Raw genomic sequence first — 144179 nt, forward strand, 5'->3', positions numbered from 1 at the left:
TCTCGGAAACGATGCGAGCTATGGCAAAATGTTAAGAGACTTTATTTGTAGAGAATTAAGTTTCCTACTTTTTATGTTCTATGATATTTTTTGATCAGATGCGTAGTTCTCGAGATATATCAAGATATTTAAAAGTTCCGAAGCCGCACCAACATAATAGAGATACAGAAACACCGTGGCCCCTTTCTTTGAGATAACTCTGCACTATTGCGAGCTGGAAATGCCACTTCCAGTTTAGCTGTGCAGAAGAAGAACAACAAGAAGAAGAAATATCTCGAAATATGTCCGTCAGGCCCCTTCCCTTGAGATATATCTGCAAATATCTCGGAAACGAAGCAAGCTATGGCAAAATGTTAAGAGACCTTTTTTGTAGAGAATTATGTTTCCTACAATTTATGTTCTATGATATTTTTTGATCAGATGCGTAGTTCTCGAGATATATCAAGATATTTAAAAGTTCCGAAGCCGCACCAACATAATAGAGATACAGAAACACCGTGGCCCCTTTCTTTGAGATAACTCTGCACTATTGCGAGCTGGAAATGCCACTTCCAGTTTAGCTGTGCAGAAGAAGAACAACAAGAAGAAGAAATATCTCGAAATATGTCCGTCAGGCCCCTTCCCTTGAGATATATCTGCAAATATCTCGGAAACGAAGCGAGCTATGGCAAAATGTTAAGAGACCTTTTTTGTAGAGAATTATGTTTCCTACAATTTATGTTCTATGATATTTTTTGATCAGATGCGTAGTTCTCGAGATATATCAAGATATTTAAAAGTTCCGAACCCGCACCAACATAATAGAGATACAGAAACACCGTGGCCCCTTTCTTTGAGATAACTCTGCACTATTGCGAGCTGGAAATGCAACTTCCAGTTTAGCTGTGCAGAAGAAGAACAACAAGAAGAAGAAATATCGCGAAATATGTCCGTCAGGCCCCTTCCCTTGAGATATATCTGCAAATATCTCGGAAACGAAGCGTGCTATGGCAAAATGTTAAGAGACCTTTTTTGTAGAGAATTATGTTTCCTACAATTTATGTTCTATGATATTTTATGATCAGAAGCGTAGTTTTCGAGATATATCGAGATATTTAAAAGTTCCGAAGCCGCACCAACATAATAGAGATACAGAAACACCGTGGCCCCTTTCTTTGAGATAACTCTGCACTATTGCGAGCTGCAAATGCCACTTCCAGCTTAGCTGTGCAGAAGAAGAACAACAAGTAGGAGAAATATCTCGAAATATGTCCGTCAGGCCCCTTCCCTTGAGATATATCTGCAAATATCTCGGAAACGAAGCGAGCTATGGCAAAATGTTAAGAGACCTTTTTTGTAGAGAATTAAGTTTCCTACTTTTTATGTTGTATGATATTTTTTGATCAGATGCGTAGTTCTCGAGATATATCAAGATATTTAAAAGTTCCGAAGCCGCACCAACATAATAGAGATACAGAAACACCGTGGCCCCTTTCTTTGAGATAACTCTGCACTATTGCGAGCTGGAAATGCCACTTCCAGTTTAGCTGTGCAGAAGAAGAACAACAAGAAGAAGAAATATCTCGAAATATGTCCGTCAGGCCCCTTCCCTTGAGATATATCTGCAAATATCTCGGAAACGAAGCGAGCTATGGCAAAATGTTAAGAGACCTTTTTTGTAGAGAATTATGTTTCCTACAATTTATGTTCTATGATATTTTTTGATCAGATGCGTAGTTCTCGAGATATATCAAGATATTTAAAAGTTCCGAAGCCGCACCAACATAATAGAGATACAGAAACACCGTGGCCCCTTTCTTTGAGATAACTCTGCACTATTGCGAGCTGGAAATGCCACTTCCAGTTTAGCTGTGCAGAAGAAGAACAACAAGAAGAAGAAATATCGCGAAATATGTCCGTCAGGCCCCTTCCCTTGAGATATATCTGCAAATATCTCGGAAACGAAGCGTGCTATGGCAAAATGTTAAGAGACCTTTTTTGTAGAGAATTATGTTTCCTACAATTTATGTTCTATGATATTTTATGATCAGAAGCGTAGTTTTCGAGATATATCGAGATATTTAAAAGTTCCGAAGCCGCACCAACATAATAGAGATACAGAAACACCGTGGCCCCTTTCTTTGAGATAACTCTGCACTATTGCGAGCTGCAAATGCCACTTCCAGCTTAGCTGTGCAGAAGAAGAACAACAAGTAGGAGAAATATCTCGAAATATGTCCGTCAGGCCCCTTCCCTTGAGATATATCTGCAAATATCTCGGAAACGAAGCGAGCTATGGCAAAATGTTAAGAGACCTTTTTTGTAGAGAATTAAGTTTCCTACTTTTTATGTTGTATGATATTTTTTGATCAGATGCGTAGTTCTCGAGATATATCAAGATATTTAAAAGTTCTGAAGCCGCACCAACATAATAGAGATACAGAAACACCGTGGCCCCTTTCTTTGAGATAACTCTGCACGATTGCGAGCTGCAAATGCCACTTCCAGCTTAGCTGTGCAGAAGAAGGACAACAAGAAGAAGAAATATCTCGAAATATGTCCGTCAGGCCCCTTCCCTTGAGATAAATCTGCAAATATCTCGGAAACGAAGCGAGCTATGGCAAAATGTTAAGAGACCTTTTTTGTAGAGAATTAAGTTTCCTACTTTTTATGTTCTATGATATTATTTGATCAGATGCGGAGTTCGCGAGATATATCAAGGTATTTAAAAGTTCCGAAGCCGCACCAACATAATAGAGATACAGAAACACCGTGGCCCCTTTCTTTGAGATAACTCTGCACTATTGCGAGCTGCAAATGCCACTTCCAGCTTAGCTGTGCAGAAGAAGAACAACAAGAAGAAGAAATATCTCGAAATATGTCCGTCAGGCCCCTTCCCTTGAGATATATCTGCAAATATCTCGGAAACGAAGCGAGCTATGGCAAAATGTTAAGAGACCTTTTTTGTAGAGAATTATGTTTCCTACAATTTATGTTCTATGATATTTTTTGATCAGAAGCGTAGTTTTCGAGATATATCGAGATATTTAAAAGTTCCGAAGCCGCACCAACATAATAGAGGTACAGAAACACCGTGGCCCCTTTCTTTGAGATAACTCTGCACTAGTGCGAGCCGCAAATGCCACTTCCAGCTTAGCTGTGCAGAAGAAGAACAACAAGAAGAAGAAATATCTCGAAATATGTCCGTCAGGCCCCTTCCCTTGAGATAAATATGCAAATATCTCGGAAACGAAGCGAGCTATGGCAAAATGTTAAGAGACCTTTTTTGTAGAGAATTAAGTTTCCTACGTTTTATGTTCTATGATATTTTTTGATAAGATGCGTAGTTCTCGAGATATATCAAGATATTTAAAAGTTCCGAAGCCGCACCAACATAATAGAGATACAGAAACACCGTGGCCCCTTTCTTTGAGATAACTCTGCACTATTGCGAGCTGCAAATGCTACTTCCAGCTTAGCTGTGCAGAAGAAGAACAACAAGAAGAAGAAATATCTCGAAATATGTCCGTCAGGCCCCTTCCCTTGAGATATATCTGCAAATATCTCGGAAACGAAGCGAGCTATGGCAAAATGTTAAGAGACCTTTTTTGTAGAGAATTATGTTTCCTACAATTTATGTTCTATGATATTTTTTGATCAGAAGCGTAGTTTTCGAGATATATCGAGATATTTAAAAGTTCCGAAGCCGCACCAACATAATAGAGGTACAGAAACACCGTGGCCCCTTTCTTTGAGATAACTCTGCACTATTGCGAGCTGCAAATGCCACTTCCAGCTTAGCTGTGCAGAAGAAGAACAACAAGAAGAAGAAATATCTCGAAATATGTCCGTCAGGCCCCTTCCCTTGAGATATATCTGCAAATATCTCGGAAACGAAGCGTGCTATGGCAAAATGTTAAGAGACCTTTTTTGTAGAGAATTAAGTTTCCTACTTATTATGTTGTATGATATTTTTTGATCAGATGCGTAGTTCTCGAGATATATCGAGATATTTAAAAGTTCCGAAGCCGCACCAACATAATAGAGATACAGAATCACCGTGGCCCCTTTCTTTGTGATAACTCTGCACTATTGCGAGCTGCAAATGCCACTTCCAGCTTAGCTGTGCAGAAGAAGAACAACAAGAAGAAGAAATATCTCGAAATATGTCCGTCAGGCCCCTTCCCTTGAGATATATCTGCAAATATCTCGGAAACGAATCGAGCTATGGCAAAATGTTAAGAGACCTTTTTTGTAGAGAATTAAGTTTCCTACTTTTTATGTTCTATGATATTTTTTGATCAGATGCGTAGTTCTCGAGATATATCAAGATATTTAAAAGTTCCGAAGCCGCACCAACATAATAGAGATACAGAAACACCGTGGCCCCTTTCTTTGAGATAACTCTGCACTATTGCGAGCTGGAAATGCCACTTCCAGTTTAGCTGTGCAGAAGAAGAACAACAAGAAGAAGAAATATCGCGAAATATGTCCGTCAGGCCCCTTCCCTTGAGATAAATCTGCAAATATCTCGGAAACGAAGCGAGCTATGGCAAAATGTTCAGAGACCTTTTTTGTAGAGAATTAAGTTTCCTACTTTTTATGTTCTATGATATTTTTTGATCAGATGCGTAGTTCTCGAGATATATCAAGATATTTAAAAGTTCCGAAGCCGCACCAACATAATAGAGATACAGAAACACCGTGGCCCCTTTCTTTGAGATAACTCTGCACGATTGCGAGCTGCAAATGCCACTTCCAGCTTAGCTGTGCAGAAGAAGAACAACAAGAAGAAAAAATATCTCGAAATATGTCCGTCAGGCCCCTTCCCTTGAGATATATCTGCAAATATCTCGGAAACGAAGCGAGCTATGGCAAAATGTTAAGAGACCTTTTTTGTAGAGAATTAAGTTTCCTACTTTTTATGTTCTATGATATTTTTTGATCAGATGCGTAGTTCTCGAGATATATCAAGATATTTAAAAGTTCCGAAGCCGCACCAACATAATAGAGATACAGAAACACCGTGGCCCCTTTCTTTGAGATAACTCTGCACTATTGCGAGCTGCAAATGCCACTTCCAGCTTAGCTGTGCAGAAGAAGAACAACAAGAAGAAGAAATATCTCGAAATATGTCCGTCAGGCCCCTTCCCTTGAGATATATCTGCAAATATCTCGGAAACGAAGCGAGCTATGGCAAAATGTTAAGAGACCTTTTTTGTAGAGAATTATGTTTCCTACAATTTATGTTCTATGATATTTTTTGATCAGAAGCGTAGTTTTCGAGATATATCGAGATATTTAAAAGTTCCGAAGCCGCACCAACATAATAGAGGTACAGAAACACCGTGGCCCCTTTCTTTGAGATAACTCTGCACTAGTGCGAGCCGCAAATGCCACTTCCAGCTTAGCTGTGCAGAAGAAGAACAACAAGAAGAAGAAATATCTCGAAATATGTCCGTCAGGCCCCTTCCCTTGAGATATATCTGCAAATATCTCGGAAACGAACCGAGCTATGGCAAAATGTTAAGAGACCTTTTTTGTAGAGAATTAAGTTTCCTACTTTTTATGTTCTATGATATTTTTCGATCAGATGCGTAGTTCTCGAGATATATCAAGATATTTAAAAGTTCCGAAGCCGCACCAACATAATAGAGATACAGAAACACCGTGGCCCCTTTCTTTGAGATAACTCTCCACTATTGCGAGCTGCAAATGCCACTTCCAGCTTAGCTGTGCAGAAGAAGAACAACAAGAAGAAGAAATATCTCGAAATATGTCCGTCAGGCCCCTTCCCTTGAGATATATCTGCAAATATCTCGGAAACGAAGCGAGCTATGGCAAAATGTTAAGAGACCTTTTTTGTAGAGAATTATGTTTCCTACAATTTATGTTCTATGATATTTTTTGATCAGAAGCGTAGTTTTCGAGATATATCGAGATATTTAAAAGTTCCGAAGCCGCACCAACATAATAGAGGTACAGAAACACCGTGGCCCCTTTCTTTGAGATAACTCTGCACTAGTGCGAGCCGCAAATGCCACTTCCAGCTTAGCTGTGCAGAAGAAGAACAACAAGAAGAAGAAATATCTCGAAATATGTCCGTCAGGCCCCTTCCCTTGAGATAAATATGCAAATATCTCGGAAACGAAGCGAGCTATGGCAAAATGTTAAGAGACCTTTTTTGTAGAGAATTAAGTTTCCTACGTTTTATGTTCTATGATATTTTTTGATAAGATGCGTAGTTCTCGAGATATATCAAGATATTTAAAAGTTCCGAAGCCGCACCAACATAATAGAGATACAGAAACACCGTGGCCCCTTTCTTTGAGATAACTCTGCACTATTGCGAGCTGCAAATGCTACTTCCAGCTTAGCTGTGCAGAAGAAGAACAACAAGAAGAAGAAATATCTCGAAATATGTCCGTCAGGCCCCTTCCCTTGAGATATATCTGCAAATATCTCGGAAACGAAGCGAGCTATGGCAAAATGTTAAGAGACCTTTTTTGTAGAGAATTATGTTTCCTACAATTTATGTTCTATGATATTTTTTGATCAGAAGCGTAGTTTTCGAGATATATCGAGATATTTAAAAGTTCCGAAGCCGCACCAACATAATAGAGGTACAGAAACACCGTGGCCCCTTTCTTTGAGATAACTCTGCACTATTGCGAGCTGCAAATGCCACTTCCAGCTTAGCTGTGCAGAAGAAGAACAACAAGAAGAAGAAATATCTCGAAATATGTCCGTCAGGCCCCTTCCCTTGAGATATATCTGCAAATATCTCGGAAACGAAGCGTGCTATGGCAAAATGTTAAGAGACCTTTTTTGTAGAGAATTAAGTTTCCTACTTATTATGTTGTATGATATTTTTTGATCAGATGCGTAGTTCTCGAGATATATCGAGATATTTAAAAGTTCCGAAGCCGCACCAACATAATAGAGATACAGAATCACCGTGGCCCCTTTCTTTGTGATAACTCTGCACTATTGCGAGCTGCAAATGCCACTTCCAGCTTAGCTGTGCAGAAGAAGAACAACAAGAAGAAGAAATATCTCGAAATATGTCCGTCAGGCCCCTTCCCTTGAGATATATCTGCAAATATCTCGGAAACGAATCGAGCTATGGCAAAATGTTAAGAGACCTTTTTTGTAGAGAATTAAGTTTCCTACTTTTTATGTTCTATGATATTTTTTGATCAGATGCGTAGTTCTCGAGATATATCAAGATATTTAAAAGTTCCGAAGCCGCACCAACATAATAGAGATACAGAAACACCGTGGCCCCTTTCTTTGAGATAACTCTGCACTATTGCGAGCTGCAAATGCCACTTCCAGCTTAGCTGTGCAGAAGAAGAACAACAAGAAGAAGAAATATCTCGAAATATGTCCGTCAGGCCCCTTCCCTTGAGATATATCTGCAAATATCTCGGAAACGAAGCGAGCTATGGCAAAATGTTAAGAGACCTTTTTTGTAGAGAATTATGTTTCCTACAATTTATGTTCTATGATATTTTTTGATCAGAAGCGTAGTTTTCGAGATATATCGAGATATTTAAAAGTTCCGAAGCCGCACCAACATAATAGAGGTACAGAAACACCGTGGCCCCTTTCTTTGAGATAACTCTGCACTAGTGCGAGCCGCAAATGCCACTTCCAGCTTAGCTGTGCAGAAGAAGAACAACAAGAAGAAGAAATATCTCGAAATATGTCCGTCAGGCCCCTTCCCTTGAGATAAATATGCAAATATCTCGGAAACGAAGCGAGCTATGGCAAAATGTTAAGAGACCTTTTTTGTAGAGAATTAAGTTTCCTACGTTTTATGTTCTATGATATTTTTTGATAAGATGCGTAGTTCTCGAGATATATCAAGATATTTAAAAGTTCCGAAGCCGCACCAACATAATAGAGATACAGAAACACCGTGGCCCCTTTCTTTGAGATAACTCTGCACTATTGCGAGCTGCAAATGCTACTTCCAGCTTAGCTGTGCAGAAGAAGAACAACAAGAAGAAGAAATATCTCGAAATATGTCCGTCAGGCCCCTTCCCTTGAGATATATCTGCAAATATCTCGGAAACGAAGCGAGCTATGGCAAAATGTTAAGAGACCTTTTTTGTAGAGAATTATGTTTCCTACAATTTATGTTCTATGATATTTTTTGATCAGAAGCGTAGTTTTCGAGATATATCGAGATATTTAAAAGTTCCGAAGCCGCACCAACATAATAGAGGTACAGAAACACCGTGGCCCCTTTCTTTGAGATAACTCTGCACTATTGCGAGCTGCAAATGCCACTTCCAGCTTAGCTGTGCAGAAGAAGAACAACAAGAAGAAGAAATATCTCGAAATATGTCCGTCAGGCCCCTTCCCTTGAGATATATCTGCAAATATCTCGGAAACGAAGCGAGCTATGGCAAAATGTTAAGAGACCTTTTTTGTAGAGAATTAAGTTTCCTACTTTTTATGTTCTATGATATTTTTTGATCAGATGCGTAGTTCTCGAGATATATCAAGATATTTAAAAGTTCCGAAGCCGCACCAACATAATAGAGATACAGAAACACCGTGGCCCCTTTCTTTGAGATAACTCTGCACTATTGCGAGCTGGAAATGCCACTTCCAGTTTAGCTGTGCAGAAGAAGAACAACAAGAAGAAGAAATATCGCGAAATATGTCCGTCAGGCCCCTTCCCTTGAGATAAATCTGCAAATATCTCGGAAACGAAGCGAGCTATAGCAAAATGTTAAGAGACTTTATTTGTAGAGAATTAAGTTTCCTACTTTTTATGTTCTATGATATTTTTTGATCAGATGCGTAGTTCTCGAGATATATCAAGATATTTAAAAGTTCCGAAGCCGCACCAACATAATAGAGATACAGAAACACCGTGGCCCCTTTCTTTGAGATAACTCTGCACTATTGCGAGCTGGAAATGCCACTTCCAGTTTAGCTGTGCAGAAGAAGAACAACAAGAAGAAGAAATATCTCGAAATATGTCCGTCAGGCCCCTTCCCTTGAGATATATCTGCAAATATCTCGGAAACGAAGCGAGCTATGGCAAAATGTTAAGAGACCTTTTTTGTAGAGAATTATGTTTCCTACAATTTATGTTCTATGATATTTTTTGATCAGAAGCGTAGTTTTCGAGATATATCGAGATATTTAAAAGTTCCGAAGCCGCACCAACATAATAGAGATACAGAAACACCGTGGCCCCTTTCTTTGAGATAACTCTGCACTATTGCGAGCTGCAAATGCCACTTCCAGCTTAGCTGTGCAGAAGAAGAACAACAAGTAGGAGAAATATCTCGAAATATGTCCGTCAGGCCCCTTCCCTTGAGATATATCTGCAAATATCTCGGAAACGAAGCGAGCTATGGCAAAATGTTAAGAGACCTTTTTTGTAGAGAATTATGTTTCCTACAATTTATGTTCTATGATATTTTTTGATCAGAAGCGTAGTTTTCGAGATATATCGAGATATTTAAAAGTTCCGAAGCCGCACCAACATAATAGAGATACAGAAACACCGTGGCCCCTTTCTTTGAGATAACTCTGCACTATTGCGAGCTGCAAATGCCACTTCCAGCTTAGCTGTGCAGAAGAAGAACAACAAGAAGAAGAAATATCTCGAAATATGTCCGTCAGGCCCCTTCCCTTGAGATAAATCTGCAAATATCTCGGAAACGAAGCGAGCTATGGCAAAATGTTAAGAGACCTTTTTTGTAGACAATTCAGTTTCCTACTTTTTATGTTCTATGATATTTTTTGATCAGATGCGTAGTTCTCGAGATATATCAAGATATTTAAAAGTTCCGAAGCCGCACCAACATAATAGAGATACAGAAACACCGTGGCCCCTTTCTTTGAGATAACTCTGCACGATTGCGAGCTGCAAATGCCACTTCCAGCTTAGCTGTGCAGAAGAAGGACAACAAGAAGAAGAAATATCTCGAAATATGTCCGTCAGGCCCCTTCCCTTGAGATAAATCTGCAAATATCTCGGAAACGAAGCGAGCTATGGCAAAATGTTAAGAGACCTTTTTTGTAGAGAATTAAGTTTCCTACTTTTTATGTTCTATGATATTTTTTGATCAGATGCGTAGTTCTCGAGATATATCAAGATATTTAAAAGTTCCGAAGCCGCACCAACATAATAGAGATACAGAAACACCGTGGCCCCTTTCTTTGAGATAACTCTGCACTATTGCTAGCTGGAAATGCCACTTCCAGTTTAGCTGTGCAGAAGAAGAACAACAAGAAGAAGAAATATCTCGAAATATGTCCGTCAGGCCCCTTCCCTTGAGATATATCTGCAAATATCTCGGAAACGAAGCGAGCTATGGCAAAATGTTAAGAGACCTTTTTTGTAGAGAATTAAGTTTCCTACTTTTTATGTTCTATGATATTTTTTGATCAGATGCGTAGTTCTCGAGATATATCAAGATATTTAAGAGTTCCGAAGCCGCACCAACATAATAGAGATACAGAAACACCGTGGCCCCTTTCTTTGAGATAACTCTGCACTATTGCGAGCTGCAAATGCCACTTCCAGCTTAGCTGTGCAGAAGAAGAACAACAAGAAGAAGAAATATCTCGAAATATGTCCGTCAGGCCCCTTCCCTTGAGATATATCTGCAAATATCTCGGAAACGAAGCGAGCTATGGCAAAATGTTAAGAGACCTTTTTTGTAGAGAATTATGTTTCCTACAATTTATGTTCTATGATACTTTTTGATCAGAAGCGTAGTTTTCGAGATATATCGAGATATTTAAAAGTTCCGAAGCCGCACCAACATAATAGAGGTACAGAAACACCGTGGCCACTTTCTTTGAGATAACTCTGCACTAGTGCGAGCCGCAAATGCCACTTCCAGCTTAGCTGTGCAGAAGAAGAACAACAAGAAGAAGAAATATCTCGAAATATGTCCGTCAGGCCCCTTCCCTTAAGATAAATATGCAAATATCTCGGAAACGAAGCGAGCTATGGCAAAATGTTAAGAGACCTTTTTTGTAGAGAATTAAGTTTCCTACGTTTTATGTTCTATGATATTTTTTGATCAGATGCGTAGTTCTCGAGATATATCAAGATATTTAAAAGTTCCGAAGCCGCACCAACATAATAGAGATACAGAAACACCGTGGCCCCTTTCTTTGAGATAACTCTGCACTATTGCGAGCTGCAAATGCTACTTCCAGCTTAGCTGTGCAGAAGAAGAACAACAAGAAGAAGAAATATCTCGAAATATGTCCGTCAGGCCCCTTCCCTTGAGATATATCTGCAAATATCTCGGAAACGAAGCGAGCTATGGCAAAATGTTAAGAGACCTTTTTTGTAGAGAATTATGTTTCCTACAATTTATGTTCTCTGATATTTTTTGATCAGAAGCGTAGTTTTCGAGATATATCGAGATATTTAAAAGTTCCGAAGCCGCACCAACATAATAGAGGTACAGAAACACCGTGGCCCCTTTCTTTGAGATAACTCTGCACTAGTGCGAGCCGCAAATGCCACTTCCAGCTTAGCTGTGCAGAAGAAGAACAACAAGAAGAAGAAATATCTCGAAATATGTCCGTCAGGCCCCGTCCCTTGAGATATATCTGCAAATATCTCGGAAACGAACCGAGCTATGGCAAAATGTTAAGAGACCTTTTTTGTAGAGAATTAAGTTTCCCACTTTTTATGTTCTATGATATTTTTTGATCAGATGCGTAGTTCTCGAGATATATCAAGATATTTAAAAGTTCCGAAGCCGCACCAACATAATAGAGATACAGAAACACCGTGGCCCCTTTCTTTGAGATAACTCTGCACTAGTGCGAGCCGCAAATGCCACTTCCAGCTTAGCTGTGCAGAAGAAGAACAACAAGAAGAAGAAATATCTCGAAATATGTCCGTCAGGCCCCTTCCCTTGAGATAAATATGCAAATATCTCGGAAACGAAGCGAGCTATGGCAAAATGTTAAGAGACCTTTTTTGTAGAGAATTACGTTTCCTACAATTTATGTTCTATGATATTTTTTGATCAGAAGCGTAGTTTTCGAGATATATCGAGATATTTAAAAGTTCCGAAGCCGCACCAACATAATAGAGATACAGAAACACCGTGGCCCCTTTCTTTGAGATAACTCTGCACTATTGCGAGCCGCAAATGCCACTTCCAGCTTAGCTGTGCAGAAGAAGAACAACAAGAAGAAGAAATATCTCGAAATATGTCCGTCAGGCCCCTTCCCTTGAGATATATCTGCAAATATCTCGGAAACGAACCGAGCTATGGCAAAATGTTAAGAGACCTTTTTTGTAGAGAATTAAGTTTCCTACTTTTTATGTTCTATGATATTTTTCGATCAGATGCGTAGTTCTCGAGATATATCAAGATATTTAAAAGTTCCGAAGCCGCACCAACATAATAGAGATACAGAAACACCGTGGCCCCTTTCTTTGAGATAACTCTGCACTATTGCGAGCTGCAAATGCCACTTCCAGCTTAGCTGTGCAGAAGAAGAACAACAAGAAGAAGAAATATCTCGAAATATGTCCGTCAGGCCCCGTCCCTTGAGATATATCTGCAAATATCTCGGAAACGAACCGAGCTATGGCAAAATGTTAAGAGACCTTTTTTGTAGAGAATTAAGTTTCCTACTTCTTATGTTCTATGATATTTTTCGATCAGATGCGTAGTTCTCGAGATATATCAAGATATTTAAAAGTTCCGAAGCCGCACCAACATAATAGAGATACAGAAACACCGTGGCCCCTTTCTTTGAGATAACTCTGCACTATTGCGAGCTGCAAATGCCACTTCCAGCTTAGCTGTGCAGAAGAAGAACAACTAGAAGAAGAAATATCTCGAAATATGTCCGTCAGGCCCCTTCCCTTGAGCTAAATCTGCAAATATCTCGGAAACGATGCCAGCTATGGGAAAATGTTAAGAGACCTTTTTTGTAGAGAAGTCAGTTTCCTACTTTTTATGTTCTATGATATTTTTTGATCAGATGCGTAGTTCTCGAAATATATCAAGATATTTAAAAGTTCCGAAGCCGCACCAACATAATAGGGATACAGAAACGCCGTGGCCCCTTTGTTTGAGATAACTCTGCACTATTGCGCGCTGCAAATGCCACTTCCAGCTTAGCTGTACAGAAGAAGAACAACAAGAAGAAGAAATATCTCGAAATATGTCCGTCAGGCCCCTTCCCTTGAGATAAATCTGCAAATATCTCGGAAACGAAGCGAGCTATGGCAAAATGTTAAGAGACCTTTTTTGTAGAGAATTAAGTGTCCTACTTTTTATGTTCTATGATATTTTTCGATCAGAGGCGTAGTTCTCGAGATATATCAAGATATTTAAAAGTTCCGAAGCCGTACCAACATAATAGAGATACAGAAACACCGTGGCCCCTTTCTTCGGGATAACTCTGCACTATTGCGAGCTGGAAATGCCACTTCCAGTTTAGCTGTGCAGAGGAAGAACAACAAGAAGAAGAAATATCTCGAAATATGTCCGTCAGGCCCCTTCCCTTGAGATATATCTGCAAATATCTCGGAAACGAAGCGAGCTATGGCAAAATGTTAAGAGACGTTTTTTGTAGAGAATTAAGTTTCCTACTTTTTATGTTCTATGATATTTTTTGATCAGATGCGTAGTTCTCGAGATATATCAAGATATTTAAAAGTTCCGAAGCTGCACCAACATAATAGAGGTACAGAAACACCGTGGCCTCTTTCTTTGAGATAACTCTGCATTATTGCGAGCTGCAAATGCCACTTCCAGCTTAGCTGTGCAGAAGAAGAACAACAAGAAGAAGAAATATCTCGAAATATGTCCGTCAGGCCCCTTCCCTTGAGATAGATCTGCAAATATCTCGGAAACGAAGCGAGCTATGGCAAAATGTTAAGAGACCTTTTTTGTAGAGAATTAAGTTTCCTACTTTTTATGTTGTAGGATATTTATTGATCAGATGCGTAGATCTCGAGATATATCAAGATATTTAAAAGTTCCGAAGCCGCACCAACATAATAGAGATACAGAAACACCGTGGCCCCTTTCTTCGGGATAACTCTGCACTATTGCGAGCTGGAAATGCCACTTCCAGTTTAGCTGTGCAGAGGAAGAACAACAAGAAGATGAAATATCTCGAAATATGTCCGTCAGGACCCTTCCCTTGAGATAAATCTGCAAATATCTCGGAAACGAAGCGAGCTATGGCAAAACGTTAAGAGACCTTTTTTGTAGAGAATTATGTTTCCTACAATATATGTTCTATGATATTTTTTGATCAGAAGCGTAGTTTTCGAGATATATCGAGATATTTAAAAGTTCCGAAGCCGCACCAACATAATAGAGATACAGAAACACCGTGGCCCCTTTCTTTGAGATAACTCTGCACTATTGCGAGCTGCAAATGCCACTTCCAGTTTAGCTGTGCAGAGGAAGAACAACAAGAAGAAGAAATATCTCGAAATATGTCCGTCAGGACCCTTCGCTTGAGATAAATCTGCAAATATCTCGGAAACGAAGCGAGCTATGGCAAAATGTTGAGAGACCTTATTTGTAGAGAATTAAGTTTCCTACTTTTTATGTTCTATGATATTATTTGATCAGATGCGTAGTTCTCGAGATATATCAAGGTATTTAAAAGTTCCGAAGCCGCACAAACATAATAGAGATACAGAAACACCGTGGCCCCTTTCTTTGCGATAACTCTGCACTATTGCGAGCTGCAAATGCCACGTCCAGTTTAGCTGTGCAGAGGAAGAACAACAAGAAGAAGAAATATCTCGAAATATGTCCGTCAGGACCCTTCCCTTGAGATAAATCTGCAATTATCTCGGAAACGAAGCGAGCTATGGCAAAATGTTAAGAGACCTTTTTTGTAGAGAATTATGTTTCCTACAATTTATGTTCTATGATATTTTTTGATCAGAAGCGTAGTTTTCGAGATATATCGAGATATTTAAAAGTTCCGAAGCCGCACCAACATAATAGAGATACAGAAACACCGTGGCCCCTTTCTTTGAGATAACTCTGCACTATTGCGAGCTGCAAATGCCACTTCCAGCTTAGCTGTGCAGAAGAAGAACAACAAAAAGAAGAAATATCTCGAAATATGTCCGTCAGGCCCCTTCCCTTGAGATAAATCTGCAAATATCTCGGAAACGAAGCGAGCTATGGCAAAATGTTAAGAGACCTTATTTGTAGAGAATTAAGTTTCCTACTTTTTATGTTCTATGATATTATTTGATCAGATGCGTAGTTCTCGAGATATATCAAGGTATTTAAAAGTTCCGAAGCCGCACCAACATAATAGAGATACAGAAACACCGTGGCCCCTTTCTTTGAGATAACTCTGCACTATTGCGAGCTGCAAATGCCACTTCCAGCTTAGCTGTGCAGAAGAAGAACAACTAGAAGAAGAAATATCTCGAAATATGTCCGTCAGGCCCCTTCCCTTGAGATATATCTGCAAATATCTCGGAAACGAAGCGAGCTATGGCAAAACGTTGAGAGACCTTTTTTGTAGAGAATTATGTTTGCTACAATTTATGTTCTATGATATTTTTTGATCAGATGCGTAGTTTTCGAGATATATCGAGATATTTAAAAGTTGCGAAGCCACACCAACATAATAGAGATACAGAAACACCGTGGCCCCTTTCTTTGAGATAACTCTGTACTATTGCGAGCTGCAAATGCCACTTCCAGCTTAGCTGTGCAGAAGAAGAACAACAAGAAGAAGAAATATCTTGAAATATGTCCGTCAGGCCCCTTCCCTTGAGATATATCTGCAAATATCTCGGAAACGAAGCGAGCTATGGCAAAATGTTAAGAGACGCTTTTTGTAGAGAATTAAGTTTCCTACTTTTTATGTTCTATGATATTTTTTGATCAGATGCGTAGTTCTCGAGATATATCAAGATATTTAAAAGTTCCGAAGCTGCACCAACATAATAGAGATACAGAAGCACCGTGGCCCCTTTCTTTGAGATAACTCTGCACTATTGCGAGCTGCAAATGCCACTTCCAGCTTAGCTGTGCAGAAGAAGAACAACAAGAAGAAGAAAAATCTCAAAATATGTCCGTCAGGCCCCTTCCCTTGAGATAAATCTGCAAATATCTCGGGAACGAAGCGAGCTATGGCAAAATGCTAAGATACCTTTTTTGTAGAGAACTAAGTTTCCTACTTTTTATGATCTATGATATTTTTTGATCAGATGCGTAGTTCTCGAGATATATCAAGATATTTAAAAGTTCCGAAGCCGCACCAACATAATAGAGATACAGAAACACCGTGGCCCCTTTCTTTGAGATAACTCTGCACTATTGCGAGCTGCAAATGCCACTTCCAGCTTAGCTGTGCAGAAGAAGAACAACAAGAAGAAGAAATATCTCGAAATATGTCCGTCAGGCCCCTTCCCTTGAGATAAATCTGCAAATATCTCGGAAACGAAGCGAGCTATGGCAAAATGTTAAGAGACCTATTTTGTAGAGAATTAAGTTTCCTACTTTTTATGTTCTATGACATTTTTCCATCAGATGCGTAGTTCTCGAGATATATCAAGATATTTAAATGTTCCGAAGCCGCACCAACATAATAGAGATACAGAAACACCGTGGCCCCTTTCTTTGAGGTAACTCTGCACTATTGCGAGCTGGAAATGCCACTTCCAGCTTAGCTGTGCAGAAGAAGAACAACAAGAAGAAGAAATATCTCGAAATATGTCCGTCAGGCCCCTTCCGTTGAGATAAATCTGCAAATATCTCGGAAACGAAGCGAGCTATGGCAAAATGTTAAGAGACCTTTTTTGTAGAGAATTAAGTTTCCTACTTTTTATGTTGTATGATATTTTTTGATCAGAAGCGTAGTTTTCGAGATATATCGAGATATTTAAAAGTTCCGAAGCCGCACCAACATAATAGAGATACAGAAACACCGTGGCCCCTTTCTCTGAGATAACTCTGCACTATTGCGACCTGCAAATGCCACTTCCAGCTTAGCTGTGCAGAAGAAGAACAACAAGAAGAAGAAATATCTCGAAATATGTCCGTCAGGCCCCTTCCCTTGAGGTAAATCTGCAAATATCTCGGAAACGATGCCAGCTATGGGAAAATGTTAAGAGACCTTTTTTGTAGAGAATAAAGTTTCCTACTTTTTATGTTCTACGATATTTTTTGATCAGATGCATAGTTCTCGAGATATATCAAGATATTTAAAAGTTCCGAAGCCGCACCAACATAATAGAGATACAGAAACACCGTGGCCCCTTTCTTTGAGGTAACTCTGCACTATTGCGAGCTGGAAATGCCACTTCCAGCTTAGCTGTGCAGAAGAAGAACAACAAGAAGAAGAAATATCTCGAAATATGTCCGTCAGGCCCCTTCCCTTGAGATAAATCTGCAAATATCTCGGAAACCAAGCGAGCTATGGCAAAATGTTAAGAGACCTTTTTTGTAGAGAACTAAGTTTCCCACTTTTTATGATTCATGATATTTTTTGATCAGATGCGTAGTTCTCGAGATATATCAAGATATTTAAAAGTTCCGAAGCTGCACCAACATAATAGAGGTACAGAAACGCCGTGGCCTCTTTCTTTGAGATAACTCTGCATTATTGCGAGCTGCAAATGCCACTTCCAGCTTAGCTGTGCAGAAGAAGAACAACAAGAAGAAGAAATATCTCGAAATATGTCCGTCAGGCCCCTTCCCTTGAGATAGATCTGCAAATATCTCGGAAACGAAGCGAGCTATGGCAAAATGTTAAGAGACCTTTTTTGTAGAGAATTATGTTTCCTACAATTTATGTTCTATGATATGTTTTGATCAGAAGCGTAGTTTTCGAGATATATCGAGATATTTAAAAGTTCCGAAGCCGCACCAACATAATAGAGATACAGAAACACCGTGGCCCCTTTCTTTGAGATAACTCTGCACTATTGCGAGCTGCAAATGCCACTTCCAGTTTAGCTGTGCAGAAGAAGAACAACAAGAAGAAGAAATATCTCGAAATATGTCCGTCAGGCCCCTTCCCTTGAGATAAATCTGCAAATATCTCGGAAACCAAGCGAGCTATGGCAAAATGTTAAGAGACCTTTTTTGTAGAGAATTATGTTTCCTATAATTTATGTTCTATGATATTTTTTGATCAGATGCGTAGTTCTCGAGATATATCAAGATATTTAAAAGTTCCGAAGCCGCACCAACATAATAGAGATACAGAAACACCGTGGCCCCTTTCTTTGAGATAACTCTGCACTATTGCGACCTGCAAATGCCACTTCCAGCTTAGCTGTGCAGAAGAAGAACAACAAAAAGAAGAAATATCTCGAAATATGTCCGTCAGGCCCCTTCCCTTGAGATAAATCTGCAAATATCTCGGAAACGAAGCGAGCTATGGCAAAATGTTAAGAGACCTTTTTTGTAGAGAATTAAGTTTCCTACTTTTTATGTTGTATGATATTTTTTGAGCAGAAGCGTAGTTTTCGAGATATATCGGGATATTTAAAAGTTCCGAAGCCGCACCAACATAATAGAGATACAGAAACACCGTGGCCCCTTTCTCTGAGATAACTCTGCACTATTGCGACCTGCAAATGCCACTTCCAGCTTAGCTGTGCAGAAGAAGAACAACAAGAAGAAGAAATATCTCGAAATATGTCCGTCAGGCCCCTTCCCTTGAGTTATATCTGCAAATATCTCGGAAACGATGCCAGCTATGGGAAAATGTTAAGAGACCTTTTTTGTAGAGAATAAAGTTTCCTACTTTTTATGTTCTACGATATTTTTTGATCAGATGCATAGTTCTCGAGATATATCAAGATATTTAAAAGTTCCGAAGCCGCACCAACATAATAGAGATACAGAAACACCGTGGCCCCTTTCTTTGAGATAACTCTGCACTATTGCGAGCTGCAAATGCCACTTCCTGCTTAGCTGTGCAGAAGAAGAACAACAAGAAGAAGAAAAATCTCAAAATATGTCCGTCAGGCCCCTTCCCTTGAGATAAATCTGCAAATATCTCGGGAACGAAGCGAGCTATGGCAAAATGCTAAGATACCTTTTTTGTAGAGAACTAAGTTTCCCACTTTTTATGATCTATGATATTTTTTGATCAGATGCGTAGTTCTCGAGATATATCAAGATATTTAAAAGTTCCGAAGCTGCACCAACATAATAGAGGTACAGAAACACCGTGGCCTCTTTCTTTGAGATAACTCTGCATTATTGCGAGCTGCAAATGCCACTTCCAGCTTAGCTGTGCAGAAGAAGAACAACAAGAAGAAGAAATATCTCGAAATATGTCCGTCAGGCCCCTTCCCTTGAGATAGATCTGCAAATATCTCGGAAACGAAGCGAGCTATGGCAAAATGTTAAGAGACCTTTTTTGTAGAGAATTATGTTTCCTACAATTTATGTTCTATGATATGTTTTGATCAGAAGCGTAGTTTTCGAGATATATCGAGATATTTAAAAGTTCCGAAGCCGCACCAACATAATAGAGATACAGAAACACCGTGGCCCCTTTCTTTGAGATAACTCTGCACTATTGCGAGCTGCAAATGCCACTTCCAGCTTAGCTGTGCAGAAGAAGAACAACAAGAAGAAGAAAAATCTCAAAATATGTCCGTCAGGCCCCTTCCCTTGAGATAAATCTGCAAATATCTCGGGAACGAAGCGAGCTATGGCAAAATGCTAAGATACCTTTTTTGTAGAGAACTAAGTTTCCTACTTTTTATGATCTATGATATTTTTTGATCAGATGCGTAGTTCTCGAGATATATCAAGATATTTAAAAGTTCCGAAGCCGCACCAACATAATAGAGATACAGAAACACCGTGGCCCCTTTCTTTGAGATAACTCTGCACTATTGCGAGCTGCAAATGCCACTTCCAGTTTAGCTGTGCAGAGGAAGAACAACAAGAAGAAGAAATATCTCGAAATATGTCCGTCAGGACCCTTCCCTTGAGATAAATCTGCAAATATCTCGGAAACGAAGCGAGCTATGGCAAAACGTTAAGAGACCTTTTTTGTAGAGAATTATGTTTCCTACAATTTATGTTCTATCATATTTTTTGATCAGAAGCGTAGTTTTCGAGATATATCGAGATATTTAAAAGTTCCGAAGCCGCACCAACATAATAGAGATACAGAAACACCGTGGCCCCTTTCTTTGAGGTAACTCTGCACTATTGCGAGCTGCAAATGCCACTTCCAGCTTAGCTGTGCAGAAGAAGAACAACAAGAAGAAGAAAAATCTCAAAATATGTCCGTCAGGCCCCTTCCCTTGAGATAAATCTGCAAATATCTCGGGAACGAAGCGAGCTATGGCAAAATGCTAAGATACCTTTTTCGTAGAGAACTAAGTTTCCTACTTTTTATGTTCTATGATATTTTTTGATCAGATGCGTAGTTCTCGAGATATATCAAGATATTTAAAAGTTCCGAAGCCGCACCAACATAATAGAGATACAGAAACACCGTGGCCCCTTTCTTTGAGATAACTCTGCACTATTGCGAGCTGCAAATGCCACTTCCAGCTTAGCTGTGCAGAAGAAGAACAACAAGAAGAAGAAATATCTCGAAATATGTCCGTCAGGCCCGTTCCTTTGAGATGAATCTGCAAATATCTCGGAAACGAAGCGAGCTATGGCAAAATGTTAAGAGACGTTTTTTGTAGAGAATTATGTTTCCTACAATTTATGTTCTATGATATTTTTTGATCAGAAGCGTAGTTTTCGAGATATATCGAGATATTTAAAAGTTCCGAAGCTGCACCAACATAATAGAGGTACAGAAACACCGTGGCCTCTTTCTTTGAGATAACTCTGCATTATTGCGAGCTGCAAATGCCACTTCCAGCTTAGCTGTGCAGAAGAAGAACAACAAGAAGAAGAAATATCTCGAAATATGTCCGTCAGGCCCCTTCCCTTGAGATAGATCTGCAAATATCTCGGAAACGAAGCGAGCTATGGCAAAATGTTAAGAGACCTTTTTTGTAGAGAATTATGTTTCCTACAATTTATGTTCTATGATATTTTTTGATCAGAAGCGTAGTTTTCGAGATATATCGAGATATTTAAAAGTTCCGAAGCCGCACCAACATAATAGAGATACAGAAACACCGTGGCTCCTTTCTTTGAGATAACTCTGCACTATTGCGAGCTGCAAATGCCACTTCCAGTTTAGCTGTGCAGAGCAAGAACAACAAGAAGAAGAAATATCTCGAAATATGTCCGTCAGGACCCTTCCCTTGAGATAAATCTGCAAATATCTCGGAAACGAAGCGAGCTATGGCAAAATGTTAAGAGACCTTTTTTGTAGAGAATTAAGTTTCCTACTTTTTATGTTGTATGATATTTTTTGATCAGATGCGTAGTTCTCGAGATATATCAAGATATTTAAAAGTTCCGAAGCCGCACCAACATAATAGAGATACAGAAACACCGTGGCCCCTTTCTTTGAGATAACTCTGCACTATTGCGAGCTGCAAATGGCACTTCGAGCTTAGCTGTGCAGAAGAAGAACAACAAGAAGAAGAAATATCTCGAAATATGTCCGTCAGACCCCTTCCCTTGAGATAAATCTGCAAATATCTCGGAAACGAAGCGAGCTATGGCAAAATGTTGAGAGACCTTTTTTGTAGAGAATTATGTTTCCTACAATTTACGTTCTATGATGTTTTTTGATCAGAAGCGTAGTTTTCGAGATATATCGAGATATTTAAAAGTTCCGAAGCCGCACCAACATAATAGAGATACAGAAACACCGTGGCCCCTTTCTTTGAGATAACTCTGCACTATTGCGCGCTGCAAATGCCACTTCCAGCTTAGCTGTGCAGAAGAAGAACAACAAGAAGAAGAAATATCTCGAAATATGTCCGTCAGGCCCCTTCCCTTGAGATAAATCTGTAAATATCTCGGAAACGAAGCGAGCTATGGCAAAATGTTAAGAGACCTTTTTTGTAGAGAATTAAGTTTCCTACTTTTTATGTTCTATGATATTTTTTGATCAGATGCGTAGTTCTCGAGATATATCAAGATATTTAAAGGTTCCGAAGCCGCACCAACATAATAGAGATACAGAAACACCGTGGCCCCTTTCTTTGAGATAACTCTGCACTATTGCGAGCTGCAAATGGCACTTCGAGCTTAGCTGTGCAGAAGAAGAACAACAAGAAGAAGAAATATCTCGAAATATGTCCGTCAGACCCCTTCCCTTGAGATAAATCTGCAAATATCTCGGAAACGAAGCGAGCTATGGCAAAATGTTGAGAGACCTTTTTTGTAGAGAATTATGTTTCCTACAATTTACGTTCTATGATATTTTTTGATCAGAAGCGTAGTTTTCGAGATATATCGAGATATTTAAAAGTTCCGAAGCCGCACCAACATAATAGAGATACAGAAACACCGTGGCCCCTTTCTTTGAGATAACTCTGCACTATTGCGACCTGCAAATGCCACTTCCAGCTTAGCTGTGCAGAAGAAGAACAACAAGAAGAAGAAATATCTCGAAATATGTCCGTCAGGCCCCTTCCCTTGAGCTAAATCTGCAAATATCTCGGAAACGATGCCAGCTATGGGAAAATGTTAAGAGACCTTTTTTGTAGAGAATTAAGTTTCCTACTTTTTATGTTCTATGATATTTTTTGATCAGATGCGTAGTTCTCGAGATATATCAAGATATTTAAAAGTTCCGAAGCCGCACCAACATAATAGAGATACAGAAACACCGTGGCCCCTTTCTTTGAGATAACTCTGCACTATTGCGAGCTGCAAATGCCACTTCCAGCTTAGCTGTGCAGAAGGAGAACAACAAGAAGAAGAAAAATCTCAAAATATGTCCGTCAGGCCCCTTCCCTTGAGATAAATCTGCAGATATCTCGGAAACGAAGCGAGCTATGGCAAAATGTTAAGAGACCTTTTTTGTAGAGAATTAAGTTTCCTACTTTTCATGTTCTATGATATTTTTTAATCAGATCCGTAGTTCTCGAGATATATCCAGATATTTAAAAGTTCCGAAGCGGCACCAACATAATAGAGATACAGAAACACCGTGGCCCCTTTCTTTGAGGTAACTCTGCACTATTGCGAGCTGGAAATGCCACTTCCAGCTTAGCTGTGCAGAAGAAGAACAACAAGAAGAAGAAATATCTCGAAATATGTCCGTCAGGCCCCTTCCCTTGAGATAAATCTGCAAATATCTCGGAAACCAAGCGAGCTATGGCAAAATGTTAAGAGACCTTTTTTGTAGAGAATTATGTTTCCTATAATTTATGTTCTATGATATTTTTTGATCAGATGCGTAGTTCTCGAGATATATCAAGATATTTAAAAGTTCCGAAGCCGCACCAACATAATAGAGATACAGAAACACCGTGGCCCCTTTCTTTGAGATAACTCTGCACTATTGCGACCTGCAAATGCCACTTCCAGCTTAGCTGTGCAGAAGAAGAACAACAAGAAGAAGAAATATCTCGAAATATGTCCGTCAGGCCCCTTCCCTTGAGATAAATCTGCAAATATCTCGGAAACGAAGCGAGCTATGGCAAAATGTTAAGAGACCTTTTTTGTAGAGAATTAAGTTTCCTACTTTTTATGTTGTATGATATTTTTTGATCAGATGCGTAGTTCTCGAGATATATCAAGATATTTAAAAGTTCCGAAGCCGCACCAACATAATAGAGATACAGAAACACCGTGGCCCCTTTCTTTGAGATAACTCTGCACTATTGCGAGCTGCAAATGGCACTTCGAGCTTAGCTGTGCAGAAGAAGAACAACAAGAAGAAGAAATATCTCGAAATATGTCCGTCAGACCCCTTCCCTTGAGATAAATCTGCAAATATCTCGGAAACGAAGCGAGCTATGGCAAAATGTTGAGAGACCTTTTTTGTAGAGAATTATGTTTCCTACAATTTACGTTCTATGATGTTTTTTGATCAGAAGCGTAGTTTTCGAGATATATCGAGATATTTAAAAGTTCCGAAGCCGCACCAACATAATAGAGATACAGAAACACCGTGGCCCCTTTCTTTGAGATAACTCTGCACTATTGCGCGCTGCAAATGCCACTTCCAGCTTAGCTGTGCAGAAGAAGAACAACAAGAAGAAGAAATATCTCGAAATATGTCCGTCAGGCCCCTTCCCTTGAGATAAATCTGTAAATATCTCGGAAACGAAGCGAGCTATGGCAAAATGTTAAGAGACCTTTTTTGTAGAGAATTAAGTTTCCTACTTTTTATGTTCTATGATATTTTTTGATCAGATGCGTAGTTCTCGAGATATATCAAGATATTTAAAGGTTCCGAAGCCGCACCAACATAATAGAGATACAGAAACACCGTGGCCCCTTTCTTTGAGATAACTCTGCACTATTGCGAGCTGCAAATGGCACTTCGAGCTTAGCTGTGCAGAAGAAGAACAACAAGAAGAAGAAATATCTCGAAATATGTCCGTCAGACCCCTTCCCTTGAGATAAATCTGCAAATATCTCGGAAACGAAGCGAGCTATGGCAAAATGTTGAGAGACCTTTTTTGTAGAGAATTATGTTTCCTACAATTTACGTTCTATGATATTTTTTGATCAGAAGCGTAGTTTTCGAGATATATCGAGATATTTAAAAGTTCCGAAGCCGCACCAACATAATAGAGATACAGAAACACCGTGGCCCCTTTCTTTGAGATAACTCTGCACTATTGCGACCTGCAAATGCCACTTCCAGCTTAGCTGTGCAGAAGAAGAACAACAAGAAGAAGAAATATCTCGAAATATGTCCGTCAGGCCCCTTCCCTTGAGCTAAATCTGCAAATATCTCGGAAACGATGCCAGCTATGGGAAAATGTTAAGAGACCTTTTTTGTAGAGAATTAAGTTTCCTACTTTTTATGTTCTACGATATTTTTTGATCAGATGCATAGTTCTCGAGATATATCGAGATATTTAAAAGTTCCGAAGCCGCACCAACATAATAGAGATACAGAAACACCGTGGCCCCTTTCTTTGAGATAACTCTGCACTATTGCGACCTGCAAATGCCACTTCCAGCTTAGCTGTGCAGAAGAAGAACAACAAGAAGAAGAAATATCTCGAAATATGTCCGTCAGGCCCCTTCCCTTGAGCTAAATCTGCAAATATCTCGGAAACGATGCCAGCTATGGGAAAATGTTAAGAGACCTTTTTTGTAGAGAATTAAGTTTCCTACTTTTTATGTTCTACGATATTTTTTGATCAGATGCATAGTTCTCGAGATATATCAAGATATTTAAAGGTTCCGAAGCCGCACCAACATAATAGAGATACAGAAACACCGTGGCCCCTTTCTTTGAGGTAACTCTGCACTATTGCGAGCTGGAAATGCCACTTCCAGCTTAGCTGTGCAGAAGAAGAACAACAAGAAGAAGAAATATCTCGAAATATGTCCGTCAGGCCCCTTCCCTTGAGATAAATCTGCAAATATCTCGGAAACCAAGCGAGCTATGGCAAACTGTTAAGAGACCTTTTTTGTAGAGAATTATGTTTCCTATAATTTATGTTCTATGATATTTTTTGATCAGATGCGTAGTTCTCGAGATATATCAAGATATTTAAAAGTTCCGAAGCCGCACCAACATAATAGAGATACAGAAACACCGTGGCCCCTTTCTTTGAGATAACTCTGCACTATTGCGACCTGCAAATGCCACTTCCAGCTTAGCTGTGCAGAAGAAGAACAACAAGAAGAAGAAATATCTCGAAATATGTCCGTCAGGCCCCTTCCCTTGAGATAAATCTGCAAATATCTCGGAAACGAAGCGAGCTATGGCAAAATGTTAAGAGACCTTTTTTGTAGAGAATTAAGTTTCCTAGTTTTTATGTTGTATGATATTTTTTGATCAGATGCGTAGTTCTCGAGATATATCAAGATATTTAAAAGTTCCGAAGCCGCACCAACATAATAGAGATACAGAAACACCGTGGCCCCTTTCTTTGAGATAACTCTGCACTATTGCGAGCTGCAAATGGCACTTCGAGCTTAGCTGTGCAGAAGAAGAACAACAAGAAGAAGAAATATCTCGAAATATGTCCGTCAGACCCCTTCCCTTGAGATAAATCTGCAAATATCTCGGAAACGAAGCGAGCTATGGCAAAATGTTGAGAGACCTTTTTTGTAGAGAATTATGTTTCCTACAATTTACGTTCTATGATATTTTTTGATCAGAAGCGTAGTTTTCGAGATATATCGAGATATTTAAAAGTTCCGAAGCCGCACCAACATAATAGAGATACAGAAACACCGTGGCCCCTTTCTTTGAGATAACTCTGCACTATTGCGACCTGCAAATGCCACTTCCAGCTTAGCTGTGCAGAAGAAGAACAACAAGAAGAAGAAATATCTCGAAATATGTCCGTCAGGCCCCTTCCCTTGAGCTAAATCTGCAAATATCTCGGAAACGATGCCAGCTATGGGAAAATGTTAAGAGACCTTTTTTGTAGAGAATTAAGTTTCCTACTTTTTATGTTCTACGATATTTTTTGATCAGATGCATAGTTCTCGAGATATATCAAGATATTTAAAGGTTCCGAAGCCGCACCAACATAATAGAGATACAGAAACACCGTGGCCCCTTTCTTTGAGATAACTCTGCACTATTGCGAGCTGCAAATGGCACTTCGAGCTTAGCTGTGCAGAAGAAGAACAACAAGAAGAAGAAATATCTCGAAATATGTCCGTCAGACCCCTTCCCTTGAGATAAATCTGCAAATATCTCGGAAACGAAGCGAGCTATGGCAAAATGTTGAGAGACCTTTTTTGTAGAGAATTATGTTTCCTACAATTTACGTTCTATGATATTTTTTGATCAGAAGCGTAGTTTTCGAGATATATCGAGATATTTAAAAGTTCCGAAGCCGCACCAACATAATAGAGATACAGAAACACCGTGGCCCCTTTCTTTGAGATAACTCTGCACTATTGCGAGCTGCAAATGCCACTTCCAGCTTAGCTGTGCAGAAGAAGAACAACAAGAAGAAGAAATATCTCGAAATATGTCCGTCAGGCCCCTTCCCTTGAGATAAATCTGCAAATATCTCGGAAACGAAGCGATCTATGGCAAAATGTTAAGAGACCTTATTTGTAGAGAATTAAGTTTCCTACTTTTTATGTTCTATGATATTTTTTGATCAGATGCGTAGTTCTCGAGATATATCAAGATATTTAAAAGTTCCGAAGCCGCACCAACATAATAGAGATACAGAAACACCGTGGCCCCTTTCTTTGAGATAACTCTGCACTATTGCGAGCTGCAAATGCCACTTCCAGCTTAGCTGTGCAGAAGGAGAACAACAAGAAGAAGAAAAATCTCAAAATATGTCCGTCAGGCCCCTTCCCTTGAGATAAATCTGCAGATATCTCGGAAACGAAGCGAGCTATGGCAAAATGTTAAGAGACCTTTTTTGTAGAGAATTAAGTTTCCTACTTTTCATGTTCTATGATATTTTTTAATCAGATCCGTAGTTCTCGAGATATATCCAGATATTTAAAAGTTCCGAAGCGGCACCAACATAATAGAGATACAGAAACACCGTGGCCCCTTTCTTTGAGGTAACTCTGCACTATTGCGAGCTGGAAATGCCACTTCCAGCTTAGCTGTGCAGAAGAAGAACAACAAGAAGAAGAAATATCTCGAAATATGTCCGTCAGGCCCCTTCCCTTGAGATAAATCTGCAAATATCTCGGAAACCAAGCGAGCTATGGCAAAATGTTAAGAGACCTTTTTTGTAGAGAATTATGTTTCCTATAATTTATGTTCTATGATATTTTTTGATCAGATGCGTAGTTCTCGAGATATATCAAGATATTTAAAAGTTCCGAAGCCGCACCAACATAATAGAGATACAGAAACACCGTGGCCCCTTTCTTTGAGATAACTCTGCACTATTGCGACCTGCAAATGCCACTTCCAGCTTAGCTGTGCAGAAGAAGAACAACAAGAAGAAGAAATATCTCGAAATATGTCCGTCAGGCCCCTTCCCTTGAGATAAATCTGCAAATATCTCGGAAACGAAGCGAGCTATGGCAAAATGTTAAGAGACCTTTTTTGTAGAGAATTAAGTTTCCTACTTTTTATGTTGTATGATATTTTTTGATCAGATGCGTAGTTCTCGAGATATATCAAGATATTTAAAAGTTCCGAAGCCGCACCAACATAATAGAGATACAGAAACACCGTGGCCCCTTTCTTTGAGATAACTCTGCACTATTGCGAGCTGCAAATGGCACTTCGAGCTTAGCTGTGCAGAAGAAGAACAACAAGAAGAAGAAATATCTCGAAATATGTCCGTCAGACCCCTTCCCTTGAGATAAATCTGCAAATATCTCGGAAACGAAGCGAGCTATGGCAAAATGTTGAGAGACCTTTTTTGTAGAGAATTATGTTTCCTACAATTTACGTTCTATGATGTTTTTTGATCAGAAGCGTAGTTTTCGAGATATATCGAGATATTTAAAAGTTCCGAAGCCGCACCAACATAATAGAGATACAGAAACACCGTGGCCCCTTTCTTTGAGATAACTCTGCACTATTGCGCGCTGCAAATGCCACTTCCAGCTTAGCTGTGCAGAAGAAGAACAACAAGAAGAAGAAATATCTCGAAATATGTCCGTCAGGCCCCTTCCCTTGAGATAAATCTGTAAATATCTCGGAAACGAAGCGAGCTATGGCAAAATGTTAAGAGACCTTTTTTGTAGAGAATTAAGTTTCCTACTTTTTATGTTCTATGATATTTTTTGATCAGATGCGTAGTTCTCGAGATATATCAAGATATTTAAAGGTTCCGAAGCCGCACCAACATAATAGAGATACAGAAACACCGTGGCCCCTTTCTTTGAGATAACTCTGCACTATTGCGAGCTGCAAATGGCACTTCGAGCTTAGCTGTGCAGAAGAAGAACAACAAGAAGAAGAAATATCTCGAAATATGTCCGTCAGACCCCTTCCCTTGAGATAAATCTGCAAATATCTAGGAAACGAAGCGAGCTATGGCAAAATGTTGAGAGACCTTTTTTGTAGAGAATTATGTTTCCTACAATTTACGTTCTATGATATTTTTTGATCAGAAGCGTAGTTTTCGAGATATATCGAGATATTTAAAAGTTCCGAAGCCGCACCAACATAATAGAGATACAGAAACACTGTGGCCCCTTTCTTTGAGATAACTCTGCACTATTGCGACCTGCAAATGCCACTTCCAGCTTAGCTGTGCAGAAGAAGAACAACAAGAAGAAGAAATATCTCGAAATATGTCCGTCAGGCCCCTTCCCTTGAGCTAAATCTGCAAATATCTCGGAAACGATGCCAGCTATGGGAAAATGTTAAGAGACCTTTTTTGTAGAGAATTAAGTTTCCTACTTTTTATGTTCTACGATATTTTTTGATCAGATGCATAGTTCTCGAGATATATCAAGATATTTAAAAGTTCCGAAGCCGCACCAACATAATAGAGATACAGAAACACCGTGGCCCCTTTCTTTGAGATAACTCTGCACTATTGCGACCTGCAAATGGCACTTCGAGCTTAGCTGTGCAGAAGAAGAACAACAAGAAGAAGAAATATCTCGAAATATGTCCGTCAGACCCCTTCCCTTGAGATAAATCTGCAAATATCTCGGAAACGAAGCGAGCTATGGCAAAATGTTGAGAGACCTTTTTTGTAGAGAATTATGTTTCCTACAATTTACGTTCTATGATATTTTTTGATCAGAAGCGTAGTTTTCGAGATATATCGAGATATTTAAAAGTTCCGAAGCCGCACCAACATAATAGAGATACAGAAACACCGTGGCCCCTTTCTTTGAGATAACTCTGCACTATTGCGACCTGCAAATGCCACTTCCAGCTTAGCTGTGCAGAAGAAGAGCAACAAGAAGAAGAAATATCTCGAAATATGTCCGTCAGGCCCCTTCCCTTGAGCTAAATCTGCAAATATCTCGGAAACGATGCCAGCTATGGGAAAATGTTAAGAGACCTTTTTTGTAGAGAATTAAGTTTCCTACTTTTGATGTTCTACGATATTTTTTGATCAGATGCATAGTTCTCGAGATATATCAAGATATTTAAAGGTTCCGAAGCCGCACCAACATAATAGAGATACAGAAACACCGTGGCCCCTTTCTTTGAGATAACTCTGCACTATTGCGAGCTGCAAATGGCACTTCGAGCTTAGCTGTGCAGAAGAAGAACAACAAGAAGAAGAAATATCTCGAAATATGTCCGTCAGGCCCCTTCCCTTGAGATAAATCTGCAAATATCTCGGAAACGAAGCGATCTATGGCAAAATGTTAAGAGACCTTATTTGTAGAGAACTAAGTTTCCTACTTTTTATGTTCGATGATATTTTTTGATCAGATGCGTAGTTCTCGAGATATATCAAGATATTTAAAAGTTCCGAAGCCGCACCAACATAATAGAGATACAGAAACACCGTGGCCCCTTTCTTTGAGATAACTCTGCACTATTGCGAGCTGCAAATGCCACTTCCAGCTTAGCTGTGCAGAAGAAGAACAACAAGAAGAAGAAAAATCTCAAAATATGTCCGTCAGGCCCCTTCCCTTGAGATAAATCTGCAAATATCTCGGGAACGAAGCGAGCTATGGCAAAATGCTAAGATACCTTTTTTGTAGAGAACTAAGTTTCCTACTTTTTATGATCTATGATATTTTTTGATCAGATGCGTAGTTCTCGAGATATATCGAGATATTTAAAAGTTCCGAAGCCGCACCAACATAATAGAGATACAGAAACACCGTGGCCCCTTTCTTTGAGATAACTCTGCACTATTGCGAGCTGCAAATGCCACTTCCAGCTTAGCTGTGCAGAAGAAGAACAACAAGAAGAAGAAATATCTCGAAATATGTCCGTCAGGCCCCTTCCCTTGAGATAAATCTGCAAATATCTCGGAAACGAAGCGAGCTATGGCAAAATGTTAAGAGACCTATTTTGTAGAGAATTAAGTTTCCTACTTTTTATGTTCTATGACATTTTTCCATCATATGCGTAGTTCTCGAGATATATCAAGATATTTAAATGTTCCGAAGCCGCACCAACATAATAGAGATACAGAAACACCGTGGCCCCTTTCTTTGAGATAACTCTGCACTATTGCGAGCCGCAAATGCCACTTCCAGCTTAGCTGTGCAGAAGAAGAACAACAAGAAGAAGAAATATCTCGAAATATGTCCGTCAGGCCCCTTCCCTTGAGATAAATCTGCAAATATCTCGGAAACGAAGCGAGCTATGGCAAAATGTTAAGAGACCTTTTTTGTAGAGAATTAAGTTTCCTACTTTTTATCTTCTATGATATTTTTTGATCAGATGCGTAGTTCTCGAGATATATCAAGATATTTAAAAGTTCCGAAGCCGCACCAACATAATAGAGATACAGAAACACCGTGGCCCCTTTCTTTGAGATAACTCTGCACTATTGCGCGCTGCAAATGCCACTTCCAGCTTAGCTGTGCAGAAGAAGAACAACAAGAAGAAGAAATATCTCGGAATATGTCCGTCAGGCCCCTTCCCTTGAGATAAATCTGCAAATATCTCGGAAACGAAGCGAGCTATGGCAAAATGTTAAGAGACCTTTTTTGTAGAGAATTATGTTTGCTACAATTTATGTTCTATGATATTTTTTGATCAGAAGCGTAGTATTCGAGATATATCGAGATATTTAAAAGTTCCGAAGCCGCACCAACATAATAGAAATACAGAGACACCGTGGCCCCTTTCTTTGAGATAACTCTGCACTAGTGCGAGCCGCAAATGCCACTTCCAGCTTAGCTGTGCAGAAGAAGAACAACAAGAAGAAATATCTCGAAATATGTCCGTCAGGCCCCTTCCCTTGAGATAAATCTGCAAATATCTCGGAAACGAAGCGAGCTATGGCAAAATGTTAAGAGACCTTTTTTGTAGAGAATTAAGTTTCCTACTTTTTATGTTCTATGATATTTTTTGATCAGATGCGTAGTTCTCGAGATATATCAAGATATTTAAAAGTTCCGAAGCCGCACCAACATAATAGAGATACAGAAACACCGTGGCCCCTTCCTTTGAGATAACTCTGCACTAGTGCGAGCCGCAAATGCCACTTCCAGCTTAGCTGTGCAGAAGAAGAACAACAAGAAGAAGAAATATCTCGAAATATGTCCGTCAGGCCCCTTCCCTTGAGATAAATCTGCAAATATCTCGGAAACGAAGCGAGCTATGGCAAAATGTTAAGAGACCTTTTTTGTAGAGAATTAAGTTTCCTACTTTTTATGTTCTATGATATTTTTTGATCAGATGCGTAGATCTCGAGATATATCAAGATATTTAAAAGTTCCGAAGCCGCACCAACATAATAGAGATACAGAAACACCGTGGCCCCTTTCTTTGAGATAACTCTGCACTATTGCGAGCTGCAAATGCCACTTCCAGCTTAGCTGTGCAGAAGAAGAACAACTAGAAGAAGAAATATCTCGAAATATGTCCGTCAGGCCCCTTCCCTTGAGATAAATCTGCAAATATCTCGGAAACGAAGCGAGCTATGGCAAAATGTTAAGAGACCTTTTTTGTAGAGAATTAAGTTTTCAGCTTTTTATGTTCCATGATATTTTTTGATCAGATGCGTAGTTCTCGAGATATATCAAGATATTTAAAAGTTCCGAAGCTGCACCCACATAATAGAGATACAGAAACACCGTGGCCCCTTTCTTTGTGATAACTCTGCACTAGTGCGAGCCGCAAATGCCACTTCCAGCTTAGCTGTGCAGAAGAAGAACAACAAGAAGAAGAAATATCTGGAAATATGTCCGTCAGGCCCCTTCCCTTGAGATGTATCTCCAAATATCTCGGAAACGAAGCGAGCTATGTGCAGAGTTATCTCAAAGTAAGGGGCCACGGTGTTTCTGTATTTCTATTATGTTGGTGCGGCTTCGGAACTTTTAAATATCTTGATATATCTCGAGAACTACGCATCTGATCAAAAAATATCATAGAACATAAAAAGTAGGAAACTTAATTTTCTACAAAAAAGGTCTCTTAACATTTTGCCATAGCTCGCTTGGTTTCCGAGATATTTGCAGATTTATCTCAAGGGAAGGGGCCTGACGGACATATTTCGAGATATTTCATCTTCTTGTTGTTCTTCTTCTGCACAGCTAAACTGGAAGTGGCATTTCCAGCTCGCAATAGTGCAGAGTTATCTCAAAGAAAGGGGCCACGGTGTTTCTGAATCTCTATTATGTTGGTGCGGCTTCGGAACTTTTAAATATCTCGATATATCTCGAAAACTACGCTTCTGATCAAAAAATATCATAGAACATAAATTGTAGGAAACATAATTCTCTACAAAAAACGTCTCTTAACATTTTGCCATAGCTCGCTTCGTTTCCGAGATATTTGCAGATTCAGCTCAAAGGAACGGGCCTGACGGACATATTTCGAGATATTTCTTCTTCTTGTTGTTCTTCTTCTGCACAGCTAAGCTGGAAGTGGCATTTGCAGCTCGCAATAGTGCAGAGTTATCTCAAAGAAAGGGGCCACGGTGTTTCTGTATCTCTATTATGTTGGTGCGGCGTCGGAACTTTTAAATATCTTGATATATCTCGAGAACTACGCATCTGATCAAAAAATATCATAGAACATAAAACATAGGAAACTTAATTCTCTACAAAAAAGGTCTCTTAACATTTTGCCATAGCTCGCTTCGTTTCCGAGATATTTGCAGATTTATCTCAAGGGAAGGGGCCTGACGGACATATTTCGAGATATTTCTTCTTCTTGTTGTTCTTCTTCTGCACAGCTAAGCTGGAAGTGGCATTTGCGGCTCGCACTAGTGCAGAGTTATCTCAAAGAAAGGGGCCACGGTGTTTCTGTACCTCTATTATGTTGGTGCGGCTTCGGAACTTTTAAATATCTTGATATATCTCGAGAACTACGCATCTGATCAAAAAATATCATAGAACATAAAAAGTAGGAAACTTAATTCTCTACAAAAAAGGTCTCTTAACATTTTGCCATAGCTCGCTTGGTTTCCGAGATATTTGCAGATTTATCTCAAGGGAAGGGGCCTGACGGACATATTTCGAGATATTTCTTCTTCTTGTTGTTCTTCTTCTGCACAGCTAAACTGGAAGTGGCATTTCCAGCTCGCAATAGTGCAGAGTTATCTCAAAGAAAGGGGCCACGGTGTTTCTGAATCTCTATTATGTTGGTGCGGCTTCGGAACTTTTAAATATCTCGATATATCTCGAAAACTACGCTTCTGATCAAAAAATATCATAGAACATAAATTGTAGGAAACATAATTCTCTACAAAAAACGTCTCTTAACATTTTGCCATAGCTCGCTTCGTTTCCGAGATATTTGCAGATTTATCTCAAGGGAAGGGGCCTGACGGACATATTTCGAGATATTTCTTCTTCTTGTTGTTCTTCTTCTGCACAGCTAAGCTGGAAGTGGCATTTGCAGCTCGCAATAGTGCAGAGTTATCTCAAAGAAAGGGGCCACGGTGTTTCTGTATTTCTATTATGTTGGTGCGGCTTCGGAACTTTTAAATATCTTGATATATCTCGAGAACTACGCATCTGATCAAAAAATATCATAGAACATAAAAAGTAGGAAACTTAATTCTCTACAAAAAAGGTCTCTTAACATTTTGCCATAGCTCGCTTGGTTTCCGAGATATTTGCAGATTTATCTCAAGGGAAGGGGCCTGACGGACATATTTCGAGATATTTCTTCTTCTTGTTGTTCTTCTTCTGCACAGCTAAACTGGAAGTGGCATTTCCAGCTCGCAATAGTGCAGAGTTATCTCAAAGAAAGGGGCCACGGTGTTTCTGAATCTCTATTATGTTGGTGCGGCTTCGGAACTTTTAAATATCTCGATATATCTCGAAAACTACGCTTCTGATCAAAAAATATCATAGCAGATAAAAAGTAGGAAACTTAATTCTCTATAAAAAAGGTCTCTTAACATTTTGCCATAGCTCGCTTCGTTTCCGAGATATTTGCAGATTTATCTCAAGGGAAGGGGCCTGACGGACATATTTCGAGATATTTCTTCTTCTTGTTGTTCTTCTTCTGCACAGCTAAGCTGGAAGTGGCATTTGCAGCTCGCAATAGTGCAGAGTTATCTCAAAGAAAGGGGCCACGGTGTTTCTGTATTTCTATTATGTTGGTGCGGCTTCGGAACTTTTAAATATCTTGATATATCTCGAGAACTACGCATCTGATCAAAAAATATCATAGAACATAAAAAGTAGGAAACTTAATTCTCTACAAAAAAGGTCTCTTAACATTTTGCCATAGCTCGCTTGGTTTCCGAGATATTTGCAGATTTATCTCAAGGGAAGGGGCCCGACGGACATATTTCGAGATATTTCTTCTTCTTGTTGTTCTTCTTCTGCACAGCTAAACTGGAAGTGGCATTTCCAGCTCGCAATAGTGCAGAGTTATCTCAAAGAAAGGGGCCACGGTGTTTCTGAATCTCTATTATGTTGGTGCGGCTTCGGAACTTTTAAATATCTCGATATATCTCGAAAACTACGCTTCTGATCAAAAAATATCATAGAACATAAATTGTAGGAAACATAATTCTCTACAAAAAACGTCTCTTAACATTTTGCCATAGCTCGCTTCGTTTCCGAGATATTTGCAGATTCAGCTCAAAGGAACGGGCCTGACGGACATATTTCGAGATATTTCTTCTTCTTGTTGTTCTTCTTCTGCACAGCTAAGCTGGAAGTGGCATTTGCAGCTCGCAATAGTGCAGAGTTATCTCAAAGAAAGGGGCCACGGTGTTTCTGTATCTCTATTATGTTGGTGCGGCGTCGGAACTTTTAAATATCTTGATATATCTCGAGAACTACGCATCTGATCAAAAAATATCATAGAACATAAAAAGTAGGAAACTTAATTCTCTACAAAAAAGATCTCTTAACATTTTGCCATAGCACGCTTCGTTTCCGAGATATTTGCAGATATATCTCAAGGGAAGGGGCCTGACGGACATATTTCGAGATATTTCTTCTTCTTGTTGTTCTTCTTCTGCACAGCTAAGCTGGAAGTGGCATTTGCAGCTCGCAATAGTGCAGAGTTATCTCAAAGAAAGGGGCCACGGTGTTTCTGTATCTCTATTATGTTGGTGCGGCTTAGGAACTTTTAAATATCTTGATATATCTCGAGAACTACGCATCTGATCAAAAAATATCATAGAACATAAAACATAGGAAACTTAATTCTCTACAAAAAAGGTCTCTTAACATTTTGCCATAGCTCGCTTGGTTTCCGAGATATTTGCAGATTTATCTCAAGGGAAGGGGCCTGACGGACATATTTCGAGATATTTCTTCTTCTTGTTGTTCTTCTTCTGCACAGCTAAACTGGAAGTGGCATTTCCAGCTCGCAATAGTGCAGAGTTATCTCAAAGAAAGGGGCCACGGTGTTTCTGAATCTCTATTATGTTGGTGCGGCTTCGGAACTTTTAAATATCTCGATATATCTCGAAAACTACGCTTCTGATCAAAAAATATCATAGAACATAAATTGTAGGAAACATAATTCTCTACAAAAAACGTCTCTTAACATTTTGCCATAGCTCGCTTCGTTTCCGAGATATTTGCAGATTCAGCTCAAAGGAACGGGCCTGACGGACATATTTCGAGATATTTCTTCTTCTTGTTGTTCTTCTTCTGCACAGCTAAGCTGAAAGTGGTATTTGCAGCTCGCAATAGTGCAGAGTTATCTCAAAGAAAGGGGCCACGGTGTTTCTGTATCTCTATTATGTTGGTGCGGCGTCGGAACTTTTAAATATCTTGATATATCTCGAAAACTACGCTTCTGATCAAAAAATATCATACAACATAAATTGTAGGAAACATAATTCTCTACAAAAAACGTCTCTTAACCTTTTGCCATAGCTCGCTTCGTTTCCGAGATATTTGCAGATACATCTCAAAGGAAGGGGCCTGACGGACATATTTCGAGATATTTCTTCTTCTTGTTGTTCTTCTTCTGCACAGCTAAGCTGGAAGTGGCATTTGCAGCTCGCAATAGTGCAGAGTTATCTCAAAGAAAGGGGCCACGGTGTTTCTGTATCTCTATCATGTTGGTGCGGCTTCGGAACTTTTAAATATCTTGATATATCTCGAAAACTACGCTTCTGATCAAAAAATATCATACAACATAAATTGTAGGAAACATAATTCTCTACAAAAAACGTCTCTTAACCTTTTGCCATAGCTCGCTTCGTTTCCGAGATATTTGCAGATACATCTCAAAGGAAGGGGCCTGACGGACATATTTCGAGATATTTCTTCTTCTTGTTGTTCTTCTTCTGCACAGCTAAGCTGGAAGTGGCATTTGCAGCTCGCAATAGTGCAGAGTTATCTCAAAGAAAGGGGCCACGGTGTTTCTGTATCTCTATCATGTTGGTGCGGCTTCGGAACTTTTAAATATCTTGATATATCTCGAGAACTACGCATCTGATCAAAAAATATCATAGAACATAAAAAGTAGGAAACTTAATTCTCTACAAAAAAGGTCTCTTAACATTTTGCCATAGCTCTCTTCGTTTCCGAGATATTTGCAGATTTATCTCCAGGGAAGGGGCCTGACGGACATATTTCGAGATATTTCTTCTTCTTGTTGTTCTTCTTCTGCACAGCTAAGCTGGAAGTGGCATTTGCAGCTCGCAGTAGTGCAGAGTTATCTCAAAGAAAGGGGCCACGGTGTTTCTGTATCTCTATTATGTTGGTGCGGCTTCGGAACTTTTAAATATCTTGATATATCTCGAGAACTACGCATCTGATCAAAAAATATCATAGAACATAAAAAGTAGGAAACTTAATTCTCTACAAAAAAGGTCTCTTAACATTTTACCATAGCTCGCTTCGTTTCCGAGATATTTGCAGATTTATCTCAAGGGAAGGGGCCTGACGGACATATTTCGAGATATTTCTTCTTCTTGTTGTTCTTCTTCTGCACAGCTAAGCTGGAGGTGGCATTTGCGGCTCGCACTAGTGCAGAGTTATCTCGAAGAAAGGGGCCACGGTGTTTCTGTATCTCTATTATGTTGGTGCGGCTTCGGAACTTTTAAATATCTTGATATATCTCGAGAACTACGCATCTGATCAAAAAATACCATAGAACATAAAAAGTAGGAAACTTAATTCTCTACAAAAAAGGTCTCTTAACATTTTGCCATAGCTCTCTTCGTTTCCGAGATATTTGCAGATTTATCTCCAGGGAAGGGGCCTGACGGACATATTTCGAGATATTTCTTCTTCTTGTTGTTCTTCTTCTGCACAGCTAAGCTGGAAGTGGCATTTGCAGCTCGCAGTAGTGCAGAGTTATCTCAAAGAAAGGGGCCACGGTGTTTCTGTATCTCTATTATGTTGGTGCGGCTTCGGAACTTTTAAATATCTTGATATATCTCGAGAACTACGCATCTGATCAAAAAATATCATAGAACATAAAAAGTAGGAAACTTAATTCTCTACAAAAAAGGTCTCTTAACATTTTGCCATAGCTCGCTTCGTTTCCGAGATATTTGCAGATTTATCTCCAGGGAAGGGGCCTGACGGACATATTTCGAGATATTTCTTCTTCTTGTTGTTCTTCTTCTGCACAGCTAAGCTGGAAGTGGCATTTGCGGCTCGCACTAGTGCAGAGTTATCTCAAAGAAAGGGGCCACGGTGTTTCTGAATCTCTATTATGTTGGTGCGGCTTCGGAACGTTTAAATATCCCGATATATCTCGAAAACTACGCTTCTGATCAAAAAATATCATAGAACATAAATTGTAGGAAACATAATTCTCTACAAAAAACGTCTCTTAACATTTTGCCATAGCTCGCTTCGTTTCCGAGATGTTTGCAGATTCAGCTCAAAGGAACGGGCCTGACGGACATATTTCGAGATATTTCTTCTTCTTGTTGTTCTTCTTCTGCACAGCTAAACTGGAAGTGGCATTTCCAGCTCGCAATAGTGCAGAGTTATCTCGAAGAAAGGGGCCACGGTGTTTCTGTATCTCTATTATGTTGGTGCGGCTTCGGAACTTTTAAATATCTTGATATATCTCGAGAACTACGCATCTGTTCAAAAAATACCATAGAACATAAAAAGTAGGAAACTTAATTCTCTACAAAAAAGGTCTCTTAACATTTTGCTATAGCTCGCTTCGTTTCCGAGATATTTGCAGATTTATCTCAAGGGAAGGGGCCTGACGGACATATTTCGAGATATTTCTTCTTCTTGTTGTTCTTCTTCTGCACAGCTAAGCTGGAGGTGGCATTTGCGGCTCGCACTAGTGCAGAGTTATCTCGAAGAAAGGGGCCACGGTGTTTCTGTATCTCTATTATGTTGGTGCGGCTTCGGAACTTTTAAATATCTTGATATATCTCGAGAACTACGCATCTGATCAAAAAATATCATAGAACATAAAAAGTAGGAAACTTAATTCTCTACAAAAAAGGTCTCTTAACATTTTGCCATACATCTCTTCGTTTCCGAGATATTTGCAGATTTATCTCCAGGGAAGGGGCCTGACGGACATATTTCGAGATATTTCTTCTTCTTGTTGTTCTTCTTCTGCACAGCTAAGCTGGAAGTGGCATTTGCAGCTCGCAGTAGTGCAGAGTTATCTCAAAGAAAGGGGCCACGGTGTTTCTGTATCTCTATTATGTTGGTGCGGCTTCGGAACTTTTAAATATCTTGATATATCTCGAGAACTACGCATCTGATCAAAAAATATCATAGAACATAAAAAGTAGAAAACTTAATTCTCTACAAAAAAGGTCTCTTAACATTTTGCCATAGCTCGCTTCGTTTCCGAGATATTTGCAGATTTATCTCCAGGGAAGGGGCCTGACGGACATATTTCGAGATATTTCTTCTTCTTGTTGTTCTTCTTCTGCACAGCTAAGCTGGAAGTGGCATTTGCGGCTCGCACTAGTGCAGAGTTATCTCAAAGAAAGGGGCCACGGTGTTTCTGTATCTCTATTATGTTGGTGCGGCTTCGGAACTTTTAAATATCTCGATATATCTCGAAAACTACGCTTCTGATCAAAAAATATCATACAACATAAATTGTAGGAAACATAATTCTCTACAAAAAACGTCTCTTAACCTTTTGCCATAGCTCGCTTCGTTTCCGAGATATTTGCAGATACATCTCAAAGGAAGGGGCCTGACGGACATATTTCGAGATATTTCTTCTTCTTGTTGTTCTTCTTCTGCACAGCTAAGCTGGAAGTGGCATTTGCAGCTCGCAATAGTGCAGAGTAATCTCAAAGAAAGGGGCCGCGGTGTTTCTGTATCTCTATTATGTTGGTGCGGCTTCGGAACTTTTAAATATCTTGATATATCTCGAGAACTACGCATCTGATCAAAAAATACCATAGAACATAAAAAGTAGGAAACTTAATTCTCTACAAAAAAGGTCTCTTAACATTTTGCCATAGCTCTCTTCGTTTCCGAGATATTTGCAGATTTATCTCCAGGGAAGGGGCCTGACGGACATATTTCGAGATATTTCTTCTTCTTGTTGTTCTTCTTCTGCACAGCTAAGCTGGAAGTGGCATTTGCAGCTCGCAGTAGTGCAGAGTTATCTCAAAGAAAGGGGCCACGGTGTTTCTGTATCTCTATTATGTTGGTGCGGCTTCGGAACTTTTAAATATCTTGATATATCTCGAGAACTACGCATCTGATCAAAAAATATCATAGAACATAAAAAGTAGGAAACTTAATTCTCTACAAAAAAGGTCTCTTGACATTTTGCCATAGCTCGCTTCGTTTCCGAGATATTTGCAGATTTATCTCCAGGGAAGGGGCCTGACGGACATATTTCGAGATATTTCTTCTTCTTGTTGTTCTTCTTCTGCACAGCTAAGCTGGAAGTGGCATTTGCGGCTCGCACTAGTGCAGAGTTATCTCAAAGAAAGGGGCCACGGTGTTTCTGAATCTCTATTATGTTGGTGCGGCTTCGGAACGTTTAAATATCCCGATATATCTCGAAAACTACGCTTCTGATCAAAAAATATCATAGAACATAAATTGTAGGAAACATAATTCTCTACAAAAAACGTCTCTTAACATTTTGCCATAGCTCGCTTCGTTTCCGAGATGTTTGCAGATTCAGCTCAAAGGAACGGGCCTGACGGACATATTTCGAGATATTTCTTCTTCTTGTTGTTCTTCTTCTGCACAGCTAAACTGGAAGTGGCATTTCCAGCTCGCAATAGTGCAGAGTTATCTCGAAGAAAGGGGCCACGGTGTTTCTGTATCTCTATTATGTTGGTGCGGCGTCGGAACTTTTAAATATCTTGATATATCTCGAGAACTACGCATCTGATCAAAAAATATCATAGAACATAAAAAGTAGGAAACTTAATTCTCTACAAAAAAGATCTCTTAACATTTTGCCATAGCACGCTTCGTTTCCGAGATATTTGCAGATATATCTCAAGGGAAGGGGCCTGACGGACATATTTCGAGATATTTCTTCTTCTTGTTGTTCTTCTTCTGCACAGCTAAGCTGGAAGTGGCATTTGCAGCTCGCAATAGTGCAGAGTTATCTCAAAGAAAGGGGCCACGGTGTTTCTGTATCTCTATTATGTTGGTGCGGCTTCGGAACTTTTAAATATCTTGATATATCTCGAGAACTACGCATCTGATCAAAAAATATCATAGAACATAAAAAGTAGGAAACTTAATTCTCTACAAAAAAGGTCTCTTAACATTTTGCCATAGCTCGCTTCGTTTCCGAGATATTTGCAGATTTATCTCAAGGGAAGGGGCCTGACGGACATATTTCGAGATATTTCTTCTTCTTGTTGTTCTTCTTCTGCACAGCTAAGCTGGAAGTGGCATTTGCAGCTCGCAATAGTGCAGAGTTATCTCAAAGAAAGGGGCCACGGTGTTTCTGTATTTCTACTATGTTGGTGCGGCTTCGGAACTTTTGAATATCTTGATATATCTCGAGAACTACGCATCTGATCAAAAAATATCATAGAACATAAAAAGTAGGAAACTTAATTCTCTACAAAAAAGGTCTCTTAACATTTTGCCATAGCTCGCTTGGTTTCCGAGATATTTGCAGATTTATCTCAAGGGAAGGGGCCTGACGGACATATTTCGAGATATTTCTTCTTCTTCTTGTTCTTCTTCTGCACAGCTAAACTGGAAGTGGCATTTCCAGCTCGCAATAGTGCAGAGTTATCTCAAAGAAAGGGGCCACGGTGTTTCTGAATCTCTATTATGTTGGTGCGGCTTCGGAACTTTTAAATATCTCGATATATCTCGAAAACTACGCTTCTGATCAAAAAATGTCATAGAACATAAATTGTAGGAAACATAATTCTCTACAAAAAACGTCTCTTAACATTTTGCCATAGCTCGCTTCGTTTCCGAGATATTTGCAGATTCAGCTCAAAGGAACGGGCCTGACGGACATATTTCGAGATATTTCTTCTTCTTGTTGTTCTTCTTCTGCACAGCTAAGCTGGAAGTGGCATTTGCAGCTCGCAATAGTGCAGAGTCATCTCAAAGAAAGGGGCCACGGTGTTTCTGTATCTCTATTATGTTGGTGCGGCTTCGGAACTTTTAAATATCTCGATATATCTCGAAAACTACGATTCTGATCAAAAAATATCATAGAACATAAATTGTAGGAAACTTAATTCTCTACAAAAAAGGTCTCTTAACATTTTGCCATAGCTCGCTTCGTTTCCGAGATATTTGCAGATTTATCTCAAGGGAAGGGGCCTGACGGACATATTTCGAGATATTTCATCTTCTTGTTGTTCTTCTTCTGCACAGCTAAGCTGGAAGTGGCATTTGCAGCTCGCAATAGTGCAGAGTTATCTCAAAGAAAGGGGCCACGGTGTTTCTGTATCTCTATTATGTTGGTGCGGCGTCGGAACTTTTAAATATCTTGATATATCTCGAGAACTACGCATCTGATCAAAAAATATCATAGAACATAAAAAGTAGGAAACTTAATTCTCTACAGAAAAGATCTCTTAACATTTTGCCATAGCACGCTTCGTTTCCGAGATATTTGCAGATATATCTCAAGGGAAGGGGCCTGACGGACATATTTCGAGATATTTCTTCTTCTTGTTGTTCTTCTTCTGGACAGCTAAGCTGGAAGTGGCATTTGCAGCTCGCAATAGTGCAGAGTTATCTCAAAGAAAGGGGCCACGGTGTTTCTGTATCTCTATTATGTTGGTGCGGCTTAGGAACTTTTAAATATCTTGATATATCTCGAGAACTACGCATCTGATCAAAAAATATCATAGAACATAAAAAGTAGGAAACTTAATTCTCTATAAAAAAGGTCTCTTAACATTTTGCCATAGCTCGCTTCGTTTCCGAGATATTTGCAGATTTATCTCAAGGGAAGGGGCCTGACGGACATATTTCGAGATATTTCTTCTTCTTGTTGTTCTTCTTCTGCACAGCTAAGCTGGAAGTGGCATTTGCAGCTCGCAATAGTGCAGAGTTATCTCAAAGAAAGGGGCCACGGTGTTTCTGTATTTCTATTATGTTGGTGCGGCTTCGGAACTTTTAAATATCTTGATATATCTCGAGAACTACGCATCTGATCAAAAAATATCATAGAACATAAAAAGTAGGAAACTTAATTCTCTACAAAAAAGGTCTCTTAACATTTTGCCATAGCTCGCTTGGTTTCCGAGATATTTGCAGATTTATCTCAAGGGAAGGGGCCTGACGGACATATTTCGAGATATTTCTTCTTCTTGTTGTTCTTCTTCTGCACAGCTAAGCTGGAAGTGGCATTTGCAGCTCGCAATAGTGCAGAGTTATCTCAAAGAAAGGGGCCACGGTGTTTCTGAATCTCTATTATGTTGGTGCGGCTTCGGAACTTTTAAATATCTCGATATATCTCGAAAACTACGCTTCTGATCAAAAAATATCATAGAACATAAATTGTAGGAAACATAATTCTCTACAAAAAACGTCTCTTAACATTTTGCCATAGCTCGCTTCGTTTCCGAGATATTTGCATATTCAGCTCAAAGGAACGGGCCTGACGGACATATTTCGAGATATTTCTTCTTCTTGTTGTTCTTCTTCTGCACAGCTAAGCTGGAAGTGGTATTTGCAGCTCGCAATAGTGCAGAGTTATCTCAAAGAAAGGGGCCACGGTGTTTCTGTATCTCTATTATGTTGGTGCGGCTTCGGAACTTTTAAATATCTCGATATATCTCGAAAACTACGCTTCTGATCAAAAAATATCATAGAACATAAATTGTAGGAAACTTAATTCTCTACAAAAAAGGTCTCTTAACATTTTGCCATAGCTCGCTTCGTTTCCGAGATATTTGCAGATTTATCTCAAGGGAAGGGGCCTGACGGACATATTTCGAGATATTTCATCTTCTTGTTGTTCTTCTTCTGCACAGCTAAGCTGGAAGTGGCATTTGCAGCTCGCAATAGTGCAGAGTTATCTCAAAGAAAGGGGCCACGGTGTTTCTGTATCTCTATTATGTTGGTGCGGCGTCGGAACTTTTAAATATCTTGATATATCTCGAGAACTACGCATCTGATCAAAAAATATCATAGAACATAAAAAGTAGGAAACTTAATTCTCTACAGAAAAGATCTCTTAACATTTTGCCATAGCACGCTTCGTTTCCGAGATATTTGCAGATATATCTCAAGGGAAGGGGCCTGACGGACATATTTCGAGATATTTCTTCTTCTTGTTGTTCTTCTTCTGCACAGCTAAGCTGGAAGTGGCATTTGCAGCTCGCAATAGTGCAGAGTTATCTCAAAGAAAGGGGCCACGGTGTTTCTGTATCTCTATTATGTTGGTGCGGCTTAGGAACTTTTAAATATCTTGATATATCTCGAGAACTACGCATCTGATCAAAAAATATCATAGAACATAAAAAGTAGGAAACGTAATTCTCTATAAAAAAGGTCTCTTAACATTTTGCCATAGCTCGCTTCGTTTCCGAGATATTTGCAGATTTATCTCAAGGGAAGGGGCCTGACGGACATATTTCGAGATATTTCTTCTTCTTGTTGTTCTTCTTCTGCACAGCTAAGCTGGAAGTGGCATTTGCAGCTCGCAATAGTGCAGAGTTATCTCAAAGAAAGGGGCCACGGTGTTTCTGTATTTCTATTATGTTGGTGCGGCTTCGGAACTTTTAAATATCTTGATATATCTCGAGAACTACGCATCTGATCAAAAAATATCATAGAACATAAAAAGTAGGAAACTTAATTCTCTACAAAAAAGGTCTCTTAACATTTTGCCATAGCTCGCTTGGTTTCCGAGATATTTGCAGATTTATCTCAAGGGAAGGGGCCTGACGGACATATTTCGAGATATTTCTTCTTCTTGTTGTTCTTCTTCTGCACAGCTAAGCTGGAAGTGGCATTTGCAGCTCGCAATAGTGCAGAGTTATCTCAAAGAAAGGGGCAACGGTGTTTCTGTATCTCTATTATGTTGGTGCGGCTTCGGAACTTTTAAATATCTTGATATATCTCGAGAACTACGCGTCTGATCCAAAAATATCATAGAACATAAAACATAGGAAACTTAATTCTCTACAAAAAAGGTCTCTTAACATTTTGCCATAGCTCGCTTCGTTTCCGAGATATTTGCAGATTTATCTCAAGGGAAGGGGCCTGACGGACATATTTCGAGATATTTCTTCTTCTTGTTGTTCTTCTTCTGCACAGCTAAGCTGGAAGTGGCATTTGCGGCTCGCACTAGTGCAGAGTTATCTCAAAGAAAGGGGCCACGGTGTTTCTGTACCTCTATTATGTTGGTGCGGCTTCGGAACTTTTAAATATCTCGATATATCTCGAAAACTACGCTTCTGATCAAAAAATATCATAGAACATAAATTGTAGGAAACATAATTCTCTACAAAAAAGGTCTCTTAACATTTTGCCATAGCTCGCTTCGTTTCCGAGATATTTGCAGATATATCTCAAGGGGAGGGGCCTGACGGACATATTTCGAGATATTTCTTCTTCCTGTTGTTCTTCTTCTGCACAGCTAAGCTGGAAGTGGCATTTGCAGCTCGCAATAGTGCAGAGTTATCTCAAAGAAAGGGGCCACGGTGTTTCTGTATCTCTATTATGTTGGTGCGGCGTCGGAACTTTTAAATATCTTGATATATCTCGAAAACTACGCTTCTGATCAAAAAATATCATACAACATAAATTGTAGGAAACATAATTCTCTACAAAAAACGTCTCTTAACCTTTTGCCATAGCTCGCTTCGTTTCCGAGATATTTGCAGATACATCTCAAAGGAAGGGGCCTGACGGACATATTTCGAGATATTTCTTCTTCTTGTTGTTCTTCTTCTGCACAGCTAAGCTCGAAGTGGCATTTGCAGCTCGCAGTAGTGCAGAGTTATCTCAAAGAAAGGGGCCACGGTGTTTCTGTATCTCTATTATGTTGGTGCGGCTTCGGAACTTTTAAATATCTTGATATATCTCGAGAACTACGCATCTGATCAAAAAATATCATAGAACATAAAAAGTAGGAAACTTAATTCTCTACAAAAAAGGTCTCTTAACATTTTGCCATAGCTCGCTTCGTTTCCGAGATATTTGCAGATTTATCTCCAGGGAAGGGGCCTGACGGACATATTTCGAGATATTTCTTCTTCTTGTTGTTCTTCTTCTGCACAGCTAAGCTGGAAGTGGCATTTGCGGCTCGCACTAGTGCAGAGTTATCTCAAAGAAAGGGGCCACGGTGTTTCTGAATCTCTATTATGTTGGTGCGGCTTCGGAACGTTTAAATATCCCGATATATCTCGAAAACTACGCTTCTGATCAAAAAATATCATAGAACATAAATTGTAGGAAACATAATTCTCTACAAAAAACGTCTCTTAACATTTTGCCATAGCTCGCTTCGTTTCCGAGATATTTGCAGATTCAGCTCAAAGGAACGGGCCTGACGGACATATTTCGAGATATTTCTTCTTCTTGTTGTTCTTCTTCTGCACAGCTAAACTGGAAGTGGCATCTCCAGCTCGCAATAGTGCAGAGTTATCTCGAAGAAAGGGGCCACGGTGTTTCTGTATCTCTATTATGTTGGTGCGGCTTCGGAACTTTTAAATATCTTGATATATCTCGAGAACTACGCATCTGATCAAAAAATATCATAGAACATAAAAAGTAGGAAACTTAATTCTCTACAAAAAAGATCTCTTAACATTTTGCCATAGCTCGCTTCGTTTCCGAGATATTTGCAGATTTATCTCAAGGGAAGGGGCCTGACGGACATATTTCGAGATATTTCTTCTTCTTGTTGTTCTTATTCTGCACAGCTAAGCTGGAAGTGGCATTTGCGGCTCGCACTAGTGCAGAGTTATCTCGAAGAAAGGGGCCACGGTGTTTCTGAATCTCTATTATGTTGGTGCGGCTTCGGAACTTTTAAATATCTTGATATATCTCGAGAACTACGCATCTGATCAAAAAATATCATAGAACATAAAAAGTAGGAAACTTAATTCTCTACAAAAAAGATCTCTTAACATTTTGCCATAGCTCGGTTCGTTTCCGAGATATTTGCAGATTTATCTCAAGGGAAGGGGCCTGACGGACATATTTCGAGATATTTCTTCTTCTTGTTGTTCTTATTCTGCACAGCTAAGCTGGAAGTGGCATTTGCGGCTCGCACTAGTGCAGAGTTATCTCGAAGAAAGGGGCCACGGTGTTTCTGTATCTCTATTATGTTGGTGCGGCTTCGGAACTTTTAAATATCTTGATATATCTCGAGAACTACGCATCTGATCAAAAAATATCATAGTACATAAAAAGTAGGAAACTTAATTCTCTACAAAAAAGGTCTCTTAACATTTTGCCATAGCTCTCTTGGTTTCCGAGATACTTGCAGATTTATCTCCAGGAAAGGGGCCTGACGGACATATTTCGAGATATTTCTTCTTCTTGTTGTTCTTCTTCTGCACAGCTAAGCTGGAAGTGGCATTTGCAGCTCGCAATAGTGCAGAGTTATCTCAAAGAAAGGGGCCACGGTGTTTCTGTATCTCTATCATGTTGGTGCGGCTTCGGAACTTTTAAATATCTTGATATATCTCGAGAACTACGCATCTGATCAAAAAATATCATAGAACATAAAAAGTAGGAAACTTAATTCTCTACAAAAAAGGTCTCTTAACATTTTGCCATAGCTCTCTTCGTTTCCGAGATATTTGCAGATTTATCTCCAGGGAAGGGGCCTGACGGACATATTTCGAGATATTTCTTCTTCTTGTTGTTCTTCTTCTGCACAGCTAAGCAGGAAGTGGCATTTGCAGCTCGCAGTAGTGCAGAGTTATCTCAAAGAAAGGGGCCACGGTGTTTCTGTATCTCTATTATGTTGGTGCGGCTTCGGAACTTTTAAATATCTCGATATATCTCGAAAACTACGCTTCTGGTCAAAAAATATCATAGAACATAAATTGTAGGAAACATAATTCTCTACAAAAAACGTCTCTTAACATTTTGCCATAGCTCGCTTCGCTTCCGAGATATTTGCAGATTCAGCTCAAAGGAACGGGCCTGACGGACATATTTCGAGATATTTCTTCTTCTTGTTGTTCTTCTTCTGCACAGCTAAGCTGGAAGTGGCATTTGCAGCTCGCAATAGTGCAGAGTAATCTCAAAGAAAGGGGCCACGGTGGTTCTGTATCTCTATTATGTTGGTGCGGCTTCGGAACTTTTAAATATCTTGATATATCTCGAGAACTACGCATCTGATCAAAAAATACCATAGAACATAAAAAGTAGGAAACTTAATTCTCTACAAAAAAGGTCTCTTAACATTTTGCTATAGCTCGCTTCGTTTCCGAGATATTTGCAGATTTATCTCAAGGGAAGGGGCCTGACGGACATATTTCGAGATATTTCTTCTTCTTGTTGTTCTTCTTCTGCACAGCTAAGCTGGAAGTGGCATTTGCGGCTCGCACTAGTGCAGAGTTATCTCAAAGAAAGGGGCCACGGTGTTTCTGTATCTCTATTATGTTGGTGCGGCTTCGGAACTTTTAAATATCTCGATATATCTCGAAAACTACGCTTCTGATCAAAAAATATCATACAACATAAATTGTAGGAAACATAATTCTCTACAAAAAACGTCTCTTAACATTTTGCCATAGCTCGCTTCGTTTCCGAGATATTTGCAGATATATCTCAAGGGAAGGGGCCTGACGGACATATTTCGAGATATTTCTTCTTCTTGTTGTTCTTCTTCTGCACAGCTAAGCTGGAAGTGGCATTTGCGGCTCGCACTAGTGCAGAGTTATCTCAAAGAAAGGGGCCACGGTGTTTCTGTATCTCTATTATGTTGGTGCGGCTTCGGAACTTTTAAATATCTCGATATATCTCGAAAACTACGCTTCTGATCAAAAAATATCATACAACATAAATTGTAGGAAACATAATTCTCTACAAAAAACGTCTCTTAACCTTTTGCCATAGCTCGCTTCGTTTCCGAGATATTTGCAGATACATCTCAAAGGAAGGGGCCTGACGGACATATTTCGAGATATTTCTTCTTCTTGTTGTTCTTCTTCTGCACAGCTAAGCTGGAAGTGGCATTTGCAGCTCGCAATAGTGCTGAGTAATCTCAAAGAAAGGGGCCACGGTGTTTCTGTATCTCTATTATGTTGGTGCGGCTTCGGAACTTTTAAATATCTTGATATATCTCGAGAACTACGCATCTGATCAAAAAATACCATAGAACATAAAAGGTAGGAAACTTAATTCCCTACAAAGAAGGTCTCTTAACATTTTACCATAGCTCGCTTCGTTTCCGAGATATTTGCAGATTTATCTCAAGGGAAGGGGCCTGACGGACATATTTCGAGATATTTCTTCTTCTTGTTGTTCTTCTTCTGCACAGCTAAGCTGGAAGTGGCATTTGCGGCTCGCACTAGTGCAGAGTTATCTCGAAGAAAGGGGCCACGGTGTTTCTGTATCTCTATTATGCTGGTGCGGCTTCGGAACTTTTAAATATCTTGATATATCTCGAGAACTACGCATCTGATCAAAAAATATCATAGAACATAAAAAGTAGGAAACGTAATTCTCTACAAAAAAGGTCTCTTAACATTTTGCCATAGCTCTCGTCGTTTCCGAGATATTTGCAGATTTATCTCCAGGGAAGGGGCCTGACGGACATATTTCGAGATATTTCTTCTTCTTGTTGTTCTTCTTCTGCACAGCTAAGCTGGAAGTGGCATTTGCAGCTCGCAGTAGTGCAGAGTTATCTCAAAGAAAGGGGCCACGGTGTTTCTGTATCTCTATTATGTTGGTGCGGCTTCGGAACTTTTAAATATCTTGATATATCTCGAGAACTACGCATCTGATCAAAAAATATCAGAGAACATAAAAAGTAGGAAACTTAATTCTCTACAAAAAAGGTCTCTTAACATTTTGCCATAGCTCGCTTCGTTTCCGAGATATTTGCAGATTTATCTCAAGGGAAGGGGCCTGACGGACATATTTCGCGATATTTCTTCTTCTTGTTGTTCTTCTTCTGCACAGCTAAGCTGGAAGTGGCATTTGCGGCTCGCACTAGTGCAGAGTTATCTCAAAGAAAGGGGCCACGGTGTTTCTGTATCTCTATTATGTTGGTGCGGCTTCGGAACTTTTAAATATCTTGATATATCTCGAGAACTACGCATCTGATCAAAAAATATCATAGAACCTAAAAAGTAGGAAACTTAATTCTCTACAAAAAAGGTCTCTTAACATTTTGCCATAGCTCGCTTCGTTTCCGAGATATTTGCAGATTTATCTCAAGGGAAGGGGCCTGACGGACATATTTCGAGATATTTCTTCTTCTTGTTGTTCTTCTTCTGCACAGCTAAGCTGGAAGTGGCATTTGCGGCTCGCACTAGTGCAGAGTTATCTCGAAGAAAGGGGCCACGGTGTTTCTGTATCTCTATTATGTTGGTGCGGCTTCGGAACTTTTAAATATCTTGATATATCTCGAGAACTACCAATCTGATCAAAAAATATCATAGAACATAAAAAGTAGGAAACTTAATTCTCTACAAAAAAGGTCTCTTAACATTTTGCCATAGCTCGCTTCGTTTCCGAGATATTTGCAGATTCAGCTCAAAGGAACGGGCCTGACGGACATATTTCGAGATATTTCTTCTTCTTGTTGTTCTTCTTCTGCACAGCTAAGCTGGAAGTGGCATTTGCAGCTCGCAATAGTGCAGAGTAATCTCAAAGAAAGGGGCCACGGTGTTTCTGTATCTCTATTATGTTGGTGCGGCTTCGGAAGTTTTAAATATCTTGATATATCTCGAGAACTACGCATCTGATCAAAAAATACCATAGAACATAAAAAGTAGGAAACTTAATTCTCTACAAAAAAGGTCTCTTAACATTTTGCCATAGCTCGCTTCGTTTCCGAGATATTTGCAGATTTATCTCAAGGGAAGGGGCCTGACGGACATATTTCGAGATATTTCTTCTTCTTGTTGTTCTTCTTCTGCACAGCTAAGCTGGAAGTGGCATTTGCGGCTCGCACTAGTGCAGAGTTATCTCGAAGAAAGGGGCCACGGTGTTTCTGTATCTCTATTATGTTGGTGCGGCTTCGGAACTTTTAAATATCTTGATATATCTCGAGAACTACGCATCTGATCAAAAAATATCATAGAACATAAAAAGTAGGAAACTTAATTCTCTACAAAAAAGGTCTCTTAACATTTTGCCATAGCTCGCTTCGTTTCCGAGATATTTGCAGATTTATCTCCAGGGTCGGGGCCTGACGGACATATTTCGAGATATTTCTTCTTCTTGTTGTTCTTCTTCTGCACAGCTAAGCTGGAAGTGGCATTTGCGGCTCGCACTAGTGCAGAGTTATCTCAAAGAAAGGGGCCACGGTGTTTCTGAATCTCTATTATGTTGGTGCGGCTTCGGAACGTTTAAATATCTCGATATATCTCGAAAACTACGCTTCTGATCAAAAAATATCATAGAACATAAATTGTAGGAAACATAATTCTCTACAAAAAACGTCTCTTAACCTTTTGCCATAGCTCGCTTCGTTTCCGAGATATTTGCAGATACATCTCAAAGGAAGGGGCCTGACGGACATATTTCGAGATATTTCTTCTTCTTGTTGTTCTTCTTCTGCACAGCTAAGCTGGAAGTGGCATTTGCAGCTCGCAATAGTGCAGAGTAATCTCAAAGAAAGGGGCCACGGTGTTTCTGTATCTCTATTATGTTGGTGCGGCTTCGGAACTTTTAAATATCTTGATATATCTCGAGAACTACGCATCTGATCAAAAAATACCATAGAACATAAAAAGTAGGAAACTTAATTCTCTACAAAAAAGGTCTCTTAACATTTTGCTATAGCTCGCTTCGTTTCCGAGATATTTGCAGATTTATCTCAAGGGAAGGGGCCTGACGGACATATTTCGAGATATTTCTTCTTCTTGTTGTTCTTCTTCTGCACAGCTAAGCTGGAAGTGGCATTTGCGGCTCGCACTAGTGCAGAGTTATCTCAAAGAAAGGGGCCACGGTGTTTCTGTATCTCTATTATGTTGGTGCGGCTTCGGAACTTTTAAATATCTCGATATATCTCGAAAACTACGCTTCTGATCAAAAAATATCATACAACATAAATTGTAGGAAACATAATTCTCTACAAAAAACGTCTCTTAACATTTTGCCATAGCTCGCTTCGTTTCCGAGATATTTGCAGATATATCTCAAGGGAAGGGGCCTGACGGACATATTTCGAGATATTTCTTCTTCTTGTTGTTCTTCTTCTGCACAGCTTAGCTGGAAGTGGCATTTGCGGCTCGCACTAGTGCAGAGTTATCTCAAAGAAAGGGGCCACGGTATTTCTGTATCTCTATTATGTTGGTGCGGCTTCGGCACTTTTAAATATCTCGATATATCTCGAAAACTACGCTTCTGATCAAAAAATATCATACAACATAAATTGTAGGAAACATAATTCTCTACAAAAAACGTCTCTTAACCTTTTGCCATAGCTCGCTTCGTTTCCGAGATATTTGCAGATACATCTCAAAGGAAGGGGCCTGACGGACATATTTCGAGATATTTCTTCTTCTTGTTGTTCTTCTTCTGCACAGCTAAGCTGGAAGTGGCATTTGCAGCTCGCAATAGTGCAGAGTAATCTCAAAGAAAGGGGCCACGGTGTTTCTGTATCTCTATTATGTTGGTGCGGCTTCGGAACTTTTAAATATCTTGATATATCTCGAGAACTACGCTTCTGATCAAAAAATACCATAGAACATAAAAGGTAGGAAACTTAATTCCCTACAAAAAAGGTCTCTTAACATTTTACCATAGCTCGCTTCGTTTCCGAGATATTTGCAGATTTATCTCAAGGGAAGGGGCCTGACGGACATATTTCGAGATATTTCTTCTTCTTGTTGTTCTTCTTCTGCACAGCTAAGCTGGAAGTGGCATTTGCGGCTCGCACTAGTGCAGAGTTATCTCGAAGAAAGGGGCCACGGTGTTTCTGTATCTCTATTATGCTGGTGCGGCTTCGGAACTTTTAAATATCTTGATATATCTCGAGAACTACGCATCTGATCAAAAAATATCATAGAACATAAAAAGTAGGAAACTTAATTCTCTACAAAAAAGGTCTCTTAACATTTTGCCATAGCTCTCGTCGTTTCCGAGATATTTGCAGATTTATCTCCAGGGAAGGGGCCTGACGGACATATTTCGAGATATTTCTCCTTCTTGTTGTTCTTCTTCTGCACAGCTAAGCTGGAAGTGGCATTTGCAGCTCGCAGTAGTGCAGAGTTATCTCAAAGAAAGGGGCCACGGTGTTTCAGTATCTCTATTATGTTGGTGCGGCTTCGGAACTTTTAAATATCTTGATATATCTCGAGAACTACGCATCTGATCAAAAAATATCATAGAACATAAAAAGTAGGAAACTTAATTCTCTACAAAAAAGGTCTCTTAACATTTTGCCATAGCTCGCTTCGTTTCCGAGATATTTGCAGATTTATCTCCAGGGAAGGGGCCTGACGGACATATTTCGAGATATTTCTTCTTCTTGTTGTTCTTCTTCTGCACAGCTAAGCTGGAAGTGGCATTTGCGGCTCGCACTAGTGCAGAGTTATCTCAAAGAAAGGGGCCACGGTGTTTCTGAATCTCTATTATGTTGGTGCGGCTTCGGAACTTTTAAATATCTTGATATATCTCGAGAACTACGCATCTGATCAAAAAATACCATAGAACATAAAAAGTAGGAAACTTAATTCTCTACAAAAAAGGTCTCTTAACATTTTGCCATAGCTCGCTTCGTTTCCGAGATATTTGCAGATTTATCTCAAGGGAAGGGGCCTGACGGACATATTTCGAGATATTTCTTCTTCTTGTTGTTCTTCTTCTGCACAGCTAAGCTGGAAGTGGCATTTGCGGCTCGCACTAGTGCAGAGTTATCTCGAAGAAAGGGGCCACGGTGTTTCTGTATCTCTATTATGTTGGTGCGGCTTCGGAACTTTTAAATATCTTGATATATCTCGAGAACTACGCATCTGATCAAAAAATATCATAGAACATAAAAAGTAGGAACCTTAATTCTCTACAAAAAAGGTCTCTTAACATTTTGCCATAGCTCGCTTCGTTTCCGAGATATTTGCAGATTCAGCTCAAAGGAACGGGCCTGACGGACATATTTCGAGATATTTCTTCTTCTTGTTGTTCTTCTTCTGCACAGCTAAGCTGGAAGTGGCATTTGCGGCTCGCACTAGTGCAGAGTTATCTCAAAGAAAGGGGCCACGGTGTTTCTGAATCTCTATTATGTTGGTGCGGCTTCGGAACGTTTAAATATCTCGATATATCTCGAAAACTACGCTTCTGATCAAAAAATATCATAGAACATAAATTGTAGGAAACATAATTCTCTACAAAAAACGTCTCTTAACATTTTGCCATAGCTCGCTTCGTTTCCGAGATATTTGCAGATTCAGCTCAAAGGAACGGGCCTGACGGACATATTTCGAGATATTTCTTCTTCTTGTTGTTCTTCTTCTGCACAGCTAAGCTGGAAGTGGCATTTGCAGCTCGCAATAGTGCAGAGTAATCTCAAAGAAAGGGGCCACGGTGTTTCTGTATCTCTATTATGTTGGTGCGGCTTCGGAAGTTTTAAATATCTTGATATATCTCGAGAACTACGCATCTGATCAAAAAATACCATAGAACATAAAAAGTAGGAAACTTAATTCTCTACAAAAAAGGTCTCTTAACATTTTGCCATAGCTCGCTTCGTTTCCGAGATATTTGCAGATTTATCTCAAGGGAAGGGGCCTGACGGACATATTTCGAGATATTTCTTCTTCTTGTTGTTCTTCTTCTGCACAGCTAAGCTGGAAGTGGCATTTGCGGCTCGCACTAGTGCAGAGTTATCTCGAAGAAAGGGGCCACGGTGTTTCTGTATCTCTATTATGTTGGTGCGGCTTCGGAACTTTTAAATATCTTGATATATCTCGAGAACTACGCATCTGATCAAAAAATATCATAGAACATAAAAAGTAGGAAACTTAATTCTCTACAAAAAAGGTCTCTTAACATTTTGCCATAGCTCGCTTCGTTTCCGAGATATTTGCAGATTTATCTCCAGGGTCGGGGCCTGACGGACATATTTCGAGATATTTCTTCTTCTTGTTGTTCTTCTTCTGCACAGCTAAGCTGGAAGTGGCATTTGCGGCTCGCACTAGTGCAGAGTTATCTCAAAGAAAGGGGCCACGGTGTTTCTGAATCTCTATTATGTTGGTGCGGCTTCGGAACGTTTAAATATCTCGATATATCTCGAAAACTACGCTTCTGATCAAAAAATATCATAGAACATAAATTGTAGGAAACATAATTCTCTACAAAAAACGTCTCTTAACATTTTGCCATAGCTCGCTTCGCTTCCGAGATATTTGCAGATTCAGCTCAAAGGAACGGGCCTGACGGACATATTTCGAGATATTTCTTCTTCTTGTTGTTCTTCTTCTGCACAGCTAAGCTGGAAGTGGCATTTGCAGCTCGCAATAGTGCAGAGTAATCTCAAAGAAAGGGGCCACGGTGGTTCTGTATCTCTATTATGTTGGTGCGGCTTCGGAACTTTTAAATATCTTGATATATCTCGAGAACTACGCATCTGATCAAAAAATACCATAGAACATAAAAAGTAGGAAACTTAATTCTCTACAAAAAAGGTCTCTTAACATTTTGCTATAGCTCGCTTCGTTTCCGAGATATTTGCAGATTTATCTCAAGGGAAGGGGCCTGACGGACATATTTCGAGATATTTCTTCTTCTTGTTGTTCTTCTTCTGCACAGCTAAGCTGGAAGTGGCATTTGCGGCTCGCACTAGTGCAGAGTTATCTCAAAGAAAGGGGCCACGGTGTTTCTGTATCTCTATTATGTTGGTGCGGCTTCGGAACTTTTAAATATCTCGATATATCTCGAAAACTACGCTTCTGATCAAAAAATATCATACAACATAAATTGTAGGAAACATAATTCTCTACAAAAAACGTCTCTTAACATTTTGCCATAGCTCGCTTCGTTTCCGAGATATTTGCAGATATATCTCAAGGGAAGGGGCCTGACGGACATATTTCGAGATATTTCTTCTTCTTGTTGTTCTTCTTCTGCACAGCTAAGCTGGAAGTGGCATTTGCGGCTCGCACTAGTGCAGAGTTATCTCAAAGAAAGGGGCCACGGTGTTTCTGTATCTCTATTATGTTGGTGCGGCTTCGGCACTTTTAAATATCTCGATATATCTCGAAAACTACGCTTCTGATCAAAAAATATCATACAACATAAATTGTAGGAAACATAATTCTCTACAAAAAACGTCTCTTAACCTTTTGCCATAGCTCGCTTCGTTTCCGAGATATTTGCAGATACATCTCAAAGGAAGGGGCCTGACGGACATATTTCGAGATATTTCTTCTTCTTGTTGTTCTTCTTCTGCACAGCTAAGCTGGAAGTGGCATTTGCAGCTCGCAATAGTGCAGAGTAATCTCAAAGAAAGGGGCCACGGTGTTTCTGTATCTCTATTATGTTGGTGCGGCTTCGGAACTTTTAAATATCTTGATATATCTCGAGAACTACGCATCTGATCAAAAAATACCATAGAACATAAAAGGTAGGAAACTTAATTCCCTACAAAAAAGGTCTCTTAACATTTTACCATAGCTCGCTTCGTTTCCGAGATATTTGCAGATTTATCTCAAGGGAAGGGGCCTGACGGACATATTTCGAGATATTTCTTCTTCTTGTTGTTCTTCTTCTGCACAGCTAAGCTGGAAGTGGCATTTGCGGCTCGCACTAGTGCAGAGTTATCTCGAAGAAAGGGGCCACGGTGTTTCTGTATCTCTATTATGCTGGTGCGGCTTCGGAACTTTTAAATATCTTGATATATCTCGAGAACTACGCATCTGATCAAAAAATATCATAGAACATAAAAAGTAGGAAACTTAATTCTCTACAAAAAAGGTCTCTTAACATTTTGCCATAGCTCTCGTCGTTTCCGAGATATTTGCAGATTTATCTCCAGGGAAGGGGCCTGACGGACATATTTCGAGATATTTCTTCTTCTTGTTGTTCTTCTTCTGCACAGCTAAGCTGGAAGTGGCATTTGCAGCTCGCAGTAGTGCAGAGTTATCTCAAAGAAAGGGGCCACGGTGTTTCTGTATCTCTATTATGTTGGTGCGGCTTCGGAACTTTTAAATATCTTGATATATCTCGAGAACTACGCATCTGATCAAAAAATATCATAGAACATAAAAAGTAGGAAACTTAATTCTCTACAAAAAAGGTCTCTTAACATTTTGCCATAGCTCGCTTCGTTTCCGAGATATTTGCAGATTTATCTCCAGGGAAGGGGCCTGACGGACATATTTCGAGATATTTCTTCTTCTTGTTGTTCTTCTTCTGCACAGCTAAGCTGGAAGTGGCATTTGCGGCTCGCACTAGTGCAGAGTTATCTCAAAGAAAGGGGCCACGGTGTTTCTGAATCTCTATTATGTTGGTGCGGCTTCGGAACTTTTAAATATCTTGATATATCTCGAGAACTACGCATCTGATCAAAAAATACCATAGAACATAAAAAGTAGGAAACTTAATTCTCTACAAAAAAGGTCTCTTAACATTTTGCCATAGCTCGCTTCGTTTCCGAGATATTTGCAGATTTATCTCAAGGGAAGGGGCCTGACGGACATATTTCGAGATATTTCTTCTTCTTGTTGTTCTTCTTCTGCACAGCTAAGCTGGAAGTGGCATTTGCGGCTCGCACTAGTGCAGAGTTATCTCGAAGAAAGGGGCCACGGTGTTTCTGTATCTCTATTATGTTGGTGCGGCTTCGGAACTTTTAAATATCTTGATATATCTCGAGAACTACGCATCTGATCAAAAAATATCATAGAACATAAAAAGTAGGAAACTTAATTCTCTACAAAAAAGGTCTCTTAACATTTTGCCATAGCTCGCTTCGTTTCCGAGATATTTGCAGATTCAGCTCAAAGGAACGGGCCTGACGGACATATTTCGAGATATTTCTTCTTCTTGTTGTTCTTCTTCTGCACAGCTAAGCTGGAAGTGGCATTTGCGGCTCGCACTAGTGCAGAGTTATCTCAAAGAAAGGGGCCACGGTGTTTCTGAATCTCTATTATGTTGGTGCGGCTTCGGAACGTATAAATATCTCGATATATCTCGAAAACTACGCTTCTGACCAAAAAATATCATAGAACATAAATTGTAGGAAACATAATTCTCTACAAAAAACGTCTCTTAACATTTTGCCATAGCTCGCTTCGTTTCCGAGATATTTGCAGATTCAGCTCAAAGGAACGGGCCTGACGGACATATTTCGAGATATTTCTACTTCTTGTTGTTCTTCTTCTGCACAGCTAAGCTGGAAGTGGCATTTGCAGCTCGCAATAGTGCAGAGTAATCTCAAAGAAAGGGGCCACGGTGTTTCTGTATCTCTATTATGTTGGTGCGGCTTCGGAACTTTTAAATATCTTGATATATCTCGAGAACTACGCATCTGATCAAAAAATACCATAGAACATAAAAAGTAGGAAACTTAATTCTCTACAAAAAAGGTCTCTTAACATTTTGCCATAGCTCGCTTCGTTTCCGAGATATTTGCAGATTTATCTCAAGGGAAGGGGCCTGACGGACATATTTCGAGATATTTCTTCTTCTTGTTGTTCTTCTTCTGCACAGCTAAGCTGGAAGTGGCATTTGCGGCTCGCACTAGTGCAGAGTTATCTCGAAGAAAGGGGCCACGGTGTTTCTGTATCTCTATTATGTTGGTGCGGCTTCGGAACTTTTAAATATCTTGATATATCTCGAGAACTACGCATCTGATCAAAAAATATCATAGAACATAAAAAGTAGGAAACTTAATTCTCTACAAAAAAGGTCTCTTAACATTTTGCCATAGCTCGCTTCGTTTCCGAGATATTTGCAGATTCAGCTCAACGGAACGGGCCTGACGGACATATTTCGAGATATTTCTTCTTCTTGTTGTTCTTCTTCTGCACAGCTAAGCTGGAAGTGGCATTTGCGGCTCGCACTAGTGCAGAGTTATCTCAAAGAAAGGGGCCACGGTGTTTCTGAATCTCTATTATGTTGGTGCGGCTTCGGAACTTTTAAATATCTCGATATATCTCGAAAACTACGCTTCTGATCAAAAAATATCATAGAACATAAATTGTAGGAAACATAATTCTCTACAAAAAACGTCTCTTAACCTTTTGCCATAGCTCGCTTCGTTTCCGAGATATTTGCAGATACATCTCAAAGGAAGGGGCCTGACGGACATATTTCGAGATATTTCTTCTTCTTGTTGTTCTTCTTCTGCACAGCTAAGCTGGAAGTGGCATTTGCAGCTCGCAATAGTGCAGAGTAATCTCAAAGAAAGGGGCCACGGTGTTTCTGTATCTCTATTATGTTGGTGCGGCTTCGGAACTTTTAAATATCTTGATATATCTCGAGAACTACGCATCTGATCAAAAAATACCATAGAACATAAAAAGTAGGAAACTTAATTCTCTACAAAAAAGGTCTCTTAACATTTTACCATAGCTCGCTTCGTTTCCGAGATATTTGCAGATTTATCTCAAGGGAAGGGGCCTGACGGACATATTTCGAGATATTTCTTCTTCTTGTTGTTCTTCTTCTGCACAGCTAAGCTGGAAGTGGCATTTGCGGCTCGCACTAGTGCAGAGTTATCTCGAAGAAAGGGGCCACGGTGTTTCTGTATCTCTATTATGTTGGTGCGGCTTCGGAACTTTTAAATATCTTGATATATCTCGAGAACTACGCATCTGATCAAAAAATATCATAGAACATAAAAAGTATGAAACTTAATTCTCTACAAAAAAGGTCTCTTAACATTTTGCCATAGCTCTCTCCGTTTCCGAGATATTTGCAGATTTATCTCCAGGGAAGGGGCCTGACGGACATATTTCGAGATATTTCTTCTTCTTGTTGTTCTTCTTCTGCACAGCTAAGCTGGAAGTGGCATTTGCAGCCCGCAGTAGTGCAGAGTTATCTCAAAGAAAGGGGCCACGGTGTTTCTGTATCTCTATTATGTTGGTGCGGCTTCGGAACTTTTAAATATCTTGATATATCTCGAGAACTACGCATCTGATCAAAAAATATCATAGAACATAAAAAGTAGGAAACTTAATTCTCTACAAAAAAGGTCTCTTAACATTTTGCCATAGCTCGCTTCGTTTCCGAGATATTTGCAGATTTATCTCCAGGGAAGGGGCCTGACGGACATATTTCGAGATATTTCTTCTTCTTGTTGTTCTTCTTCTGCCCAGCTAAGCTGGATGTGGCATTTGCGGCTCGCACTAGTGCAGAGTTATCTCAAAGAAAGGGGCCACGGTGTTTCTGAATCTCTATTATGTTGGTGCGGCTTCGGAACGTTTAAATATCTCGATATATCTCGAAAACTACGCTTCTGATCAAAAAATATCATAGAACATAAATTGTAGGAAACATAATTCTCTACAAAAAACGTCTCTTAACATTTTGCCATAGCTCGCTTCGTTTCCGAGATATTTGCAGATTCAGCTCAAAGGAACGGGCCTGACGGACATATTTCGAGATATTTCTTCTTCTTGTTGTTCTTCTTCTGCACAGCTAAGCTGGAAGTGGCATTTGCAGCTCGCAATAGTGCAGAGGAATCTCAAAGAAAGGGGCCACGGTGTTTCTGTATCTCTATTATGTTGGTGCGGCTTCGGAACTTTTAAATATCTTGATATATCTCGAGAACTACGCATCTGATCAAAAAATACCATAGAACATAAAAAGTAGGAAACTTAATTCTCTACAAAAAAGGTCTCTTAACATTTTACCATAGCTCGCTTCGTTTCCGAGATATTTGCAGATTTATCTCAAGGGAAGGGGCCTGACGGACATATTTCGAGATATTTCTTCTTCTTGTTGTTCTTCTTCTGCACAGCTAAGCTGGAAGTGGCATTTGCGGCTCGCACTAGTGCAGAGTTATCTCGAAGAAAGGGGCCACGGTGTTTCTGTATCTCTATTATGTTGGTGCGGCTTCGGAACTTTTAAATATCTTGATATATCTCGAGAACTACGCATCTGATCAAAAAATATCATAGAACATAAAAAGTAGGAAACTTAATTCTCTACAAAAAAGGTCTCTTAACATTTTGCCATAGCTCTCTCTGTTTCCGAGATATTTGCAGATTTATCTCCAGGGAAGGGGCCTGACGGACATATTTCGAGATATTTCTTCTTCTTGTTGTTCTTCTTCTGCACAGCTAAGCTGGAAGTGGCATTTGCAGCTCGCAGTAGTGCAGAGTTATCTCAAAGAAAGGGGCCACGGTGTTTCTGTATCTCTATTATGTTGGTGCGGCTTCGGAACTTTTAAATATCTTGATATATCTCGAGAACTACGCATCTGATCAAAAAATATCATAGAACATAAAAAGTAGGGAACTTAATTCTCTACAAAAAAGGTCTCTTAACATTTTGCCATAGCTCGCTTCGTTTCCGAGATATTTGCAGATTTATCTCCAGGGAAGGGGCCTGACGGACATATTTCGAGATATTTCTTCTTCTTGTTGTTCTTCTTCTGCCCAGCTAAGCTGGAAGTGGCATTTGCGGCTCGCACTAGTGCAGAGTTATCTCAAAGAAAGGGGCCACGGTGTTTCTGAATCTCTATTATGTTGGTGCGGCTTCGGAACGTTTAAATATCTCGATATATCTCGAAAACTACGCTTCTGATCAAAAAATATCATAGAGCATAAATTGTAGGAAACATAATTCTCTACAAAAAACGTCTCTTAACATTTTGCCATAGCTCGCTTCGTTTCCGAGATATTTGCAGATTCAGCTCAAAGGAACGGGCCTGACGGACATATTTCGAGATATTTCTTCTTCTTGTTGTTCTTCTTCTGCACAGCTAAGCTGGAAGTGGCATTTGCAGCTCGCAATAGTGCAGAGTAATCTCAAAGAAAGGGGCCACGGTGTTTCTGTATCTCTATTATGTTGGTGCGGCTTCGGAACTTTTAAATATCTTGATATATCTCGAGAACTACGCATCTGATCAAAAAATACCATAGAACATAAAAAGTAGGAAACTTAATTCTCTACAAAAAAGGTCTCTTAACATTTTGCCATAGCTCGCTTCGTTTCCGAGATATTTGCAGATTTATCTCAAGGGAAGGGGCCTGACGGACATATTTCGAGATATTTCTTCTTCTTGTTGTTCTTCTTCTGCACAGCTAAGCTGGAAGTGGCATTTGCGGCTCGCACTAGTGCAGAGTTATCTCGAAGAAAGGGGCCACGGTGTTTCTGTATCTCTATTATGTTGGTGCGGCTTCGGAACTTTTAAATATCTTGATATATCTCGAGAACTACGAATCTGATCAAAAAATATCATAGAACATAAAAAGTAGGAAACTTAATTCTCTACAAAAAAGGTCTCTTAACATTTTGCCATAGCTCGCTTCGTTTCCGAGATATTTGCAGATTCAGCTCAAAGGAACGGGCCTGACGGACATATTTCGAGATATTTCTTCTTCTTGTTGTTCTTCTTCTGCACAGCTAAGCTGGAAGTGGCATTTGCGGCTCGCACTAGTGCAGAGTTATCTCAAAGAAAGGGGCCACGGTGTTTCTGAATCTCTATTATGTTGGTGCGGCTTCGGAACGTTTAAATATCTCGATATATCTCGAAAACTACGCTTCTGATCAAAAAATATCATAGAACATAAATTGTAGGAAACATAATTCTCTACAAAAAACGTCTCTTAACATTTTGCCATAGCTCGCTTCGTTTCCGAGATATTTGCAGATTCAGCTCAAAGGAACGGGCCTGACGGACATATTTCGAGATATTTCTTCTTCTTGTTGTTCTTCTTCTGCACAGTTAAGCTGGAAGTGGCATTTGCAGCTCGCAATAGCGCAGAGTAATCTCAAAGAAAGGGGCCACGGTGGTTCTGTATCTCTATTATGTTGGTGCGGCTTCGGAACTTTTAAATATCTTGATATATCTCGAGAACTACGCATCTGATCAAAAAATACCATAGAACATAAAAAGTAGGAAACTTAATTCTCTACAAAAAAGGTCTCTTAACATTTTGCCATAGCTCGCTTCGTTTCCGAGATATTTGCAGATTTATCTCAAGGGAAGGGGCCTGACGGACATATTTCGAGATATTTCTTCTTCTTGTTGTTCTTCTTCTGCACAGCTAAGCTGGAAGTGGCATTTGCGGCTCGCACTAGTGCAGAGTTATCTCGAAGAAAGGGGCCACGGTGTTTCTGTATCTCTATTATGTTGGTGCGGCTTCGGAACTTTTAAATATCTTGATATATCTCGAGAACTACGAATCTGATCAAAAAATATCATAGAACATAAAAAGTAGGAAACTTAATTCTCTACAAAAAAGGTCTCTTAACATTTTGCCATAGCTCGCTTCGTTTCCGAGATATTTGCAGATTCAGCTCAAAGGAACGGGCCTGACGGACATATTTCGAGATATTTCTTCTTCTTGTTGTTCTTCTTCTGCACAGCTAAGCTGGAAGTGGCATTTGCGGCTCGCACTAGTGCAGAGTTATCTCAAAGAAAGGGGCCACGGTGTTTCTGAATCTCTATTATGTTGGTGCGGCTTCGGAACGTTTAAATATCTCGATATATCTCGAAAACTACGCTTCTGATCAAAAAATATCATAGAACATAAATTGTAGGAAACATAATTCTCTACAAAAAACGTCTCTTAACATTTTGCCATAGCTCGCTTCGTTTCCGAGATATTTGCAGATTCAGCTCAAAGGAACGGGCCTGACGGACATATTTCGAGATATTTCTTCTTCTTGTTGTTCTTCTTCTGCACAGCTAAGCTGGAAGTGGCATTTGCAGCTCGCAATAGCGCAGAGTAATCTCAAAGAAAGGGGCCACGGTGGTTCTGTATCTCTATTATGTTGGTGCGGCTTCGGAACTTTTAAATATCTTGATATATCTCGAGAACTACGCATCTGATCAAAAAATACCATAGAACATGAAAAGTAGGAAACTTAATTCTCTACAAAAAAGGTCTCTTAACATTTTGCCATAGCTCGCTTCGTTTCCGAGATATTTGCAGATTTATCTCAAGGGAAGGGGCCTGACGGACATATTTCGAGATATTTCTTCTTCTTGTTGTTCTTCTTCTGCACAGCTAAGCTGGAAGTGGCATTTGCGGCTCGCACTAGTGCAGAGTTATCTCGAAGAAAGGGGCCACGGTGTTTCTGTATCTCTATTATGTTGGTGCGGCTTCGGAACTTTTAAATATCTTGATATATCTCGAGAACTACGCATCTGATCAAAAAATATCATAGGACATAAAAAGTAGGAAACTTAATTCTCTACAAAAAAGGTCTCTTAACATTTTGCCATAGCTCGCTTCGTTTCCGAGATATTTGCAGATATATCTCAAGGGAAGGGGCCTGACGGACATATTTCGAGATACTTCTTCTTCTTGTTGTTCTTCTTCTGCACAGCTAAGCTGGAAGTGGCATTTGCAGCTCGCAGTAGTGCAGAGTTATCTCAAAGAAAGGGGCCACGGTGTTTCTGTATCTCTATTATGTTGGTGCGGCTTCGGAACTTTTAAGTATCTTGATATATCTCGAGAACTACGCATCTGATCAAAAAATATCATAGAACATAAAAAGTAGGAAACTTAATTCTCTACAAAAAAGGTCTCTTAACATTTTGCCATAGCTCGCTTCGTTTCCGAGATATTTGCAGATTTATCTCCAGGGAAGGGGCCTGACGGACACATTTCGAGATATTTCTTCTTCTTGTTGTTCTTCTTCTGCACAGCTAAGCTGGAAGTGGCATTTGCGGCTCGCACTAGTGCAGAGTTATCTCAAAGAAAGGGGCCACGGTGTTTCTGAATCTCTATTATGTTGGTGCGGCTTCGGAACGTTTAAATATCTCGATATATCTCGAAAACTACGCTTCTGATCAAAAAATATCATAGAACATAAATTGTAGGAAACATAATTCTCTACAAAAAACGTCTCTTAACATTTTGCCATAGCTCGCTTCGTTTCCGAGATATTTGCAGATTCAGCTCAAAGGAACGGGCCTGACGGACATATTTCGAGATATTTCTTCTTCTTGTTGTTCTTCTTCTGCACAGCTAAGCTGGAAGTGGCATTTGCAGCTCGCAATAGTGCAGAGTAATCTCAAAGAAAGGGGCCACGGTGTTTCTGTATCTCTATTATGTTGGTGCGGCTTCGGAACTTTTAAATATCTTGATATATCTCGAGAACTACGCATCTGATCAAAAAATACCATAGAACATAAAAAGTAGGAAACTTAATTCTCTACAAAAAAGGTCTCTTAACATTTTGCCATAGCTCGCTTCGTTTCCGAGATATTTGCAGATTTATCTCAAGGGAAGGGGCCTGACGGACATATTTCGAGATATTTCTTCTTCTTGTTGTTCTTCTTCTGCACAGCTAAGCTGGAAGTGGCATTTGCGGCTCGCACTAGTGCAGAGTTATCTCGAAGAAAGGGGCCACGGTGTTTCTGTATCTCTATTATGTTGGTGCGGCTTCGGAACTTTTAAATATCTTGATATATCTCGAGAACTACGCATCTGATCAAAAAATATCATAGAACATAAAAAGTAGGAAACTTAATTTTCTACAAAAAAGGTCTCTTAACATTTTGCCATAGCTCGCTTCGTTTCCGAGATATTTGCAGATTCAGCTCAAAGGAACGGGCCTGACGGACATATTTCGAGATATTTCTTCTTCTTGTTGTTCTTCTTCTGCACAGCTAAGCTGGAAGTGGCATTTGCGGCTCGCACTAGTGCAGAGTTATCTCAAAGAAAGGGGCCACGGTGTTTCTGAATCTCTATTATGTTGGTGCGGCTTCTGAACTTTTAAATATCTCGGTATATCTCGAAAACTACGCTTCTGATCAAAAAATATCATAGAACATAAATTGTAGGAAACATAATTCTCTACAAAAAACGTCTCTTAACATTTTGCCATAGCTCGCTTCGTTTCCGAGATATTTGCAGATTCAGCTCAAAGGAACGGGCCTGACGGACATATTTCGAGATATTTCTTCTTCTTGTTGTTCTTCTTCTGCACAGCTAAGCTGGAAGTGGCATTTGCAGCTCGCAATAGTGCAGAGTAATCTCAAAGAAAGGGGCCACGGTGTTTCTGTATCTCTATTATGTTGGTGCGGCTTCGGAACTTTTAAGTATCTTGATATATCTCGAGAACTACGCATCTGATCAAAAAATATCATAGAACATAAAAAGTAGGAAACTTAATTCTCTACAAAAAAGGTCTCTTAACATTTTGCCATAGCTCGCTTCGTTTCCGAGATATTTGCAGATTTATCTCCAGGGAAGGGGCCTGACGGACACATTTCGAGATATTTCTTCTTCTTGTTGCTCTTCTTCTGCACAGCTAAGCTGGAAGTGGCATTTGCGGCTCGCACTAGTGCAGAGTTATCTCAAAGAAAGGGGCCACGGTGTTTCTGAATCTCTATTATGTTGGTGCGGCTTCGGAACGTTTAAATATCTCGATATATCTCGAAAACTACGCTTCTGATCAAAAAATATCATAGAACATAAATTGTAGGAAACATAATTCTCTACAAAAAACGTCTCTTAACATTTTGCCATAGCTCGCTTCGTTTCCGAGATATTTGCAGATTCAGCTCAAAGGAACGGGCCTGACGGACATATTTCGAGATATTTCTTCTTCTTGTTGTTCTTCTTCTGCACAGCTAAGCTGGAAGTGGCATTTGCAGCTCGCAATAGTGCAGAGTAATCTCAAAGAAAGGGGCCACGGTGTTTCTGTATCTCTATTATGTTGGTGCGGCTTCGGAACTTTTAAATATCTTGATATATCTCGAGAACTACGCATCTGATCAAAAAATACCATAGAACATAAAAAGTAGGAAACTTAATTCTCTACAAAAAAGGTCTCTTAACATTTTGCCATAGCTCGCTTCGTTTCCGAGATATTTGCAGATTTATCTCAAGGGAAGGGGCCTGACGGACATATTTCGAGATATTTCTTCTTCTTGTTGTTCTTCTTCTGCACAGCTAAGCTGGAAGTGGCATTTGCGGCTCGCACTAGTGCAGAGTTATCTCGAAGAAAGGGGCCACGGTGTTTCTGTATCTCTATTATGTTGGTGCGGCTTCGGAACTTTTAAATATCTTGATATATCTCGAGAACTACGCATCTGATCAAAAAATATCATAGAACATAAAAAGTAGGAAACTTAATTTTCTACAAAAAAGGTCTCTTAACATTTTGCCATAGCTCGCTTCGTTTCCGAGATATTTGCAGATTCAGCTCAAAGGAACGGGCCTGACGGACATATTTCGAGATATTTCTTCTTCTTGTTGTTCTTCTTCTGCACAGCTAAGCTGGAAGTGGCATTTGCGGCTCGCACTAGTGCAGAGTTATCTCAAAGAAAGGGGCCACGGTGTTTCTGAATCTCTATTATGTTGGTGCGGCTTCTGAACTTTTAAATATCTCGGTATATCTCGAAAACTACGCTTCTGATCAAAAAATATCATAGAACATAAATTGTAGGAAACATAATTCTCTACAAAAAACGTCTCTTAACATTTTGCCATAGCTCGCTTCGTTTCCGAGATATTTGCAGATTCAGCTCAAAGGAACGGGCCTGACGGACATATTTCGAGATATTTCTTCTTCTTGTTGTTCTTCTTCTGCACAGCTAAGCTGGAAGTGGCATTTGCAGCTCGCAATAGTGCAGAGTAATCTCAAAGAAAGGGGCCACGGTGTTTCTGTATCTCTATTATGTTGGTGCGGCTTCGGAACTTTTAAGTATCTTGATATATCTCGAGAACTACGCATCTGATCAAAAAATATCATAGAACATAAAAAGTAGGAAACTTAATTCTCTACAAAAAAGGTCTCTTAACATTTTGCCATAGCTCGCTTCGTTTCCGAGATATTTGCAGATTTATCTCCAGGGAAGGGGCCTGACGGACACATTTCGAGATATTTCTTCTTCTTGTTGCTCTTCTTCTGCACAGCTAAGCTGGAAGTGGCATTTGCGGCTCGCACTAGTGCAGAGTTATCTCAAAGAAAGGGGCCACGGTGTTTCTGAATCTCTATTATGTTGGTGCGGCTTCGGAACGTTTAAATATCTCGATATATCTCGAAAACTACGCTTCTGATCAAAAAATATCATAGAACATAAATTGTAGGAAACATAATTCTCTACAAAAAACGTCTCTTAACATTTTGCCATAGCTCGCTTCGTTTCCGAGATATTTGCAGATTCAGCTCAAAGGAACGGGCCTGACGGACATATTTCGAGATATTTCTTCTTCTTGTTGTTCTTCTTCTGCACAGCTAAGCTGGAAGTGGCATTTGCAGCTCGCAATAGTGCAGAGTAATCTCAAAGAAAGGGGCCACGGTGTTTCTGTATCTCTATTATGTTGGTGCGGCTTCGGAACTTTTAAATATCTTGATATATCTCGAGAACTACGCATCTGATCAAAAAATACCATAGAACATAAAAAGTAGGAAACTTAATTCTCTACAAAAAAGGTCTCTTAACATTTTGCCATAGCTCGCTTCGTTTCCGAGATATTTGCAGATTTATCTCAAGGGAAGGGGCCTGACGGACATATTTCGAGATATTTCTTCTTCTTGTTGTTCTTCTTCTGCACAGCTAAGCTGGAAGTGGCATTTGCGGCTCGCACTAGTGCAGAGTTATCTCGAAGAAAGGGGCCACGGTGTTTCTGTATCTCTATTATGTTGGTGCGGCTTCGGAACTTTTAAATATCTTGATATATCTCGAGAACTACGCATCTGATCAAAAAATATCATAGAACATAAAAAGTAGGAAACTTAATTTTCTACAAAAAAGGTCTCTTAACATTTTGCCATAGCTCGCTTCGTTTCCGAGATATTTGCAGATTCAGCTCAAAGGAACGGGCCTGACGGACATATTTCGAGATATTTCTTCTTCTTGTTGTTCTTCTTCTGCACAGCTAAGCTGGAAGTGGCATTTGCGGCTCGCACTAGTGCAGAGTTATCTCAAAGAAAGGGGCCACGGTGTTTCTGAATCTCTATTATGTTGGTGCGGCTTCGGAACTTTTAAATATCTCGATATATCTCGAAAACTACGCTTCTGATCAAAAAATATCATAGAACATAAATTGTAGGAAACATAATTCTCTACAAAAAACGTCTCTTAACATTTTGCCATAGCTCGCTTCGTTTCCGAGATATTTGCAGATTCAGCTCAAAGGAACGGGCCTGACGGACATATTTCGAGGTATTTCTTCTTCTTGTTGTTCTTCTTCTGCACAGCTAAGCTGGAAGTGGCATTTGCAGCTCGCAATAGTGCAGAGTAATCTCAAAGAAAGGGGCCACGGTGTTTCTGTATCTCTATTATGTTGGTGCGGCTTCGGAACTTTTAAGTATCTTGATATATCTCGAGAACTACGCATCTGATCAAAAAATATCATAGAACATAAAAAGTAGGAAACTTAATTCTCTACAAAAAAGGTCTCTTAACATTTTGCCATAGCTCGCTTCGTTTCCGAGATATTTGCAGATTTATCTCCAGGGAAGGGGCCTGACGGACACATTTCGAGATATTTCTTCTTCTTGTTGTTCTTCTTCTGCACAGCTAAGCTGGAAGTGGCATTTGCGGCTCGCACTAGTGCAGAGTTATCTCAAAGAAAGGGGCCACGGTGTTTCTGAATCTCTATTATGTTGGTGCGGCTTCGGAACGTTTAAATATCTCGATATATCTCGAAAACTACGCTTCTGATCAAAAAATATCATAGAACATAAATTGTAGGAAACTTAATTCTCTACAAAAAAGGTCTCTTAACATTTTGCCATAGCTCGCTTCGTTTCCGAGATATTTGCAGATTTATCTCAAGGGAAGGGGCCTGACGGACATATTTCGAGATATTTCTTCTTCTTGTTGTTCTTCTTCTGCACAGCTAAGCTGGAAGTGGCATTTGCGGCTCGCACTAGTGCAGAGTTATCTCGAAGAAAGGGGCCACGGTGTTTCTGTATCTCTATTATGTTGGTGCGGCTTCGGAACTTTTAAATATCTTGATATATCTCGAGAACTACGCATCTGATCAAAAAATATCATAGAACATAAAAAGTAGGAAACTTAATTTTCTACAAAAAAGGTCTCTTAACATTTTGCCATAGCTCGCTTCGTTTCCGAGATATTTGCAGATTCAGCTCAAAGGAACGGGCCTGACGGACATATTTCGAGATATTTCTTCTTCTTGTTGTTCTTCTTCTGCACAGCTAAGCTGGAAGTGGCATTTGCGGCTCGCACTAGTGCAGAGTTATCTCAAAGAAAGGGGCCACGGTGTTTCTGAATCTCTATTATGTTGGTGCGGCTTCGGAACTTTTAAATATCTCGATATATCTCGAAAACTACGCTTCTGATCAAAAAATATCATAGAACATAAATTGTAGGAAACATAATTCTCTACAAAAAACGTCTCTTAACATTTTGCCATAGCTCGCTTCGTTTCCGAGATATTTGCAGATTCAGCTCAAAGGAACGGGCCTGACGGACATATTCCGAGATATTTCTTCTTCTTGTTGTTCTTCTTCTGCACAGCTAAGCTGGAAGTGGCATTTGCGGCTCGCACTAGTGCAGAGTTATCTCGAAGAAAGGGGCCACGGTGTTTCTGTATCTCTATTATGTTGGTGCGGCTTCGGAACTTTTAAATATCTTGATATATCTCGAGAACTACGCATCTGATCAAAAAATATCATAGAACATAAAAAGTAGGAAACTTAATTCTCTACAAAAAAGGTCTCTTAACATTTTGCCATAGCTCGCTTCGTTTCCGAGATATTTGCAGATATATCTCAAGGGAAGGGGCCTGACGGACATATTTCGAGATATTTCTTCTTCTTGTTGTTCTTCTTCTGCACAGCTAAGCTGGAAGTGGCATTTACAGCTCGCAATAGTGCAGAGTTATCTCAAAGAAAGGGGCCACGGTGTTTCTGTATCTCTATTATGTTGGTGCGGCTTCGGAACTTTTAAATATCTTGATATATCTCGAGAACTACGCATCTGATCAAAAAATATCATAGAACATAAAAAGTAGGAAACTTAATTCTCTACAAAAAAGGTCTCTTAACATTTTGCCATAGCTCTCTTCGTTTCCGAGATATTTGCAGATTTATCTCCAGGGAAGGGGCCTGACGGACATAATTCGAGATATTTCTTCTTCTTGTTGTTCTTCTTCTGCACAGCTAAGCTGGAAGTGGCATTTGCAGCTCGCAGTAGCGCAGAGTTATCTCAAAGAAAGGGGCCACGGTGTTTCTGTATCTCTATTATGTTGGTGCGGCTTCGGAACTTTTAAATATCTTGATATATCTCGAGAACTACGCATCTGATCAAAAAATATCATAGAACATAAAAAGTAGGAAACTTAATTCTCTACAAAAAAGGTCTCTTAACATTTTGCCATAGCTCGCTTCGTTTCCGAGATATTTGCAGATTTATCTCCAGGGAAGGGGCCTGACGGGCATATTTCGAGATATTTCTTCTTCTTGTTGTTCTTCTTCTGCACAGCTAAACTGGAAGTGGCATTTCCAGCTCGCAATAGTGCAGAGTTATCTCAAGGAAAGGGGCCACGGTGTTTCTCTATCTCTATTATGTTGGTGCGGCTTCGGAACTTTTAAATATCTTGATATATCTCGAGAACTACGCATCTGATCAAAAAATATCATAGAACATCAAAAGTAGGAAACTTAATTCTCTACAAAAAACGTCTCTTAACATTTTGCCATAGCTCGCTTTGTTTCCGAGATATTTGCAGATTCAGCTCAAAGGAACGGGCCTGACGGACATATTTCGAGATATTTCTTCTTCTTGTTGTTCTTCTTCTGCACAGCTAAGCTGGAAGTGGCATTTGCGGCTCGCACTAGTGCAGAGTTATCTCGAAGAAAGGGGCCACGGTGTTTCTGTATCTCTATTATGTTGGTGCGGCTTCGGAACTTTTAAATATCTTGATATATCTCGAGAACTACGCATCTGATCAAAAAATATCATAGAACATAAAAAGTAGGAAACTTAATTCTCTACAAAAAAGGTCTCTTAACATTTTGCCATAGCTCGCTTCGTTTCCGAGATATTTGCAGATATATCTCAAGGGAAGGGGCCTGACGGACATATTTCGAGATATTTCTTCTTCTTGTTGTTCTTCTTCTGCACAGCTAAGCTGGAAGTGGCATTTGCAGCTCGCAATAGTGCAGAGTTATCTCAAAGAAAGGGGCCACGGTGTTTCTGTATCTCTATTATGTTGGTGCGGCTTCGGAACTTTTAAATATCTTGATATATCTCGAGAACTACGCATCTGATCAAAAAATATCATAGAACATAAAAAGTAGGAAACTTAATTCTCTATAAAAAAGGTCTCTTAACATTTTGCCATAGCTCGCTTCGTTTCCGAGATATTTGCAGATACATCTCAAAGGAAGGGGCCTGACGGACATATTTCGAGATATTTCTTCTTCTTGTTGTTCTTCTTCTGCACAGCTAAGCTGGAAGTGGCATTTGCGGCTCGCACTAGTGCAGAGTTATCTCGAAGAAAGGGGCCACGGTGTTTCTGTATCTCTATTATGTTGGTGCGGCTTCGGAACTTTTAAATATCTTGATATATCTCGAGAACTACGCATCTGATCAAAAAATATCATAGAACATCAAAAGTAGGAAACTTAATTCTCTACAAAAAACGTCTCTTAACATTTTGCCATAGCTCGCTTTGTTTCCGAGATATTTGCAGATTCAGCTCAAAGGAACGGGCCTGACGGACATATTTCGAGATATTTCTTCTTCTTGTTGTTCTTCTTCTGCACAGCTAAGCTGGAAGTGGCATTTGCAGCTCGCAATAGTGCAGAGTAATCTCAAAGAAAGGGGCCACGGTGTTTCTGTATCTCTATTATGTTGGTGCGGCTTCGGAACTTTTAAATATCTTGATATATCTCGAGAACTACGCATCTGATCAAAAAATACCATAGAACATAAAAAGTAGGAAACTTAATTCTCTACAAAAAAGGTCTCTTAACATTTTGCCATAGCTCGCTTCGTTTCCGAGATATTTGCAGATTTATCTCAAGGGAAGGGGCCTGACGGACATATTTCGAGATATTTCTTCTTCTTGTTGTTCTTCTTCTGCACAGCTAAGCTGGAAGTGGCATTTGCGGCTCGCACTAGTGCAGAGTTATCTCGATGAAAGGGGCCACGGTGTTTCTGTATCTCTATTATGTTGGTGCGGCTTCGGAACTTTTAAATATCTTGATATATCTCGAGAACTACGCATCTGATCAAAAAATATCATAGAACATAAATTGTAGGAAACATAATTCTCTACAAAAAACGTCTCTTAACATTTTGCCATAGCTCGCTTCGTTTCCGAGATATTTGCAGATTCAGCTCAAAGGAACGGGCCTGACGGACATATTCCGAGATATTTCTTCTTCTTGTTGTTCTTCTTCTGCACAGCTAAGCTGGAAGTGGCATTTGCGGCTCGCACTAGTGCAGAGTTATCTCGAAGAAAGGGGCCACGGTGTTTCTGTATCTCTATTATGTTGGTGCGGCTTCGGAACTTTTAAATATCTTGATATATCTCGAGAACTACGCATCTGATCAAAAAATATCATAGAACATAAAAAGTAGGAAACTTAATTCTCTACAAAAAAGGTCTCTTAACATTTTGCCATAGCTCGCTTCGTTTCCGAGATATTTGCAGATATATCTCAAGGGAAGGGGCCTGACGGACATATTTCGAGATATTTCTTCTTCTTGTTGTTCTTCTTCTGCACAGCTAAGCTGGAAGTGGCATTTACAGCTCGCAATAGTGCAGAGTTATCTCAAAGAAAGGGGCCACGGTGTTTCTGTATCTCTATTATGTTGGTGCGGCTTCGGAACTTTTAAATATCTTGATATATCTCGAGAACTACGCATCTGATCAAAAAATATCATAGAACATAAAAAGTAGGAAACTTAATTCTCTACAAAAAAGGTCTCTTAACATTTTGCCATAGCTCTCTTCGTTTCCGAGATATTTGCAGATTTATCTCCAGGGAAGGGGCCTGACGGACATATTTCGAGATATTTCTTCTTCTTGTTGTTCTTCTTCTGCACAGCTAAGCTGGAAGTGGCATTTGCAGCTCGCAGTAGCGCAGAGTTATCTCAAAGAAAGGGGCCACGGTGTTTCTGTATCTCTATTATGTTGGTGCGGCTTCGGAACTTTTAAATATCTTGATATATCTCGAGAACTACGCATCTGATCAAAAAATATCATAGAACATAAAAAGTAGGAAACTTAATTCTCTACAAAAAAGGTCTCTTAACATTTTGCCATAGCTCGCTTCGTTTCCGAGATATTTGCAGATTTATCTCCAGGGAAGGGGCCTGACGGGCATATTTCGAGATATTTCTTCTTCTTGTTGTTCTTCTTCTGCACAGCTAAACTGGAAGTGGCATTTCCAGCTCGCAATAGTGCAGAGTTATCTCAAAGAAAGGGGCCACGGTGTTTCTCTATCTCTATTATGTTGGTGCGGCTTCGGAACTTTTAAATATCTTGATATATCTCGAGAACTACGCATCTGATCAAAAAATATCATAGAACATCAAAAGTAGGAAACTTAATTCTCTACAAAAAACGTCTCTTAACATTTTGCCATAGCTCGCTTTGTTTCCGAGATATTTGCAGATTCAGCTCAAAGGAACGGGCCTGACGGACATATTTCGAGATATTTCTTCTTCTTGTTGTTCTTCTTCTGCACAGCTAAGCTGGAAGTGGCATTTGCGGCTCGCACTAGTGCAGAGTTATCTCGAAGAAAGGGGCCACGGTGTTTCTGTATCTCTATTATGTTGGTGCGGCTTCGGAACTTTTAAATATCTTGATATATCTCGAGAACTACGCATCTGATCAAAAAATATCATAGAACATAAAAAGTAGGAAACTTAATTCTCTACAAAAAAGGTCTCTTAACATTTTGCCATAGCTCGCTTCGTTTCCGAGATATTTGCAGATATATCTCAAGGGAAGGGGCCTGACGGACATATTTCGAGATATTTCTTCTTCTTGTTGTTCTTCTTCTGCACAGCTAAGCTGGAAGTGGCATTTGCAGCTCGCAATAGTGCAGAGTTATCTCAAAGAAAGGGGCCACGGTGTTTCTGTATCTCTATTATGTTGGTGCGGCTTCGGAACTTTTAAATATCTTGATATATCTCGAGAACTACGCATCTGATCAAAAAATATCATAGAACATAAAAAGTAGGAAACTTAATTCTCTATAAAAAAGGTCTCTTAACATTTTGCCATAGCTCGCTTCGTTTCCGAGATATTTGCAGATATATCTCAAGGGAAGGGGCCTGACGGACATATTTCGAGATATTTCTTCTTCTTGTTGTTCTTCTTCTGCACAGCTAAGCTGGAAGTGGTATTTGCAGCTCGCAATAGTGCAGAGTTATCTCAAAGAAAGGGGCCACGGTGTTTCTGTATCTCTATTATGTTGGTGCGGCGTCGGAACTTTTAAATACCTTGATATATCTCGAAAACTACGCTTCTGATCAAAAAATATCATACAACATAAATTGTAGGAAACATAATTCTCTACAAAAAACGTCTCTTAACCTTTTGCCATAGCTCGCTTCGTTTCCGAGATATTTGCAGATACATCTCAAAGGAAGGGGCCTGACGGACATATTTCGAGATATTTCTTCTTCTTGCTGTTCTTCTTCTGCACAGCTAAGCTGGAAGTGGCATTTGCGGCTCGCACTAGTGCAGAGTTATCTCGAAGAAAGGGGCCACGGTGTTTCTGTATCTCTATTATGTTGGTGCGGCTTCGGAACTTTTAAATATCTTGAAATATCTCGAGAACTACGCATCTGATCAAAAAATATCATAGAACATCAAAAGTAGGAAACTTAATTCTCTACAAAAAACGTCTCTTAACATTTTGCCATAGCTCGCTTTGTTTCCGAGATATTTGCAGATTCAGCTCAAAGGAACGGGCCTGACGGACATATTTCGAGATATTTCTTCTTCTTGTTGTTCTTCTTCTGCACAGCTAAGCTGGAAGTGGCATTTGCAGCTCGCAATAGTGCAGAGTAATCTCAAAGAAAGGGGCCACGGTGTTTCTGTATCTCTATTATGTTGGTGCGGCTTCGGAACTTTTAAATATCTTGATATATCTCGAGAACTACGCATCTGATCAAAAAATACCATAGAACATAAAAAGTAGGAAACTTAATTCTCTACAAAAAAGGTCTCTTAACATTTTGCCATAGCTCGCTTCGTTTCCGAGATATTTGCAGATTTATCTCAAGGGAAGGGGCCTGACGGACATATTTCGAGATATTTCTTCTTCTTGTTGTTCTTCTTCTGCACAGCTAAGCTGGAAGTGGCATTTGCGGCTCGCACTAGTGCAGAGTTATCTCGATGAAAGGGGCCACGGTGTTTCTGTATCTCTATTATGTTGGTGCGGCTTCGGAACTTTTAAATATCTTGATATATCTCGAGAACTACGCATCTGATCAAAAAATATCATAGAACATGAAAAGTAGGAAACTTAATTCTCTACAGAAAAGGTCTCTTAACATTTTGCCATAGCTCGCTTCGTTTCCGAGATATTTGCAGATATATCTCAAGGGAAGGGGCCTGACGGACATATTTCGAGATATTTCTTCTTCTTGTTGTTCTTCTTCTGCACAGCTAAGCTGGAAGTGGCATTTACAGCTCGCAATAGTGCAGAGTTATCTCAAAGAAAGGGGCCACGGTGTTTCTGTATCTCTATTATGTTGGTGCGGCTTCGGAACTTTTAAATATCTTGATATATCTCGAGAACTACGCATCTGATCAAAAAATATCATAGAACATAAAAAGTAGGAAACTTAATTCTCTACAAAAAAGTCTCTTAACATTTTGCCATAGCTCTCTTGGTTTCCGAGATATTTGCAGATTTATCTCCAGGGAAGGGGCCTGACGGACATATTTCGAGATATTTCTTCTTCTTGTTGTTCTTCTTCTGCACAGCTAAGCTGGAAGTGGCATTTGCAGCTCGCAGTAGTGCAGAGTTATCTCAAAGAAAGGGGCCACGGTGTTTCTGTATCTCTATTATGTTGGTGCGGCTTCGGAACTTTTAAATATCTTGATATATCTCGAGAACTACGCATCTGATCAAAAAATATCATACAACATAAAAAGTAGGAAACTTAATTCTCTACAAAAAAGGTCTCTTAACATTTTGCCATAGCTCTCTTGGTTTCCGAGATATTTGCAGATTTATCTCCAGGGAAGGGGCCTGACGGACATATTTCGAGATATTTCTTCTTCTTGTTGTTCTTCTTCTGCACAGCTAAGCTGGAAGTGGCATTTGCAGCTCGCAGTAGTGCAGAGTTATCTCAAAGAAAGGGGCCACGGTGTTTCTGTATCTCTATTATGTTGGTGCGGCTTCGGAACTTTTAAATATCTCGATATATCTCGAAAACTACGCTTCTGATCAAAAAATATCATAGAACATAAATTGCAGGAAACATAATTCTCTACAAAAAACGTCTCTGAACATTTTGCCATAGCTCGCTTCGTTTCCGAGATATTTGCAGATTCAGCTCAAAGGAACGGGCCTGACGGACATATTTCGAGATATTTCTTCTTCTTGTTGTTCTTCTTCTGCACAGCTAAGCTGGAAGTGGCATTTGCGGCTCGCACTAGTGCAGAGTTATCTCAAACAAAGGGGCCACGGTGTTTCTGTATCTCTATTATGTTGGTGCGGCTTCGGAACTTTTAAATATCTTGATATATCTCGAGAACTACGCATCTGATCAAAAAATATCATAGAACATAAATAGTAGGAAACTTAATTCTCTACAAAAAAGGTCCCTCAACATTTTGCCATAGCTCGCTTCGTTTCCGAGATATTTGCACATTTATCTCAAGGGAAGGGGCCTGACGGACATATTTCGAGATATTTCTTCTTCTTGTTGTTCTTCTTCTGCACAGCTAAACTGGAAGTGGCATTTCCAGCTCGCAATAGTGCAGAGTTATCTCAAACAAAGGGGCCACGGTGTTTCTGTATCTCTATTATGTTGGTGCGGCTTCGGAACTTTTAAATATCTTGATATATCTCGAGAACTACGCATCTGATCGAAAAATATCATAGAACATAAAAAGTAGGAAACTTAATTCTCTACAAAAAAGGTCTCTTATCATTTTGCCATAGCTCGCTTCGTTTCCGAGATATTTGCAGATTTATCTCAAGGGAAGGAGCCTGGCGGACATATTTCGAGATATTTCTTGTTCTTGTTGTTCTTCTTCTGCACAGCTAAGCTGGAAGTGGCATTTGCGGCTCGCACTAGTGCAGAGTTATCTCGAAGAAAGGGGCCACGGTGTTTCTGTATCTCTATTATGTTGGTGCGGCTTCGGAACTTTTAAATATCTTGATATATCTCGAGAACTACGCATCTGATCAAAAAATATCATAGAACATAAAAAGTAGGAAACTTAATTCTCTACAAAAAATGTCTCTTAACATTTTGCCATAGCTCGCTTCGTTTCCGAGATATTTGCAGATTTATCTCAAGGGAAGGGGCCTGACGGACATATTTCGAGATATTTCTTCTTCTTGTTGTTCTTCTTCTGCACAGCTAAGCTCGAAGTGGCATTTGCAGCTCGCAATAGTGCAGAGTTATCTCAAAGAAGGGGGCCACGGTGTTTCTGTATCTCTATTATGTTGGTGCGGCTTCGGAACTTTTAAATATCTTGATATATCTCGAGAACTACGCATCTGATCAAAAAATATCATAGAACATAAATAGTAGGAAACTTAATTCTCTACAAAAAAGGTCCCTCAACATTTTGCCATAGCTCGCTTCGTTTCCGAGATATTTGCACATTTATCTCAAGGGAAGGGGCCTGACGAACATATTTCGAGATATTTCTTCTTCTTGTTGTTCTTCTTCTGCACAGCTAAACTGGAAGTGGCATTTCCAGCTCGCAATAGTGCAGAGTTATCTCAAAGAGAGGGGCCACGGTGTTTCTGTATCTCTATTATGTTGGTGCGGCTTCGGAACTTTTAAATATCTTGATATATCTTGAGAACTACGCATCTGATCAAAAAATATCATAGAACATAAAAAGTAGGAAACTTAATTCTCTACAAAAAAGGTCTCTTAACATTTTGCCATAGCTCGCTTCGTTTCCGAGATATTTGCAGATTTATCTCAAGGGAAGGGGCCTAACGGACATATTTCGAGATATTTCTTCTTCTTATTGTTCTTCTTCTGCACAGCTAAACTGGAAGTGGCATTTCCAGCTCGCAATAGTGCAGAGTTATCTCAAAGAGAGGGGCCACGGTGTTTCTGTATCTCTATTATGTTGGTGCGGCTTCGGAACTTTTAAATATATTGATATATCTCGAGAACTACGCATCTGATCAAAAAATATCATAGAAGATAAAAAGTAGGAAACTTAATTCTCTACAAAAAAGGTCTCTTAACATTTTGCCATAGCTCGCTTCGTTTCCGAGATATTTGCAGATTTATCTCAAGGGAAGGGGCCTGACGGACATATTTCGAGATATTTCCTCTTCTTGTTGTCCTTCTTCTGCACAGCTAAGCTGGAAGTGGCATTTGCGGCTCGCACTAGTGCAGAGTTATCTCGAAGAAAGAGGCCACGGTGTTTCTGTATCTCTATTATGTTGGTGCGGCTTCGGAACTTTTAAATATCTTGATATATCTCGAGAACTACGCATCTGATCAAAAAATATCATAGAACATAAAAAGTAGGAAACTTAATTCTCTACAAAAAAGGTCTCTTAACATTTTGCCATAGCTCGCTTCTTTTCCGAGATATTTGCAGATTTATCTCAAGGGAAGGGGCCTGACGGACATATTTCGAGATATTTCTTCTTCTTGTTGTTCTTCTTCTGCACAGCTAAGCTGGAAGTGGCATTTGCGGCTCGCACTAGTGCAGAGTTATCTCGAAGAAAGGGGCCACGGTGTTTCTGTATCTCTATTATGTTGGTGCGGCTTCGGAACTTTTAAATATCTTGATATATCTCGAGAACTACGCATCTGATCAAAAAATATCATAGAACATAAAAAGTAGGAAACTTATTTCTCTACAAAAAAGTTCTCTTAAGATTTTGCCATAGCTCGCTTTGTTTCCGAGATATTTGCAGATTTATCTCAAGGGAAGGGGCCTGACGGACATATTTCGAGATATTTCTTCTTCTTGTTGTTCTTCCTCTGCACAGCTAAGCTGGAAGTGGCATTTGCAGCTCGCAATAGTGCAGAGTTATCTCAAAGAAGGGGGCCACGGTGTTCCTGTATCTCTATTATGTTGGTGCGGCTTCGGAACTTTTAAATATCTTGATATATCTCGAGAACTACGCATCTGATCAAAAAATATCATAGAACATAAATAGTAGGAAACTTAATTCTCTACAAAAAAGGTCCCTCAACATTTTGCCATAGCTCGCTTCGTTTCCGAGATATTTGCACATTTATCTCAAGGGAAGGGGCCTGACGGACATATTTCGAGATATTTCTTCTTCTTGTTGTTCTTCTTCTGCACAGCTAAACTGGAAGTGGCATTTCCAGCTCGCAATAGTGCAGAGTTATCTCAAAGAGAGGGGCCACGGTGTTTCTGTATCTCTATTATGTTGGTGCGGCTTCGGAACTTTTAAATATCTTGATATACCTCGAAAACTACGCATCTGCTCAAAAAATATCATAGAAGATTAAAAGTAGGAAACTTAATTCTCTACAAAAAAGGTCTCTTAACATTTTGCCATAGCTCGCTTCGTTTCCGAGATATTTGTAGATTTATCTCAAGGGATGGGGCCTGACGGACATATTTCGAGATATTTCTTCTTCTTGTTGTTCTTCTTCTGCACAGCTAAGCTGGAAGTGGCATTTGCGGCTGGCACTAGTGCAGAGTTATCTCAAAGAAAGGGGCCACGGTGTTTCTGTATCTCTATTATGTTGGTGCGGCTTCGGAACTTTTAAATATCTTGATATATCTCGAGAACTACGCATCTGATCAAAAAATATCATAGAACATAAAAAGTAGGAAACTTAATTCTCTACCAAAAAGGTCTCTTAACATTTTGCCATAGCTCGCTTCGTTTCCGAGATATTTGCAGATTTATCTCAAGGGAAGGGGCCTAACGGACATATTTCGAGATATTTCTTCTTCTTATTGTTCTTCTTCTGCACAGCTAAACTGGAAGTGGCATTTCCAGCTCGCAATAGTGCAGAGTTATATCAAAGAGAGGGGCCACGGTGTTTCTGTATCTCTATTATGTTGGTGCGGCTTCGGAACTTTTAAATATATTGATATATCTCGAGAACTACGCATCTGATCAAAAAATATCATAGAAGATAAAAAGTAGGAAACTTAATTCTCTACAAAAAAGGTCTCTTAACATTTTGCCATAGCTCGCTTCATTTCCGAGATATTTGCAGATTTATCTCAAGGGAAGGGGCCTGACGGACATATTTCGAGATATTTCCTCTTCTTGTTGTCCTTCTTCTGCACAGCTAAGCTGGAAGTGGCATTTGCGGCTCGCAATAGTGCAGAGTTATCTCAAAGAAGGGGGCCACGGTGTTTCTGTATCTCTATTATGTTGGTGCGACTTCGGAACTTTTAAATATCTTGATATATCTCGAGAACTACGCATCTGATCAAAAAATATCATAGAACATAAATGGTAGGAAACTTAATTCTCTACAAAAAAGGTCCCTCAACATTTTGCCATAGCTCGCTTCGTTTCCGAGATATTTGCACATTTATCTCAAGGGAAGGGGCCTGACGGACATATTTCGAGATATTTCTTCTTCTTGTTGTTCTTCTTCTGCACAGCTAAACTGGAAGTGGCAATTCCAGCTCGCAATAGTGCAGAGTTATCTCAAAGAGAGGGGCCACGGTGTTTCTGTATCTCTATTATGTTGGTGCGGCTTCGGAACTTTTAAATATCTTGATATATCTCGAGAACTACGCATCTGATCGAAAAATATCATAGAACATAAAAAGTAGGAAACATAATTCTCTACAAAAAAGGTCTCTTAACATTTTGCCATAGCTCGCTTCGTTTCCGAGATATTTGCAGATTTATCTCAAGGGAAGGGGCCTAACGGACATATTTCGAGATATTTCTTCTTCTTGTTGTTCTTCTTCTGCACAGCTAAACTAGAAGTGGCATTTCCAGCTCGCAATAGTGCAGAGTTATCTCAAAGAGAGGGGCCACGGTGTTTCTGTATCTCTATTATGTTGGTGCGGCTTCGGAACTTTTAAATATCTTGATGTATCTCGAGAACTACGCATCTGATCAAAAAATATCATAGAACATAAATTGTAGGAAACATAATTCTCTACAAAAGACGTCTCTTAACATTTTGCCATAGCTCGCTTCGTTTCCGAGATATTTGCAGATTTATCTCAAGGGAAGGGGCCTGACGGACATATTTCGAGATATTTCTTCTTCTTGTTGTTCTTCCTCTGCACAGCTAAGCTGGAAGTGGCATTTGCAGCTCGCAATAGTGCAGAGTTATCTCAAAGAGAGGGGCCACGGTGTTTCTGTATCTCTATTATGTTGGTGCGGCTTCGGAACTTTTACATATATTGATATATCTCGAGAACTACGCATCTGATCAAAAAATATCATAGAAGATAAAAAGTAGGAAACTTAATTCTCTACAAAACAGGTCTCTTAACATTTTGCCATAGCTCGCTTCGTTTCCGAGATATTTGCAGATTTATCTCAAGGGAAGGGGCCTGACGGACATATTTCGAGATATTTCCTCTTCTTGTTGTCCTTCTTCTGCACAGCTAAGCTGGAAGTGGCATTTGCGGCTCGCAATAGTGCAGAGTAATCTCAAAGAAAGGGGCCACGGTGTTTCTGTATCTCTATTATGTTGGTGCGGCTTCGGAACTTTTAAATATCTTGATATATCTCGAGAACTACGCATCTGATCAAAAAATATCATAGAACATAAAAAGTAGGAAACTTAATTCTCTACAAAAAAGGTCTCTTAACATTTTGCCATAGCTCGCTTCTTTTCCGAGATATTTGCAGATTTATCTCAAGGGAAGGGGCCTGACGGACATATTTCGAGATATTTCTTCTTCTTGTTGTTCTTCTTCTGCACAGCTAAGCTGGAAGTGGCATTTGCGGCTCGCACTAGTGCAGAGTTATCTCGAAGAAAGGGGCCACGGTGTTTCTGTATCTCTATTATGTTGGTGCGGCTTCGGAACTTTTAAATATCTTGATATATCTCGAGAACTACGCATCTGATCAAAAAATATCATAGAACATAAAAAGTAGGAAACTTATTTCTCTACAAAAAAGTTCTCTTAAGATTTTGCCATAGCTCGCTTTGTTTCCGAGATATTTGCAGATTTATCTCAAGGGAAGGGGCCTGACGGACATATTTCGAGATATTTCTTCTTCTTGTTGTTCTTCCTCTGCACAGCTAAGCTGGAAGTGGCATTTGCAGCTCGCAATAGTGCAGAGTTATCTCAAAGAAGGGGGCCACGGTGTTCCTGTATCTCTATTATGTTGGTGCGGCTTCGGAACTTTTAAATATCTTGATATATCTCGAGAACTACGCATCTGATCAAAAAATATCATAGAACATAAATAGTAGGAAACTTAATTCTCTACAAAAAAGGTCCCTCAACATTTTGCCATAGCTCGCTTCGTTTCCGAGATATTTGCACATTTATCTCAAGGGAAGGGGCCTGACGGACATATTTCGAGATATTTCTTCTTCTTGTTGTTCTTCTTCTGCACAGCTAAACTGGAAGTGGCAATTCCAGCTCGCAATAGTGCAGAGTTATCTCAAAGAGAGGGGCCACGGTGTTTCTGTATCTCTATTATGTTGGTGCGGCTTCGGAACTTTTAAATATCTTGATATATCTCGAGAACTACGCATCTGATCGAAAAATATCATAGAACATAAAAAGTAGGAAACATAATTCTCTACAAAAAAGGTCTCTTAACATTTTGCCATAGCTCGCTTCGTTTCCGAGATATTTGCAGATTTATCTCAAGGGAAGGGGCCTAACGGACATATTTCGAGATATTTCTTCTTCTTGTTGTTCTTCTTCTGCACAGCTAAACTAGAAGTGGCATTTCCAGCTCGCAATAGTGCAGAGTTATCTCAAAGAGAGGGGCCACGGTGTTTCTGTATCTCTATTATGTTGGTGCGGCTTCGGAACTTTTAAATATCTTGATGTATCTCGAGAACTACGCATCTGATCAAAAAATATCATAGAACATAAATTGTAGGAAACATAATTCTCTACAAAAGACGTCTCTTAACATTTTGCCATAGCTCGCTTCGTTTCCGAGATATTTGCAGATTTATCTCAAGGGAAGGGGCCTGACGGACATATTTCGAGATATTTCTTCTTCTTGTTGTTCTTCCTCTGCACAGCTAAGCTGGAAGTGGCATTTGCAGCTCGCAATAGTGCAGAGTTATCTCAAAGAGAGGGGCCACGGTGTTTCTGTATCTCTATTATGTTGGTGCGGCTTCGGAACTTTTACATATATTGATATATCTCGAGAACTACGCATCTGATCAAAAAATATCATAGAAGATAAAAAGTAGGAAACTTAATTCTCTACAAAACAGGTCTCTTAACATTTTGCCATAGCTCGCTTCGTTTCCGAGATATTTGCAGATTTATCTCAAGGGAAGGGGCCTGACGGACATATTTCGAGATATTTCCTCTTCTTGTTGTCCTTCTTCTGCACAGCTAAGCTGGAAGTGGCATTTGCGGCTCGCAATAGTGCAGAGTAATCTCAAAGAAAGGGGCCACGGTGTTTCTGTATCTCTATTATGTTGGTGCGGCTTCGGAACTTTTAAATATCTTGATATATCTCGAGAACTACGCATCTGATCAAAAAATATCATAGAACATAAAAAGTAGGAAACTTAATTCTCTACAAAAAAGGTCTCTTAACATTTTGCCATAGCTCGCTTCTTTTCCGAGATATTTGCAGATTTATCTCAAGGGAAGGGGCCTGACGGACATATTTCGAGATATTTCTTCTTCTTGTTGTTCTTCTTCTGCACAGCTAAGCTGGAAGTGGCATTTGCGGCTCGCACTAGTGCAGAGTTATCTCGAAGAAAGGGGCCACGGTGTTTCTGTATCTCTATTATGTTGGTGCGGCTTCGGAACTTTTAAATATCTTGATATATCTCGAGAACTACGCATCTGATCAAAAAATATCATAGAACATAAAAAGTAGGAAACTTATTTCTCTACAAAAAAGTTCTCTTAAGATTTTGCCATAGCTCGCTTTGTTTCCGAGATATTTGCAGATTTATCTCAAGGGAAGGGGCCTGACGGACATATTTCGAGATATTTCTTCTTCTTGTTGTTCTTCCTCTGCACAGCTAAGCTGGAAGTGGCATTTGCAGCTCGCAATAGTGCAGAGTTATCTCAAAGAAGGGGGCCACGGTGTTCCTGTATCTCTATTATGTTGGTGCGGCTTCGGAACTTTTAAATATCTTGATATATCTCGAGAACTACGCATCTGATCAAAAAATATCATAGAACATAAATAGTAGGAAACTTAATTCTCTACAAAAAAGGTCCCTCAACATTTTGCCATAGCTCGCTTCGTTTCCGAGATATTTGCACATTTATCTCAAGGGAAGGGGCCTGACGGACATATTTCGAGATATTTCTTCTTCTTGTTGTTCTTCTTCTGCACAGCTAAACTGGAAGTGGCATTTCCAGCTCGCAATAGTGCAGAGTTATCTCAAAGAGAGGGGCCACGGTGTTTCTGTATCTCTATTATGTTGGTGCGGCTTCGGAACTTTTAAATATCTTGATATACCTCGAAAACTACGCATCTGCTCAAAAAATATCATAGAAGATTAAAAGTAGGAAACTTAATTCTCTACAAAAAAGGTCTCTTAACATTTTGCCATAGCTCGCTTCGTTTCCGAGATATTTGTAGATTTATCTCAAGGGATGGGGCCTGACGGACATATTTCGAGATATTTCTTCTTCTTGTTGTTCTTCTTCTGCACAGCTAAGCTGGAAGTGGCATTTGCGGCTGGCACTAGTGCAGAGTTATCTCAAAGAAAGGGGCCACGGTGTTTCTGTATCTCTATTATGTTGGTGCGGCTTCGGAACTTTTAAATATCTTGATATATCTCGAGAACTACGCATCTGATCAAAAAATATCATAGAACATAAAAAGTAGGAAACTTAATTCTCTACAAAAAAGGTCTCTTAACATTTTGCCATAGCTCGCTTCGTTTCCGAGATATTTGCAGATTTATCTCAAGGGAAGGGGCCTAACGGACATATTTCGAGATATTTCTTCTTCTTATTGTTCTTCTTCTGCACAGCTAAACTGGAAGTGGCATTTCCAGCTCGCAATAGTGCAGAGTTATATCAAAGAGAGGGGCCACGGTGTTTCTGTATCTCTATTATGTTGGTGCGGCTTCGGAACTTTTAAATATATTGATATATCTCGAGAACTACGCATCTGATCAAAAAATATCATAGAAGATAAAAAGTAGGAAACTTAATTCTCTACAAAAAAGGTCTCTTAACATTTTGCCATAGCTCGCTTCATTTCCGAGATATTTGCAGATTTATCTCAAGGGAAGGGGCCTGACGGACATATTTCGAGATATTTCCTCTTCTTGTTGTCCTTCTTCTGCACAGCTAAGCTGGAAGTGGCATTTGCGGCTCGCAATAGTGCAGAGTTATCTCAAAGAAGGGGGCCACGGTGTTTCTGTATCTCTATTATGTTGGTGCGACTTCGGAACTTTTAAATATCTTGATATATCTCGAGAACTACGCATCTGATCAAAAAATATCATAGAACATAAATGGTAGGAAACTTAATTCTCTACAAAAAAGGTCCCTCAACATTTTGCCATAGCTCGCTTCGTTTCCGAGATATTTGCACATTTATCTCAAGGGAAGGGGCCTGACGGACATATTTCGAGATATTTCTTCTTCTTGTTGTTCTTCTTCTGCACAGCTAAGCTGGAAGTGGCATTTGCAGCTCGCAATAGTGCAGAGTAATCTCAAAGAAAGGGGCCACGGTGTTTCTGTATCTCTATTATGTTGGTGCGGCTTCGGAACTTTTAAATATCTTGATATATCTCGAGAACTACGCATCTGATCAAAAAATACCATAGAACATAAAAAGTAGGAAACTTAATTCTCTACAAAAAAGGTCTCTTAACATTTTGCCATAGCTCGCTTCGTTTCCGAGATATTTGCAGATTTATCTCAAGGGAAGGGGCCTGACGGACATATTTCGAGATATTTCTTCTTCTTGTTGTTCTTCTTCTGCACAGCTAAGCTGGAAGTGGCATTTGCGGCTCGCACTAGTGCAGAGTTATCTCGAAGAAAGGGGCCACGGTGTTTCTGTATCTCTATTATGTTGGTGCGGCTTCGGAACTTTTAAATATCTTGATATATCTCGAGAACTACGCATCTGATCAAAAAATATCATAGAACATAAAAAGTAGGAAACTTAATTTTCTACAAAAAAGGTCTCTTAACATTTTGCCATAGCTCGCTTCGTTTCCGAGATATTTGCAGATTCAGCTCAAAGGAACGGGCCTGACGGACATATTTCGAGATATTTCTTCTTCTTGTTGTTCTTCTTCTGCACAGCTAAGCTGGAAGTGGCATTTGCGGCTCGCACTAGTGCAGAGTTATCTCAAAGAAAGGGGCCACGGTGTTTCTGAATCTCTATTATGTTGGTGCGGCTTCGGAACTTTTAAATATCTCGATATATCTCGAAAACTACGCTTCTGATCAAAAAATATCATAGAACATAAATTGTAGGAAACATAATTCTCTACAAAAAACGTCTCTTAACATTTTGCCATAGCTCGCTTCGTTTCCGAGATATTTGCAGATTCAGCTCAAAGGAACGGGCCTGACGGACATATTTCGAGGTATTTCTTCTTCTTGTTGTTCTTCTTCTGCACAGCTAAGCTGGAAGTGGCATTTGCAGCTCGCAATAGTGCAGAGTAATCTCAAAGAAAGGGGCCACGGTGTTTCTGTATCTCTATTATGTTGGTGCGGCTTCGGAACTTTTAAGTATCTTGATATATCTCGAGAACTACGCATCTGATCAAAAAATATCATAGAACATAAAAAGTAGGAAACTTAATTCTCTACAAAAAAGGTCTCTTAACATTTTGCCATAGCTCGCTTCGTTTCCGAGATATTTGCAGATTTATCTCCAGGGAAGGGGCCTGACGGACACATTTCGAGATATTTCTTCTTCTTGTTGTTCTTCTTCTGCACAGCTAAGCTGGAAGTGGCATTTGCGGCTCGCACTAGTGCAGAGTTATCTCAAAGAAAGGGGCCACGGTGTTTCTGAATCTCTATTATGTTGGTGCGGCTTCGGAACGTTTAAATATCTCGATATATCTCGAAAACTACGCTTCTGATCAAAAAATATCATAGAACATAAATTGTAGGAAACTTAATTCTCTACAAAAAAGGTCTCTTAACATTTTGCCATAGCTCGCTTCGTTTCCGAGATATTTGCAGATTTATCTCAAGGGAAGGGGCCTGACGGACATATTTCGAGATATTTCTTCTTCTTGTTGTTCTTCTTCTGCACAGCTAAGCTGGAAGTGGCATTTGCGGCTCGCACTAGTGCAGAGTTATCTCGAAGAAAGGGGCCACGGTGTTTCTGTATCTCTATTATGTTGGTGCGGCTTCGGAACTTTTAAATATCTTGATATATCTCGAGAACTACGCATCTGATCAAAAAATATCATAGAACATAAAAAGTAGGAAACTTAATTTTCTACAAAAAAGGTCTCTTAACATTTTGCCATAGCTCGCTTCGTTTCCGAGATATTTGCAGATTCAGCTCAAAGGAACGGGCCTGACGGACATATTTCGAGATATTTCTTCTTCTTGTTGTTCTTCTTCTGCACAGCTAAGCTGGAAGTGGCATTTGCGGCTCGCACTAGTGCAGAGTTATCTCAAAGAAAGGGGCCACGGTGTTTCTGAATCTCTATTATGTTGGTGCGGCTTCGGAACTTTTAAATATCTCGATATATCTCGAAAACTACGCTTCTGATCAAAAAATATCATAGAACATAAATTGTAGGAAACATAATTCTCTACAAAAAACGTCTCTTAACATTTTGCCATAGCTCGCTTCGTTTCCGAGATATTTGCAGATTCAGCTCAAAGGAACGGGCCTGACGGACATATTCCGAGATATTTCTTCTTCTTGTTGTTCTTCTTCTGCACAGCTAAGCTGGAAGTGGCATTTGCGGCTCGCACTAGTGCAGAGTTATCTCGAAGAAAGGGGCCACGGTGTTTCTGTATCTCTATTATGTTGGTGCGGCTTCGGAACTTTTAAATATCTTGATATATCTCGAGAACTACGCATCTGATCAAAAAATATCATAGAACATAAAAAGTAGGAAACTTAATTCTCTACAAAAAAGGTCTCTTAACATTTTGCCATAGCTCGCTTCGTTTCCGAGATATTTGCAGATATATCTCAAGGGAAGGGGCCTGACGGACATATTTCGAGATATTTCTTCTTCTTGTTGTTCTTCTTCTGCACAGCTAAGCTGGAAGTGGCATTTACAGCTCGCAATAGTGCAGAGTTATCTCAAAGAAAGGGGCCACGGTGTTTCTGTATCTCTATTATGTTGGTGCGGCTTCGGAACTTTTAAATATCTTGATATATCTCGAGAACTACGCATCTGATCAAAAAATATCATAGAACATAAAAAGTAGGAAACTTAATTCTCTACAAAAAAGGTCTCTTAACATTTTGCCATAGCTCTCTTCGTTTCCGAGATATTTGCAGATTTATCTCCAGGGAAGGGGCCTGACGGACATAATTCGAGATATTTCTTCTTCTTGTTGTTCTTCTTCTGCACAGCTAAGCTGGAAGTGGCATTTGCAGCTCGCAGTAGCGCAGAGTTATCTCAAAGAAAGGGGCCACGGTGTTTCTGTATCTCTATTATGTTGGTGCGGCTTCGGAACTTTTAAATATCTTGATATATCTCGAGAACTACGCATCTGATCAAAAAATATCATAGAACATAAAAAGTAGGAAACTTAATTCTCTACAAAAAAGGTCTCTTAACATTTTGCCATAGCTCGCTTCGTTTCCGAGATATTTGCAGATTTATCTCCAGGGAAGGGGCCTGACGGGCATATTTCGAGATATTTCTTCTTCTTGTTGTTCTTCTTCTGCACAGCTAAACTGGAAGTGGCATTTCCAGCTCGCAATAGTGCAGAGTTATCTCAAGGAAAGGGGCCACGGTGTTTCTCTATCTCTATTATGTTGGTGCGGCTTCGGAACTTTTAAATATCTTGATATATCTCGAGAACTACGCATCTGATCAAAAAATATCATAGAACATCAAAAGTAGGAAACTTAATTCTCTACAAAAAACGTCTCTTAACATTTTGCCATAGCTCGCTTTGTTTCCGAGATATTTGCAGATTCAGCTCAAAGGAACGGGCCTGACGGACATATTTCGAGATATTTCTTCTTCTTGTTGTTCTTCTTCTGCACAGCTAAGCTGGAAGTGGCATTTGCGGCTCGCACTAGTGCAGAGTTATCTCGAAGAAAGGGGCCACGGTGTTTCTGTATCTCTATTATGTTGGTGCGGCTTCGGAACTTTTAAATATCTTGATATATCTCGAGAACTACGCATCTGATCAAAAAATATCATAGAACATAAAAAGTAGGAAACTTAATTCTCTACAAAAAAGGTCTCTTAACATTTTGCCATAGCTCGCTTCGTTTCCGAGATATTTGCAGATATATCTCAAGGGAAGGGGCCTGACGGACATATTTCGAGATATTTCTTCTTCTTGTTGTTCTTCTTCTGCACAGCTAAGCTGGAAGTGGCATTTGCAGCTCGCAATAGTGCAGAGTTATCTCAAAGAAAGGGGCCACGGTGTTTCTGTATCTCTATTATGTTGGTGCGGCTTCGGAACTTTTAAATATCTTGATATATCTCGAGAACTACGCATCTGATCAAAAAATATCATAGAACATAAAAAGTAGGAAACTTAATTCTCTATAAAAAAGGTCTCTTAACATTTTGCCATAGCTCGCTTCGTTTCCGAGATATTTGCAGATATATCTCAAGGGAAGGGGCCTGACGGACATATTTCGAGATATTTCTTCTTCTTGTTGTTCTTCTTCTGCACAGCTAAGCTGGAAGTGGTATTTGCAGCTCGCAATAGTGCAGAGTTATCTCAAAGAAAGGGGCCACGGTGTTTCTGTATCTCTATTATGTTGGTGCGGCGTCGGAACTTTTAAATACCTTGATATATCTCGAAAACTACGCTTCTGATCAAAAAATATCATACAACATAAATTGTAGGAAACATAATTCTCTACAAAAAACGTCTCTTAACCTTTTGCCATAGCTCGCTTCGTTTCCGAGATATTTGCAGATACATCTCAAAGGAAGGGGCCTGACGGACATATTTCGAGATATTTCTTCTTCTTGTTGTTCTTCTTCTGCACAGCTAAGCTGGAAGTGGCATTTGCGGCTCGCACTAGTGCAGAGTTATCTCGAAGAAAGGGGCCACGGTGTTTCTGTATCTCTATTATGTTGGTGCGGCTTCGGAACTTTTAAATATCTTGATATATCTCGAGAACTACGCATCTGATCAAAAAATATCATAGAACATCAAAAGTAGGAAACTTAATTCTCTACAAAAAACGTCTCTTAACATTTTGCCATAGCTCGCTTTGTTTCCGAGATATTTGCAGATTCAGCTCAAAGGAACGGGCCTGACGGACATATTTCGAGATATTTCTTCTTCTTGTTGTTCTTCTTCTGCACAGCTAAGCTGGAAGTGGCATTTGCAGCTCGCAATAGTGCAGAGTAATCTCAAAGAAAGGGGCCACGGTGTTTCTGTATCTCTATTATGTTGGTGCGGCTTCGGAACTTTTAAATATCTTGATATATCTCGAGAACTACGCATCTGATCAAAAAATACCATAGAACATAAAAAGTAGGAAACTTAATTCTCTACAAAAAAGGTCTCTTAACATTTTGCCATAGCTCGCTTCGTTTCCGAGATATTTGCAGATTTATCTCAAGGGAAGGGGCCTGACGGACATATTTCGAGATATTTCTTCTTCTTGTTGTTCTTCTTCTGCACAGCTAAGCTGGAAGTGGCATTTGCGGCTCGCACTAGTGCAGAGTTATCTCGATGAAAGGGGCCACGGTGTTTCTGTATCTCTATTATGTTGGTGCGGCTTCGGAACTTTTAAATATCTTGATATATCTCGAGAACTACGCATCTGATCAAAAAATATCATAGAACATAAATTGTAGGAAACATAATTCTCTACAAAAAACGTCTCTTAACATTTTGCCATAGCTCGCTTCGTTTCCGAGATATTTGCAGATTCAGCTCAAAGGAACGGGCCTGACGGACATATTCCGAGATATTTCTTCTTCTTGTTGTTCTTCTTCTGCACAGCTAAGCTGGAAGTGGCATTTGCGGCTCGCACTAGTGCAGAGTTATCTCGAAGAAAGGGGCCACGGTGTTTCTGTATCTCTATTATGTTGGTGCGGCTTCGGAACTTTTAAATATCTTGATATATCTCGAGAACTACGCATCTGATCAAAAAATATCATAGAACATAAAAAGTAGGAAACTTAATTCTCTACAAAAAAGGTCTCTTAACATTTTGCCATAGCTCGCTTCGTTTCCGAGATATTTGCAGATATATCTCAAGGGAAGGGGCCTGACGGACATATTTCGAGATATTTCTTCTTCTTGTTGTTCTTCTTCTGCACAGCTAAGCTGGAAGTGGCATTTACAGCTCGCAATAGTGCAGAGTTATCTCAAAGAAAGGGGCCACGGTGTTTCTGTATCTCTATTATGTTGGTGCGGCTTCGGAACTTTTAAATATCTTGATATATCTCGAGAACTACGCATCTGATCAAAAAATATCATAGAACATAAAAAGTAGGAAACTTAATTCTCTACAAAAAAGGTCTCTTAACATTTTGCCATAGCTCTCTTCGTTTCCGAGATATTTGCAGATTTATCTCCAGGGAAGGGGCCTGACGGACATATTTCGAGATATTTCTTCTTCTTGTTGTTCTTCTTCTGCACAGCTAAGCTGGAAGTGGCATTTGCAGCTCGCAGTAGCGCAGAGTTATCTCAAAGAAAGGGGCCACGGTGTTTCTGTATCTCTATTATGTTGGTGCGGCTTCGGAACTTTTAAATATCTTGATATATCTCGAGAACTACGCATCTGATCAAAAAATATCATAGAACATAAAAAGTAGGAAACTTAATTCTCTACAAAAAAGGTCTCTTAACATTTTGCCATAGCTCGCTTCGTTTCCGAGATATTTGCAGATTTATCTCCAGGGAAGGGGCCTGACGGGCATATTTCGAGATATTTCTTCTTCTTGTTGTTCTTCTTCTGCACAGCTAAACTGGAAGTGGCATTTCCAGCTCGCAATAGTGCAGAGTTATCTCAAAGAAAGGGGCCACGGTGTTTCTCTATCTCTATTATGTTGGTGCGGCTTCGGAACTTTTAAATATCTTGATATATCTCGAGAACTACGCATCTGATCAAAAAATATCATAGAACATCAAAAGTAGGAAACTTAATTCTCTACAAAAAACGTCTCTTAACATTTTGCCATAGCTCGCTTTGTTTCCGAGATATTTGCAGATTCAGCTCAAAGGAACGGGCCTGACGGACATATTTCGAGATATTTCTTCTTCTTGTTGTTCTTCTTCTGCACAGCTAAGCTGGAAGTGGCATTTGCGGCTCGCACTAGTGCAGAGTTATCTCGAAGAAAGGGGCCACGGTGTTTCTGTATCTCTATTATGTTGGTGCGGCTTCGGAACTTTTAAATATCTTGATATATCTCGAGAACTACGCATCTGATCAAAAAATATCATAGAACATAAAAAGTAGGAAACTTAATTCTCTACAAAAAAGGTCTCTTAACATTTTGCCATAGCTCGCTTCGTTTCCGAGATATTTGCAGATATATCTCAAGGGAAGGGGCCTGACGGACATATTTCGAGATATTTCTTCTTCTTGTTGTTCTTCTTCTGCACAGCTAAGCTGGAAGTGGCATTTGCAGCTCGCAATAGTGCAGAGTTATCTCAAAGAAAGGGGCCACGGTGTTTCTGTATCTCTATTATGTTGGTGCGGCTTCGGAACTTTTAAATATCTTGATATATCTCGAGAACTACGCATCTGATCAAAAAATATCATAGAACATAAAAAGTAGGAAACTTAATTCTCTATAAAAAAGGTCTCTTAACATTTTGCCATAGCTCGCTTCGTTTCCGAGATATTTGCAGATATATCTCAAGGGAAGGGGCCTGACGGACATATTTCGAGATATTTCTTCTTCTTGTTGTTCTTCTTCTGCACAGCTAAGCTGGAAGTGGTATTTGCAGCTCGCAATAGTGCAGAGTTATCTCAAAGAAAGGGGCCACGGTGTTTCTGTATCTCTATTATGTTGGTGCGGCGTCGGAACTTTTAAATACCTTGATATATCTCGAAAACTACGCTTCTGATCAAAAAATATCATACAACATAAATTGTAGGAAACATAATTCTCTACAAAAAACGTCTCTTAACCTTTTGCCATAGCTCGCTTCGTTTCCGAGATATTTGCAGATACATCTCAAAGGAAGGGGCCTGACGGACATATTTCGAGATATTTCTTCTTCTTGCTGTTCTTCTTCTGCACAGCTAAGCTGGAAGTGGCATTTGCGGCTCGCACTAGTGCAGAGTTATCTCGAAGAAAGGGGCCACGGTGTTTCTGTATCTCTATTATGTTGGTGCGGCTTCGGAACTTTTAAATATCTTGATATATCTCGAGAACTACGCATCTGATCAAAAAATATCATAGAACATCAAAAGTAGGAAACTTAATTCTCTACAAAAAACGTCTCTTAACATTTTGCCATAGCTCGCTTTGTTTCCGAGATATTTGCAGATTCAGCTCAAAGGAACGGGCCTGACGGACATATTTCGAGATATTTCTTCTTCTTGTTGTTCTTCTTCTGCACAGCTAAGCTGGAAGTGGCATTTGCAGCTCGCAATAGTGCAGAGTAATCTCAAAGAAAGGGGCCACGGTGTTTCTGTATCTCTATTATGTTGGTGCGGCTTCGGAACTTTTAAATATCTTGATATATCTCGAGAACTACGCATCTGATCAAAAAATACCATAGAACATAAAAAGTAGGAAACTTAATTCTCTACAAAAAAGGTCTCTTAACATTTTGCCATAGCTCGCTTCGTTTCCGAGATATTTGCAGATTTATCTCAAGGGAAGGGGCCTGACGGACATATTTCGAGATATTTCTTCTTCTTGTTGTTCTTCTTCTGCACAGCTAAGCTGGAAGTGGCATTTGCGGCTCGCACTAGTGCAGAGTTATCTCGATGAAAGGGGCCACGGTGTTTCTGTATCTCTATTATGTTGGTGCGGCTTCGGAACTTTTAAATATCTTGATATATCTCGAGAACTACGCATCTGATCAAAAAATATCATAGAACATGAAAAGTAGGAAACTTAATTCTCTACAGAAAAGGTCTCTTAACATTTTGCCATAGCTCGCTTCGTTTCCGAGATATTTGCAGATATATCTCAAGGGAAGGGGCCTGACGGACATATTTCGAGATATTTCTTCTTCTTGTTGTTCTTCTTCTGCACAGCTAAGCTGGAAGTGGCATTTACAGCTCGCAATAGTGCAGAGTTATCTCAAAGAAAGGGGCCACGGTGTTTCTGTATCTCTATTATGTTGGTGCGGCTTCGGAACTTTTAAATATCTTGATATATCTCGAGAACTACGCATCTGATCAAAAAATATCATAGAACATAAAAAGTAGGAAACTTAATTCTCTACAAAAAAGTCTCTTAACATTTTGCCATAGCTCTCTTGGTTTCCGAGATATTTGCAGATTTATCTCCAGGGAAGGGGCCTGACGGACATATTTCGAGATATTTCTTCTTCTTGTTGTTCTTCTTCTGCACAGCTAAGCTGGAAGTGGCATTTGCAGCTCGCAGTAGTGCAGAGTTATCTCAAAGAAAGGGGCCACGGTGTTTCTGTATCTCTATTATGTTGGTGCGGCTTCGGAACTTTTAAATATCTTGATATATCTCGAGAACTACGCATCTGATCAAAAAATATCATACAACATAAAAAGTAGGAAACTTAATTCTCTACAAAAAAGGTCTCTTAACATTTTGCCATAGCTCTCTTGGTTTCCGAGATATTTGCAGATTTATCTCCAGGGAAGGGGCCTGACGGACATATTTCGAGATATTTCTTCTTCTTGTTGTTCTTCTTCTGCACAGCTAAGCTGGAAGTGGCATTTGCAGCTCGCAGTAGTGCAGAGTTATCTCAAAGAAAGGGGCCACGGTGTTTCTGTATCTCTATTATGTTGGTGCGGCTTCGGAACTTTTAAATATCTCGATATATCTCGAAAACTACGCTTCTGATCAAAAAATATCATAGAACATAAATTGCAGGAAACATAATTCTCTACAAAAAACGTCTCTGAACATTTTGCCATAGCTCGCTTCGTTTCCGAGATATTTGCAGATTCAGCTCAAAGGAACGGGCCTGACGGACATATTTCGAGATATTTCTTCTTCTTGTTGTTCTTCTTCTGCACAGCTAAGCTGGAAGTGGCATTTGCGGCTCGCACTAGTGCAGAGTTATCTCAAACAAAGGGGCCACGGTGTTTCTGTATCTCTATTATGTTGGTGCGGCTTCGGAACTTTTAAATATCTTGATATATCTCGAGAACTACGCATCTGATCAAAAAATATCATAGAACATAAATAGTAGGAAACTTAATTCTCTACAAAAAAGGTCCCTCAACATTTTGCCATAGCTCGCTTCGTTTCCGAGATATTTGCACATTTATCTCAAGGGAAGGGGCCTGACGGACATATTTCGAGATATTTCTTCTTCTTGTTGTTCTTCTTCTGCACAGCTAAACTGGAAGTGGCATTTCCAGCTCGCAATAGTGCAGAGTTATCTCAAAGAGAGGGGCCACGGTGTTTCTGTATCTCTATTATGTTGGTGCGGCTTCGGAACATTTAAATATCTTGATATACCTCGAAAACTACGCATCTGCTCAAAAAATATCATAGAAGATTAAAAGTAGGAAACTTAATTCTCTACAAAAAAGGTCTCTTAACATTTTGCCATAGCTCGCTTCGTTTCCGAGATATTTGCAGATTTATCTCAAGGGAAGGGGCCTGACGGACATATTTCGAAATATTTCTTCTTCTTGTTGTTCTTCTTCTGCACAGGTAAGCTGGAAGTGGCATTTGCAGCTCGCAATAGTGCAGAGTTATCTCAAAGAAAGGGGCCACGGTGTTTCTGTACCTCTATTATGTTGGTGCGGCTTCGGAACTTTTAAGTATCTTGATATATCTCGAGAACTACGCATCTGATCAAAAAATATCATAGAGCATAAAAAGTAGGAAACTTAATTCTCTACAAAAAAGGTATCTTAACATTTTGCCATAGTTCGCTTCGTTTCCGAGATATTTGCAGATTTATCTCAAGGGAAGGGGCCTGACGGACATATTTCGAGATATTTCTTCTTCTTGTTGTTCTTCTTCTGCACAGCTAAGCTGGAAGTGGCATTTGCGGCTCGCACTAGTGCAGAGTTATCTCAAAGAAAGGGGCCACGGTGTTTCTGAATCTCTATTATGTTGGTGCGGCTTCGGAACTTTTAAATATCTCGATATATCTCGAGAACTACGCTTCTGATCAAAAAATATCATAGAACATAAATTGTAGGAAACATAATTCTGTACAAAAAACGTCTCTTAACATTTTGCCATAGCTCGCTTTGTTTCCGAGATATTTGCAGATTCAGCTCAAAGGAACGGGCCTGACGGACATATTTCGAGATATTTCTTCTTCTTGTTGTTCTTCTTCTGCACAGCTAAGCTGGAAGTGGCATTTGCAGCTCGCAATAGTGCAGAGTAATCTCAAAGAAAGGGGCCACGGTGTTTCTGTATCTCTATTATGTTGGTGCGGCTTCGGAACTTTTAAATATCTTGATATATCTCGAGAACTACGCATCTGATCGAAAAATATCATAGAACATAAAAAGTAGGAAACTTAATTCTCTACAAAAAAGGTCTCTTATCATTTTGCCATAGCTCGCTTCGTTTCCGAGATATTTGCAGATTTATCTCAAGGGAAGGAGCCTGGCGGACATATTTCGAGATATTTCTTGTTCTTGTTGTTCTTCTTCTGCACAGCTAAGCTGGAAGTGGCATTTGCGGCTCGCACTAGTGCAGAGTTATCTCGAAGAAAGGGGCCACGGTGTTTCTGTATCTCTATTATGTTGGTGCGGCTTCGGAACTTTTAAATATCTTGATATATCTCGAGAACTACGCATCTGATCAAAAAATATCATAGAACATAAAAAGTAGGAAACTTAATTCTCTACAAAAAATGTCTCTTAACATTTTGCCATAGCTCGCTTCGTTTCCGAGATATTTGCAGATTTATCTCAAGGGAAGGGGCCTGACGGACATATTTCGAGATATTTCTTCTTCTTGTTGTTCTTCTTCTGCACAGCTAAGCTCGAAGTGGCATTTGCAGCTCGCAATAGTGCAGAGTTATCTCAAAGAAGGGGGCCACGGTGTTTCTGTATCTCTATTATGTTGGTGCGGCTTCGGAACTTTTAAATATCTTGATATATCTCGAGAACTACGCATCTGATCAAAAAATATCATAGAACATAAATAGTAGGAAACTTAATTCTCTACAAAAAAGGTCCCTCAACATTTTGCCATAGCTCGCTTCGTTTCCGAGATATTTGCACATTTATCTCAAGGGAAGGGGCCTGACGAACATATTTCGAGATATTTCTTCTTCTTGTTGTTCTTCTTCTGCACAGCTAAACTGGAAGTGGCATTTCCAGCTCGCAATAGTGCAGAGTTATCTCAAAGAGAGGGGCCACGGTGTTTCTGTATCTCTATTATGTTGGTGCGGCTTCGGAACTTTTAAATATCTTGATATATCTTGAGAACTACGCATCTGATCAAAAAATATCATAGAACATAAAAAGTAGGAAACTTAATTCTCTACAAAAAAGGTCTCTTAACATTTTGCCATAGCTCGCTTCGTTTCCGAGATATTTGCAGATTTATCTCAAGGGAAGGGGCCTAACGGACATATTTCGAGATATTTCTTCTTCTTATTGTTCTTCTTCTGCACAGCTAAACTGGAAGTGGCATTTCCAGCTCGCAATAGTGCAGAGTTATCTCAAAGAGAGGGGCCACGGTGTTTCTGTATCTCTATTATGTTGGTGCGGCTTCGGAACTTTTAAATATATTGATATATCTCGAGAACTACGCATCTGATCAAAAAATATCATAGAAGATAAAAAGTAGGAAACTTAATTCTCTACAAAAAAGGTCTCTTAACATTTTGCCATAGCTCGCTTCGTTTCCGAGATATTTGCAGATTTATCTCAAGGGAAGGGGCCTGACGGACATATTTCGAGATATTTCCTCTTCTTGTTGTCCTTCTTCTGCACAGCTAAGCTGGAAGTGGCATTTGCGGCTCGCACTAGTGCAGAGTTATCTCGAAGAAAGAGGCCACGGTGTTTCTGTATCTCTATTATGTTGGTGCGGCTTCGGAACTTTTAAATATCTTGATATATCTCGAGAACTACGCATCTGATCAAAAAATATCATAGAACATAAAAAGTAGGAAACTTAATTCTCTACAAAAAAGGTCTCTTAACATTTTGCCATAGCTCGCTTCTTTTCCGAGATATTTGCAGATTTATCTCAAGGGAAGGGGCCTGACGGACATATTTCGAGATATTTCTTCTTCTTGTTGTTCTTCTTCTGCACAGCTAAGCTGGAAGTGGCATTTGCGGCTCGCACTAGTGCAGAGTTATCTCGAAGAAAGGGGCCACGGTGTTTCTGTATCTCTATTATGTTGGTGCGGCTTCGGAACTTTTAAATATCTTGATATATCTCGAGAACTACGCATCTGATCAAAAAATATCATAGAACATAAAAAGTAGGAAACTTATTTCTCTACAAAAAAGTTCTCTTAAGATTTTGCCATAGCTCGCTTTGTTTCCGAGATATTTGCAGATTTATCTCAAGGGAAGGGGCCTGACGGACATATTTCGAGATATTTCTTCTTCTTGTTGTTCTTCCTCTGCACAGCTAAGCTGGAAGTGGCATTTGCAGCTCGCAATAGTGCAGAGTTATCTCAAAGAAGGGGGCCACGGTGTTCCTGTATCTCTATTATGTTGGTGCGGCTTCGGAACTTTTAAATATCTTGATATATCTCGAGAACTACGCATCTGATCAAAAAATATCATAGAACATAAATAGTAGGAAACTTAATTCTCTACAAAAAAGGTCCCTCAACATTTTGCCATAGCTCGCTTCGTTTCCGAGATATTTGCACATTTATCTCAAGGGAAGGGGCCTGACGGACATATTTCGAGATATTTCTTCTTCTTGTTGTTCTTCTTCTGCACAGCTAAACTGGAAGTGGCATTTCCAGCTCGCAATAGTGCAGAGTTATCTCAAAGAGAGGGGCCACGGTGTTTCTGTATCTCTATTATGTTGGTGCGGCTTCGGAACTTTTAAATATCTTGATATACCTCGAAAACTACGCATCTGCTCAAAAAATATCATAGAAGATTAAAAGTAGGAAACTTAATTCTCTACAAAAAAGGTCTCTTAACATTTTGCCATAGCTCGCTTCGTTTCCGAGATATTTGTAGATTTATCTCAAGGGATGGGGCCTGACGGACATATTTCGAGATATTTCTTCTTCTTGTTGTTCTTCTTCTGCACAGCTAAGCTGGAAGTGGCATTTGCGGCTGGCACTAGTGCAGAGTTATCTCAAAGAAAGGGGCCACGGTGTTTCTGTATCTCTATTATGTTGGTGCGGCTTCGGAACTTTTAAATATCTTGATATATCTCGAGAACTACGCATCTGATCAAAAAATATCATAGAACATAAAAAGTAGGAAACTTAATTCTCTACCAAAAAGGTCTCTTAACATTTTGCCATAGCTCGCTTCGTTTCCGAGATATTTGCAGATTTATCTCAAGGGAAGGGGCCTAACGGACATATTTCGAGATATTTCTTCTTCTTATTGTTCTTCTTCTGCACAGCTAAACTGGAAGTGGCATTTCCAGCTCGCAATAGTGCAGAGTTATATCAAAGAGAGGGGCCACGGTGTTTCTGTATCTCTATTATGTTGGTGCGGCTTCGGAACTTTTAAATATATTGATATATCTCGAGAACTACGCATCTGATCAAAAAATATCATAGAAGATAAAAAGTAGGAAACTTAATTCTCTACAAAAAAGGTCTCTTAACATTTTGCCATAGCTCGCTTCATTTCCGAGATATTTGCAGATTTATCTCAAGGGAAGGGGCCTGACGGACATATTTCGAGATATTTCCTCTTCTTGTTGTCCTTCTTCTGCACAGCTAAGCTGGAAGTGGCATTTGCGGCTCGCAATAGTGCAGAGTTATCTCAAAGAAGGGGGCCACGGTGTTTCTGTATCTCTATTATGTTGGTGCGACTTCGGAACTTTTAAATATCTTGATATATCTCGAGAACTACGCATCTGATCAAAAAATATCATAGAACATAAATGGTAGGAAACTTAATTCTCTACAAAAAAGGTCCCTCAACATTTTGCCATAGCTCGCTTCGTTTCCGAGATATTTGCACATTTATCTCAAGGGAAGGGGCCTGACGGACATATTTCGAGATATTTCTTCTTCTTGTTGTTCTTCTTCTGCACAGCTAAACTGGAAGTGGCAATTCCAGCTCGCAATAGTGCAGAGTTATCTCAAAGAGAGGGGCCACGGTGTTTCTGTATCTCTATTATGTTGGTGCGGCTTCGGAACTTTTAAATATCTTGATATATCTCGAGAACTACGCATCTGATCGAAAAATATCATAGAACATAAAAAGTAGGAAACATAATTCTCTACAAAAAAGGTCTCTTAACATTTTGCCATAGCTCGCTTCGTTTCCGAGATATTTGCAGATTTATCTCAAGGGAAGGGGCCTAACGGACATATTTCGAGATATTTCTTCTTCTTGTTGTTCTTCTTCTGCACAGCTAAACTAGAAGTGGCATTTCCAGCTCGCAATAGTGCAGAGTTATCTCAAAGAGAGGGGCCACGGTGTTTCTGTATCTCTATTATGTTGGTGCGGCTTCGGAACTTTTAAATATCTTGATGTATCTCGAGAACTACGCATCTGATCAAAAAATATCATAGAACATAAATTGTAGGAAACATAATTCTCTACAAAAGACGTCTCTTAACATTTTGCCATAGCTCGCTTCGTTTCCGAGATATTTGCAGATTTATCTCAAGGGAAGGGGCCTGACGGACATATTTCGAGATATTTCTTCTTCTTGTTGTTCTTCCTCTGCACAGCTAAGCTGGAAGTGGCATTTGCAGCTCGCAATAGTGCAGAGTTATCTCAAAGAGAGGGGCCACGGTGTTTCTGTATCTCTATTATGTTGGTGCGGCTTCGGAACTTTTACATATATTGATATATCTCGAGAACTACGCATCTGATCAAAAAATATCATAGAAGATAAAAAGTAGGAAACTTAATTCTCTACAAAACAGGTCTCTTAACATTTTGCCATAGCTCGCTTCGTTTCCGAGATATTTGCAGATTTATCTCAAGGGAAGGGGCCTGACGGACATATTTCGAGATATTTCCTCTTCTTGTTGTCCTTCTTCTGCACAGCTAAGCTGGAAGTGGCATTTGCGGCTCGCAATAGTGCAGAGTAATCTCAAAGAAAGGGGCCACGGTGTTTCTGTATCTCTATTATGTTGGTGCGGCTTCGGAACTTTTAAATATCTTGATATATCTCGAGAACTACGCATCTGATCAAAAAATATCATAGAACATAAAAAGTAGGAAACTTAATTCTCTACAAAAAAGGTCTCTTAACATTTTGCCATAGCTCGCTTCTTTTCCGAGATATTTGCAGATTTATCTCAAGGGAAGGGGCCTGACGGACATATTTCGAGATATTTCTTCTTCTTGTTGTTCTTCTTCTGCACAGCTAAGCTGGAAGTGGCATTTGCGGCTCGCACTAGTGCAGAGTTATCTCGAAGAAAGGGGCCACGGTGTTTCTGTATCTCTATTATGTTGGTGCGGCTTCGGAACTTTTAAATATCTTGATATATCTCGAGAACTACGCATCTGATCAAAAAATATCATAGAACATAAAAAGTAGGAAACTTATTTCTCTACAAAAAAGTTCTCTTAAGATTTTGCCATAGCTCGCTTTGTTTCCGAGATATTTGCAGATTTATCTCAAGGGAAGGGGCCTGACGGACATATTTCGAGATATTTCTTCTTCTTGTTGTTCTTCCTCTGCACAGCTAAGCTGGAAGTGGCATTTGCAGCTCGCAATAGTGCAGAGTTATCTCAAAGAAGGGGGCCACGGTGTTCCTGTATCTCTATTATGTTGGTGCGGCTTCGGAACTTTTAAATATCTTGATATATCTCGAGAACTACGCATCTGATCAAAAAATATCATAGAACATAAAAAGTAGGAAACTTAATTCTCTACAAAAAAGGTCTCTTAACATTTTGCCATAGCTCGCTTCGTTTCCGAGATATTTGCAGATTTATCTCAAGGGAAGGGGCCTGACGGACATATTTCGAGATATTTCTTCTTCTTGTTGTTCTTCTTCTGCACAGCTAAGCTCGAAGTGGCATTTGCAGCTCGCAATAGTGCAGAGTTATCTCAAAGAAGGGGGCCACGGTGTTTCTGTATCTCTATTATGTTGGTGCGGCTTCGGAACTTTTAAATATCTTGATATATCTCGAGAACTACGCATCTGATCAAAAAATATCATAGAACATAAATAGTAGGAAACTTAATTCTCTACAAAAAAGGTCCCTCAACATTTTGCCATAGCTCGCTTCGTTTCCGAGATATTTGCACATTTATCTCAAGGGAAGGGGCCTGACGGACATATTTCGAGATATTTCTTCTTCTTGTTGTTCTTCTTCTGCACAGCTAAACTGGAAGTGGCATTTCCAGCTCGCAATAGTGCAGAGTTATCTCAAAGAGAGGGGCCACGGTGTTTCTGTATCTCTATTATGTTGGTGCGGCTTCGGAACTTTTAAATATCTTGATATACCTCGAAAACTACGCATCTGCTCAAAAAATATCATAGAAGATTAAAAGTAGGAAACTTAATTCTCTACAAAAAAGGTCTCTTAACATTTTGCCATAGCTCGCTTCGTTTCCGAGATATTTGTAGATTTATCTCAAGGGATGGGGCCTGACGGACATATTTCGAGATATTTCTTCTTCTTGTTGTTCTTCTTCTGCACAGCTAAGCTGGAAGTGGCATTTGCGGCTGGCACTAGTGCAGAGTTATCTCAAAGAAAGGGGCCACGGTGTTTCTGTATCTCTATTATGTTGGTGCGGCTTCGGAACTTTTAAATATCTTGATATATCTCGAGAACTACGCATCTGATCAAAAAATATCATAGAACATAAAAAGTAGGAAACTTAATTCTCTACAAAAAAGGTCTCTTAACATTTTGCCATAGCTCGCTTCGTTTCCGAGATATTTGCAGATTTATCTCAAGGGAAGGGGCCTAACGGACATATTTCGAGATATTTCTTCTTCTTATTGTTCTTCTTCTGCACAGCTAAACTGGAAGTGGCATTTCCAGCTCGCAATAGTGCAGAGTTATATCAAAGAGAGGGGCCACGGTGTTTCTGTATCTCTATTATGTTGGTGCGGCTTCGGAACTTTTAAATATATTGATATATCTCGAGAACTACGCATCTGATCAAAAAATATCATAGAAGATAAAAAGTAGGAAACTTAATTCTCTACAAAAAAGGTCTCTTAACATTTTGCCATAGCTCGCTTCATTTCCGAGATATTTGCAGATTTATCTCAAGGGAAGGGGCCTGACGGACATATTTCGAGATATTTCCTCTTCTTGTTGTCCTTCTTCTGCACAGCTAAGCTGGAAGTGGCATTTGCGGCTCGCAATAGTGCAGAGTTATCTCAAAGAAGGGGGCCACGGTGTTTCTGTATCTCTATTATGTTGGTGCGACTTCGGAACTTTTAAATATCTTGATATATCTCGAGAACTACGCATCTGATCAAAAAATATCATAGAACATAAATGGTAGGAAACTTAATTCTCTACAAAAAAGGTCCCTCAACATTTTGCCATAGCTCGCTTCGTTTCCGAGATATTTGCACATTTATCTCAAGGGAAGGGGCCTGACGGACATATTTCGAGATATTTCTTCTTCTTGTTGTTCTTCTTCTGCACAGCTAAACTGGAAGTGGCATTTCCAGCTCGCAATAGTGCAGAGTTATCTCAAAGAGAGGGGCCACGGTGTTTCTGTATCTCTATTATGTTGGTGCGGCTTCGGAACTTTTAAATATCTTGATATATCTCGAGAACTACGCATCTGATCGAAAAATATCATAGAACATAAAAAGTAGGAAACATAATTCTCTACAAAAAAGGTCTCTTAACATTTTGCCATAGCTCGCTTCGTTTCCGAGATATTTGCAGATTTATCTCAAGGGAAGGGGCCTAACGGACATATTTCGAGATATTTCTTCTTCTTGTTGTTCTTCTTCTGCACAGCTAAACTGGAAGTGGCATTTCCAGCTCGCAATAGTGCAGAGTTATCTCAAAGAGAGGGGCCACGGTGTTTCTGTATCTCTATTATGTTGGTGCGGCTTCGGAACTTTTAAATATCTTGATGTATCTCGAGAACTACGCATCTGATCAAAAAATATCATAGAACATAAATTGTAGGAAACATAATTCTCTACAAAAGACGTCTCTTAACATTTTGCCATAGCTCGCTTCGTTTCCGAGATATTTGCAGATTTATCTCAAGGGAAGGGGCCTGACGGACATATTTCGAGATATTTCTTCTTCTTGTTGTTCTTCCTCTGCACAGCTAAGCTGGAAGTGGCATTTGCAGCTCGCAATAGTGCAGAGTTATCTCAAAGAGAGGGGCCACGGTGTTTCTGTATCTCTATTATGTTGGTGCGGCTTCGGAACTTTTACATATATTGATATATCTCGAGAACTACGCATCTGATCAAAAAATATCATAGAAGATAAAAAGTAGGAAACTTAATTCTCTACAAAACAGGTCTCTTAACATTTTGCCATAGCTCGCTTCGTTTCCGAGATATTTGCAGATTTATCTCAAGGGAAGGGGCCTGACGGACATATTTCGAGATATTTCCTCTTCTTGTTGTCCTTCTTCTGCACAGCTAAGCTGGAAGTGGCATTTGCGGCTCGCAATAGTGCAGAGTAATCTCAAAGAAAGGGGCCACGGTGTTTCTGTATCTCTATTATGTTGGTGCGGCTTCGGAACTTTTAAATATCTTGATATATCTCGAGAACTACGCATCTGATCAAAAAATATCATAGAACATAAATAGTAGGAAACTTAATTCTCTACAAAAAAGGTCCCTCAACATTTTGCCATAGCTCGCTTCGTTTCCGAGATATTTGCACATTCATCTCAAGGGAAGGGGCCTGACGGACATATTTCGAGATATTTCTTCTTCTTGTTGTTCTTCTTCTGCACAGCTAAACTGGAAGTGGCATTTCCAGCTCGCAATAGTGCAGAGTTATCTCAAAGAGAGGGGCCACGGTGTTTCTGTATCTCTATTATGTTGGTGCGGCTTCGGAACTTTTAAATATCTTGATATACCTCGAAAACTACGCATCTGCTCAAAAAATATCATAGAAGATTAAAAGTAGGAAACTTAATTCTCTACAAAAAAGGTCTCTTAACATTTTGCCATAGCTCGCTTCGTTTCCGAGATATTTGTAGATTTATCTCAAGGGATGGGGCCTGACGGACATATTTCGAGATATTTCTTCTTCTTGTTGTTCTTCTTCTGCACAGCTAAGCTGGAAGTGGCATTTGCGGCTGGCACTAGTGCAGAGTTATCTCAAAGAAAGGGGCCACGGTGTTTCTGTATCTCTATTATGTTGGTGCGGCTTCGGAACTTTTAAATATCTTGATATATCTCGAGAACTACGCATCTGATCAAAAAATATCATAGAACATAAAAAGTAGGAAACTTAATTCTCTACAAAAAAGGTCTCTTAACATTTTGCCATAGCTCGCTTCGTTTCCGAGATATTTGCAGATTTATCTCAAGGGAAGGGGCCCAACGGACATATTTCGAGATATTTCTTCTTCTTATTGTTCTTCTTCTGCACAGCTAAACTGGAAGTGGCATTTCCAGCTCGCAATAGTGCAGAGTTATATCAAAGAGAGGGGCCACGGTGTTTCTGTATCTCTATTATGTTGGTGCGGCTTCGGAACTTTTAAATATATTGATATATCTCGAGAACTACGCATCTGATCAAAAAATATCATAGAAGATAAAAAGTAGGAAACTTAATTCTCTACAAAAAAGGTCTCTTAACATTTTGCCATAGCTCGCTTCATTTCCGAGATATTTGCAGATTTATCTCAAGGGAAGGGGCCTGACGGACATATTTCGAGATATTTCCTCTTCTTGTTGTCCTTCTTCTGCACAGCTAAGCTGGAAGTGGCATTTGCGGCTCGCAATAGTGCAGAGTTATCTCAAAGAAGGGGGCCACGGTGTTTCTGTATCTCTATTATGTTGGTGCGACTTCGGAACTTTTAAATATCTTGATATATCTCGAGAACTACGCATCTGATCAAAAAATATCATAGAACATAAATGGTAGGAAACTTAATTCTCTACAAAAAAGGTCCCTCAACATTTTGCCATAGCTCGCTTCGTTTCCGAGATATTTGCACATTTATCTCAAGGGAAGGGGCCTGACGGACATATTTCGAGATATTTCTTCTTCTTGTTGTTCTTCTTCTGCACAGCTAAACTGGAAGTGGCATTTCCAGCTCGCAATAGTGCAGAGTTATCTCAAAGAGAGGGGCCACGGTGTTTCTGTATCTCTATTATGTTGGTGCGGCTTCGGAACTTTTAAATATCTTGATGTATCTCGAGAACTACGCATCTGATCAAAAAATATCATAGAACATAAATTGTAGGAAACATAATTCTCTACAAAAGACGTCTCTTAACATTTTGCCATAGCTCGCTTCGTTTCCGAGATATTTGCAGATTTATCTCAAGGGAAGGGGCCTGACGGACATATTTCGAGATATTTCTTCTTCTTGTTGTTCTTCCTCTGCACAGCTAAGCTGGAAGTGGCATTTGCAGCTCGCAATAGTGCAGAGTTATCTCAAAGAGAGGGGCCACGGTGTTTCTGTATCTCTATTATGTTGGTGCGGCTTCGGAACTTTTACATATATTGATATATCTCGAGAACTACGCATCTGATCAAAAAATATCATAGAAGATAAAAAGTAGGAAACTTAATTCTCTACAAAACAGGTCTCTTAACATTTTGCCATAGCTCGCTTCGTTTCCGAGATATTTGCAGATTTATCTCAAGGGAAGGGGCCTGACGGACATATTTCGAGATATTTCCTCTTCTTGTTGTCCTTCTTCTGCACAGCTAAGCTGGAAGTGGCATTTGCGGCTCGCAATAGTGCAGAGTAATCTCAAAGAAAGGGGCCACGGTGTTTCTGTATCTCTATTATGTTGGTGCGGCTTCGGAACTTTTAAATATCTTGATATATCTCGAGAACTACGCATCTGATCAAAAAATATCATAGAACATAAATAGTAGGAAACTTAATTCTCTACAAAAAAGGTCCCTCAACATTTTGCCATAGCTCGCTTCGTTTCCGAGATATTTGCACATTCATCTCAAGGGAAGGGGCCTGACGGACATATTTCGAGATATTTCTTCTTCTTGTTGTTCTTCTTCTGCACAGCTAAACTGGAAGTGGCATTTCCAGCTCGCAATAGTGCAGAGTTATCTCAAAGAGAGGGGCCACGGTGTTTCTGTATCTCTATTATGTTGGTGCGGCTTCGGAACTTTTAAATATCTTGATATACCTCGAAAACTACGCATCTGCTCAAAAAATATCATAGAAGATTAAAAGTAGGAAACTTAATTCTCTACAAAAAAGGTCTCTTAACATTTTGCCATAGCTCGCTTCGTTTCCGAGATATTTGTAGATTTATCTCAAGGGATGGGGCCTGACGGACATATTTCGAGATATTTCTTCTTCTTGTTGTTCTTCTTCTGCACAGCTAAGCTGGAAGTGGCATTTGCGGCTGGCACTAGTGCAGAGTTATCTCAAAGAAAGGGGCCACGGTGTTTCTGTATCTCTATTATGTTGGTGCGGCTTCGGAACTTTTAAATATCTTGATATATCTCGAGAACTACGCATCTGATCAAAAAATATCATAGAACATAAAAAGTAGGAAACTTAATTCTCTACAAAAAAGGTCTCTTAACATTTTGCCATAGCTCGCTTCGTTTCCGAGATATTTGCAGATTTATCTCAAGGGAAGGGGCCCAACGGACATATTTCGAGATATTTCTTCTTCTTATTGTTCTTCTTCTGCACAGCTAAACTGGAAGTGGCATTTCCAGCTCGCAATAGTGCAGAGTTATATCAAAGAGAGGGGCCACGGTGTTTCTGTATCTCTATTATGTTGGTGCGGCTTCGGAACTTTTAAATATATTGATATATCTCGAGAACTACGCATCTGATCAAAAAATATCATAGAAGATAAAAAGTAGGAAACTTAATTCTCTACAAAAAAGGTCTCTTAACATTTTGCCATAGCTCGCTTCATTTCCGAGATATTTGCAGATTTATCTCAAGGGAAGGGGCCTGACGGACATATTTCGAGATATTTCCTCTTCTTGTTGTCCTTCTTCTGCACAGCTAAGCTGGAAGTGGCATTTGCGGCTCGCAATAGTGCAGAGTTATCTCAAAGAAGGGGGCCACGGTGTTTCTGTATCTCTATTATGTTGGTGCGACTTCGGAACTTTTAAATATCTTGATATATCTCGAGAACTACGCATCTGATCAAAAAATATCATAGAACATAAATGGTAGGAAACTTAATTCTCTACAAAAAAGGTCCCTCAACATTTTGCCATAGCTCGCTTCGTTTCCGAGATATTTGCACATTTATCTCAAGGGAAGGGGCCTGACGGACATATTTCGAGATATTTCTTCTTCTTGTTGTTCTTCTTCTGCACAGCTAAACTGGAAGTGGCATTTCCAGCTCGCAATAGTGCAGAGTTATCTCAAAGAGAGGGGCCACGGTGTTTCTGTATCTCTATTATGTTGGTGCGGCTTCGGAACTTTTAAATATCTTGATGTATCTCGAGAACTACGCATCTGATCAAAAAATATCATAGAACATAAATTGTAGGAAACATAATTCTCTACAAAAGACGTCTCTTAACATTTTGCCATAGCTCGCTTCGTTTCCGAGATATTTGCAGATTTATCTCAAGGGAAGGGGCCTGACGGACATATTTCGAGATATTTCTTCTTCTTGTTGTTCTTCCTCTGCACAGCTAAGCTGGAAGTGGCATTTGCAGCTCGCAATAGTGCAGAGTTATCTCAAAGAGAGGGGCCACGGTGTTTCTGTATCTCTATTATGTTGGTGCGGCTTCGGAACTTTTACATATATTGATATATCTCGAGAACTACGCATCTGATCAAAAAATATCATAGAAGATAAAAAGTAGGAAACTTAATTCTCTACAAAACAGGTCTCTTAACATTTTGCCATAGCTCGCTTCGTTTCCGAGATATTTGCAGATTTATCTCAAGGGAAGGGGCCTGACGGACATATTTCGAGATATTTCCTCTTCTTGTTGTCCTTCTTCTGCACAGCTAAGCTGGAAGTGGCATTTGCGGCTCGCAATAGTGCAGAGTAATCTCAAAGAAAGGGGCCACGGTGTTTCTGTATCTCTATTATGTTGGTGCGGCTTCGGAACTTTTAAATATCTTGATATATCTCGAGAACTACGCATCTGATCAAAAAATATCATAGAACATAAATAGTAGGAAACTTAATTCTCTACAAAAAAGGTCCCTCAACATTTTGCCATAGCTCGCTTCGTTTCCGAGATATTTGCACATTCATCTCAAGGGAAGGGGCCTGACGGACATATTTCGAGATATTTCTTCTTCTTGTTGTTCTTCTTCTGCACAGCTAAACTGGAAGTGGCATTTCCAGCTCGCAATAGTGCAGAGTTATCTCAAAGAGAGGGGCCACGGTGTTTCTGTATCTCTATTATGTTGGTGCGGCTTCGGAACTTTTAAATATCTTGATGTATCTCGAGAACTACGCATCTGATCAAAAAATATCATAGAACATAAATTGTAGGAAACATAATTCTCTACAAAAAACGTCTCTTAACATTTTGCCATAGCTCGCTTCGTTTCCGAGATATTTGCAGATTTATCTCAAGGGAAGGGGCCTGACGGACATATTTCGAGATATTTCTTCTTCTTGTTGTTCTTCTTCTGCACAGCTAAGCTGGAAGTGGCATTTGCGGCTCGCACTAGTGCAGAGTTATCTCGAAGAAAGGGGCCACGGTGTTTCTGTATCTGTATTATGTTGGTGCGGCTTCGGAACTTTGAAATATATTGATATATCTCGAGAACTACGCATCTGATCAAAAATATCATACAAAATAAATTGTAGGAAACATAATTCTGTACAAAAAACGTCTCTTAACATTTTGCCATAGCTCGCTTCGTTTCCGAGATATTTGCAGATTTATCTCAAGGGGAGGGGCCTGACGGACATATTTCGAGATATTTCTTCTTCTTGTTGTTCTTCCTCTGCACAGCTAAGCTGGAAGTGGCATTTGCAGCTCGCAATAGTGCAGAGTAATCTCAAAGAAAGGGGCCACGGTGTTTCTGTATCTCTATTATGTTGGTGCGGCTTCGGAACTTTTAAATATCTTGATATATCTCGAGAACTACGCATCTGATCAAAAAATATCATAGAACATAAATAGTAGGAAACTTAATTCTCTACAAAAAAGGTCCCTCAACATTTTGCCATAGCTCGCTTCGTTTCCGAGATATTTGCACATTCATCTCAAGGGAAGGGGCCTGACGGACATATTTCGAGATATTTCTTCTTCTTGTTGTTCTTCTTCTGCACAGCTAAACTGGAAGTGGCATTTCCAGCTCGCAATAGTGCAGAGTTATCTCAAAGAGAGGGGCCACGGTGTTTCTGTATCTCTATTATGTTGGTGCGGCTTCGGAACTTTTAAATATCTTGATATACCTCGAAAACTACGCATCTGCTCAAAAAATATCATAGAAGATTAAAAGTAGGAAACTTAATTCTCTACAAAAAAGGTCTCTTAACATTTTGCCATAGCTCGCTTCGTTTCCGAGATATTTGTAGATTTATCTCAAGGGATGGGGCCTGACGGACATATTTCGAGATATTTCTTCTTCTTGTTGTTCTTCTTCTGCACAGCTAAGCTGGAAGTGGCATTTGCGGCTGGCACTAGTGCAGAGTTATCTCAAAGAAAGGGGCCACGGTGTTTCTGTATCTCTATTATGTTGGTGCGGCTTCGGAACTTTTAAATATCTTGATATATCTCGAGAACTACGCATCTGATCAAAAAATATCATAGAACATAAAAAGTAGGAAACTTAATTCTCTACAAAAAAGGTCTCTTAACATTTTGCCATAGCTCGCTTCGTTTCCGAGATATTTGCAGATTTATCTCAAGGGAAGGGGCCTAACGGACATATTTCGAGATATTTCTTCTTCTTATTGTTCTTCTTCTGCACAGCTAAACCGGAAGTGGCATTTCCAGCTCGCAATAGTGCAGAGTTATATCAAAGAGAGGGGCCACGGTGTTTCTGTATCTCTATTATGTTGGTGCGGCTTCGGAACTTTTAAATATATTGATATATCTCGAGAACTACGCATCTGATCAAAAAATATCATAGAAGATAAAAAGTAGGAAACTTAATTCTCTACAAAAAAGGTCTCTTAACATTTTGCCATAGCTCGCTTCGTTTCCGAGATATTTGCAGATTTATCTCAAGGGAAGGGGCCTGACGGACATATTTCGAGATATTTCCTCTTCTTGTTGTCCTTCTTCTGCACAGCTAAGCTGGAAGTGGCATTTGCGGCTCGCAATAGTGCAGAGTTATCTCAAAGAAGGGGGCCACGGTGTTTCTGTATCTCTATTATGTTGGTGCGACTTCGGAACTTTTAAATATCTTGATATATCTCGAGAACTACGCATCTGATCAAAAAATATGATAGAACATAAATGGTAGGAAACTTAATTCTCTACAAAAAAGGTCCCTCAACATTTTGCCATAGCTCGCTTCGTTTCCGAGATATTTGCACATTTATCTCAAGGGAAGGGGCCTGACGGACATATTTCGAGATATTTCTTCTTCTTGTTGTTCTTCTTCTGCACAGCTAAACTGGAAGTGGCATTTCCAGCTCGCAATAGTGCAGAGTCATCTCAAAGAGAGGGGCCACGGTGTTTCTGTATCTCTATTATGTTGGTGCGGCTTCGGAACTTTTAAATATCTTGATGTATCTCGAGAACTACGCATCTGATCAAAAAATATCATAGAACATAAATTGTAGGAAACATAATTCTCTACAAAAAACGTCTCTTAACATTTTGCCATAGCTCGCTTCGTTTCCGAGATATTTGCAGATTTATCTCAAGGGAAGGGGCCTGACGGACATATTTCGAGATATTTCTTCTTCTTGTTGTTCTTCTTCTGCACAGCTAAGCTGGAAGTGGCATTTGCGGCTCGCACTAGTGCAGAGTTATCTCGAAGAAAGGGGCCACGGTGTTTCTGTATCTGTATTATGTTGGTGCGGCTTCGGAACTTTGAAATATATTGATATATCTCGAGAACTACGCATCTGATCAAAAATATCATACAACATAAAAAGTAGGAAACTTACTTCTTTACAAAAAAGGTCTCTTAACATTTTGCCATAGCTCGCTTCGTTTCCGAGATATTTGTAGATTTATCTCAAGGGATGGGGCCTGACGGACATATTTCGAGATATTTCTTCTTCTTGTTGTTCTTCTTCTGCACAGCTAAGCTGGAAGTGGCATTTGCGGCTGGCACTAGTGCAGAGTTATCTCAAAGAAAGGGGCCACGGTGTTTCTGTATCTCTATTATGTTGGTGCGGCTTCGGAACTTTTAAATATCTTGATATATCTCGAGAACTACGCATCTGATCAAAAAATATCATAGAACATAAAAAGTAGGAAACTTAATTCTCTACAAAAAAGGTCTCTTAACATTTTGCAATAGCTCGCTGCGTTTCCGAGATATTTGCAGATTTATCTCAAGGGAAGGGGCCTAACGGACATATTTCGAGATATTTCTTCTTCTTATTGTTCTTCTTCTGCACAGCTAAACCGGAAGTGGCATTTCCAGCTCGCAATAGTGCAGAGTTATATCAAAGAGAGGGGCCACGGTGTTTCTGTATCTCTATTATGTTGGTGCGGCTTCGGAACTTTTAAATATATTGATATATCTCGAGAACTACGCATCTGATCAAAAAATATCATAGAAGATAAAAAGTAGGAAACTTAATTCTCTACAAAAAAGGTCTCTTAACATTTTGCCATAGCTCGCTTCGTTTCCGAGATATTTGCAGATTTATCTCAAGGGAAGGGGCCTGACGGACATATTTCGAGATATTTCCTCTTCTTGTTGTCCTTCTTCTGCACAGCTAAGCTGGAAGTGGCATTTGCGGCTCGCAATAGTGCAGAGTTATCTCAAAGAAGGGGGCCACGGTGTTTCTGTATCTCTATTATGTTGGTGCGACTTCGGAACTTTTAAATATCTTGATATATCTCGAGAACTACGCATCTGATCAAAAAATATGATAGAACATAAATGGTAGGAAACTTAATTCTCTACAAAAAAGGTCCCTCAACATTTTGCCATAGCTCGCTTCGTTTCCGAGATATTTGCACATTTATCTCAAGGGAAGGGGCCTGACGGACATATTTCGAGATATTTCTTCTTCTTGTTGTTCTTCTTCTGCACAGCTAAACTGGAAGTGGCATTTCCAGCTCGCAATAGTGCAGAGTCATCTCAAAGAGAGGGGCCACGGTGTTTCTGTATCTCTATTATGTTGGTGCGGCTTCGGAACTTTTAAATATCTTGATGTATCTCGAGAACTACGCATCTGATCAAAAAATATCATAGAACATAAATTGTAGGAAACATAATTCTCTACAAAAAACGTCTCTTAACATTTTGCCATAGCTCGCTTCGTTTCCGAGATATTTGCAGATTTATCTCAAGGGAAGGGGCCTGACGGACATATTTCGAGATATTTCTTCTTCTTGTTGTTCTTCTTCTGCACAGCTAAGCTGGAAGTGGCATTTGCGGCTCGCACTAGTGCAGAGTTATCTCGAAGAAAGGGGCCACGGTGTTTCTGTATCTGTATTATGTTGGTGCGGCTTCGGAACTTTGAAATATATTGATATATCTCGAGAACTACGCATCTGATCAAAAATATCATACAACATAAAAAGTAGGAAACTTACTTCTTTACAAAAAAGGTCTCTTAACATTTTGCCATAGCTCGCTTCGTTTCCGAGATATTTGCAGATTTATCTCAAGGGAAGGGGCCTGACGGACATATTTCGAGATATTTCTTCTTCTTGTTGTTCTTCCTCTGCACAGCTAAGCTGGAAGTGGCATTTGCAGCTCGCAATAGTGCAGAGTTATCTCAAAGAGAGGGGCCACGGTGTTTCTGTATCTCTATTATGTTGGTGCGGCTTCGGAACTTTTACATATATTGATATATCTCGAGAACTACGCATCTGATCAAAAAATATCATAGAAGATAAAAAGTAGGAAACTTAATTCTCTACAAAACAGGTCTCTTAACATTTTGCCATAGCTCGCTTCGCTTCCGAGATATTTGCAGATTTATCTCAAGGGAAGCGGCCTGACGGACATATTTCGAGATATTTCCTCTTCTTGTTGTCCTTCTTCTGCACAGCTAAGCTGGAAGTGGCATTTGCGGCTCGCACTAGTGCAGAGTTATGTCAAAGAAAGAGGCCACGGTGTTTCTGTACCTCTATTATGTTGGTGCGGCTTCGGAACTTTTAAATATCTCGATATATCTCGAAAACTACGCTTCTGATCAAAAAATATCATAGAAAATAAATTGTAGGAAACATAATTCTGTACAAAAAACGTCTCTTAACATTTTGCCATAGCTCGCTTCGTTTCCGAGATATTTGCAGATTTATCTCAAGGGGAGGGGCCTGACGGACATATTTCGAGATATTTCTTCTTCTTGTTGTTCTTCTTCTGCACAGCTAAGCTGGAAGTGGCATTTGCGGCTCGCACTAGTGCAGAGTTATCTCGAAGAAAGGGGCCACGGTGTTTCTGTATCTCTATTATGTTGGTGCGGCTTCGGAACTTTTAAATATATTGATATATCTCGAGAACTACGCATCTGATCGAAAAATATCATAGAACATAAAAAGTAGGAAACTTAATTCTCTACAAAAAAGGTCTCTTAACATTTTGCCATAGCTCGCTTCGTTTCCGAGATATTTGCAGATTTATCTCAAAGGAAGGGGCCTGACGGACATATTTCGAGATATTTCTTCTTCTTGTTGTTCTTCCTCTGCACAGCTAAGCTGGAAGTGGCATTTGCAGCTCGCAATAGTGCAGAGTAATCTCAAAGAAAGGGGCCACGGTGTTTCTGTATCTCTATTATGTTGGTGCGGCTTCGGAACTTTTAAATATCTTGATATATCTCGAGAACTACGCATCTGATCAAAAATATCATAGAACATAAAAAGTAGGAAACTTAATTCTCTACAAAAAAGGTCTCTTAACATTGGCCATAGCTCGCTTCTTTTCCGAGATATTTGCAGATTTATCTCAAGGGAAGGGGCCTGACGGACATATTTCGAGATATTTCTTCTTCTTGTTGTTCTTCTTCTGCACAGCTAAGCTGGAAGTGGCATTTGCGGCTCGCACTAGTGCAGAGTTATCTCGAAGAAAGGGGCCACGGTGTTTCTGTATCTCTATTATGTTGGTGCGGCTTCGGAACTTTTAAATATCTTGATATATCTCGAGAACTACGCATCTGATCAAAAAATATCATAGAACATTAATGGTAGGAAACTTAATTCTCTACAAAAAAGGTCCCTCAACATTTTGCCATAGCTCGCTTCGTTTCCGAGATATTTGCACATTTATCTCAAGGGAAGGGGCCTGACGGACATATTTCGAGATATTTCTTCTTCTTGTTGTTCTTCTTCTGCACAGCTAAACTGGAAGTGGCATTTCCAGCTCGCAATAGTGCAGAGTTATCTCAAAGAGAGGGGCCACGGTGTTTCTGTATCTCTATTATGTTGGTGCGGCTTCGGAACTTTTAAATATCTTGATATATCTCGAGAACTACGCATCTGATCAAAAAATATCATAGAACATAAAAAGTAGGAAACATAATTCTCTACAAAAAAGGTCTCTTAACATTTTGCCATAGCTCGCTTCGTTTCCGAGATATTTGCAGATTTATCTCAAGGGAAGGGGCCTAACGGACATATTTCGAGATATTTCTTCTTCTTGTTGTTCTTCTTCTGCACAGCTAAACTGGAAGTGGCATTTCCAGCTCGCAATAGTGCAGAGTTATCTCAAAGAGAGGGGCCACGGTGTTTCTGTATCTCTATTATGTTGGTGCGGCTTCGGAACTTTTAAATATATTGATATATCTCGAGAACTACGCATCTGATCAAAAAATATCATAGAAGATAAAAAGTAGGAAACTTAATTCTCTACAAAAAAGGTCTCTTAACATTTTGCCATAGCTCGCTTCGTTTCCGAGATATTTGCAGATTTATCTCAAGGGAAGGGGCCTGACGGACATATTTCGAGATACTTCTTCTTCTTGTTGTTCTTCCTCTGCACAGCTAAGCTGGAAGTGGCATTTGCAGCTCGCAATAGTGCAGAGTTATCTCAAAGAGAGGGGCCACGGTGTTTCTGTATCTCTATTATGTTGGTGCGGCTTCGGAACTTTTACATATATTGATATATCTCGAGAACTACGCATCTGATCAAAAAATATCATAGAAGATAAAAAGTAGGAAACTTAATTCTCTACAAAACAGGTCTCTTAACATTTTGCCATAGCTCGCTTCGTTTCCGAGATATTTGCAGATTTATCTCAAGGGAAGGGGCCTGACGGACATATTTCGAGATATTTCTTCTTCTTGTTGTCCTTCTTCTGCACAGCTAAGCTGGAAGTGGCATTTGCGGCTCGCACTAGTGCAGAGTTATCTCAAAGAAAGGGGCCACGGTGTTTCTGTATCTCTATTATGTTGGTGCGGCTTCGGAACTTTTAAATATCTCGATATATCTCGAGAACTACGCATCTGATCAAAAAATATCATAGAAGGTAAAAAGTAGGAAACTTAATTCTCTACAAAAAAGGTCTCTTAACATTTTGCCATAGCTCGCTTCGTTTCCGAGATATTTGCAGATTTATCTCAAGGGAAGGGGCCTGACGGACATATTTCGAGATATTTCCTCTTCTTGTTGTCCTTCTTCTGCACAGCTAAGCTGGAAGTGGCATTTGCGGCTCGCACTAGTGCAGAGTTATCTCAAAGAAAGAGGCCACGGTGTTTCTGTACCTCTATTATGTTGGTGCGGCTTCGGAACTTTTAAATATCTCGATATATCTCGAAAACTACGCTTCTGATCAAAAAATATCATAGAAAATAAATTGTAGGAAACATAATTCTGTACAAAAAACGTCTCTTAACATTTTGCCATAGCTCGCTTCGTTTCCGAGATATTTGCAGATTTATCTCAAGGGGAGGGGCCTGACGGACATATTTCGAGATATTTCTTCTTCTTGTTGTTCTTCTTCTGCACAACTAAGCTGGAAGTGGCATTTGCGGCTCGCACTAGTGCAGAGTTATCTCGAAGAAAGGGGCCACGGTGTTTCTGTATCTCTATTATGTTGGTGCGGCTTCGGAACTTTTAAATATATTGATATATCTCGAGAACTACGCATCTGATCGAAAAATATCATAGAACATAAAAAGTAGGAAACTTAATTCTCTACAAAAAAGGTCTCTTAACATTTTGCCATAGCTCGCTTCGTTTCCGAGATATTTGCAGATTTATCTCAAGGGAAGGGGCCTGACGGACATATTTCGAGATATTTCTTCTTCTTGTTGTTCTTCCTCTGCACAGCTAAGCTGGAAGTGGCATTTGCAGCTCGCAATAGTGCAGAGTAATCTCAAAGAAAGGGGCCACGGTGTTTCTGTATCTCTATTATGTTGGTGCGGCTTCGGAACTTTTAAATATCTTGATATATCTCGAGAACTACGCATCTGATCAAAAATATCATACAACATAAAAAGTAGGAAACTTAATTCTCTACAAAAAAGGTCTCTTAACATTTTGCCATAGCTCGCTTCTTTTCCGAGATATTTGCAGATTTATCTCAAGGGAAGGGGCCTGACGGACATATTTCGAGATATTTCTTCTTCTTGTTGTTCTTCTTCTGCACAGCTAAGCTGGAAGTGGCATTTGCGGCTCGCACTAGTGCAGAGTTATCTCGAAGAAAGGGGCCACGGTGTTTCTGTATCTCTATTATGTTGGTGCGGCTTCGGAACTTTTAAATATCTTGATATATCTCGAGAACTACGCATCTGATCAAAAAATATCATAGAACATAAATGGTAGGAAACTTAATTCTCTACAAAAAAGGTCCCTCAACATTTTGCCATAGCTCGCTTCGTTTCCGAGATATTTGCACATTTATCTCAAGGGAAGGGGCCTGACGGACATATTTCGAGATATTTCTTCTTCTTCTTGTTCTTCTTCTGCACAGCTAAACTGGAAGTGGCATTTCCAGCTCACAATAGTGCAGAGTTATCTCAAAGAGAGGGGCCACGGTGTTTCTGTATCTCTATTATGTTGGTGCGGCTTCGGAACTTTTAAATATCTTGATATATCTCGAGAACTACGCATCTGATCAAAAAATATCATAGAACATAAAAAGTAGGAAACATAATTCTCTACAAAAAAGGTCTCTCAACATTTTGCCATAGCTCGCTTCGTTTCCGAGATATTTGCAGATTTATCTCAAGGGAAGGGGCCTAACGGACATATTTCGAGATATTTCTTCTTCTTGTTGTTCTTCTTCTGCACAGCTAAACTGGAAGTGGCATTTCCAGCTCGCAATAGTGCAGAGTTATCTCAAAGAGAGGGGCCACGGTGTTTCTGTATCTCTATTATGTTGGTGCGGCTTCGGAACTTTTAAATATATTGATATATCTCGAGAACTACGCATCTGATCAAAAAATATCATAGAAGATAAAAAGTAGGAAACTTAATTCTCTACAAAAAAGGTCTCTTAACATTTTGCCATAGCTCGCTTCGTTTCCGAGATATTTGCAGATTTATCTCAAGGGAAGGGGCCTGACGGACATATTTCGAGATATTTCTTCTTCTTGTTGTCCTTCTTCTGCACAGCTAAGCTGGAAGTGGCATTTGCGGCTCGCACTAGTGCAGAGTTATCTCAAAGAAAGGGGCCACGGTGTTTCTGTATCTCTATTATGTTGGTGCGGCTTCGGAACTTTTAAATATCTCGATATATCTCGAGAACTACGCATCTGATCAAAAAATATCATAGAAGATAAAAAGTAGGAAACTTAATTCTCTACAAAAAAGGTCTCTTAACATTTTGCCATAGCTCGCTTCGTTTCCGAGATATTTGCAGATTTATCTCAAGGGAAGGGGCCTGACGGACATATTTCGAGATATTTCTTCTTCTTGTTGTCCTTCTTCTGCACAGCTAAGCTGGAAGTGGCATTTGCGGCTCGCACTAGTGCAGAGTTATCTCAAAGAAAGGGGCCACGGTGTTTCTGTATCTCTATTATGTTGGTGCGGCTTCGGAACTTTTAAATATCTCGATATATCTCGAAAACTACGCTTCTGATCAAAAAATATCATAGAAGATAAAAAGTAGGAAACTTAATTCTCTACAAAAAAGGTCTCTTAACATTTTGCCATAGCTCGCTTCGTTTCCGAGATATTTGCAGATACATCTCAAGGGAAGGGGCCTGACGAACATATTTCGAGATATTTCTTCTTCTTGTTGTTCTTCTTCTGCACAGCTAAGCTGGAAGTGGCATTTGCAGCTCGCACTAGTGCAGAGTTATCTCAAAGAAAGGGGCCACGGTGTTTCTGTATCTCTATTATGTTGGTGCGGCTTCGGAACTTTTAAATATCTCGATATATCTCGAAAACTACGCTTCTGATCAAAAAATATCATAGAACATAAATTGTAGGAAACATAATTCTCTACAAAAAACGTCTCTTAACATTTTGCCATAGCTCGCTTCGTTTCCGAGATATTTGCAGATTCAGCTCAAAGGAACGGGCCTGACGGACATATTTCGAGATATTTCTTCTTCTTGTTGTTCTTCCTCTGCACAGCTAACCTGGAAGTGGCATTTGCAGCTCGCAATAGTGCAGAGTTATCTCAAAGAAAGAGGCCACGGTGTTTCTGTACCTCTATTATGTTGGTGCAGCTTCGGAACTTTTAAATATCTTGATATATCTCGAGAACTACGCATCTGATCAAAAAATATCATAGAACATAAAAAGTAGGAAACCTAATTTTGTACAAAAAACGTCTCTTAACATTTTGCCGTAGCTCGCTTCGTTTCCGAGATATTTGCAGATTTATCTCAAGGGAAGGGGCCTGACGGACATATTTCGAAATATTTCTTCTTCTTGTTGTTCTTCTTCTGCACAGCTAAGCTGGAAGTGGCATTTGCAGCTCGCAATAGTGCAGAGTTATCTCAAAGAAAGGGGCCACGGTGTTTCTGTACCTCTATTATGTTGGTGCGGCTTCGGAACTTTTAAGTATCTTGATATATCTCGAGAAGTACGCATCTGATCAAAAAATATCATAGAGCATAAAAAGTAGGAAACTTAATTCTCTACAAAAAAGGTATCTTAACATTTTGCCATAGTTCGCTTCGTTTCCGAGATATTTGCAGATTTATCTCAAGGGAAGGGGCCTGACGGACATATTTCGAGATATTTCTTCTTCTTGTTGTTCTTCTTCTGCACAGCTAAGCTGGAAGTGGCATTTGCAGCTCGCAATAGTGCAGAGTAATCTCAAAGAAAGGGGCCACGGTGTTTCTGTATCTCTATTATGTTGGTGCGGCTTCGGAACTTTTAAATATCTTGATATATCTCGAGAACTACGCATCTGATCGAAAAATATCATAGAACATAAAAAGTAGGAAACTTAATTCTCTACAAAAAAGGTCTCTTAACATTTTGCCATAGCTCGCTTCGTTTCCGAGATATTTGCAGATTCAGCTCAAAGGAACGGGCCTGACGGACATATTTCGAGATATTTCTTCTTCTTGTTGTTCTTCCTCTGCACAGCTAACCTGGAAGTGGCATTTGCAGCTCGCAATAGTGCAGAGTTATCTCAAAGAAAGAGGCCACGGTGTTTCTGTACCTCTATTATGTTGGTGCAGCTTCGGAACTTTTAAATATCTTGATATATCTCGAGAACTACGCATCTGATCAAAAAATATCATAGAACATAAAAAGTAGGAAACCTAATTTTGTACAAAAAACGTCTCTTAACATTTTGCCGTAGCTCGCTTCGTTTCCGAGATATTTGCAGATTTATCTCAAGGGAAGGGGCCTGACGGACATATTTCCAGATATTTCTTCTTCTTGTTGTCCTTCTTCTGCACAGCTAAGCTGGAAGTGGCATTTGCGGCTCGCACTAGTGCAGAGTTATCTCAAAGAAAGGGGCCACGGTGTTTCTGTATCTCTATTATGTTGGTGCGGCTTCGGAACTTTTAAATATCTCGATATATCTCGAAAACTACGCTTCTGATCAAAAAATATCATAGAACATAAATTGTAGGAAACATAATTCTCTACAAAAAACGTCTCTTAACATTTTGCCATAGCTCGCTTCGTTTCCGAGATATTTGCAGATTCAGCTCAAAGGAACGGGCCTGACGGACATATTTCGAGATATTTCTTCTTCTTGTTGTTCTTCCTCTGCACAGCTAACCTGGAAGTGGCATTTGCAGCTCGCAATAGTGCAGAGTTATCTCAAAGAAAGAGGCCACGGTGTTTCTGTACCTCTATTATGTTGGTGCAGCTTCGGAACTTTTAAATATCTTGATATATCTCGAGAACTACGCATCTGATCAAAAAATATCATAGAACATAAAAAGTAGGAAACCTAATTTTGTACAAAAAACGTCTCTTAACATTTTGCCGTAGCTCGCTTCGTTTCCGAGATATTTGCAGATTTATCTCAAGGGAAGGGGCCTGACGGACATATTTCGAAATATTTCTTCTTCTTGTTGTTCTTCTTCTGCACAGCTAAGCTGGAAGTGGCATTTGCAGCTCGCAATAGTGCAGAGTTATCTCAAAGAAAGGGGCCACGGTGTTTCTGTACCTCTATTATGTTGGTGCGGCTTCGGAACTTTTAAGTATCTTGATATATCTCGAGAAGTACGCATCTGATCAAAAAATATCATAGAGCATAAAAAGTAGGAAACTTAATTCTCTACAAAAAAGGTATCTTAACATTTTGCCATAGTTCGCTTCGTTTCCGAGATATTTGCAGATTTATCTCAAGGGAAGGGGCCTGACGGACATATTTCGAGATATTTCTTCTTCTTGTTGTTCTTCTTCTGCACAGCTAAGCTGGAAGTGGCATTTGCAGCTCGCAATAGTGCAGAGTAATCTCAAAGAAAGGGGCCACGGTGTTTCTGTATCTCTATTATGTTGGTGCGGCTTCGGAACTTTTAAATATCTTGATATATCTCGAGAACTACGCATCTGATCGAAAAATATCATAGAACATAAAAAGTAGGAAACTTAATTCTCTACAAAAAAGGTCTCTTAACATTTTGCCATAGCTCGCTTCGTTTCCGAGATATTTGCAGATTCAGCTCAAAGGAACGGGCCTGACGGACATATTTCGAGATATTTCTTCTTCTTGTTGTTCTTCCTCTGCACAGCTAACCTGGAAGTGGCATTTGCAGCTCGCAATAGTGCAGAGTTATCTCAAAGAAAGAGGCCACGGTGTTTCTGTACCTCTATTATGTTGGTGCAGCTTCGGAACTTTTAAATATCTTGATATATCTCGAGAACTACGCATCTGATCAAAAAATATCATAGAACATAAAAAGTAGGAAACCTAATTTTGTACAAAAAACGTCTCTTAACATTTTGCCGTAGCTCGCTTCGTTTCCGAGATATTTGCAGATTTATCTCAAGGGAAGGGGCCTGACGGACATATTTCCAGATATTTCTTCTTCTTGTTGTCCTTCTTCTGCACAGCTAAGCTGGAAGTGGCATTTGCGGCTCGCACTAGTGCAGAGTTATCTCAAAGAAAGGGGCCACGGTGTTTCTGTATCTCTATTATGTTGGTGCGGCTTCGGAACTTTTAAATATCTCGATATATCTCGAAAACTACGCTTCTGATCAAAAAATATCATAGAAGATAAAAAGTAGGAAACTTAATTCTCTACAAAAAAGGTCTCTTAACATTTTGCCATAGCTCGCTTCGTTTCCGAGATATTTGCAGATTTATCTCAAGGGAAGGGGCCTGACGGACATATTTCGAGATATTTCTTCTTCTTGTTGTCCTTCTTCTGCACAGCTAAGCTGGAAGTGGCATTTGCGGCTCGCACTAGTGCAGAGTTATCTCAAAGAAAGGGGCCACGGTGTTTCTGTATCTCTATTATGTTGGTGCGGCTTCGGAACTTTTAAATATCTCGATATATCTCGAAAACTACGCTTCTGATCAAAAAATATCATAGAACATAAATTGTAGGAAACATAATTCTCTACAAAGAACGTCTCTTAACATTTTGCCATAGCTCGCTTCGTTTCCGAGATATTTGCAGATTCAGCTCAAAGGAACGGGCCTGACGGACATATTTCGAGATATTTCTTCTTCTTGTTGTTCTTCCTCTGCACAGCTAACCTGGAAGTGGCATTTGCGGCTCGCACTAGTGCAGAGTTATCTCAAACAAAGGGGCCACGGTGTTTCTGTATCTCTATTATGTTGGTGCGGCTTCGGAACTTTTAAATATCTTGATATATCTCGAGAACTACGCATCTGATCAAAAAATATCATAGAACATAAAAAGTAGGAAACTTAATTCTCTACAAAAAAGGTCTCTTAAGATTTTGCCATAGCTCGCTTCGTTTCCGAGGTATTTGCAGATTTATCTCAAGGGAAGGGGCCTAACGGACATATTTCGAGATATTTCTTCTTCTTGTTGTTCTTCTTCTGCACAGCTAAACTGGAAGTGGCATTTCCAGCTCGCAATAGTGCAGAGTTATCTCAAAGAGAGGGGCCACGGTGTTTCTGTATCTCTATTATGTTGGTGCGGCTTCGGAATTTTTAAATATCTTGATATATCTCGAGAACTACGCATCTGATCAAAAAATATCATAGAAGATAAAAAGTAGGAAACTTAATTCTCTACAAAAAAGGTCTCTTAACATTTTGCCATAGCTCGCTTCGTTTCCGAGATATTTGCAGATTTATCTCAAGGGAAGGGGCCTGACGGACATATTTCGAGATATTTCTTCTTCTTGTTGTTCTTCCTCTGCACAGCTAAGCTGGAAGTGGCATTTGTGGCTCGCACTAGTGCAGAGTTATCTCAAAGAAAGGGGCCACGTTGTTTCTGTATCTCTATTATGTTGGTGCGGCTTCGGAACTTTTAAATATCTCGATATATCTCGAAAACTACGCTTCTGATCAAAAAACATCATAGAACATAAATTGTAGGAAACATAATTTTCTACAAAAAACGTCTCTTAACATTTTGCCATAGCTCGCTTCGTTTCCGAGATATTTGCAGATTCAGCTCAAAGGAACGGGCCTGACGGACATATTTCGAGATATTTCTTCTTCTTGTTGTTCTTCCTCTGCACAGCTAAGCTGGAAGTGGCATTTGCAGCTCGCAATAGTGCAGAGTTATCTCAAAGAAAGAGGCCACGGTGTTTCTGTACCTCTATTATGTTGGTGCAGCTTCGGAACTTTTAAATATCTTGATATATCTCGAGAACTACGCATCTGATCAAAAAATATCATAGAACATAAAAAGTAGGAAACCTAATTTTCTACAAAAAACGTCTCTTAACATTTTGCCGTAGCTCGCTTCGTTTCCGAGATATTTGCAGATTTATCTCAATGGAAGGGGCCTGACGGACATATTTCGAAATATTTCTTCTTCTTGTTGTTCTTCTTCTGCACAGCTAAGCTGGAAGTGGCATTTGCAGCTCGCAATAGTGCAGAGTTATCTCAAAGAAGGGGGCCACGGTGTTTCTGTATCGCTATAATGTTGGTGCGGCTTCGGAACTTTTAAATATCTTGATATATCTCGAGAACTACGCATCTGATCAAAAAATATCATAGAAGGTAAAAAGTAGGAAACTTAATTCTCTACAAAAAAGGTCTCTTAACATTTTGCCATAGCTCGCTTCGTTTCCGAGATATTTGCAGATTTATCTCAAGGGAAGGGGCCTGACGGATATATTTCGAGATATTTCTTCTTCTTGTTGTCCTTCTTCTGCACAGCTAAGCTGGAAGTGGCATTTGCGGCTCGCACTAGTGCAGAGTTATCTCAAAGAAAGGGGCCACGGTGTTTCTGTATCTCTATTATGTTGGTGCGGCTTCGGAACTTTTAAATATCTCGATATATCTCGAAAACTACGCTTCTGATCAAAAAATATCATAGAACATAAATTGTAGGAAACATAATTGTCTACAAAAAATGTCTCTTAACATTTTGCCATAGCTCGCTTCGTTTCCGAGATATTTGCAGATTCAGCTCAAAGGAACGGGCCTGACGGACATATTTCGAGATATTTCTTCTTCTTGTTGTTCTTCCTCTGCACAGCTAAGCTGGAAGTGGCATTTGCGGCTCGCACTAGTGCAGAGTTATCTCAAAGAAAGGGGCCACGGTGTTTCTGTATCTCTATTATGTTGGTGCGGCTTCGGAACTTTTGAATATCTCGATATATCTCGAAAACTACGCTTCTGATCAAAAAACATCATAGAACATAAATTGTAGGAAACATAATTCTCTACAAAAAACGTCTCTTAACATTTTGCCATAGCTCGCTTCGTTTCCGAGATATTTGCAGATTTATCTCAAGTGAAGGGGCCTGACGGACATATTTCGAGATATTTCTTCTTCTTGTTGTCCTTCTTCTGCACAGCTAAGCTGGAGGTGGCATTTGCGGCTCGCACTAGTGCAGAGTTATCTCAAAGAAAGGGGCCACGTTGTTTCTGTATCTCTATTATGTTGGTGCGGCTTCGGAACTTTTAAATATCTCGATATATCTCGAAAACTACGCTTCTGATCAAAAAACATCATAGAACATAAATTGTAGGAAACCTAATTTTCTACAAAAAACGTCTCTTAACATTTTGCCATAGCTCGCTTCGTTTCCGAGATATTTGCAGATTCAGCTCAAAGGAACGGGCCTGACGGACATATTTCGAGATATTTCTTCTTCTTGTTGTTCTTCCTCTGCACAGCTAAGCTGGAAGTGGCATTTGCGGCTCGCACTAGTGCAGAGTTATCTCAAAGAAAGGGGCCACGGTGTTTCTGTATCTCTATTATGTTGGTGCGGCTTCGGAACTTTTAAATATCTTGATATATCTCGAGAACTACCCATCTGATCAGAAAATATCATAGAACATAAAAAGTAGGAAACTTAATTCTCTACAAAAAAGGTCTCTTAACATTTTGCCATAGCTCGCTTGGTTTCCGAGATATTTGCAGATTTATCTCAAGGGAAGGGGCCTGACGGACATATTTCGAGATATTTCTTCTTCTTGTTGTTCTTCCTCTGCACAGCTAAGCTGGAAGTGGCATTTGTGGCTCGCACTAGTGCAGAGTTATCTCAAAGAAAGGGGCCACGGTGTTTCTGTATCTCTATTATGTTGGTGCGGCTTCGGAGCTTTTAAATATCTCGATATATCTCGAAAACTACGCTTCTGATCAAAAAATATCATACAACATAAATTGTAGGAAACATAATTCTCTACACAAAACGTCTCTTAACATTTTGCCATAGCTCGCTTCGTTTCCGAGATATTTGCAGATTTATCTCAAGTGAAGGGGCCTGACGGACATATTTCGAGATATTTCTTCTTCTTGTTGTCCTTCTTCTGCACAGCTAAGCTGGAAGTGGCATTTGCGGCTCGCACTAGTGCAGAGTTATCTCAAAGAAAGGGGCCACGGTGTTTCTGTATCTCTATTATGTTGGTGCGGCTTCGGAACTTTTGAATATCTCGATATATCTCGAAAACTACGCTTCTGGTCAAAAAACATCATAGAACATAAATTGTAGGAAACATAATTCTCTACAAAAAACGTCTCTTAACATTTTGCCATAGCTCGCTTCGTTTCCGAGATATTTGCAGATTTATCTCAAGTGAAGGGGCCTGACGGACATATTTCGAGATATTTCTTCTTCTTGTTGTCCTTCTTCTGCACAGCTAAGCTGGAGGTGGCATTTGCGGCTCGCACTAGTGCAGAGTTATCTCAAAGAAAGGGGCCACGTTGTTTCTGTATCTCTATTATGTTGGTGCGGCTTCGGAACTTTTAAATATCTCGATATATCTCGAAAACTACGCTTCTGATCAAAAAACATCATAGAACATAAATTGTAGGAAACCTAATTTTCTACAAAAAACGTCTCTTAACATTTTGCCATAGCTCGCTTCGTTTCCGAGATATTTGCAGATTCAGCTCAAAGGAACGGGCCTGACGGACATATTTCGAGATATTTCTTCTTGTTGTTGTTCTTCCTCTGCACAGCTAAGCTGGAAGTGGCATTTGCAGCTCGCAATAGTGCAGAGTTATCTCAAAGAAAGAGGCCACGGTGTTTCTGTACCTCTATTATGTTGGTGCAGCTTCGGAACTTTTAAATATCTTGATATATCTCGAGAACTACGCATCTGATCAAAAAATATCATAGAACATAAAAAGTAGGAAACCTAATTTTCTACAAAAAACGTCTCTTAACATTTTGCCGTAGCTCGCGTCGTTTCCGAGATATTTGCAGATTTATCTCAAGGGAAGGGGCCTAACGGACATATTTCGAGATATTTCTTCTTCTTGTTGTTCTTCTTCTGCACAGCTAAACTGGAAGTGGCATTTCCAGCTCGCAATAGTGCAGAGTTATCTCAAAGAGAGGGGCCACGGTGTTTCTGTATCTCTATTATGTTGGTGCGGCTTCGGAACTTTTAAATATCTTGATATATCTCGAGAACTACGCATCAGATCAAAAAATATCATAGAACATAAAAAGTAGGAAACTTAATTCTCTACAAAAAAGGTCTCTTAACATTTTGCCATAGCTCGCTTCGTTTCCGAGATATTTGCAGATTTATCTCAAGGGAAGGGGCCTGACGGACATATTTCGAGATATTTCTCCTTCTTGTTGTTCTTCTTCTGCACAGCTATGCTGGAAGTGGCATTTGTGGCTCGCACTAGTGCAGAGTTATCTCAAAGAAAGGGGCCACGGTGTTTCTGTATCTCTATTATGTTGGTGCGGCTTCGGAACTTTTAAATATCTCGATATATCTCGAAAACTACGCTTCTGATCAAAAAATATCATAGAACATAAATTGTAGGAAACATAATTCTCTACACAAAACGTCTCTTAACATTTTGCCATAGCTCGCTTCGTTTCCGAGATATTTGCAGATTCAGCTCAAAGGAACGGGCCTGACGGACATATTTCGAGATATTTCTTCTTCTTGTTGTTCTTCCTCTGCACAGCTAAGCTGGAAGTGGCATTTGCAGCTCGCAATAGTGCAGAGTTATCTCAAAGAAAGGGGCCACGGTGTTTCTGTATCTCTATTATGTTGGTGCGGCTTCGGAACTTTTAAATATCTTGATATATCTCGAGAACTACGCATCTGATCAAAAAATATCATAGAACATAAAAAGTAGGAAACTTAATTCTCTACAAAAAAGGTCTCTTAACATTTTGCCATAGCTCGCTTCGTTTCCGAGATATTTGCAGATTTTACTCAAGGGAAGGGGCCTGACGGACATATTTCGAGATATTTCTTCTTCTTGTTGTTCTTCTTCTGCACAGCTATGCTGGAAGTGGCATTTGTGGCTCGCACTAGTGCAGAGTTATCTCAAAGAAAGGGGCCACGGTGTTTCTGTATCTCTATTATGTTGGTGCGGCTTCGGAACTTTTAAATATCTCGATATATCTCGAAAACTACGCTTCTGATCAAAAAATATCATAGAACATAAATTGTAGGAAACATAATTCTCTACACAAAACGTCTCTTAACATTTTGCCATAGCTCGCTTCGTTTCCGAGATATTTGCAGATTCAGCTCAAAGGAACGGGCCTGACGGACATATTTCGAGATATTTCTTCTTCTTGTTGTTCTTCCTCTGCAAGCTAAGCTGGAAGTGGCATTTGCAGCTCGCAATAGTGCAGAGTTATCTCAAAGAAGGGGGCCACGGTGTTTCTGTATCTCTATTATGTTGGTGCGGCTTCGGAACTTTTAAATATCTTGATATATCTCGAGAACTACGCATTTGATCAAAAAATATCATAGAACATAAATTGTAGGAAACATAATTCTCTACACAAAACGTCTCTTAACATTTTGCCATAGCTCGCTTCGTTTCCGAGATATTTGCAGATTTATCTCAAGTGAAGGGGCCTGACGGACATATTTCGAGATATTTCTTCTTCTTGTTGTCCTTCTTCTGCACAGCTAAGCTGGAAGTGGCATTTGCGGCTCGCACTAGTGCAGAGTTATCTCAAAGAAAGGGGCCACGTTGTTTCTGTATCTCTATTATGTTGGTGCGGCTTCGGAACTTTTAAATATCTCGATATATCTCGAAAACTACGCTTCTGATCAAAAAACATCATAGAACATAAATTGTAGGAAACATAATTTTCTACAAAAAACGTCTCTTAACATTTTGCCATAGCTCGCTTCGTTTCCGAGATATTTGCAGATTCAGCTCAAAGGAACGGGCCTGACGGACATATTTCGAGATATTTCTTCTTCTTGTTGTTCTTCTTCTGCACAGCTAAACTGGAAGTGGCATTTCCAGCTCGCAATAGTGCAGAGTTATCTCAAAGAAAGGGGCCACGGTGTATCTGTATCTCTATTATGTTGGTGCGGCTTCGGAACTTTTAAATATCTTGATATATCTCGAGAACTACGCATCTGATCAAAAAATATCATACAACATAAAAAGTAGGAAACTTAATTCTCTTCAAAAAAGGTCTCTTAACATTTTGCCATAGCTCGCTTCGTTTCCGAGATATTTGCAGATTCAGCTCAAAGGAACGGGCCTGACGGACATATTTCGAGATATTTCTTCTTCTTGTTGTTCTTCTTCTGCACAGCTAAACTGGAAGTGGCATTTCCAGCTCGCAATAGTGCAGAGTTATCTCAAAGAAAGGGGCCACGGTGTTTCTGTATCTCTATTATGTTGGTGCGGCTTCGGAACTTTTAAATATCTTGATATATCTCGAGAACTACGCATCTGATCAAAAAATATCATACAACATAAAAAGTAGGAAACTTAATTCTCTTCAAAAAAGGTCTCTTAACATTTTGCCATAGCTCGCTTCGTTTCCGAGATATTTGCAGATTTATCTCAGGGGAAGGGGCCTGACGGACATATTTCGAGATATTTCTTCTTCTTGTTGTTCTTCTTCTGCACAGCTAAGCTGGAAGTGGCATTTACAGCTCGCAATAGTGCAGAGTTATCTCAAAGAAAGGGGCCACGGTGTTTCTGTATCTCTATTATGTTGGTGCTGCTTCGGAACTTTTAAATAAATCTGATATATCTCGAGAACTACGCATCTGATCAAAAAATATCATAGAACATAAAAAGTAGGAAACTTAATTCTCTACAAAAAAGGTCTCTTAACATTTTGCCATAGCTCGCTTCGTTTCCGAGATATTTGCAGATTTATCTCAAGGGAAGGGGCCTGACGGACATGTTTCGAGATATTTCTTCTTCTTGTTGTTCTTCTTCTGCACAGCTAAGCTGGAAGTGGCATTTGCGGCTCGCACTAGCGCAGAGTTATCTCAAAGAAAGGGGCCACGGTGTTTCTGTATCTCTATTATGTTGGTGCGGCTTCGGAACTTTTAAATATCTCGATATATCTCGAAAACTACGCTTCTGATCAAAAAATATCATAGAACATAAATTGTAGGAAACATAATTCTCTACAAAAAACGTCTCTTAACATTTTGCCATAGCTCGCTTCGTTTCCGAGATATTTGCAGATTCAGCTCAAAGGAACGGGCCTGACGGACATATTTCGAGATATTTCTTCTTCTTGTTGTTCTTCTTCTGCACAGCTAAACTGGAAGTGGCATTTCCAGCTCAGAATAGTGCAGAGTTATCTCAAAGAAAGGGGCCACGGTGTTTCTGTATCTCTATTATGTTGGTGCGGCTTCGGAACTTTTAAATGTCTCGATATATCTCGAAAACTACGCTTCTGATCAAAAAATATCATAGAACATAAATTGTAGGAAACATAATTCTCTACAAAAAACGTCTCTTAACATTTTGCCATAGCTCGCTTCGCTTCCGAGATATTTGCAGATTTATCTCAAGGGAAGGGGCCTGACGGACATATTTCGAGATATTTCTTCTTCTTGTTGTTCTTCCTCTGCACAGCTAAGCTGGAAGTGGCATTTGTGGCTCGCACTAGTGCAGAGTTATCTCAAAGAAAGGGGCCACGGTGTTTCTGTATCTCTATTATGTTGGTGCGGCTTCGGAGCTTTTAAATATCTCGATATATCTCGAAAACTACGCTTCTGATCAAAAAATATCATACAACATAAATTGTAGGAAACATAATTCTCTACACAAAACGTCTCTTCACATTTTGCCATAGCTCGCTTCGTTTCCGAGATATTTGCAGATTTATCTCAAGTGAAGGGGCCTGACGGACATATTTCGAGATATTTCTTCTTCTTGTTGTCCTTCTTCTGCACAGCTAAGCTGGAAGTGGCATTTGCGGCTCGCACTAGTGCAGAGTTATCTCAAAGAAAGGGGCCACGGTGTTTCTGTATCTCTATTATGTTGGTGCGGCTTCGGAACTTTTGAATATCTCGATATATCTCGAAAACTACGCTTCTGATCAAAAAACATCATAGAACATAAATTGTAGGAAACATAATTCTCTACAAAAAACGTCTCTTAACATTTTGCCATAGCTCGCTTCGTTTCCGAGATATTTGCAGATTTATCTCAAGTGAAGGGGCCTGACGGACATATTTCGAGATATTTCTTCTTCTTGTTGTCCTTCTTCTGCACAGCTAAGCTGGAGGTGGCATTTGCGGCTCGCACTAGTGCAGAGTTATCTCAAAGAAAGGGGCCACGTTGTTTCTGTATCTTTATTATGTTGGTGCGGCTTCGGAACTTTTAAATATCTCGATATATCTCGAAAACTACGCTTCTGATCAAAAAACATCATAGAACATAAATTGTAGGAAACCTAATTTTCTACAAAAAACGTCTCTTAACATTTTGCCATAGCTCGCTTCGTTTCCGAGATATTTGCAGATTCAGCTCAAAGGAACGGGCCTGACGGACATATTTCGAGATATTTCTTCTTCTTGTTGTTCTTCCTCTGCACAGCTAAGCTGGAAGTGGCATTTGCAGCTCGCAATAGTGCAGAGTTATCTCAAAGAAAGAGGCCACGGTGTTTCTGTACCTCTATTATGTTGGTGCAGCTTCGGAACTTTTAAATATCTTGATATATCTCGAGAACTACGCATCTGATCAAAAAATATCATAGAACATAAAAAGTAGGAAACCTAATTTTCTACAAAAAACGTCTCTTAACATTTTGCCGTAGCTCGCGTCGTTTCCGAGATATTTGCAGATTTATCTCAAGGGAAGGGGCCTAACGGACATATTTCGAGATATTTCTTCTTCTTGTTGTTCTTCTTCTGCACAGCTAAACTGGAAGTGGCATTTCCAGCTCGCAATAGTGCAGAGTTATCTCAAAGAGAGGGGCCACGGTGTTTCTGTATCTCTATTATGTTGGTGCGGCTTCGGAACTTTTAAATATCTTGATATATCTCGAGAACTACGCATCAGATCAAAAAATATCATAGAACATAAAAAGTAGGAAACTTAATTCTCTACAAAAAAGGTCTCTTAACATTTTGCCATAGCTCGCTTCGTTTCCGAGATATTTGCAGATTTATCTCAAGGGAAGGGGCCTGACGGACATATTTCGAGATATTTCTCCTTCCTGTTGTTCTTCTTCTGCACAGCTATGCTGGAAGTGGCATTTGTGGCTCGCACTAGTGCAGAGTTATCTCAAAGAAAGGGGCCACGGTGTTTCTGTATCTCTATTATGTTGGTGCGGCTTCGGAACTTTTAAATATCTCGATATATCTCGAAAACTACGCTTCTGATCAAAAAATATCATAGAACATAAATTGTAGGAAACATAATTCTCTACACAAAACGTCTCTTAACATTTTGCCATAGCTCGCTTCGTTTCCGAGATATTTGCAGATTCAGCTCAAAGGAACGGGCCTGACGGACATATTTCGAGATATTTCTTCTTCTTGTTGTTCTTCCTCTGCACAGCTAAGCTGGAAGTGGCATTTGCAGCTCGCAATAGTGCAGAGTTATCTCAAAGAAAGGGGCCACGGTGTTTCTGTATCTCTATTATGTTGGTGCGGCTTCGGAACTTTTAAATATCTTGATATATCTCGAGAACTACGCATCTGATCAAAAAATATCATAGAACATAAAAAGTAGGAAACTTAATTCTCTACAAAAAAGGTCTCTTAACATTTTGCCATAGCTCGCTTCGTTTCCGAGATATTTGCAGATTTATCTCAAGGGAAGGGGCCTGACGGACATATTTCGAGATATTTCTTCTTCTTGTTGTTCTTCTTCTGCACAGCTATGCTGGAAGTGGCATTTGTGGCTCGCACTAGTGCAGAGTTATCTCAAAGAAAGGGGCCACGGTGTTTCTGTATCTCTATTATGTTGGTGCGGCTTCGGAACTTTTAAATATCTCGATATATCTCGAAAACTACGCTTCTGATCAAAAAATATCATAGAACATAAATTGTAGGAAACATAATTCTCTACACAAAACGTCTCTTAACATTTTGCCATAGCTCGCTTCGTTTCCGAGATATTTGCAGATTCAGCTCAAAGGAACGGGCCTGACGGACATATTTCGAGATATTTCTTCTTCTTGTTGTTCTTCCTCTGCAAGCTAAGCTGGAAGTGGCATTTGCAGCTCGCAATAGTGCAGAGTTATCTCAAAGAAGGGGGCCACGGTGTTTCTGTATCTCTATTATGTTGGTGCGGCTTCGGAACTTTTAAATATCTTGATATATCTCGAGAACTACGCATCTGATCAAAAAATATCATAGAACATAAATTGTAGGAAACATAATTCTCTACACAAAACGTCTCTTAACATTTTGCCATAGCTCGCTTCGTTTCCGAGATATTTGCAGATTTATCTCAAGTGAAGGGGCCTGACGGACATATTTCGAGATATTTCTTCTTCTTGTTGTCCTTCTTCTGCACAGCTAAGCTGGAAGTGGCATTTGCGGCTCGCACTAGTGCAGAGTTATCTCAAAGAAAGGGGCCACGTTGTTTCTGTATCTCTATTATGTTGGTGCGGCTTCGGAACTTTTAAATATCTCGATATATCTCGAAAACTACGCTTCTGATCAAAAAACATCATAGAACATAAATTGTAGGAAACATAATTTTCTACAAAAAACGTCTCTTAACATTTTGCCATAGCTCGCTTCGTTTCCGAGATATTTGCAGATTCAGCTCAAAGGAACGGGCCTGACGGACATATTTCGAGATATTTCTTCTTCTTGTTGTTCTTCTTCTGCACAGCTAAACTGGAAGTGGCATTTCCAGCTCGCAATAGTGCAGAGTTATCTCAAAGAAAGGGGCCACGGTGTTTCTGTATCTCTATTATGTTGGTGCGGCTTCGGAACTTTTAAATATCTTGATATATCTCGAGAACTACGCATCTGATCAAAAAATATCATACAACATAAAAAGTAGGAAACTTAATTCTCTTCAAAAAAGGTCTCTTAACATTTTGCCATAGCTCGCTTCGTTTCCGAGATATTTGCAGATTCAGCTCAAAGGAACGGGCCTGACGGACATATTTCGAGATATTTCTTCTTCTTGTTGTTCTTCTTCTGCACAGCTAAACTGGAAGTGGCATTTCCAGCTCGCAATAGTGCAGAGTTATCTCAAAGAAAGGGGCCACGGTGTTTCTGTATCTCTATTATGTTGGTGCGGCTTCGGAACTTTTAAATATCTTGATATATCTCGAGAACTACGCATCTGATCAAAAAATATCATACAACATAAAAAGTAGGAAACTTAATTCTCTTCAAAAAAGGTCTCTTAACATTTTGCCATAGCTCGCTTCGTTTCCGAGATATTTGCAGATTTATCTCAGGGGAAGGGGCCTGACGGACATATTTCGAGATATTTCTTCTTCTTGTTGTTCTTCTTCTCCACAGCTAAGCTGGAAGTGGCATTTACAGCTCGCAATAGTGCAGAGTTATCTCAAAGAAAGGGGCCACGGTGTTTCTGTATCTCTATTATGTTGGTGCGGCTTCGGAACTTTTAAATATCTTGATATATCTCGAGAACTACGCATCTGATCAAAAAATATCATAGAACATAAAAAGTAGGAAACTTAATTCTCTACAAAAAAGGTCTCTTAACATTTTGCCATACCTCGCTTCGTTTCCGAGATATTTGCAGATTTATCTCAAGGGAAGGGGCCTGACGGACATGTTTCGAGATATTTCTTCTTCTTGTTGTTCTTCTTCTGCACAGCTAAGCTGGAAGTGGCATTTGCGGCTCGCACTAGCGCAGAGTTATCTCAAAGAAAGGGGCCACGGTGTTTCTGTATCTCTATTATGTTGGTGCGGCTTCGGAACTTTTAAATATCTCGATATATCTCGAAAACTACGCTTCTGATCAAAAAATATCATAGAACATAAATTGTAGGAAACATAATTCTCTACAAAAAACGTCTCTGAACATTTTGCCATAGCTCGCTTCGTTTCCGAGATATTTGCAGATTCAGCTCAAAGGAACGGGCCTGACGGACATATTTCGAGATATTTCTTCTTCTTGTTGTTCTTCTTCTGCACAGCTAAACTGGAAGTGGCATTTCCAGCTCAGAATAGTGCAGAGTTATCTCAAAGAAAGGGGCCACGGTGTTTCTGTATCTCTATTATGTTGGTGCGGCTTCGGAACTTTTAAATGTCTCGATATATCTCGAAAACTACGCTTCTGATCAAAAAATATCATGGAACATAAATTGTAGGAAACATAATTCTCTACAAAAAACGTCTCTTAACATTTTGCCATAGCTCGCTTCGTTTCCGAGATATTTGCAGATTCAGCTCAAAGGAACGGGCCTGACGGACATATTTCGAGATATTTCTTCTTCTTGTTGTTCTTCTCCTGCACAGCTAAACTGGAAGTGGCATTTCCAGCTCGCAATAGTGCAGAGTTATCTCAAAGAAAGGGGCCACGGTGTTCCTGTATCTCTATTATGTTGGTGCGGCTTCGGAACTTTTAAATATCTTGATATATCTCGAGAACTACGCATCTGATCAAAAAATATCATAGAAGATAAAAAGTAGGAAACTTAATTCTCTACAAAAAAGGTCTCTTAACATTTTGCCATAGCTCGCTTCGTTTCCGAGATATTTGCAGATATATCTCAAGGGAAGGGGCCTGACGGACATATTTCGAGATATTTCTTCTTCTTGTTGTTCTTCTTCTGCACAGCTAAGCTGGAAGTGGCATTTGCAGCTCGCAATAGTGCAGAGTTATCTCAAAGAAAGGGGCCACGGTGTTTCTGTATCTCTATTATGTTGGTGCGGCTTCGGAACTTTCAAATATCTTGATATATCTCGAGAACTACGCGTCTGATCAAAAAATATCATAGACCATAAAAAGTAGCAAACTTAATTCTCTACAAAACAGGTCTCTTAACATTTTGCCATAGCTCGCTTCGTTTCCGAGATATTTGCAGATTTATCTCAAGGGAAGGGGCCTGACGGACATGTTTCGAGATATTTCCTCTTCTTGTTGTTCTTCTTCTGCACAGCTAAGCTGGAAGTGGCATTTGCAGCTCGCAATAGTGCAGAGTTATCTCAAAGAAAGGGGCCACGGTGTTTCTGTATCTCTATTATGTTGATGCGGCTTCGGAACTTTTAAATATCTTGATATATCTCGAGAACTACGCATCTGATCAAAAAATATCATAGAAGATAAAAAGTAGGAAACTTAATTCTCTACAAAAAAGGTCTCTTAACATTTTGCCATAGCTCGCTTCGTTTCCGAGATATTTGCAGATATATCTCAAGGGAAGGGGCCTGACGGACATATTTCGAGATATTTCTTCTTCTTGTTGTTCTTCTTCTGCACAGCTAAGCTGGAAGTGGCATTTGCAGCTCGCAATAGTGCAGAGTTATCTCAAAGAAAGGGGCCACGGTGTTTCTGTATCTCTATTATGTTGGTGCGGCTTCGGAACTTTCAAATATCTTGATATATCTCGAGAACTACGCGTCTGATCAAAAAATATCATAGACAATAAAAAGTAGCAAACTTAATTCTCTACAAAACAGGTCTCTTAACATTTTGCCATAGCTCGCTTCGTTTCCGAGATATTTGCAGATTTATCTCAAGGGAAGGGGCCTGACGGACATGTTTCGAGATATTTCCTCTTCTTGTTGTTCTTCTTCTGCACAGCTAAGCTGGAAGTGGCATTTGCAGCTCGCAATAGTGCAGAGTTATCTCAAAGAAAGGGGCCACGGTGTTTCTGTATCTCTATTATGTTGATGCGGCTTCGGAACTTTTAAATATCTTGATATATCTCGAGAACTACGCATCTGATCAAAAAATATCATAGAAAATAAAAAGTAGGAAACTTAATTCTCTACAAAAAAGGTCTCTTAACATTTTGCCATAGCTCGCTTCGTTTCCGAGATATATGCAGATTTATCTCAAGGGAAGGGGCCTGACGGACATATTTCGAGATATTTCTTCTTCTTGTTGTTCTTCTTCTGCACAGCTAAGCTGGAAGTGGCATTTGCAGCTCGCAATAGTGCAGAGTTATCTCAAAGAAAGGGGCCACGGTGTTTCTGTATCTCTATTATGTTGATGCGGCTTCGGAACTTTTAAATATCTTGATATATCTCGAGAACTACGCATCTGATCAAAAAATATCATAGAAGATAAAAAGTAGGAAACTTAATTCTCTGCAAAAAAGGTCTCTTAACATTTTGCCATAGCTCGCTTCGTTTCCGAGATATTTGCAGATATATCTCAAGGGAAGGGGCCTGACGGACATATTTCGAGATATTTCTTCTTCTTGTTGTTCTTCTTCTGCACAGCTAAGCTGGAAGTGGCATTTGCAGCTCGCAATAGTGCAGAGTTATCTCAAAGAAAGGGGCCACGGTGTTTCTGTATCTCTATTATGTTGATGCGGCTTCGGAACTTTTAAATATCTTGATATATCTCGAGAACTACGCATCTGATCAAAAAATATCATAGAAAATAAAAAGTAGGAAACTTAATTCTCTACAAAAAAGGTCTCTTAACATTTTGCCATAGCTCGCTTCGTTTCCGAGATATATGCAGATTTATCTCAAGGGAAGGGGCCTGACGGACATATTTCGAGATATTTCTTCTTCTTGTTGTTCTTCTTCTGCACAGCTAAGCTGGAAGTGGCATTTGCAGCTCGCAATAGTGCAGAGTTATCTCAAAGAAAGGGGCCACGGTGTTTCTGTATCTCTATTATGTTGATGCGGCTTCGGAACTTTTAAATATCTTGATATATCTCGAGAACTACGCATCTGATCAAAAAATATCATAGAAGATAAAAAGTAGGAAACTTAATTCTCTGCAAAAAAGGTCTCTTAACATTTTGCCATAGCTCGCTTCGTTTCCGAGATATTTGCAGATATATCTCAAGGGAAGGGGCCTGACGGACATATTTCGAGATATTTCTTCTTCTTGTTGTTCTTCTTCTGCACAGCTAAGCTGGAAGTGGCATTTGCAGCTCGCAATAGTGCAGAGTTATCTCAAAGAAAGGGGCCACGGTGTTTCTGTATCTCTATTATGTTGATGCGGCTTCGGAACTTTTAAATATCTTGATATATCTCGAGAACTACGCATCTGATCAAAAAATATCATAGAAAATAAAAAGTAGGAAACTTAATTCTCTACAAAAAAGGTCTCTTAACATTTTGCCATAGCTCGCTTCGTTTCCGAGATATATGCAGATTTATCTCAAGGGAAGGGGCCTGACGGACATATTTCGAGATATTTCTTCTTCTTGTTGTTCTTCTTCTGCACAGCTATGCTGGAAGTGGCATTTGCAGCTCGCAATAGTGCAGAGTTATCTCAAAGAAAGGGGCCACGGTGTTTCTGTATCTCTATTATGTTGATGCGGCTTCGGAACTTTTAAATATCTTGATATATCTCGAGAACTACGCATCTGATCAAAAAATATCATAGAAGATAAAAAGTAGGAAACTTAATTCTCTGCAAAAAAGGTCTCTTAACATTTTGCCATAGCTCGCTTCGTTTCCGAGATATTTGCAGATATATCTCAAGGGAAGGGGCCTGACGGACATATTTCGAGATATTTCTTCTTCTTGTTGTTCTTCTTCTGCACAGCTAAGCTGGAAGTGGCATTTGCAGCTCGCAATAGTGCAGAGTTATCTCAAAGAAAGGGGCCACGGTGTTTCTGTATCTCTATTATGTTGATGCGGCTTCGGAACTTTTAAATATCTTGATATATCTCGAGAACTACGCATCTGATCAAAAAATATCATAGAAAATAAAAAGTAGGAAACTTAATTCTCTACAAAAAAGGTCTCTTAACATTTTGCCATAGCTCGCTTCGTTTCCGAGATATATGCAGATTTATCTCAAGGGAAGGGGCCTGACGGACATATTTCGAGATATTTCTTCTTCTTGTTGTTCTTCTTCTGCACAGCTAAGCTGGAAGTGGCATTTGCAGCTCGCAATAGTGCAGAGTTATCTCAAAGAAAGGGGCCACGGTGTTTCTGTATCTCTATTATGTTGATGCGGCTTCGGAACTTTTAAATATCTTGATATATCTCGAGAACTACGCATCTGATCAAAAAATATCATAGAAGATAAAAAGTAGGAAACTTAATTCTCTGCAAAAAAGGTCTCTTAACATTTTGCCATAGCTCGCTTCGTTTCCGAGATATTTGCAGATATATCTCAAGGGAAGGGGCCTGACGGACATATTTCGAGATATTTCTTCTTCTTGTTGTTCTTCTTCTGCACAGCTAAGCTGGAAGTGGCATTTGCAGCTCGCAATAGTGCAGAGTTATCTCAAAGAAAGGGGCCACGGTGTTTCTGTATCTCTATTATGTTGATGCGGCTTCGGAACTTTTAAATATCTTGATATATCTCGAGAACTACGCATCTGATCAAAAAATATCATAGAAAATAAAAAGTAGGAAACTTAATTCTCTACAAAAAAGGTCTCTTAACATTTTGCCATAGCTCGCTTCGTTTCCGAGATATATGCAGATTTATCTCAAGGGAAGGGGCCTGACGGACATATTTCGAGATATTTCTTCTTCTTGTTGTTCTTCTTCTGCACAGCTAAGCTGGAAGTGGCATTTGCAGCTCGCAATAGTGCAGAGTTATCTCAAAGAAAGGGGCCACGGTGTTTCTGTATCTCTATTATGTTGATGCGGCTTCGGAACTTTTAAATATCTTGATATATCTCGAGAACTACGCTTCTGATCAAAAAATATCATAGAACGTAACTTGTAGGAAACTTAATTCTCTACAAAAAAGGTCTCTTAACATTTTGCCATAGCTCGCTTCGTTTCCGAGATATTTGCAGATATATCTCAAGGGAAGGGGCCTGACGGACATATTTCGAGATATTTCTTCTTCTTGTTGTGCTTCTTCTGCACAGCTAAGCTGGAAGTGGCATTTGCAGCTCGCAATAGTGCAGAGTTATCTCAAAGAAAGGGGCCACGGTGTTTCTGTATCTCTATTATGTTGGTGCGGCTTCGGAACTTTCAAATATCTTGATATATCTCGAGAACTACGCGTCTGATCAAAAAATATCATAGAACATAAAAAGTAGAAAACTTAATTCTCTACAAAACAGGTCTCTTAACATTTTGCCATAGCTCGCTTCGTTTCCGAGATATTTGCAGATTTATCTCAAGGGAAGGGGCCTGACGGACATGTTTCGAGATATTTCCTCTTCTTGTTGTTCTTCTTCTGCACAGCTAAGCTAGAAGTGGCATTTGCGGCTCGCACTAGTGCAGAGTTATCTCAAAGAAAGGGGCCACGGTGTTTCTGTATCTCTATTATGTTGGTGCGGCTTCGGAACTTTTAAATATCTTGATATATCTCGAGAACTACGCATCTGATCAAAAAATATCATAGAAGATAAAAAGTAGGAAACTTAATTCTCTGCAAAAAAGGTCTCTTAACATTTTGCCATAGCTCGCTTCGTTTCCGAGATATTTGCAGATATATCTCAAGGGAAGGGGCCTGACGGACATATTTCGAGATATTTCTTCTTCTTGTTGTTCTTCTTCTGCACAGCTAAACTGGAAGTGGCATTTCCAGCTCTCAATAGTGCAGAGTTATCTCAAAGAAAGGGGCCACGGTGTTTCTGTATCTCTATTATGTTGGTGCGGCTTCGGAACTTTTAAATATCTTGATATATCTCGAGAACTACGCATCTGATCAAAAAATATCATAGAACATAAAAAATAGGAAACTTAATTCTCTACAAAAAACGTCTCTTAACATTTTGCCATAGCTCGCTTCGTTTCCGAGATATTTGCAGATTTATCTCAAGGGAAGGGGCCTGACGGACATATTTCGAGATATTTCTTCTTCTTGTTGTTCTTCTTCTGCACAGCTAAACTGGAAGTGGCATTTCCAGCTCTCAATAGTGCAGAGTTATCTCAAAGAAAGGGGCCACGGTGTTTCTGTATCTCTATTATGTTGGTGCGGCTTCGGAACTTTTAAATATCTTGATATATCTCGAGAACTACGCATCTGATCAAAAAATATCATACCACATAAAACGTAGGAAACTTAATTCTCTACAAAAAAGGTCTCTTAACATTTTGCCATAGCTCGCTTCGTTTCCGAGATATTTGCATATTTATCTCAAGGGAAGGGGCCTGACGGACATATTTCGAGATATTTCTTCTTCTTGTTGTTCTTCTTCTGCACAGCTAAGCTGGGAGTGGCATTTGCGGCTCGCACTAGTGCAGAGTTATCTCAAAGAAAGGGGCCACGGTGTTTCTGTACCTCTATTATGTTGGTGCGGCTTCGGAACTTTTAAATATCTTGATATATCTCGAGAACTACGCATCTGATCACAAAATATCATAGAACATAAAAAGTAGGAAACATAATTCTCTGCAAATAAGGTCTCTTAACATTTTGCCATAGCTCGCTTCGTTTCCGAGATATTTGCAGATATATCTCAAGGGAAGGGGC

Source organism: Osmia lignaria, unplaced genomic scaffold (assembly GCF_051020975.1).
Source record: "Osmia lignaria lignaria isolate PbOS001 unplaced genomic scaffold, iyOsmLign1 scaffold0006, whole genome shotgun sequence".
NCBI lineage: Eukaryota > Metazoa > Arthropoda > Insecta > Hymenoptera > Megachilidae > Osmia > Osmia lignaria.